The following is a 132371-nucleotide window of genomic DNA, read 5'->3' on the forward strand; positions in this document are numbered from 1 at the left end:
AGTAGGAGGGGGAGACCTGATCGAGTCCTTACTGCAGACGAGGCTTCATTGAATAACAAGTCATTTGATTGCCTTTTAAGACTAAAGGTGAGAATCTGTAAACAGAACAGTTCTAGGTTCGTTATAAGTGTCAATTGTTTTACCATGTTGTTATTTTTGACCACAGAGTCCCCTGCCTCGGCATGCTTGCACAGAAACTCGACCGATATTAATCAACATGAAACGTGCAACCGGTTGTCACGTGGTTTTGAAGCAAGGCTTGGGCCACTCAACAAGAACCAAAACACAGACTACCATGTACTGACTGCATGGCCGACGTAAATGACAATCTTTGGTTTCTGAACGGTAGCGTGCAGGAGTTTACTGTACACAAATACAGGCTCGATCGATCGATGCATTCTCCAGTGCCTGTGAAATAATCGCCGTACTACTCTGGCGATTCTGAACACCAGAAAAGTCACCCTAGTGATATTAAAGGGTAAACGACATCACTTGTCGTCAAGCCTGGATTTTCATCTGGAAGACAGTTTTAGGTGTATAGTTTCTAAACATTGAATTACCTGAGCTTTTCTGACCTTCTACCGAAGCAGTATTTTTATCGCTGATGGTATAAGGAGAGTTTATGTGAATATCCCAAACTGTCCGAATTTTAGATTGTTTATGCAGCAAACGGCGGCAGTACTATCCATATACTACGAAACAACGCCATACAGGTATGTCAGAGTGTAAACCGTGCTAAGGAAATATCTTTAAGAATTTCGCCGAATCGTACAATGTCGGCAATTCCTTCGTATTCAAGGGACAAAGCGAGAAGACAATACGCCATTGACTCCTGGCGAACTTTCGTTGGCAAGCCGAAGTGAGATAGACAACTGGTCTCAAAGCACCGCAGTTATTGTTTTGAAGAAATAACTTTGACAAATTACCTTGGGATTTTTTAAATACACAGCATGACATGCATGCACACAGAGCAGCACCGTGGTGTATCGCGGTTTAGCCAAAGCTCCATTGTGGTGGGTCTGTAGCTTAGTTTAGCTAGCATCGAAATCGTACCAAGACAATGCTCCTGGGCGAACCAATGAAAGAAGTAAAAGCGAAACGCGATATTTTGAAATTTTTCAAAAAATAGGGCAGCGATCGCCTTTCGGAAACGATGGTGTATGCTCACACCGGCACGTACGCTGAAAAGTTGACTTTGGGCAGATATCACAGCGGCTGTTTTGGTCATGCTGAACACCACATAGGGTCTTGATAGACCCAGCTTCATTAACGCTTAATTACCAACGACAATACCTTAGGTTTCACTTACAGTGTATGTAAATTGTGATAGATTTCACACAGTAAGTGTCGTCACTCGTCAGGGTTGACCTATTTCCTAATCAACATCGGCAAACTTGCACAAACTATTCACCAACGGAATGTAAGCTTAATATTTGCTTTGTTGGGTACGTTTACACAACTGTCAATTAAAATATCGGCGAGGTTGCATACCTTGTTGAAACACGAACTTCAGATGGAAAGAACCTTTGTAGAAAAGAGAGTAAAAAAGTTACATAATGGTTGTTGTTAGAAATAGTCTCCTCTAGAAGCGACACCTCTAACTTCGGCTTCTCTTGGGTTGTAATAACCCTCCCGATGGTCTTCATCCTCGTCGTCGTCTTTCAGTGTCAATCGAAGCCATTCTTGTATTCTGCGGTGTATGTCTTTATCAGTCAGTCGAGTAGGCAATCCTAAGTCTTGGGCAATTTGCTTGGACGTTTTATTCGTTTCGTCGTCCCTGACGTCCAGGGATGACACCCCGTCCTGTAACATTTTGATGTACATAAAATCCTTCTCGCTCCCGTTTGAGTTTCCAGATGCGGAGCTACCGTTCATGGAACTCTCCGAGTAAGACTCGCTGCCGCTTGCGCTGAGGCTCGACGCCGACGACAGCGTCGTCATGGTGTCCGAGTCCATCGAAAAGTGGCGCTCGTAAATAGGGGTCCTCGGTTGGGACTTCTTGCGAAATTTAAAGTAGCGCGGGTTGTTGATTTCGTCGATTTCGCTAACGCTGCCGTGAACCGATCGCTGGTGTCCCGGTGTTCGCGGACGGGCCGGAGGCCGGTCAACGGTGACATGCGTAGAAGCTGAATCAACAGGTTGGTGGAAATCAGGTGGTATTGAAATAGCCACCGAGTCTCCCCTGTCAGGTGTAAACGACGGCATCGGTTTCCGCCTGCCGGTAACATCGGAAGCCATTTTGTCTCTTGAAATCCGCACTGAAGCACCTTGCTCTTGGGACCCTTCTAAAATCACCGAGTACACATACTCGTTGCCGAGTGGCTGTGGCGGCGGCAACTGGTCCGATGACGTCGACGAGTTCGTTTCAGACCCCGACGAGTTCAAATGCATTTGCGATTCTAACTTCCTCCTCTCCCGCCTTTTTCTGTGGTATCGCTTCCTCTGTAGGTTTTCGAAAACCTGCAGAAACGTTCGCAACAGCCAGTAGGTGATCAGTTGGGCCGTCTTTCGCTTCTCGCACAGAAAGGCATGACATTCGAACAGACTGCTTTCCGGGTCAGAATCGCTACGCGTGATGATGGCAAAGACACGCGGATACTGCGCGTCAGCTATTCCGTAGCATACATGGTGTATCGGTATTATAACATGCTTCTCCTTACCGAACGGTCCGTGGCAATCCATAAAGTGAAAACCCTTTGGTGATATCGTCAGCGCCGTTTTGGGCAGTTTTTGCTTCTCTCTCATTTTACATAGAGTCTCCACCGGTTCAGATATAAATTCCTTTCCGAATTCCCCCTTTGCGGGCATCTTACCCAAATACTGGACCCAAAAAGTTGGGCATCGCTCTTTAGAGTGTCGTCTCGCTTCCTCCGAGGCAGGTAGGCCATTCTCCAATTGTCGGAGTGGGTCTCCAGACCCCTTCTTCTTCTTTAACAGCGCTTTGGACGCCATTGTGTGTCAACACCCGGTGTAAACATTCCGCGTTTGGGTTTCCCGAATAGTCAGCAGTACGAAACTCCTCGTATCGCGAGTTGGGACCAACTCGACGGGCGCGGGCACTCCTGCTTTCTGTGTTTTGTGCCGCTGTCAAAGCAGTTACAGAAAAGTTTGCGGGTCCGATGCAAATCAATCTTGATTATGCAAACTCCTTTCAAAGACATGATCTATTATGGTTGCTGAATGAGGCTCCATTGAGGCATAAACTGATTGAAAGATCACTGGTATGTGTGTACACCGAAGGTATTGTATACCTGTAAGTACAGGGGCCCTCTAGCGGACCCACAAAAGGTACCTTTGAAAATGAGGCCACCACAGGTATTCACAAAGCATGCAGGTCGATCGAACATGAAATATGTCGGTAATATACATGAACGTATCAACGCCATCTTAGTCACATTTTTCATAACTTTTACAGTCCGTCGTCACTTTGAAAAAGATCAAGCCTAGCTGAAGTTGCAATGTTTTTAGACAATTTTCCCGCAGTCCTTTTAACTACCCGCATCGAAATGCGTGTTGCTGCGGTTCAAATTAGCTCCAAGCTAAACAGGTCGAGCAAACAAAAAAACCAAGAAGTTGTTGCATGGGACAATCAATACAACGCATCACTCTGAGAATATCCGAAATCAGAATACCAGGATCTTTGCATGACCAAACTTGAAAGCCACCGCGATTGCGTTGAGGAGGACATTCGCCCTTCTGAATTGTGTTTGATTGTGAAATCAATAGTCACAACGGTGTTGTTCTGCAAAGACCCTCACGCTTATTGCCTGACAGTTTTATCTATAAACGTAAAAAGGCTGTGCATGGATCTCAGCAGAGTTGTGTGACCATGCATTCTTTATCTGGCCACAAAACTCTACCGCCAGTCAAATTTGGACTTTAAGTTTGTTGGGGTCGCTGGTGTCGATTTCCCGGACTCCAGGATCTGATTGCGCGCCGAACATCGACTACTTTCTCTCAACGTTAGCGTCAGAGATTGGGGAAAAACATAAACGTGGTATGCATACTTTGGTGTCGAAGAAAGCAAATAAAATAACGGCAAATAGCGATTTCTTTCCACCGCTAATGCTACATCCGAAGTTTGTTTAGCGTTTCTTAATTGGAGTGAAGTTGAAAGAAAGCATGAATCTGAGAAGTAATCCTGTTTGTCTAGGGATTTCCTCATTCCTTCACCGTTGAGTCTCTGTGAGATCGCAAACAGACAACGATGGCCACCTAGTTGCGTACATCGCCACGTGATTATAAACAATTTCATGAACAAACAAACCAGATGGAGAAATACTTATTACAAAAGAGACAATGCTTTATTTTCAAAATGAACGTACGTACACCACCCAAGGTTAATCCAAATACATTTTCCGAGTTGAAAGCTTGTTCCTGATCGAGACCAACACTGAACCAACCAAGGCCAAGCTTCTAATTTGAATTCAGCAAACGTGAACCTTTCCACCGGGTAATAAAGTCTTACCCATCAACAATAGGAGGATTCTCCAGTTACATGACTTCGATGACGACTTTATCTTAGTACAGGTGAATCCCGCTAACAAACAAAGCTGTTCTTTCTCTTAAAAACAAAAGCCTGTGTGATGCAATTAAATGTTGATCACCACAGTGGGAAGTCCAGTAGTCCCCTGACGCAGTGTTTCTATTCAGGGGACAAAATAAGTACAGTATACAGTGTATTGTATGTATCTAATTTATTCCTCTTTCATTTGCTGATAATTTTATTATAATCGCATATAAATGTAGATAAAACATAATCTCTTCTGTACTATACTAAGAAAAGTAAACAAACAAAAACGACACTGTCGTCCAATAAAGAAGGGAATATTCTTGATTTATGGATACGTTTGTATGTTTTTTGCCACACTGGCCAATCGCATGAACTCCAGTTCAACTATTTGATTGAGGTATCCCCGTAGCTGAGAGGACGTTTCGCCGAGTTGATGAGCACGGCAGTAAAACGTTATAGTTTGTCACCGTTGTCGCCGCCGCCGCCGTCGTGTAAGGAGAGTGATAAGGACGCTTATTCAACAAAGTTGCGGCAAACCAAAGCCTTAATTTATCATATGACATATTATCTCACCGTCAGAACACTTTCGTCACGCCCTCACGTTTAAAGAGAAGATGCATGGTTGAAATGAAGATATCAAGATTGTATAAACATGCACAGAGCAAAGAAAGACTACTAACAACAGCCATTGTATTGGTACCGGATTCTAGTTTAGATTTTTACACCCTGAAGAGAGTGGGACAATGATTCCAAAATAAATGATTTTACGCTTTTCGAGTAGACATGAAAGTGAATCTAACAGCCAATTTATCTACCTATAGAAAGGAAAACACCACAATTAAACTGTTCATCGTTTTCCGCATGTCTTTTGAGATTCTAATCTCTGATTAATCCAATCCCTTTTGGCAAGTCATTTCATTGATTGTGCGTCTATTTATGTCTGTTTTTTTAGTGTTTAATTTAATTAATAGCGTAAAATAAAACCTAAATGTCGTTTACTTTTGCACATTTTCAGAATTAGCTGCTGCCAACCGACAAGGCGATGGACAAAGTTTATCAAGACAAAAGAGAAACTCGAACGGGAACAACATAGAGTTCCTTTGGAACGACATGTAAATATCCCCTGGAAAATTGACGGTGCCTGGAAGATGGTTTTCTAAATTTAACCTCTGGTGTATTGCTTTGTTTGCTCTCAGAAGAGTTGTTCTGTCACGCTAAATGGTGCAATTCGATAGATGGTACAAAGGACATTTAAGTGAGTTCCCTGGAGACTGCTTTGGTGTAAAGTCACCCCTCATAATTACTTAAAAGCATTATCTTTTAAAGTTGGGTTCTTAAGTCGTTGGCATTCACAGGAACTCTCTGACAAAAACAAACATTTCTTTACGATACTTGACCAGTTCTGACAGCTCGGCGCATTTCAGTATGTTGCACCCTATATAACTTTGACATAAGGGGCCGTCGATAAAAGATGACTCACTAGAAACGCAATTCCTTCAATTTAGTTTAGGGGGAGGGGATACGACCCAAGTTCGTTTTGTGTGCGTCAAAACCGCAGTGGTGCTGCTGTAACAAAAGTTAAAACAAAGTAAATCAAGAACGTGAAACAAATAATAAATACAATTTTTTTCTTGCACCAATTGAAAGCAGAACGGAAGAGAGAAACTAGTCGGAAGAGATTGAAAGTGACAATACAGACACGGAATATGCATTCGTGTGCTGATTCATACGTGTGGACGTTCATACGTATTCGGCTCCGACGCAGTGCTGTCTTCACATTCATCGAGAAAAAAAAATAGAGCACAAATTACGACAATCCTCAAATACAAAAAAAGAGCATAACTTGAACTCTGATAGAGGAAAACTAGACTACTTTGAATGTTGAAAAGTGTAAACGTAAAGTTTATTTATCCGTATCCATGTGTAGATCTCGCACAGCGTGCGTGACAGGCAGGTTGGTATTCTCCATACATAATAAACAACAAGGTTTGTGAAACTGATTTTTCATTAGGGAGTTTCATTTTTAGGGGTTGAGGAAGGGGTTGACACCAAAATTAAAGAATTACGTGTCTAGTGAGTCACCTCGTAATGATCGACGATCCCTTACATTTCGCAACTCTTTCCTGAATAACGGAGGAGGGTCAGTCTCTTCTCTCTCGTCTTGGACACTGCTATATTGCTTATCCTATAGTTTTTGTTTTTGTTTTTGTTTTTTTTCGATCACATGTATTGCGCATGTACATGTGTTATCGCTTGTGGTAGAACTCCCCTACGTGCGAGTCGTTGCGTAGTACATTGATATGTTTCTTTTTAACACTCATTTGAAAATTGGCCGCTGGGTGACCCAGGACAATCGCACCCAACAAAAGCCGCACTGCATCGTTGAGAAAACAAGCACAACAACGTCATCTTCGTTGTTTTGGACGTGTCATAACCTAATTTCGCAGAGGTCACTGACATAGAAAAGCTTTATAAACCCCTTTTCAGCCAATCAGCTGATCTCAAGGATTCTCGCCTGTTTATGTTTTGATCGGTCTCATCAGTCGTTTTGTAACATCGGATGAATCACTCGTGTGTCATTTTTTTGTAAATCCCGATTTGACAAAGACTTGGAACAATTAGCATTACTCAAATCTGTGTCGTGACAGGATTGCATGCGAAACAAGACTGCGAAGATCGTGTCGTGCCGTTGGTGAATGGCACGACACTGGTACATGCTTTGAACCCGATTCGATGCGGACATAGTGTCTGCTGACTCGCTGTTTTGATGCGCATTTTTCTGTTCTGTCTTGTTTTCGAGTGACACTGGTTATTAACGCCCGTCATGCCCACCGGTCACGTGACTCTCACCCGTTTGATTCGGTGGAGGTTTTAATTCAAGCAGGGATGCTACCGTGAAAATGAAACGTCAAAGTTCAAAAAAAACTTGATTAGGAGATCTTTTGTCAAAAACTGGTGTTCTCCAATGAGGAACTGGCATTTCCATTCCACAGTCAGACGGAACTTACGTATATATACTCTACTTTCGATTCAAGTACACTCATCTGAAAAGTTCAAAATAAACACTTGCTCTCTAGCCGACATATGTAGCCATGGTAACGGTCACCACGTGAACATATTCACATTCAGGTAGAATACACCTCGGCGACATATTCGGACTCTTCTGATCTACAACTTGTGGGGGCTCATTTTAAAGCTCTTGGAGTGAGAAAATTTTTCAAGTTTCAGGTAGACAATTTTATTTTTCCCCATAGGGTTAACACTGGATGGCAGCCATTTTAAATTTCAAATATCAGTAAATGTTAGGTAATTTGTTTCTCTAGTTCAAAACTGTGCACGGTGACCCCAGATTTTTATGCTTGATTTGGAAAGAATGATTTCATTGAGGAAACTTTGAGCAAGAGCAAAAAGTTCTTTAACTGTCGCAGTGCATACTAGCTATAGTTTGTGTTGATGGTTTGGCCACGGTCCGGTGGAGGGGTCGTGTTTCGACAACCAACAGACATATACTCTTCTTATTTTGAGCGGGGGTGCTTCAGAGCGTTAAAAGTTTACGGTAAAAAATCAACTTTAGAAAAATTACACTGTTATTTACTGTACAGTTAGGGAAGTCGCAACAGTTTCTCGCGTCGGACCATCTCGTCACTCTCTGCTAGGCAGACCATTTCCCGTCACCGTTCTCAAACCAAGATCCACAATGTACTTTACAGAATTTTAACCCAAAGACCGCCTTACACAAAGTGTGCAAAATCTTTCGCTTTAATCTAGGTATTACATGGTGTAAGAATTGTTAATTCCGGACATGGCTGTCAATTTTTCCTGTTCCATTTGAAAGACACCAGGAGCTTACTGAAACTTACATCTTTTATACAAGGGGATTTAAAGTATTGTTCAGACTTAAATCTGACATGCCTTTAGAGATTTAGCTAAGATAGCCCGCGGTATCCTCGTTCCCTGAACAGTTGTTATGATCATGGACTCAACTCCAGGCGTATCTGCATCCACAATGCGGACAAACCACAAATCAACGGAATGTCATTGAAGATTCATAATCGATCATGAAACGTGGCGTCATTTGTTTTCAAATCTAACGCGAAGTTGGTGGTCGTATGGTCGATAGCACGACACTCCACTGCATGTTCAGTGAGTGTTTTTTTCAGTCGTAAGGATTGTAACTAGATCTGCCACGGTATACTGCACACCATTGTCTTGTCCCTTTTCTTGGTTGAGTTTCATGTCCATCGAAGGGCGATCTTTTTGTGATGTTTTGACGAACGCAACTTCAACTATCGAAAGCAGATAGGACATATTCAAAATTGATAAGAATATGGAATACATCGTAGTGTACAGTGTCTGAGAATCCATGAAAATTGTATGTACCCAAACAAATGGCGATACGTGACTCACGTAAGTAAAGGAAAGTTAGCTGTTTCACAAGAAATACCTCGGGGCACAAACAGTCACTCATCATAACAGACTTGGCTGGCAACCGTTGCTATGTGTGTACGCTGCACACTAGCATTTGTTGCTGGAGACGTTTCAAAAGTGAAACACCTAGACAAGTCGAAAATGAACGTTTAGCGCCAGCCTTGGGATTCAGGCCAGTAGGCCTATGAGATGCAACCATTGATCGGTCTTACCAATCCTGACAGTTGTTATCAGAGAGTTTATACATCGGCCACATGAAAGGAAAACAAACTTTTTTGTTGTTCAAAGATGGCAGACATGTGTATGGAAAACACATAGGCTTGTTTATGACGTTTCAGGCATGGACAGAAGTCACGTTGAAGAAAAGCAGCTCATCTTGAAGCAGAGTTCCAGTCCATTAGTTTTTTTTTCCCACGGTTGATCCTAACGTTTTAATGAATTGATAAGTCACATAGTTTTGCGGTGAGACGCAAACGCTGAGCTGACAAATTGACAGAGCCATTGATTGAACACGATCTGAATCAGAGTTAAAATTCCAGTGGTTTTTGAACAGCACAAAGACTCAAATTAAAAAGTAAAGACTCAGAAACTACTCTCTCTCTCTCTCTCTCTCTCTCTCTCTCTCTCTCTCTCTCTCTCTCTCTCTCTCTCTCTCTCTCTCTCTCTCTCACACACACACACACATATACACACACACACCACGGTAAAGCTCACATGAGCACACATAACCAGGTGTCCGATCAGTAGTGTGAGCTGTTTTAGGGTATTGTGATATACAAGTAAGTCATATTATTTGTAAATAATGCTATAACCCTACTTAAAAACATGAAAAGACAACCATTTGCATTTCTATATTTATTGTTTCGGAAACCCTGCTGTAAAACCGCGAATTCTTATGAAGAATTATGTAACTATTGGTGAAAAAACCCCACACAATCAGTACTGACAACACTTGACAATACAAATGCAAATTTTGTAAATTTAACTTCAGCTTCCACACGACTCTCCACTCCAGTGCCAACAACAATTGCGTTCGATCTATAAAACTATAATTACGTCTACACGTCAATTGGTATCTACAGCAAACTGTGTACTGATATTGCAGTAAGTCTCACAGTCATCGCTGAGAATGTAAAATAGTTGTAATTTATTTTGTAAGCCTGGAAAGACTGGACCACCAGGATGGACTTGCATGTGTTCAGGCTGTGGCTTGTTCAGCATTAAAAAGCCCATACAACGATATTTTATAAGCAGCAAAGATGCTTTAAGTTACTACACAACGGGTAGCTTTGATTTGAAGAAGGTCGTATAAAGGAAAGCAACCAGTGTTGGAGAAACTGTAAATTCTGATGTTCAAATTCAAATGTAGCACCGACTTAGAGCTATACAATAATGTGGAAGTGTGACGTTGATACTAAACTTCTGCAGCAATTGTCCAGGGTCTATACTGAAGTTGGCACGTTTAGTCCTCGATACACTAGCTGGCATAAATGCCATAACTTTTGATAAAGTTTTCATTGCTTTTTTCCGTAACACCAAAGCATATACTGCATCCTAGAAAACGTACCAAAAGTTCAAAGTTTCAGCCAATGGGCATAGCTGTGCATCTTTGAATCACACACGGGTTTTGACAGTGACATTCTTGCAGCGGACCAGAAAAAAAAACTCACTTAAATCATGGATGTCAAACTGCTTGTCCCCATCGCTTACGTTAACATACAAATGTGTAGTGATCACATATCTGCAATAGTCGAATACTAACTATAGATGGCGCACCGTGTTTAGGCAAATGAATATTCTCCAGTTATAAAGGCTCATTATCATTTAATTTGCATACGAAAACGATGCTTTGGTAATACATTTTGCATTTATGAATATATCTAATTACGAAATCGAGAATTACGCTTAAAAACCTCATAATGGTTAGCCAATTATATTTTTACAACTTTTTCAGACACATTTTTCATGTAGCACTGTCGGAATTACAAAACTTTCCGAACTTTATATAAACTTGTCTTTCATTTCAGTGTTTCCTCAACTACAGCACTTGATAAATCTGACAAAACGGAAAACGCGTAGTAAATTTTCAGACGACTACCACGGGTAGTCGCCTACTTAAGGTAGAACGCTCCTCGGGGACAGATATTCGGACTCTCAAATTTGTATACCTTTTTTTCTGATCTACCACTTGTGGGGGCTCATTTTTAAGCTCTTGGAGAAAGAAAAACTTTCAGCGTCTTAGTTTATCGAAAATAAATGTTTCAATTTTTATCCAATAGAGTTAACTCTGGGATGGCGGCCATTTTGAATTTCAAGTATCGGTTATTTGTTTCTCTAGTTCTAAAATTTGCACGGTGACCCCCGATTTTTATTCTTGATTTTGAAAGAGAATGGTTGGATTCCTTGAGGAGAGTTTGAGCAAAAGTTTAAGTCTTTCACTTCGAGGTGCATACTACCTTAAGGTAAATTAGACCAAGTCGCATAGATTTCCTTCATTCATTTTATGTTTATCTTAATCATTATAAAATTATCTGAGACGTTCACTCGTTTTCACAATGTTTCCTAAACTACACAACTTTTCAGCAATGCTATTGCCATGATTGCGGGGACCTTTGATTTTCCCTATGGCAACTCACTTTTGACATGCACGTGATAGATTAAACATATTTCATTAATGACGTAAGCATATACATTTTTGGTGGGTGCACATCCCATTATCGTCGGGGTAACCATGAGTCCAGATATTTGAAAACTTTGATAATGAATAAAACATTGCCGGCTAAACTACCTTATGAAAATACGTTACGAAACACGTTATCAAACTAAGGTTGTACTGAATGCCTAAATGAAGTGATGTAATTGTAAATATTTCAGCAAAAGTCCGTGTAGTGTTCTTTCAATCCTCTATTTAATGGGCTCTCTGAAGACAAAGTAAGGCATCTACAACAGTACTTCAAATTATCAAGACACGCTGTTCGCTTTTTCCAGATCTGAACGGTTAACCAACCTTCCAAGAACGTACAAAATGCAGGTGGAATGAGACAAAAATAAAAAGTTTTTCACAATGTTTCCAAAGTTTTTCAATGGCACACCTTAGCCTTTACAAAGCAGGGGTCCGTTCTACTGTATATCCCTTTCAAGGAACAACAATATTCACATCTCTCGTCTTTTCTTGTTTTCTGCTCCTAAGTCATCTCGTTTGCCTTCTCGGGATATCACGCGTGACTTGAGTCCTTGTCGCCACCGAGATTGAGTTCTTTGACTCTGAAGGTGCCTTCTGCATCTATAGATCCGTGGAAGATGCGTCTGCAATAGGAAAAAAAAAACATCAACATATCAGCATTGCATGTTTTTTTGCAAATGATTACATGGACGAACTTGATGTCTTCACTACTGAAATGTCATTCTATTGTTATTGGATGTTATAAAATCATGAATCCAGGCACCAAATCCCGACTTGACCAGAAATTAGTACGTAACTGGTCGTTTTACCAAGGCAATGTATTAATTTGTCATCGAAAAAGCCACCCAGGCTATTTTCATGACGCTAAGTCTCATATCACTATCAGTCTTACTGTTATTGAGGGAAAATAGGTGTAGCATCCAATACAGTGTTCTCCAATAAACAGAGGACGGCCAATTTACATGACAATGTTTAATTTACATCTTCTTCTGTTTTGCAAATGTATTTTTATACACATGTGAATAGATTGCTTAAAAATAGAGAGGATGCTCATCTCAAAAAATCCCCTTATAGAGAACCCCGCATTGATAATTTTGTCATTGTTTTCTTTCTACAGAAAAAGCGTATTAAAATTTCAGGGTTCTAAAATCCCCACATGCATACTACATTACGCGTATCCATATTAACTTGGTGCAGCTAGATTGCCACACAAAACTTCACAGTGTGAATGCTGATAATAACAATCAGTTTCCAACCCCTGTATTTTCTTTTGCCGTCTACAGCATGTTGACTTGAAACATAAAGTGTTAACCTCGCCAACCAATACACGTTACACAATACTGCAATGTTATTGTCGTTAGATGAATGCTGGTGAACTAAAATACAGCTGTCAATAATAACATGGGACTATACGCACGTACAGTCTGTGTAGGCGGGATATACATTGAAAGTTTTGACACGATTCGGGAAATAGAAAGAAACAGGGTGTTACTGAAAAAAGAAGAATATGAGAATTTCACTACACCATCAAAAGTAACGGCTAACGGGGCAGTAAAGTAAAAGGGATTCATTTTGTACAGAAATCGTCGTCTGCCTTTTTGTGTAGATAACAGTTACGAATAACGGCCTTGCCGAAAATTTAACAGAAGTATTCTTTTACCGCCTGACAAAGGTATCATCAGACGCGTGTATAACAGCCACCTGTAAACATTTATGGTCGTATTCATTGTCAGCCCGTCTGACTGTAATGGATTTTGAACGAGCTTGTCTGCAAAATGCTGCATGCTGGACCCTGCTTATAAGGACTGATCATGTCCATCGTTACGTGCATGCTTAGGGTGAACGATTATTGTAAACCAACATTGAAATATACTCGACGCCGTGACACCAGAGTGACGGTCGTGACAATCATAGCCGTCGGTCGTCAAGGTAGAACCATAGGGGTAGCACATTAAGCGAGAAATCGTCACATTGGACTAACTGACAATATCGATGTCTAAGCTATTGTCGCCGGGGATCTCTTAAAACAGACAAACACAACATCCCCTTGGAAACCGTCAATCGACCCTAGTAATGCACGCAAAACTCATAAGAGAGGTAAAATATTTCACACTGAATTCCTATGCGCAAGTTTTTAAAACGTGAAAAGTTTCACAGAGTATACGTAGATTCAGTTGCTTTATAAACTTATGACAGATTATACAACTGAAAACGCGCGAGCGAAATAATCAGAAAAAGATGTGAAAGTGTTCCTGCTGAGATGGAAAGTAATTCTTGAACGCCACTGACATATTTTTAGTTGAGAGTCCGCACTAGCTTTGTCAAACAATGATCAAGAAAAACGTCTTTGCCAGAGATGGCGCTGTTTGAGCCAAATAGTACAATCAGCAGACATTGGAAAAATGCAATTCGATTGATACCCTAGACACATTTTGGTGACCTACCAATTCTTTAACCCGTACTATTCGTGCGAAATTTTAACTTAAACGCGTCAGATAATATTTGCAATGTTTACAGTTTGCAGTCGCGTAAATGCCAGCCTACTCTCCGTTGATGCGTATTGAAGTAGACACTTCCGCGCAGTGAAGTGCAGTCGCGTTTTGCTTCGATGAAAATACGGCAATATTTGTACAGCACTTTGAGATCATCGACTGCAAGGTTGGGGGCTGTAGGGCGTTTTCAAAGCGCTCAAGTGTCATTCACTAGTCGTAGAAGTCGAACATGCAGTACAATTTCAAAGCATGTATTTGATTTGCAGTTTGGCTGTGAGCGGAAATATATTTTCTCAACGCAGTGTTCGAAATAAATTGAAATGGTAACAATTAGCTTACCGTTTCTGATCTTCATCTCTATGGCATTAGGCCGTAAATATGAAGTCGCTTAAGATATGGAATAAAAATTTGCTTTCATTTTGGTTTTGACGTCGACACACGGGTTTCGAGTGAAAGTTTGGCTGCTAGTAGACTTGGGGAGTGCAGTCAAAAGTGCGAAGTTCAGGTGAAAATCAAGATATTATTTTCGTAGTCTCGCATTGCAATATGAGAAACCATTGCTTCTTTTGAATACACCGAGATGTCTCCACGATCTACTATGTATTCTAATATATATATATATATATATATATATATATATATATATATATATATATATATATATATATATATATATATATATATTCTCTTTGATGGCAGGAACAGAAACACTGGTCGTCAGTTTTCAACTTTTGCAAGCAAGGTTATGGTACAAACTAGCAGATGGCGTGGGTGAATTTTCGCCATACTGTCCATAGGCAGCCGATTGGGGGCGCCAAACCCAGCGTACGCACTCAAACGGACAGGCGCTATGAACTTGGTGGTCGCACGCATGTAAACTTGAGTGATTCTCAGCCTTTAATGACACCATAGACAGTTTTTCTATCGTCTATGATGACATCAAATTATTCAGTCTCGCTGTGCATAGATTGAAGATCCCGAAACCCTTTGCCTTCATATCATGAATAATGTAATTTTGATGTCAAAGTAACAATATTTGCCCACCGTGGTACAACGGATTGATATATCACATCCAAGATATCGCTTTCTTGTACTTTTTCTTTTATCATAAACATTGCCTCTTACGTCAGTGTACCTTTAGTTAGTCAAGCAAGCTAATCGTACATTAACCAAGGACAATAGGTTTTTTGTCTAAAAAACATACCAACTAAAAAACGAAATGAAAAGCTGTCCTCTTTCTTTCATTGAGAACATGTGAAAGATATTTAGCTGTCCATAGTTTTCTCGTTCTATTCATTATAAGGTTTAAGTCATGCGTTAAAGGATGCTTTGTTGGGTGTATAGTGACGACATTGTGCTTGCAAGGTCGTTAATGCAGATTGAGTTTTGAAGCACGGCTAACCCCTTCGCTTCCAAGCCCGCCTCGTTTCAACACAAGTATTATATAAATTTGCAAAACAAAGTACAAAACTGACTATTTGTGAAGGCCATCGTATTTTCTTGTGTGAAATTAACTTATGCAAGAACTTCACAAGCTATACCTAGTTATCTTAACTCTTCAAATTTTAGGTCACGACTGGTTTCCCCCTAAAGGTTTGGAATGTTATCGGCTGTCCACTGTGTACTGGCACTTGTGTTCCAAAGCTTCAAGAAAAGATGCAAGTCAAGCATAAAGAGTACCATTGTACAAAGACTGTGCTATGTACCTGGTATCTGTATTCCACGGCTGTGTATGATGATCGCACGCCAACAAGAACACTGCGCAATACTGTGTACAAGGTCACTCTGTGTACACGAATAACAGCATCAACATTAACTGTTTGTGACGGGACGTTGATGTGGATAACATTTTAAAGGGATAGCATATTTCAAATCATTTTCTACTTGTCTAACCTGGGGTGTAAGAGGATGCCATGAATAGCTGTAGCTTGCCTTATTAATCACATACTATCCCCTTTTGTTGAACTTTACGGACCAGTACATCCATGGTCCAAGAAACTCTGAGAAAGTGAGTCTGAAATTGCAAGTCACAGGGCACATTGGCTTGCCAAAGTTGAGTGAATGTTTCACTGTAGCCATTTCCCCTAAAAGCTGATGGAAATAATCAGTGTCTTGAAATCAAACAGAGCACGGAATATCACATCTTGACTGGAGAAAGAATTTCTCCTTTCGTTTATTGTATTTCGGTATATAACATCTCTCTAAAACAATAATCTACATTTTAGGGTTTGCTTTCAAATTATCCAATATTTCCATCGTAATTCACTGCGATACAAAAGATACCTTTGTGAGCAAAGTCCCAGTAAACCCGGCTGTGTGGTGTTTATCAAGTGAAAACTGAGAATTCTGTCTTCGACGTGACGTGTTTGCTAAGGTTCACTGTGTGTGAATGAACCTACCTCGTCCCTATCCTTTGATTAAACTTGCCACCTTTGTGTGATCAACGTCATGAAAGGGACAAAGGGGGTCACAGGACATGTGCACTGGTCGACTAAACAAATTTTGTGGTGACTCAAATGTCACAGGTTCAGCACACAAAAGAATTCTAGTCGAAAAAATCTTCAGCGTCAATAATATCGCTGACCGAGCATAGGAACGTAAAAGGAATGTGGTCACAATGCGTGTGTTCTGTGTTCGGCGGTAAATTAATATCGCCCCGAGGGTTCTACACGAGACGTTGGACAACTTCTATGCTTTCATTTTATTCTTATTTTACATGTATATATATTCTATTTACGTTGTTATCATTGGACAAGAGGAAAGTTTATAGAACAATTGGATCTTCATGTATGTATTGGCATGCTAATTGGCCGGGGAACGCCGACATTGTCCTTTTGTACAGGTCAACTCTTTCAAACAATCAGGGATTCCAAACTACTGAACAGCCATGCTTGTAATCTGCATTGGTACTCGGTGGGAAAAAAATCGCACACTGCAACCAACCTGAAACAAAAGCATGTTAAACAAACATACAAGGCAAGACTTCCGTACCCAGAATCAATTTAGGGGGGGGGGCATCATCTCTCTCAGAAAATCTGACCTTGAGGAGGTCTAGTTAGGTCACGGTTAGTGTAAGAGTTATCATCAATTACAAATATACCAAAAGTGCTGCTACGAAAGCCTGAAGTTGGGGACTTGTAGGGAAGTCTTGCCACTAAAATACTTTCGATGGGTCCCTTCCACCTTAGGGTTTTCAGAAGAACAGTGTGTTAGTCTACACTATAGCTAGAACTAACCCTAACCTTAACCTTGAACTCTTTTAAGGTTGGGTTAGATGCCACTAAATATTGTTGTTTTGTGTATTACCACCATTTATCGTCTACTCTCTACAGCAAATAGAAATACCCAGTACTTGGCTTGACATCACATCCTGTGTACCAGTGCAGTGCTTTGTTATTTATCACAATCGAATTTTTCTTTCCTCACGTGAATTTAATTGTCAACAATATAAAAACATCTTCAGCTTATTATGCATCGTGTTGACATGCATTATATTATGTGTTTCAGCATGTTCAATGGATTCCATCTGGCAAACACAGATAATAAATATAACAGAGATTTAAAATATATAATTAATTACTGTAACATTGGCTGGTACACAATCATAAGTATACACTTACTTTAGGGTGGGGTTATCCCTCAGGAGAAGTCTTTTCAGGTCATCCGTGTCCATATCAAACATGGTTTGTAATTCCAAGATCCTCCGTTCGAATGCAACGTCACGTGGATTTTTCCCGCCATCAAATTTGAATACACTATCTGTTTCGCCTGCCGCTCCCTCTGCGCCGTCTTCTATGTCATCATCCTCGGATTCATCCTTCCCATCCTCCTGTTTGGGGTTTTCAGCATCGTCTGGTTCGACCTTTGTGGCTTCTTCCTCCGCCTTTGTGTCCGATTGTTTTGTGATATTGTCACTAACATCTAAACTTCCTTGTTCGTTTCGACCAGGTATACTCTCTTCCTGTTTTTCGCTTGTATTGGTAACATCCGGCAGTTCCTTTTTATCAGTTTGTTCACCTTCGCCTCCCTCGTTTGCGACATCTTCGATTCTGCGAGAGTCCTGACTGTCGCTGGACAGCGTCGTCGTGGTCGTGTGCGTTGACATGTTGTCAAGTTCCTGCAGTTGCGCCTTGCGCTTCGCCCTCTTTCGCAGCCTCCTCAGCAGTTTCTTCCTCTTCAGCTCTTCGTAGGCCTCGATGTAGCTCTGTAGTTGCCAGTAGGTGATGCTGCGCGTAGTTTCAGGTTTATCGCAGAGGAACGCATGCAGGACTAGAACCTGGTTGCTGGGATCGTCGGGGTCGTCCATTATTCGAGTAATGCATGCAAAGACGTAGGGATGAATGAGAGATCCCACACCATAACTTACATGGTGCAAGGGCACAAACTGGTGGATACCCTCCCGTTTAACTTTATTAAATGGCCCACCAATTTCCTTCACGTGAAGTCCATCCTTGTCAAACCGCATTGTTACTTTCGGGAGTTTCTGCCTTTCTCGGAGTTTACAGAGAGAATCAACCGGCCCTTCGACGTTGTCACGACCAAATTCCCCTGCAGCCGGCATTCGGCCCAGGTAATGACAGGTAAATGTTGGATACCTGATCGGAGATCTTCCGAGCCCACGCTCGTTCATCTTCGTTTGAAACTCGGCCTCTTGCTTTTTCCTGTCCGACTTTGAGTCGCTGCCACTCCGTTCTCTAGTACTACTTGAACGTCTTTTTGCACTGTGGTCGCTTTCCCTCGTGACGCCATGATGATTGCTGGCCAGTGCCCCGTTCAGATCGGCACTTTTACTTCTCGATAGCTTCCTGAAAAACGACGCCATCTCCAGCTCCAGTGGTCAAGACTGAAGTGTAAACACCAGCGACACTCCGATGACTGTTATGTTCTTGAGAAGTAGAGCCGCGTGGGAATGGAATATTTTCTTCACTAGATCATGAAAGTGTTCAATGGCGTTGACAACATCAACATCGACCTGGTGAGTCCATGAATTTACAATGGACAGATTTCAGAAGTAGGTCTGAAGATAACAACGGCAAAACAGTTATTACCTTAAATATTGTTGCAGGCTGCTATTAACGCGGTATATCACCTACAGCCCGCGAATTAATTCAATCAGTCCTGGAGCCGTCTAGTTTTTCAGACAAATGACGACGAGCGACCTGATATATGCCCTCTGGTATTCAGAGGCGCGTAAACTCTAATGGCCGACGCAGTCCCGACGGACGGTTATTGTTTGGCGGCGCAGAACCAGGAGTACAACAACCTTTCATAAACAAATTTAAGTGCTACTCTAATTCGCATACATTAGCATTAGGTTCGTGAACCTCGTTCTGGACAATTGGCAGGGTACCCTTTCGGTGAGTCGAAACACTGAGACTGTCTGACAATACGTCTTGACAAAGATAAAGTACTCTGGTGATAAGAATGACCTTCAGCGTTGTCAATAACATCTTCTTCACCTTGCGGTTTACCAACAAAGCAATCTTAAAGGTTTCGCAAACAGGGGTGTTCTATTGTTCCAATGTTAGCTTGTTGACATCGTTGAAAACAAACTGCTCTATCATAGGATTTAATTATATCCGTACCTTGCTGTCTTCTCTTGGTAATCCATTCATGAATATAAGGAGACACTGGTAAATTCTTAGTGCAGAAAAAGCTTTACTCTGACAATTAACAGGTAAAGAAACAGTAAAGTGTATAAATTTAAAATAAAATTTTAGGTTTTTGAAAAACTAAGATGCTGAACATTTTTCTTGCTCCAAGAGCTTTAAAATGAACCTCCACAAGGGATAGATCAGAAAACGATCGTAAAAATTCGAGAGTCCAAATACCAGTCTCCGACGCGCATTCTACCTTAACACGTGACAGGTCACTATTGTTTGAAAAAAAAGACAAAGTAAGAAAAGTAGCTCGACGAATCTTTCAAATTATTGTCTTTCGCATTGAATCATTTATGCACAACGATTTTAATTTCCATTCGCAACCATTTTGAAAAGATTTATGACAACTGCAATGGTGCATTTAAATGCTTGCTCTTTTTTGCGATAATTATCGACAAAGTACAATACACACTATTATGTCTATTTTAGACAATCATATAAGCACAGGTTCCATCAAAGAAAGCGCAGTTATACAGGCATAAACAAGTTCGGCCTAAATGCGAAAGCCAGTGTTATTTTAAAGTGATACTTTAAATCTTTTTCCAGGCACGTAAAAATACAATACCGTGAGAAAATGACACTTTCAAAACTTCAAAAACGTTAACAATGAAAGGGTGGAATTATTTCAATGGCAGATGCAAAACAGCCTACAGTGAGTTAACCGAGACACCCACTGTGACAGTCCTTCTAATGTTTGAGAATTTAAAAAAAATATTGAAATTGTATCAGGGATTCAAGGTCAAGACGCATACGGAGAATTCTGATATCACTTATTTATTTATTTATTCATTCATTACTTACTTGACCTTGTTTAGCGAGGTAGCCTGGTAAACTCTATAAACGTTTGTCTCCCAATGACACTCAAGGTGAACACGTCCAAAATACAATAACTATATAAAACAATTTAATGAGACAAATGCAATATTTAAAAACAACAAAAAGGCACATTAAAATCCCCAATAATTTATGCATAATTACATTTAAAAGAGGCAAGTATCTCCGAAGATTTTAATCCTGTTTTCAGCCTATTCCCCTCAATAGAGCCTTGTGTTCGATCACGATTTTTAAAAAAATATTTAGTCTGGCTTTGGTGACATCCAACTTATTTTCAGAGCTAGATCAAGTCACACGGCTTTGACGCTGATTGACAAATTTAAACATTTCCATTCATATATGATGGTTCAATACATTTCAAGGATTTAAACACTAAGCAAATTTTCGGATATTCTATCAGATGAAGGCATACTATGCAAAGATTTAAAATTTCCTTCGCATACAATGGTTATTATTAGCGTCAATCATAATACGCACAGCGCGCTTCTGTAAGTTGAATAGATTATTTAAATTTGCAGTAGTTCCCCAAGAAATACAGCAATAGTCCAAATGAGGATTGCGATGTGATTGGACAAAACATGTATCTACAAGTCATTACTGCAACATTGTGACAACATTCTCAAAATTTCATAGGCCGAAGCTCGATATTTAAACTTTAGATGTAACTTACTGTTAGCATGACCCTCATGCGCCACTTTGTTGACTCAAGATTATTGTCAACTTAACTACTCGTATAAAATAATATGATCCAAGGTCTGATTATGCTACATTGTACTAAAACTCATTTTCTATGCCTTAGTGGACTATTTAAAAATATAAATCCCACAGACAACTACAGGGGATCATGCACCGTCCTTTATTGTAGTGGATAACGTGTCGTCGCAACCCCCATTCTTTCAATACATTGAAAAATAGATGGATGAATGTAAAATAAAGAGATTCACAAAATCTTTCAAATCAGAGACATCCTACATATGAATGTCTAAAGTGAGAGTGTGCATACATATACCAAGTAATGCCCTTTAATTACCATCAAGCTGTGAGTTTAGTTCATTTTCTGGTGTTTCTGTTATTTTGCGAAAGAATTTTTATCATAATATCAAAAGAAATTCTTATCGTACATTACGATACAATTTCTTTAGCAAACATAAGAAAAACACCGGGAAATGCAGCTTGTCAACACTGTATGTGTGACCTAATGCATGACAAATTTATTTTAGACGAATCAGCGTTCGTCAGACCTTGAATTTAGTAACAGTGGATGTTGTAAACAATTGTTTGCAAGGTAACACTCTACATTTCGACATGTTTTAGAGAGAATCCAAATGAAAATGTACCTTTCTTCTAAAACGTAAAGTGTGAGATAACCTAGTAATAGATGGCGCCGAGTATGACACGTTTTATATCTCAGGTTTATCCATATCTGGGTTGGGGAGAGAGAGAGAGAGAGAGAGAGAGAGAGAGAGAGAGGAGAGAGAGAGAGAGAGAGAGAGAGAGAGAGAGAGAGAGAGAGAGAGAGAGAGAGAGAGAGAGAGAGAGAGATGGGCAGGCAGACAAACTAGCACAAAGGAGGAGTTGTTTCTTGTGTGTTGGCTTAGTGACATACCTAATGAAATCAGCACGAACTGAAGGTTTACCAATGCCCTATCAACCAACATTCGTATTTGATGGAAGAAAGCAATATAGTTTTCATAACTGTCAGACTTAAATGTCACTCTTGATACATGCTGTATGACGAATCAGTTTCTACCCGACAGATTCATAAATTTCGCATTACGAGGTTTTTAAAAAGGTTTCATTTGAGCGCTCTTCGTCCAGACAAGAAATGTGGCACCCTAAGTGTTTCCAGGAAATGCTCACGGGGAGGAGGACAATGATTGAACAAATATGGATGGCCTAAATTTGCTAGAAATGAAATCTACCTCTCTCTTTAAAACAAGGAAAGTCCATAACGTTGTATGTGGTGGATCTTACTTTTAAATCATAGTATCTCCGTGCCTGCTTCATTTACCCCCGTGAACTATTTAACAGATTTAAGGAAGTCGAAGACGAATCTTGCTTTATTTGTACCCTAGAAAGAGTCACGGTGGTTTGCGAGTAAGATATATTCGAACTCCTACTCTATTCCAAGGCCTGTGACGACCTGACGACCTGAAAGACAACTTTTTGCGCCAGGCAACCAACAGTTTAGAGCTTTATCCAAGTCGGATTTGACTTCTGCTTTTCTTTACTTTTTAAAGTTGGAAGCCCAGTTCGGTTTTTGTTTGTTTGTTTTCTTACAATCGCTATCTCCAAGTCCCATTCTCCTAATAAGTTGTGGTTTTGAACGACATTTCTATGGTATCAGCAGCAGATTGAAGTAGATGTCCTGTCGACGTTGATAATTAACGACTGAATCAAACACTTTCAATGCAATGAAATATGATTTTGATTGTTCCTGTCGTACAGCTGACTGCATAAGAGATGAAAGGTTTGTCAGTATTGCTGGCAAAAGATAGTGCATCGCTATGGGTAATACTAAACGTTTATAACCCTACCTCTTACAAACACGTGATATCAGACAGATTGAAAACTCGTTGTACGTAAGTTTCCATCACAAGCAAAGAAAAAGTGGAGAAAGACGGTCATCTAGCAAATTCAGTGTATTTATAGCTCATCCGATCTAAGGCTATTATGGACAATGGGCCTGACATATCTCGTCTCCCAGAACAGGATTTCTGAAGGAAGGAGCATCCTAGCGATACTGTAGCGCTAGAATGAATAAATAGCATGCTCGATTGTTTGTGTCAGGATACTAAATTCCTGAAGATCAAGGATGCGGGGAGGGTTAAAGGTCATGTCTTTAACGAAGCATTTTACGGGACCTATCTGTTTGGTCGGGTGGTTTTCGCAGGTCATCACAGTCATCTTCAAGAATCAGTATTCATTTTAGAACGTCACGTGATCACGCTTACTCAACAGCGAAATGTCAAGATCGACTGTTATCGTCACTGGGAAATCCTTATCGATTAAACAATTTGTAATGAAATGTTTAATGCTCGAAATTGTAAATGGAATCGATATTCTGAAGTCTACCGATATCAGTGAACAACAAACAGAAAAGTCTGACTGGCTACCGGCAAACACGATATTTTGTGCATCTCTTGGCACTAAGGATGTCTCACACGTCCCAGGAAGTAATTTTATAATGTATTATCCATGTATAAGGTCAGAATAGTAGACTACAATAAAAATCTTTCTAGAATGCATTGTGATAGCGAAGCTACATAAAAATCGTTCCGTTTCTTTTTGTGCTTGCATGGCTTTTACCCATGATAATTCCACGTGCACCTTCATTGGCTGCTATATATGAAAAACAATCGTTTCCAAACCATATACCCTGGGAAATACGTTATCACGGCTGAAATAAATTTTGATGCACTGATTTCCTCAGGCCCAATAATTTGAACTCAAATCAGTAATGACTCGAATTTCTTGCAGTTCATATAAGCTTATAGTGATATAAGATGGCTCTTAATTTACGTATTAAATGCCAGGAGAAACGGCCTCGACAAAATCTTCCTTTTCAACAGTCTGTGTTCCAGTCATTGTCGTCTGCAGCATTGAATGACACAAAAACGTGCTTTGAGATCGGCAGATATAACGGTGACGTCACCATCACTTCGCCCAGTACCCTCAATTATAGCATTTTTCATCCTCTCTTTTTCAATGGTTTCTTCAAAATTGTCTGGACTGAGTACGTGCTTTCAAGCTGTACAAAGCTGGGACTAACATTCTCATGTGTGCTACAATGATACTGAATGGTAGTATTATTCTATCTCGATCTTCAATCGGCGCACACCGATTAATGAGAAAACCCCCGATCTACGATTGAAAATCCCACGAGACAGCTGCCTAGAATTTGATTTGTTTAAATTTCCGTGCACGTTCATGTTGATTGAACTCTGCACATGCAAAGGAAGTGTTCTAAATCATGCAAGAGACGAGAACCAATATTAAAATCTGATTCTGATTTATGATTTTAATCACTGTCGGAATACAGTAGAGAATCATGTCTGGAAACTGATTGATTAAAATATCAGCAAAATGAATATTTCTACAATTGTGAAGCGTATTAAATGCTAGGGCAAGTGAAAATTAGTTAGCCCTGCTATGATGGCTTCAGGTGATCTCAATTTTCGGAATGATCAAAATCGGTTTCTCAATGATCAACGGACATGACCAGGCCGAACTTGCATTTTCAAGTTTCCAGCTCGTTTAATTTAAGTACAATTGAAACATGTATCTTTGACTCTCCTTCGCTCGTTGCGATCTCGAGTTTTTTTTTCTTTCCTCGAACCCACGACCATTGAGAGGGCGAATTCATGATGTTTGAGAGGGCGCCATTCAGAGACGACATCAACAAACCGTTATGTACGCATCGTGACCGTAGAATGACATTCGATGATCAGTGGAGCAGAGTCTAAGAGAGCGGCGCCCATTGACCGTATGGCCAGCAGACTATAACTTCAGATGGCAAGCTGGCGTACACCCTTTCTTCTTGGTTGGATTTTCTTTCCTTCTCTCTACTATCAGGCGAAGCGGATCACGTCTGCATTCACCAAGGATGAGCTAACCAAAGCGAAGATTGCTGAAAAGTAAGCGAACATTGATAACAATATATACGATATGTAACCTTTAATCCTGAAGGCTTCCCGGCTAGAGGGTCGATAAATCCAAAAGGCTCATCTTATCGTAGTGAGCTTGCACGCCAGGCAACATGCCAACACATATTACGCAATGACCTACAGACTTCAGAAATTGAAGACTGTTCAGTATTCAAAATTATGGTAGGATGTGAAAACTGCAATATCGTACGTTATATGACATAGACAGGGTACAGCAATTCTGGGAAAGCACCGACCATGCATTCAGAAATCATAAAAATTATGCAGGACGTAACAGAAGATAGACATTAGTCTTGTACAGGGCTTGTAAGTCACTCACAGTGTATACGTTTGACTTGATAATATCTAATCATTAGATCTGTGGAAAAACTTTGTTTATCATTAACAAAAACAGGCATTCTATCGTCATCGACCACATAGGTTATAGGTATAGCCAAGACATTTATCAGAGGGCAACCCCATAACACGTTTCTCTGGTAACTGATGTAAGTTTATTCATACACACTGAAGTGCGCATGATTTATTTATTTAGAATCAAAAATTAACACCATAGTCCACGTTTTGTTCTGAAAAAATTAAGATATGATGTCAGAAATTTAAGCGCGCTCGGGGGGGGGGGGGATCTTTCGTTTATACAACCAAACAGACTGGTCACATTCTAAGAACTTTGTACCGCTCATATCGATTGATGGCCTGTGTTTGCTCTTGCTAATAATAGAACCGGCTGTTTGACCCTGCAGGTCATTCCCGGGTTATTATACAGTGTGGCATGTTCTCAGGCAGCTTACATAGATCTTGTCAGGAATGAACTGAAACGAAGTTTACCCTTTCGATTGATCTATTATTATTTTACAAGACTACATTATGTGACGGACAATGCTCATCGATGAATCATTTTTATGACGTAAATTGTGCAGTTATCGTTTTCTTTATGTTTTTCGTAACATGTAATGACACCGCTGGGACTGTTGTCATTACATGTTATATTATCGTTACCACAGTCTCACCCATTCAAACCCCATTAACTGTATCATCTGACTATATTTTCGCGTTTTTTGTTCTGTCTGAAGTGGTGAAGTACAATTTTGAATCTGTAGCCAAAAATCATGTTGAAATGCAGCATTGTTCAAACTGTTTAATACACGGCCTGTGTGTATTACCGTTCGGTATTGTGATGTTATTGACATCTAGCGCTGGATAGAATTCATATGTTAACAACAGTATTGCATAAGATGAACACTGCATTGTGTTAGCAAGTCTAAGACCGATGCTTAGTATGTCAAGACCATACTGTCCGGAAAAGAGCACGAAACTGTACCTTTTTTTTACTGGAAAGAAAATAACAAACACATTAAGATTATCAATAGTTAGAGCTCTTGTCCACTTTCATGTGTATATGTTTTCCGGTTGATCTAAGCAGCAATGGCTGGTTTTTTTTATATCTTCTTGGAATCCTTACACCGAGCATTTATTTAAGGTTCATTCGATCCTACTCGTCTACATGAGTCACTCAAACAAACCACGTATAAGCTGTAATTACTGTAGTTACGGTTGCGCACGCGGGACACTGGGTTTTGCAGATGACTCGACTGGATAGGTTTAAACTGCTGATCGAAATACACGTAACATTTTCGATCGTCGTGTACGGCGCAATTTCACTGAAGTCTAGAATTTCTCAATGCAACCTTACAATAGGAGATGAATATGGCTCTGATTAATGAAGACTATTTCTCCATCACCATAGCAATGAATAATTCTAATTTGCTGGATATTTACCGAACCCCTTTCTGTTTGAACATTAACACAGGTCTGTTTCCATCGTGCAGGCGGTCATGGCATCTACAGTTGGTGTTATCATAGTTTCATCGTGTACTGGTGATATAATGTACGATAGGTTGGTACGCCCTCTCGCTTTCATTCTAACTCTAACTTTTAAAGATTTTTTAAAATGTTTAAAAGTATCATGTCAATTGCAAGTATTTGTTCTTCTCCCTAAAGTTTGAAAGATCAATATTTAGCTTGTCCATATAACGTCTATATGTGTAAAATACACTGGCATTGTTTACATTTGAATTCTAGTGCGGACCAGAATTTATTCGTCAACAACAACAGTGCAGTCTATACATGTACAGACTGAATTGACAAGCTGCATACTGTGTATATCAACATACAAGAAATCATAATTGACATTAAAAACAAAAATAGTGTGAAAAATCATCAAGAGTTAGAATTATTGGCCCTTTAATTATTTTTTCGGTTTCTGAGAGTCAGCTGTAGTATCTAGTTAAAATGAGAAACGGGAATACGTTTTGAACAGAGGATACTACCTGAAGTTAACGACAGAATAGAACGATGTGAATGACATATTTTGATTATTTTCAGAGCAGCCATATTTCATTGCATGTTTCCTTTGAATATGTGTCACTTTTTCCCCGTAGGCATTGGCTCGTTGAAAGCTACGTCATATTTGCAACACCGTATGAGCTTTTCGATATCTATGCTATGTACGTCGTCTTTACCGCTGGAAAATCTCAACAGCAATCAAATAAACTAAAAAGCCAAATTTTAGAGTTTTTGAAAAGTCATCCAGCGATGATTCTACATCACCTTGTCCTTATATTTCTCTTCGGACCTGTTGTTCTTGTAAGTATTCAAGTGTTTCATGCCGTTACCCTATCCATGAATATTTATTTGTGACAACATACTGAAGCTTATTCGAGTAGTTCGTTACCTTCCAAGAAAGCAAATTGTAAAGAAATGAATAATCGTAAATTTGACTCAGAGGGGTTGAAATAACACCTCAGAAGAATCCTTTGTTCCGTTTCGCAAACTTTTTGAGTGCAAGAAATGAGATGACATCAATTTGTATGAATTTGTTTTACGGATTCAGACAGTTTCTACGTTTTGTTGTTATGGTAAGATAGATAGCATTAGCATCATGCGAATCTAGGAAAGGTGTTAACATATTATATTTGTTTGTTCGTTATTTTACTTATTTTACTCCCGTACCTCTGTCAGTTTTTCCGGAACGGAAAGGGAGATTTCTTCGTTGGGTGTTTCTGTTTTGTCGAGATGGCGAATCCATTTATGCATTTCAGGGCGATATTGAAACAGGCAAGTTTATGCATTATATCAATTATTATTACCACTCGAGTTCTGACAGCAAGCTGTTCTCCAAGTGAATTGACATAACGCACACTATGAATTATTGTTTGTGCTGTACGACGTGCCTTGGGAACAGATCTTCGGACTCTGCAATCTTTATAATTCTACGCAATTGTGCCGTTTAATTTCGATTCATTTCGAAACTTTTGCAATAAATAAAGTTGTCAAAATTTGTTTTTTATAAGAAAACTGAGAATTTAATCTTCCTACTGACGATAAGCTTAAGTGTTTCGAATGTCGGTAAATGGGTAATGTGTTTTTTCGATCCAAGAATTTGCACAATTACCCCGGATGAACGAGAATAGTTTCTTTGGGCAGTTCTAGCAAATGTTTGTAGCTTTCTGTCTAGAGGAGTGTAGTATTCAGCTGAGTATTTCAACTTGCAGACGTCGACATGTGAAACTCTATGAATGCTTAGCATTTGCTGACTCGTCGTGACTGTTTTTCTGTAGATTGGTTTGGAGAACACACGGCTTGGTATTGCGAATGGTCTGTTGCTGTTGGTTACCTTCTGCGTGTGTAGACTGTTGCTGTTTCCCTTCATGTACGGCATCTACGGCAGAACCAGGAATCTGTCGCTGTGGGAAGTACCTTTCCACATCCCGTTGAAATGCAACGTTGGCTGCGCCGTTCTCCTGGCATTCCAACTCTACTGGTTTTACTTGATAATCGGTGCCGCCAAGAGAACTATAAAGAAACTCAGGTGACAAGCACTGCCCGTTTTACTCAGCTGTTACTATGACAACAGCTTGTATCATGAGGATGAACCGTAGACCACATTTGCAATATCAGTGCAATACAATAGGACGAGCTTGGATCATATGAATGTTGACGAGGACGGAGCCTTACGAAAATTCACACTCAATACATGCATCCTATGGAACTTGTTTGTAGCGGTGATAAGGCCAAGCAAAAAAAAAAAAAAATGTGTGTTTTCGGCAACATACCTCCGAAAATGAGGGTCCTAGGTAGGTCAGAGGAATTTTAAAAATATTCCTTTTTGTTGAATTCGACCCATAAAAATACGGTAAATTAGAGAATTTACTCGAAATATTTTAAGAATGCGAAAAATGTCCAGGGTCGGAGGTTTTGTCATGGGTATGTTCGGTTAGCGGAAACACACACATTTTTGTTTCTTGGTCTAATGCTTTAAGACAAGGATCAATGAATGACTAATCTAAACTGTTCGTGGTTCGCTAGCTTGACCATGCATATAAATTTTGAAATACTCTGAATGAGATACAAGAAAAAGTGCGATTGCATTAATTGGCCACTTTGTCAGGGTATCGTCAAATAGTTGGCCTCTTGTAAGAGAAATAAAATTGAAAGTAAAAGGGTAGTATTGGATAGCCCATTGAAACCAAAGTATAGAGTGAAAATATTGGACATGCTTTACCACAAAACAAATCAATTTACCATTGGAAGAAAGCCTTGGACATGTCTCCATGGCCATTGACACCAATTCTTTCAAGATGGCTGAAGTCGGCAGTAATTGCTGAGATGTGGGTAACTGATGGAAAAGCATCACAGTTATGCATTCACTGAGTGCAATTCTTCAAAGAAATCACTAGGGTATCACATCTTGTACACGGGAATTCAATTGCACTCGAACTAGCCACCGAACAATTTTCATATCAAGTCCACGAGTCTGAAGATATTGGGCATGTTTTAGGCAATGCAACTTTCGCACTTTGTTCTTGTACAACATACTTTCACAAAATAACTGAAATAATTTTTAATTTTTGTAAACAAATTTTTCGTGTGCATCTTACTTTTTTTCTGATGACAGGTTAGAAATCTTGCCCATGTATACGATGACATAGGCCTGAACAATTTAGCTATTAAAACATCACATATCTTCATCCGATGGTTACAATTATTTTATTATTTATGGGCACGTTTTCTTGTTCAATCTTATACAGTCAAAATGAGGCTGACAGCTGGGAACATTTCAAAAATAAAGACACTGTTTTTGTTGACAGTGAATTTTTATATAATGCGATATTTCTTTATTGACACACACAGATAAATGACACAGACCCTGGCCAAGATTTTCTCTCTGATTCAGTAAAACTGGATATTGTGCTATGGGAATTTCATGTGTACGTTGAACTACAACAGCATGCCCCTTGTGTGGTTGTATGCGCCTCGAAAGTGAAAGATTAACTTTTTGCTCGGACTTTCGTGAGGTAATTTTCAACCTCTCTCTTTCAAAACCAAGAATAAAAATCTGGCGTCACTGCAAATTTTGGCACCGGAGAAACAAATCACTTGAAATTTCACGACATTTAATTTCAAAATGGCTGCCATCTACGTGTAAACGGGAATGAAATTTAAATTTTCACAAAGATAAGAGGATGAAAGGTTTATTTTCTCAAAGAGCTTCAAAATTAGCCCCTGCAAGATAGGTCAGAAAATTATTGTTTAAGTTTGAGAGTCTGAATATCCCTGAGGCACATTCTGCCTTACCGGTACACAGTCACCGGTAATCTATATATGCCCATATATGGTCAAAGGGGCGTTCCCTGGTGTTCAAAATGCCCATTTTAGGGCGCTGTTTTCAAAAAGCGGCCACCTGCTTCAAATCTGTGATTGGTTAGATTTTCCCTTTCCATGGTAACTGTGGCAAAATTGGAACAGGTGACAGTATACCTTTAAGCTTTCAATAGTGGTACATGCCAAGACGAGACCTAACACATCAGGGATCAACATTGCCAAAAAAATGTTTGCATTCCCTTCACCAAATGGGTGAAGTATCATCAAATGTTAACTTACTTTGAGAACGTCATAAACTGGGCCGACTCGCAGCGATTTCGAAGCTGTTATCCAATTGGGTGGCTGAATCTTACCAATATAATGAAAACAATACAAATAGACTCCCTAAGTGGCTGTGAATAGTGACAATCGACCAATCAGATAAAACCTTGCAAACACGCTGCGAGTCAGCCGCATAAACTTACTATTATCCGTGTTCTGTAAACAATAAATCAAATACAATGCTTCATTTACAATGAAATGTTTCTTTAATAAAATTACCAATTGGCCAGAGAAAAAGGTCACATTTGACAACAAATACATCTACTAATATTAAGGTGAAGTACTACGAATTACGTCAAATTAAGTTGTGGTGTCATTTTCTTGAAACTTTGCACAAATATTCTTGGAAGTTGTGCAAGTTCAAAATTGAAATAAAAAACGGGGGTCACCACGCTTGTTTCCATGGAAACGGACGTTAAAATGGCGTCGTTAGAAATAAATAAAAATGATATAATTCACTTAAACTAAAGAAAGCAATTATAAAACGCTTAGCAAATGAGTTAATTTAAATAAATACCTAGACTTAAGATCAATATCTATCGAATGTATAGTTTTCATGATGTTTGTGAAGAAATTTTAACATAAGTATCGATTACAAAATGACGATATCAAAATTATATCACTTCATAATTTTCGAACTTTCTTCCTGTCGCTTTGAATGGTGTCATTTTGACAAAACTTGGTGAATAAACTCCTGATATAATACCATTTAGTTTACACTTTTAATAAAAGGGTGTCACCACGCTACTTTTTGCAATATCTCCAGGTGAATGGTTAATTTGCGCCATATAAATAGGAGAGAAATGTTAATTTTTCGCTCATATTGAATAAAACCAGCTTCCTAGGGGGTCAAAATATGACAAGGTTATAGGTCACATGTATTTCTAAGACACTGGGTCAAAAAATTGGGTAAAAGCGCAATTTCAACAATGACAGGTGATGTTAAATACATGCGCTACAAAATAACCCATTTGCGGCAGCCTGGAGTTAAATCTGCGCAGAAACGTTCTAAAGCGTGTGCGCGTCCGAATTCGTCGCCCTTTACATTAAGTATCAGCTCTGGAATACCTCAGACCCATTGCAAAGTATTAGCACAGTAAACAAAACCTGTGTGGGCGCTTTTTTGTGGTCAGCGAAAACCAACGAGCCATTTTCTAATCACAAAACATGGACACGAACATTATATTCGAGAAAATACTTTGGAGTTATTAAAAACATACAAATACAAATAGCACGATGTTGAAGTTGAGTGTCATTTTAATAATTTGGAAGAAGCACAAAGATGCTAAGGTTACCCTTGTGCAGTGAAATCTCTCTTTGTTATCTTGTTCTTTCACCTGTTAAAGAAAATGAAATTGCTAGTCTGGGTAGAAAATCATAGTGGTTGATTGTATCTATGACAATGCAGCCTGACATTATTTTGAGCTGAAAGTGAGGTAACTGGACACAGCAAGTGTTTGGCATTAATCACTAGCGACTTAAGGAGTCATTCTGGTTCTGTGCCAATGTATCTCGACTCGTTTTATGATTTTGTGTCCATGGATATTCTCATGGGTACATATATTCATGGTCTAGTATCTGTAACTTCTGATGATTTTTTACTATTTTTGTGTGTCATTTGTAAGTTCTTGTTCTACTCTTATAAAGCATGTTGGAACACCTACTATTCAGTTTGCCAGGGCAATGTACTGTTATTGTTACCCCTTCCACCATCATAGTTTGGCCCAAACCCATTGTTATCAATGGTAATTGTGGACCTGTTTACAGGAAACTGGGGGTGAACAGGTTAAATTTCAATTCTAGTCCAGACTTGAATTAAACAGTGTACTCTACAGTACACGTACAGGTTGGGTAGACAACTTCTTTGGGGATCGAACAAGAAACTGTTGTTGATGTTGAAAATACATAATAGCGGTAAAATGATCATATGTTACAGCTACTGTCCCTTTAAATGTTGATATCATTCAAATCAAACTTTTGTTGCTGGTGTCAAATATACAAACTTGCAGAATGCATCTACAGATATACTGTCTGTCCCCCACAATACTGACCTACTGATCTCTTTACGAGTAGCAAATCTCCATACCAAGGTTTTGTATATGTTTATTTCAGAGTTCAAGGTTTGTGAATACCTGATGCACTACATTTGAAACATCCATACCTGGATCAATTAGTTTCTATACTGGTGATGATTAGTACAAGAAGCTGCCCATAGACTGAGTGGAAATAGTTTCCAATCAACTTGTTTTTGAAATGAATTCTAAACAGAAAACATCCCAGTCAATATCAGATTTTTACTGTGAACTTTTCAAATGATTTTTTGTCTAACACAAAGGTCGTAGATTCATCTTTGACCTGGTCTACACATTTACACTTTGTGTACCTGTTGTCAATGAATGATCTTGTGGCTGATACACAAAAATGATGACACGAATGTTCAAAAAGTAAAACTGGACCACTAGACCACCGGACAGCTGCACTTATTGTGATTGTGATCTTAAGAGGACTAAATAAGCCTCAAAAAGAGACGTTTTGCTCAGCCTTGGGTTCAGAATCCACCCATATCCAGTTGAAGGGTGATGCTTTCACAGTAGTGAAGGCAAAAATAATGCCATGTTTTGGTACTTTTTAAAAACAGATTATATCACTATGAGAATAAATAAAACTCCTGTAAAGTGAAACATTAAGTGAAAGAAATTTTTGCTGGCAGACCTGTTTCTCTTAATCTACCCTGTCGTTCTGTAACGCTAGTGGATAATTTCTGGATCATGGACTTGATATCCCCTACGTTATCACTAAAATGGAATGTTCCATTTTAGAATTCATTTAGACTATTTCATATTTTGCAAACTCCATCAGCTTAGCAGGTACACAGAGTTTCTAACAGATGATAGATCACTTTGGTCAGAGGTGACCAAAATTTTTAATGATGCAAGTGATATAGAAAGGGCTACATAATTACCGTAACCATAAAAAACTTTTAACATGGGCCGAATAACCTTTGAAATGCCCAACTTCTAATATTTCAGTTTAACTCTCAGCAAACCTGAGATGCAGCTTTTCTGAATGTCCGATATGAAATATTCATTGAAAAAAAAAGACCAAGTCAAGTCACATTCCCAGAATGCACTAGTTCTGGCCACGAGTCACGTGGTAGAAACACCATGTTTTTTCTAACATTTTAAAGATTCTTGAGATGAGAAGTATTACTACACCACAGGGCTGCCATTGTGTGAATCGACTGGAGTGAGATTTTTCTGTTAATTTGACCCTGCCAATACTTAAACACCATTCCCTGCCTGTCATTTCAATGTGCTGACAAACATCAAGTGTGATGTCATACTAACCTTGTCTTTGTATGACCAAAAAAAATACTACAACAAACCTAAAAACATTGCAGTCCATTTAAATAATTGTTTTGGTTATGCTAACATGCATTAACTACACACGAATGCATGGTAGTAAAGTTCAACGTTTGTCACATGTTACTTTTTAATGTTAACAAATATTTTTTTAAGCTGCCACTCATTGGGCAAAGACCCTATTTCAAGTTTTTTTTGGTACATTGAGGTTGTTCATTTTCATCATGCTATTGTATGTAAATACAGTTACTGCCCATGGAAAGGATAATTATTGTGATTGGGAGCACTCATTCCGGGAAACCCACACCCAACTATCACCTGGTATTTTGCTTGTCAAGCTTTTGCAAGTCTCAATGGCAGCTAAATCAAAATGTCACATGACCATTTAGTGTGAGCTCAGTTAACAAAGGGATCACATGACAATTCAATGTTAGTTTAGTTGACAAAGGGATCCTGCAAATTCTGTCTACTTTCAGAACTAGTTCAGTATTGAAGTAATTGTTGAGCAGCACGTCAGATGTTGCATTACCCTGTGTAATCAGATTTTGACTTCTTTGACCAGCACTTGAACATTTTAATAAAACAAAATCTACGAGGCATGCTGCTTTGATATCCAGAAATGTGAAGAAGGATGTTGGTTTTCCATCACTGGAATTGAAAAGACATCACAGCAAAACTAGACAAGGAGATACCGGTAAATAAGATTTGTATGCCTCTACTGGAAATCCCTGATGGTCAATGTTCTGAATGGTATTATGAAGTATATAACTTGAACTTGAAAATTTACAATGTCATCACCCAAAAGCAGATATGAAGTCTGCTTTGAAGGGAAGCAGATCTGGTGAACAAGATATACTATTGGGTCAAAGCTCATCGCGGCAATTCTGTCCGAAACAGTACCAGCCATGGAAACTCTGGTGTTCAGCCTAAAAGAGTGTGGAGCAAAGACAAGCTTCAACTAAATATGATGTAAAGTTGGAAAAAACAACATGATTCTGCTCACTCAACATGCTGATATCACACTGGCCTTCTGGAATCTTGAGATGTTGAGCTGATGTTTACCATCCAGTGATGCAGACTTTTGAAAAGTGTCATTTTATCACAATTGACTGAAAATGGCAAAAGAGTTATATATTCTCAGAGAAACAGTCATCATGGACAACTCAGAGATATTCCTAAAGTACTAACTGACAGCAAGTATGTCATCTTTTGATGAAATAACCTGCCAGGTAATAGCAAGAATAGTGGCATTGTCTTTTTGTAACATTTTTTTAAACATACTATTTGAATTCCAACAGTCTGCATTTGACCTTGCACTTATAATTGCATTTCACCAAGTTGATGAAAAGCTACTGATATTTTCACAGGAGCTTGCATTTTGCAGTTGACTTCTTTGACAAGCTTTTGAACATATAATAACCAAAATCTACGAGGCATGCTGCTTCGATGCTGCTTCAAAGTAGATTGAATTGTTGCTTCCAAACACAAAACTTTCTATCCTGCCCTGCTGTGGAATGCGGAGGCACTCTAGATTAGATTAGATTCTGTGAGTGCATGGCATGGCACACTGTGCTGTTACGCGTACACCATGGTAAGTGCACACTGTGTCAAGCTCTGCTGGTGTGCTTATTTCGGAGTGGCACACCATACCAGTCCATGCACGGCGTGGAGCATAGTGCTTGCATGGATGTAACATCCATGCATAAAACATGATGCACTACACACACATGGTGTAGCGCAAAGCGCTAGCATGTGCCTCGTTTCTTCTGGACTCCTCAGTATAACATGCCTTCACCGCGCATCTATTTAAAACTGACAATGGTGTCATGAGCTGTCAGATGCTGAAAATTATGCCTTTATAAAACCATTCCATTTTGCTCCATTCCAAATATAAAATCTTTAAGGGCTAAAAACACAGACTGCTGACATCAACCTATGATTCACAAAATGTTACAAACAGAAAATGCCACTTTTAATATATTTTATGAATTACATTTAGAGAGATTTCTTAACATATTGCAAGCTAATGAACAAGAAAATTGATTATAAACGAATTTTCTCTCCTCACTCCCGTACCACTTGATACAGAAATAGGACTCTCATAAATATAACACCTAAGAGATAACAAAATTTACAGTCATACAAGTGCACAAAAATACACCGAGAATTGGGGACAAATAAAGAATTCATCTGACACTTCTTTATGGGCCTACAAATATTATTAATCTGCTGGTGTCTGTTAAAATGCATACACACCCCCAAGGATTGACAGAAGTGTATTAAAACCCAACAGTCGTGTGATACACAGTTCACTTTCGTTGTCAAAGTGCGTTACAGTAATCAATAAGGAAAAATGCTGTCAAGTTTTGGAAAGAGTCGAGAAGGTACCTTGTTTTCTTAGAAAATATACACATCTCAAGGATATTTTTTTTTACTCAGAAATATACATATATTTGATATATCACTATAATTTACAGAGACAAAACACTGTTGGCACAAAAAGACCAACGGCGACAATTATTGGGAACATCATACTACTTTCGTCTGATGCGTACGGGTCCACTGTTTTGGGTCCTGATGTTTTTCTCTTTTTAATTTCTTTTCTCACTTCTTTTTCTTCCTCTTCTTCTTCTTCTTCATCATCAAGGTCAAGTCCGGGGATAGGTGGCTGTTTGGGGACATCTGTGTCATGAGAGAATAAGACGGATAAAGAATAGATTAGTAAATCCATGGACTGTAGAGATGAGAACAAATGATCGGTCTCAGTTATGTGAATACATTTATCTGCTGCGGTTGTGAACTATTGTATTTATATGTAATACAAATGACTGTGTATTAAACCCTTGGAATGCCTCTGAAAGTCTTTCTGATTTTGAATCTGATGCTAACTTTGTCCTTCAGGGCTATGACCTATCCAGAGATCTTTTGGTGATGCCTTTCCACTTTCCATGGCATAATCGAAAGGCTGGATAATACAAATACGGATCATTGGCTGAACAAAATCTTTACTTTATAAGCGGCTGAAAGAAATAAATTTGAATATTGAACACTTCTGTCGGTTTACTGTACCTTTAGACTGAAAGATCTGCCACTCGAGGATGCTATGTGTGCTCCCCCTGTTAGACAGCGCCCTCGAGCAATGATATCTTTTAGTCTACTGTACCCTATGATCACTCTAAATAATACAGAACCTGATAGTGTGGCTTGTGTTCAGAGTAACATAAGTTGTATCTGTGCTCACGCCTTGTAGTGGCTGTGTATTATCGGTGTATTCATACTTTGTCAGTGAAAGCGACAACAGATTATAAACGGCTGATCACTGAGCAAAATGTTTATACATGTATGTCATCAAAAAAGACCAAAATTTTTGATTAAAATTAGACTCAAACAAATAGAATATCTGAGCAATACAGTAGCATTTTTCATTGAACTGAACAAGTTATCAGCCACTGGTTTTCTGGGGGGGGGGGGGGGGGGGGGGGGGTAATGTAAAAAAGGAGCAGTCCAACACCTCTGCAATGTTACTGCTATTCCATATGACTACCAAATGACTGCAATGCTTCTTTTACAGCAATTGAAAATTTTGGGTGACTGACTGAATAACTGTGAATAATTTACTCTCAGAGTAAAATGTCTCTTTAGCATTTCATGATTCATTTCCAATTACGTTACACGTTTGCGCCATAGAAAGCTGTGCATGAACATGTAGCTTCCGGGAAATCAACAGAGCGGTGCAAATTCTATCGTATCAGGGAATTTTATACTTGTATGGTTGTCACAGCTGCCTTGATGGATATGAATTGGTGTGCCCTGTGTAACAGGAAATTGAGAAATGAAATTTGCAGGGGTAACCTCCATTGTGGCTTACATCGCTCAACCATAGATACTAGGATGAAGAGGATGTGAAACTATGGCACGTCACTTTTAACAATGTCCTGAGGCGTGTAATATCACCTTCCAACCCGACAGCTATTTCATCAGCTAATCTGATGCAACAGTCCTGAAATAAGATATCATAACATTAATTGGAAATGAATATGTCACTACAAAGACCTTTGTATGACATGTAGTCTATGGCTGCTGTTGAAGCAAGTGACTTCAGAAATGTGCCTGTGAATTGCTTCAGACTTTGGCCTATCAGTTTACAAAGTGCTACATGTATGACATATAACCCACCATCTCACGAAGCATTTTTTGTTTCACTACACCCTTATAAGCTCTATGTGGGGCACATGATCAAAATTTGTCAAGACAAATGCAAGACAGTCACCTCCAATGCATTTCCAGTATTTTTATTTTGTCTATAAAATATTTGTTTTTTGTGCTACCCTAAAACCACATAAAAACACCAAGTATTTACCATGTCAACATTACCTGTATGTAATTACCAAGGCTATTGGTAAACAACTGAATTTCAATCTGAGCTTGAATAGATTTGCCAACAATAACACTGCATATTGTAAATAATATATTGTTTTTGCATGGCTAAATATGTTATATGAACAATATGCTTTAGGGAAGAGAAGAAAACATGCATATTTCATAGAATAAAAATAATTACGACTCTTTGAGCCCCAAAGTCAGTTTTTGTCGCCTTTATAAAATATAGCCCAAGCAATTTTTTTCAGATTTTTGCCAAATTTTGATAAAAAAATGTAGCCAATGAAAAGTGATGTCATTTGGTCCAAAATTATCAAAAAAATTATGGAAAATTTAATAAAAATTGGTAAAATGTTGAACCCACTCCTAGCCCATAATGGATGAGAGCAAACTTTGCATAACATAATGTATGAGAAATCTACACTTCCTTAACAATGGTACACACAGTGTTGAACAGTGAATTCTCCCTCCTGAGCTGGAAAAATATCACAAAAAGATGAACAGGGAACATGGTTTTTGTTATCAAGGGTCTGTCATTTAAATTTATGCACAGACAGTAGAGGGGGAAAGACGTACCTTTTACTGTCTATGCTTTATGCTGTAACATGGCAAGGGGCGTAAGTCACGGGGCAACTTTCCTTGCTCTTGATATATGCACCAGATGTAGGTATTGCTTTGTGCAAAACAGGAAATTCACAGACCTTTGTCCTTTCAGGAATATTTTTTTTCAATCCAGTATCTATTTATCAGATTCTATGGAAGAAAAATGGTCGGACTTGGATACTTACCATCGATTGATCCTCTCATCACATACAGGGCATTTATTTTGGGATTGTCTCTATAACCCTGTGAGCAAAAAATGTGATGTTTGTAAGATCTTTCAGGACAGACAGTACAAGGCAAATGATTTATGACTTGGGAAATGAAACTATACAGCGCCCTCATGAGGCAATAAGCTGACGGTCACCTTGTAGCGTTGACCAGCTTTCCCAGTGAAGTGTGTTTCTCACAGCAGATGACAAGCATCATCGGTGGTGAACACTTACTTATTTAGAGCAAAAGCAACTGAGAAACACTGATTATGAAAACTGACGGGGAATTTCTGTTTACTTTCAGTTCAACTTGTACCTCAGTAATAATATTCCACTGGTATTGAATGGAATACAGTCCCATGCTAGCAACAAAGGGAATAGAATTAAAAGTTTAAGGGGTTTTAGTGGTTCTTTTGAATACACTCCTTGAATGCATCCTACAGTCTTGTAAAAAAACACTTTAGCAATTGTATGGAACAGTTTAGTCCCATGGTAATACCATAAGATTGCTACGGGATATTTTTGTCGCAGTAAAATGGTCTTAGGGTAAACAGACTTAGCAAGCTTAATCAATTAACCGATCATCAGTCTAGGACTTCTTTACAGTAGGGTGTTAAAGATATTGTCAGTGTTCCTAGATTGCTAAGGATAGGGTAGAAAACATACAGTTATCATGGTGATGAAAAACATGAACATTTATCAGATTAACCCTTGACTGCCAAAGTCAATTTTTGTCTCCTTTATAAAACATAACAGACAATTTTTTTCAGTTGAAGACAACTTCTTCTTCAGATTTCCTCAAATTTCGATCAGAAATGTAGCCCATATAGAGTTATATCCATTTGGTCCAAAATTATCAAAATAATCACAGAAAATTCTTAAAAATCGGTAAACTGTTGCACAAAAATTTTTGAAGGAAAAATTACAGCACTCAAATTGTTAACCCCTGTGATCCTTTTAAAAGATTTCATGTAAACTTCCAAAAGAATATCAAAATCCTGTTGGCTTTGTCTATACATAATTGATGATGGACTAAAGCAATGACAATTTCCTGAAAACGACAGAGCAAATTATAGACCAACTTACCTTTATAAATTCTACCAGCAAGGAGCCGCTAAATGTTGAAACCTCCCCTTGAACTTTGAGTTTTCCTCTGGTTATCGTGAAAGGAACAATTTCATCATGGGCTGTCCCTCGCCCTACTTTATCATAAATGTCCAATTCTGCTACCACTGTGTGTTGCTCATTGAGTACAACATCGAATACCTGGTAATGGAAAAAAAAAGAAGAACGTAAATTATTAGACAGTTAAATATACCTGGTGCATGGTGTGTCAGACTGTAGCTGTACAGGTAATTTTTTGTGACTGATGTTGAGGTATGGTTCAACACGGCCATGTGACCTCTTGAATGTCCTTTCATAAAAAATTTGACCTCTAGGAACGAATGAAAGGTTCGCAGTATGGTGGCATCTGAGAGCCTATTTAAATGGCATAACATGCATACACAGTAAGGTGAAGTAGTTTGTGTGGAGATGGTCAATGGTCATATTGACAATGCAATTTCGGCCGGGGTCAGGTGACTTGGTCAGGTCACCAGTGATTATGCTAAGACATAAATCAAAGTACTATCAACAATAAATGTTTATTGCAAACAATTGGTGTTGTGACTGAGACAGAAAACATTAATATGTTGATTTTATCCAACAGGGAAAAAGATACTTTAGATATTGATACTGCTTGGGTTTGCACTTGATTGCATAAAATGCATTGTCTCAGACGTTTCCCTGAGAAGTCAGCCTATCCACACCAGCTGAAGAACTGTGAAATGTGTCTATTAAGGATAGAATGCTAAAAATGTGCAGTTCTCATAAAGATATCCTCAATTGACCAGTACAATTCTATTTGATGTAAAATACCTGTCCTTAGGAAAGAAGTGAGAAGTGACAAAAGAACAGCTTTGACCCTTATACAGAGAGGCCTATCACTTCCCCATCTGCCAAGTCAGTAACAAACAGTACTGCCACAAAACCCTTGTGTATTTTCACCAACTTGGCATAGCAAGTTATAGCAGCCAGGTTGAGTCAGTTAAAAACCATGTTTACAGTATCTCTGTTTTCAGGGACCTTCAAATCTTCAAGTCTTTGTTCAAATGCAACATATGGGACCCCGGTATGGGTCATGCAATGCCCAAGCCTCACCAACAGTAACTTGACTTGACCTGAGGGCGATACATGAACTTGGTAGGATAATGGTTGTATTGTATTAGTGGAAGTGCAAGGACAAACAAACAGTACCTAACAATATACTAAAATGCTGAATGCATAAGACAGCTGATTTCAATCAGGTCTCCCTATGTGTACTTGAGAAAGAAAGTATTTGAAAACTAGAAAAATCTCTTTCACCTACCCACAGTATTTACATTTAACGTGTGCAATCACATTGTACTTTTTTCATAGACTGTACCATAAAAAAGCTTTTGAAACAATTTTTTGTATATCATTTGTAGGTTGTAAAAATACACCTGGCCATACATTCAGTTCGCAGTGCAATTGTATATATAAATATACATACACAGCAGACAGTAAATAATAAAACCTGCCACAGAATAATCTTCATTTTTTCATTCATGATCGAACCAGATGATGTGACATTTTTACACCTACTTGATTGTAAAGGACGTTTATTATTATGTTAACGTGGGTGGATACTGATACACATGTGGGTTTCAAATTGTACACCTACCATATAATTTTTCAATTTATATACAAAATTGTTATCAGAACTGTGAGAGACACAAAGACTGTGTACATTAATGTTTATCAATAATAATATAAATGACAGTGTCATGAAAATGCTGGCATACGTTGGTAATTTTATCTCTGCTTGGTAGATGTGCATTCTAAATACATATCTTCATCAATGTACCTACATGCAGATAATTGCATCAACGTATGTTGTTTGGTTTTCACATCTGTACACACTCTCTACCTCTAATTGCAAAGAAGATGTTGTTTTAACCCTTACACCCCTATGCCCCTCCATATGGGTCCACCCACCCTATTCAAAACAATTGGTATGTACCAAAAACTGGTGGGTACACGGATGAATTTTTGTGCAATATAAATATTTCCTTGGATGATCATCTTTAGATTTAAAATACCATTTTGTGAAAACTTTGCCATATCTTTGTTCAAGAGAGTTACCATCCCTATTGCTGTCACAGTGGAAAATGAACAGTCTGTCTGATCACAGATATAAAAGAGGTTATCTCAGTTATGCCAGTGTATTGGGAAATACATGTATGAAACTCACTAACTTTTCTTTGATAAATGTTTCTCAGATTTCCACTATTCTGAAGTACACTATGTAAAGTGTATCACATTATTTTGTGCTATGCCAATCTGTGATGTATATTTCTTTCTCTATGATGAACGGTTCGTGTATTATAAGCATGATCACGGAAAGAGATGCAGTGTGCAATCATAGACCCTGAAAACAGATTACGGTGCAATGCCTCACTTTCACTTCCTTGTCTGGTATCTACTGCATATGCTGTATTTGGAGCTTTGTAAAATGTAGATCCAGATACACTGTACACTCAGAACAGGTCTACATGTAAGAGTATACATGTATATGTACTAGACTGTCCATTTCACAACAACCTGTGACCCTCTCATGTACACTCAAAGTGTACCGTACATGTATACACAGCCTGAAATCTCCCTTCACTTTCCACACATTTACTAGCAACCTAGAAAGTCCTGACGAAACTTGATTTATCCACTGGTTTGAGACATGATATATTACTGATACTGAGTGGCAACGCAAATGAAAATCAAAACAGCCAGAGGATATGCAAAGACCACATTTACATGACACTGTACTTTTCCAAAACAAGTTTCTGCGGAACATTTTTACCTGCAAAGCAACCTCATCTCATGACTCCGACTGGTTTTGTTGTAACAGTATATTTGTGTTTGTTTTGTATTTACTATAATAAAATTTATATTAAGCATAGTAATCCTATTTTATTGCGCTGCAAGTCAGGGCAGTGGTTGGTGATTGTTATGACACGGTCCCTCCATTACTGTAATGAGAGACTGTGGTGAAGATCAGTGCATTACCCACTCTGTATGCAGGCAATCTATCAACTGTACTTATTATAATGATGAGGAACTTCACACACGCAGATGTGGTTAACTTGCATGACAGGAATGATGAGAATCGGCATTCAACCCAAATAGTTACATGAACAGTGAAACCTGCCCAAACCAAACCCTGTCTAAACTGGAAACCTGTCTATACTGAACCCTTTTCCCAGTCCCATCCCAATAGAACTCTATGTTAAAATGACCTCTTTAAACCAGACACCTCTCCATATCGAACAATTTGCTCAGTCCCTGAACGTTTCAGTGTAGACAGGTTTTACTGTACACCTTACCTCTGTATTATATTTGAATTTATGCGTAAATCTAGTACAATAATACATGTAGTTTCAGAGATTAACACTTTCACAACAAAAGTCAATTTTGGTCGCCTATATAAATTATACCCCAGCCAGTAAATTTTTTTTCAGATTTTTGCCAAAATTTTGATGAAACATGTAGCCAATGAGATGTGCTGTCCATTTGGTCCAAAATTATTTTAAAAATTTTAGAAAAATTAATAAAAATTGTTAAAATGTTGCACAAAATTTTGGTGGGAAAAATTACAGCATTCAAAGAGTTAAATGGATTAAAACTGTTGAAGGGATTATACACAGTCAACCATATGACATACATGAATGGTTCCCTACTATTCGACATGATTACATAGAGACATACGCAAAATTACTAATAAACTCATGGAACTAAACATAATCGTATTTTGTGTTAGCATTTGCACTAATATCCGACTGATCAGCCTGTTCAGGATGGTACAGCTGACCCGCTCATTTCCATATGCAAACTTCCTCAAATCGCATCTGCAACCATGACTTTGCATTGGTTGCCAGTTAAGATTCATGCTCAATTTCAAATTCTTCACACCTTTGATTGAAGCCATGAATCCGAATATGGTTACATGTGTCCAGGGAATACATCTGAACAGTGAAATGTTTTCAATATCAAACGAGAGCTCAGTAAAAATTTATAAGAAAGCTTTGCGATAATACTGACAATTCCATGACAACACACTTTTCATAGCATTGTAAATTTCAATGATAAAAGAAGACTTCAAAACAGTTACGAGGTCAGGGAAGACATACTACAATTTTATGAGACAGTAATTTGTTCAGTTTACATTTTACATGTTGTGCAATATTGAATTACACATCTATGATTATTTTACAATTGATTTAAATTGGACAGGAACATACATGAACATATTGACAGGGCTCTGGTGAAATTTGCAAGTGTGTAATATACATTTGTTTACATCTGAAAATGGAATTGGCAAAATTACCATCAAAGTTGTGGATAAAATGACTATTGAAGCATGATTGTATGTATTAAACAATGTTGACTACGAGAGCCTGGGGGAAATAACCTCTCTTTAGAGCTTACCTGACTACCTTCACTCAATAAGGTCAAAAGAAATGAATAAAATAAAAAAAAAATAATAGCAGATGAGATCAACAAAAAAGTGTTTTATGAGAAATGGTTTTCAGATGAAGGAGACGCTGAAGGGAAATTATCGTTTGTACAGTTGCATGCTCATATTGAAATTGTTAGCTCTCTTGTTGAAAGGTCAAACTGTGTCGAAAGTGTGAGGGGATTCAGGAAGTATTTTTTACAGTCTTTTTGTTTCAGTTGCAAGCAACATATAAATGGGTTTTCTGTCAAAGTCATCAACAAAAAAAATTACACAGACTTTGTTGAGGGCAGTTTGGCAAATATCATGGATGGTCTCGAGAATGACTTTTCAGAAATTGGGCAAAAAACAACCAGGAAAGCTGCGTTTGACTTTCCCCGTTATTTCAAAGCAAGCCTAACCCCTAGAGAAGTTAATTGACTAATCAGCTGAGTGTCACCAAAGACCGGGAATAAACCCATCTTGCTGTCATGACCTCTTTCATGTGACATGCTTCACTGCTTTTGCTGATTACAAATTTGGACTATAAATAAGCAGACACACATAGCTGTCAGATAATCTGAATGCAAATACAGTCCCATGATGCCTTGTTGTCTTTCCTTTCTATCACTTACTGTACAGTATAATATTACCTATGAATTGAATTTTTTCACATCAATGGTTGAACTCAAATGCTTGAGGTGGTTTCTGTTTTTTTATTTCTTGTTACAGTTACTTTGCAATGTAGTAGGGATTGTTGTAAGGTGTAAACTGCTTATCACCTTGTAAAATAGCAGGAAATGTTACACTACATCGACAACACTTGATAAGGGAACTCATTTGGCATTTTTGTCATGCTGCCGACCATTTTGCCAAACGTTATCTTTATGAATGAACATGATGTGTTCTACGCATGCGGTGACACATGGAAACTAGATGTATAAAATATTAAAGGAAACAACCTGTTTCCTGATTAAAAGTCACAAACACTTTAGAAACTAACACACACATATGATGTATAGTGATGCTCCGGGTAATAACAAAATATTTAAGAAGCAGTTATTTCTCAAAAAAAGGATCTTTGAACCCATCACAAAAAATAACCTGAAGAAAAGTAATATTTATGCATGATTCTGAGAAAATAAATTTGTTTTGAAATCAACAAAGTATTGTCAAAGTCTTTAGTCATGTATGATGGCACATATACAAACAAGAGAAATAGAAAAAAAGACAAGATTGGTATTGAATCTTAATTATCCTGCATTTAAAATTGATCAGAACAAGTTTGGTAAGAAACAAATTAATAAATTGACAGACATAAATAAATGATGTACGGCAAAAGTGTTTCATTATTCATGTAATTGTTGTCACATCATCAACCAATCAGATTGCACAGAGTGGCAGTTTACTCAAGAGAGAAATTTCACCAACACTCCACGACTGGAGACACGTGATTAACATAAAATTTCCTTTTAACGGCTCATTACTGCTGCTTAGTGTGTTGTGCAGTTCTAATTGGTGCACTGAATGTAACATTTATGATAAGGAATACTCCTCATTACATCTCTGTTACATGCTTCCAATCTGCAGACGAGTATTTGTGATAGGTACAGTACGTAAATGAATGCAATTGTATCTATTTGGAGATTCTTGAGGTGATAATTCCTCTTACAGTACGATTTCAAAGGTCCACGATTAAAACGTCTGCTGTAGAATATACAGTATACAGGTTGTTGGGTTCACAGGATGTTCAAGTGGCTAAATTTAGGAAGTCATACCAACCAAACTGTGCAACTGCATCCTGTCCTCCGTAACCCCTGACCTTTTGGAACACAATGCCCAGGTACATGTATATTTACTTTAGTTGTAAAGCTATACTGTGGAGGTCAATGGCTGCACCAACAAAGGTAATAAAGTGGCAGGGTTCTCCACCAGGGGGTTTTGAGTAATGGGCCACCCCTCTGTCTTTAGAGCATTCTGTTCATAATTACGTTAATTGAACAATACAAAAGAATGTACTTTCACAACAAAAGAATATGAAAATTATATATTGTTATGTAAATTAGCCATACCTCTGTTTTTCTAAGCACTGAAGTGAGCTCGTCCAGTGCTTCATTTACTTAAATATTTCTAATTAAATGCTGTAGCATGATTAGTTGAGGGATTTTGAACTAAAATAAATGTGCAAGTACATGGTAATGGGTTTGAATCACATCACATGTAATGTTTCAAGACCTCTAGAGGAAGATCATCATATGTGAAACTGCCAATTCAGCCAGATTTAGAGATGAGAATTCTATAAGTCATCGTGATAATGTGAGTTTACACTCTACCAGAGAATGTGTGACACTGCAATAACACTTTACTTGAGCCCATTGACATCAAATTAGGCTATTATGTGCATCCGTGAAAATTTACACGATGCTTGCAAATTACACTCCAATAAGACCATGACAGAGAATGGTTTCTCTGAGTCATCAATTCTACTATTACCAATTTCCAATATTTGTTTCAAGAAGTTCAAAAGTGTACTGAGCATACTTCTCTGTAACTCCCTTTTTTCAAGGGGGAATTCAGTGACTAATTTTTAAAGAAAAATAATTATTTCCATCCTATGATGTATATGTGTATACTGGCAATAAAATTTCAATAAAAATTGGGTTCATAAAAATAAAAAATCAGCTCGTTACCTTTCACTTTCTTAACCAAGAAAAGCCAAGTAATGGGGAATTTCTATGGCTGCTACTAACACGCTATGAATCCTTTGTGTCGATATTTCATTGCTTTTAAAGAAAATATAAATTCCACAGATGTTCAAGGTAATGCAGTTACTGAAATGTAAAGTCTAACTCTCACTTATTCCCTTTTTGTTCTATCTTTCAACATGCAAGTGCTGCATGCACATAATTGAGGGAGATGTACTGCACATGCACAGCAATGTAAGAAGCCCTATGTGCTTTCTCAGTGTGATAAGACACTTCGCTGTATTGCATTTGGTATCAAAAATTGCGTGGGAGTACTACTATAGTATAGCTACTTTTCAGGCTTGCACTATCAGATATATCTCTGAATATACAAATTTGCCCCATACAACATATCCTCCCTGAGTACTGCATACACATTCTCGACATTACCAATAAAGTACGCCCATTTCATTCAATGATCGCCGTTTCGCACTCCCTTTCAAATTTCCTCATTACCTTTTGGTTTGAAGCTGTGAAGTATACCTCTGCAAATTTCATCACCAGAACGTAGTCGCCGTCATCTTCGATGGGGACTTCATAGCCAAAGGTATCCAGATCGTACCTTTCGGTCTGGTATAATACTTGATCCTGAGGTGCAACCCTGTTAATGTGAAGCATTTTACCGAAATCCGAGGCTACTCCTTGAATATTATGCAGCGGATCGCTCTGATAATGCACACCATAGCTGTCGTGATGATCCTCCCCGCCGGCGTTGATCGCCCATATCACCTCCCCTAGGGCATCGATTAAAGTGCTAAATCCACATAAAAATAAGACGCTCAACAGAATTTGAATTAACAGCTTCATTGTGAGAAATCTTTAAGAGAGACCGGACGACGGCACAACAACAAGTGACAGCGTGGTCCACAGCTGGCCGGTAGGCGATACGAGCGCTCGACATGAGAAAGAGCGATTCGAAATATGGAAATTACAAATGATAGACATTTTCATTCTAATTGATCACATAATCAAGAAAGTTATCCATATATTGCAGATAAGTGTTAGTATGATTTTTGAATACCTTGACTCCCCAATTTTATGGTTGACATTTAAAACGAATAACTTGCTTGAAAAGGAAAATTATCTTTTAGTCCCATGTTACATTGCGCTCAAAGATGGCAGCCTACAGGTATTGAAGAACCTTAACACATGTGACAGTCTTTTATCCCGAACGACGGTCATTATCTTAAAAGCAGGATAATTTTGCCAGGAGGTGGGAATGATTAGCAAATAATTCCGATAAATTCATTCGTATATGCCAATTGTAAGGATCGTCTTCCTTTTACGCAGCTTCAGGTCGGGTTTGCCCGTGCGACTCTCAGTTCAACTCCAAGTGACCATCGACCAGTCAGATCACTAACATTTCAAACAAGTTACTATGTAGCTCTATCAGGTCTATGCAGGTTTGCCGTTTCAATAGATGGACTAGCGCTAGTCCATCTATTGAAACAGTGAACCTGCATAGACCTGATATGCGTAGTCATGTGTCTCCCGTCACCATATATAGAGTGACGTAATATTTGACCTGATATGACACAAGACGAGCAGTCACAACTGCCACAACTAGGGCTAACACTGACGGTGGCAGATTGTGTATTGCCATCTCCATCGATTGATAGCTTAGTAACTTTTACCACACCCATTGAAAATCATTCAATGCAGGATGAAGCTAACCTAAGGTGTAAAGAATTTGGAAAGAACTATACAATTGCAAGTTGCTCATCCCATGGAGCTAATTAGTTACTTAGCTCCATGCTCACCCCCTCATCCATAGCAATTTGTTGTAATGACTAATGTAAATCGTGTAGTAATTTCTCATGGAATGTATTTTAGAGCTCACATAGGGCGGTATAATGGGTATAATGCATGCAATTCACTCAAGTGATAATTCTGTTGTTATTTCAGAGCTGAAAGATAATATCATGGCTCTTTTGGGGCCTTCGCTACCTGAGCAGTTTAGTTGGTTGGTTTACTACTCAATAACAGCCATCCTTGGTGTTGTCATCACATGGATCATTTATAGAAGGAATCTATCGTCTGGAGACAAAGAAAAAGTAATGTAACCTTTTGATCTTACATTGAACACTCTCGCGAGCCAGAGCATAATTTCTCCCAGGCTGACTTATGCAAAAATCTTAATGGGTAGTGCTAAGGTGTTACTGTAAAGAGGCGTGTGGTTTACGACAATGACATTGAACCACAGTGGGTAGCCTATGTAAACAAGTCACGAAGTGAAAACTGTGCTCTAACAACTCAAAATCAGCTGAATGCTCCGATCGTTAAGGAAATTCATAACATTTTACTTTTCAACATATAAAAAAGAAGGATCTCGCAAATACTTTTGAAAGAAATTTCTTTTGAAGGAATTTGATTGGTCAGGCATGATTTGATCACTGACAGTAAATTAGGGAAAGTGTATTATTTGATTGTATAGCCAACTTGGTTTATCATTTAGATAAATGATACAAAGTTATTCACAAAATACTGAGATTTAAGTCTGAGTACATCCTACAGGCATACGTAGGCATATACAATGTACACGTACATAAATGGCCTCATTATTATAAACCTTTTCAGTCAACTTTTAAAGGAAGGGCAAAATTGCAGTGTTTTCAAAATTCCTTGTTGTACACTGCGTCATGCCATTGCATCTGCTCAGCATGGAGAATGAAAAATTTAATGTGAGCAGTGCAGTGCATTTGATGAAATTGTAATTCAGCAGGATTATTTCAGCTGGAGAGTGATGAGTACTGTAATGACAGAGTAATGAGATAAGTGTGTTTAAAATGCAATACATGTAGCCTGTCACCGAAGTCAAATTGACAATTTATCAAGTGTAGATACTGGAAGGTTGCTTGGCATCATTTTACAAGTGGTATAGCCACAAACTGATGACGTCAAATCGCACAGTGCCATAATTACAATGCATCTGTGTTTTGTGTACGGCGATTGGACGTCCTCAGTTTGTGGCTATACCACTTGTAAGATGGTGCCGGTTGCTTGATAAGATGTGAGTGTTATTCATGATCATTTCAAATTCACAAGTAGCCCAACATCCTGACCTATTACTAATATTATACCCTCTTGCTCATTCATATGTTCTCATACATTGGATAACAAGTACAAAATGCTATCTCAATGCAGAGTGGTCCAGTACCTGCAACAAAGGCAGGTGAAGAAATCATCAACAACTCACAAACCTCTACGAACACGGACAGAAAAAGTCTGAAGATCTTCTTTGCATCTCAAACAGGCACAGCTAAAGTAAGGACCATACCCAGTTATCTATATGTGAATACCTACCGTACATGTGTATTGATACATATAGTGTACTGATACATAATACTGTAAACATTCATTGAAAAAGAATATGACATTTTTGTCCTCGGTATGAAAGGTAGACAAATTAGTTAGTATCAACATTTTACAAAGCATAGGTGGATATTGTAAAAATAACATATGGCAATTAAATAAACATACGGATTGCAGTACCATCTGTTACGGTGTGTGAATGATAAATCAAAAACCAACATTCCTACTAGATTTGCTGTGACATTTACATGAAGTGCTGTGGATGAATCTCGCTATACTTTTGTATTAACCCAGAAATGAAATATGATTCATTTTACATGCTTTGTCCTGGGTAGATGTATGTATTTTACAAAACAGCACAATTTGTAAGACCTTGCAATGTATGATGATTTTCAGGGCTTGAGTGTGCCCTTGTTTGAAATAATGGTTATATATTTTAGAAGTCAGGGTTTTCCTCAGGGGGATTTTGAGGGATGGCCCTCCCTCTGTTTTTTCCAGCAATCTATTAATATGTAAATGAGAATACAAAATAATACATTTTCACAACAAAAGAATATGCAAATTATGTATTATTATGTAAATCGGTCATCCTCATGTTTTTCCAAGCTATGGAAAACACCAGAAGTAGTAGTACGCTCTATACATGTATTGTTTTGTGCATGTATTTTAAAAGTCTTTGTTTTCTATTGCATATCAAATTTTGTATTAAAATATTTGTTTTTTGTGTAAGGTCATCATAAGGCCTGGCCATTAGCTGTACCTTTTAATACCACAGTTTCTTGTTCTACTCCCGAAAGCATGTTGAGATACTCAGTGACGAGCATGTCAGCTAAGCCTGCACATGTTGTTGTTGAAAAGTAAAATCAATTATTTCATTATGTGCAGTTTAAATGCATATGAATGACCAAACAATGATAAAGTTTCTGTCTGTGTCTCAGCGTTTTGCAGAATCATTCAGGCAACATGCCACGTTGAATGACATCATCACAGAGGTGATTGATTTACAGAATTATGAGCCAGAAGACAATCTTAGTGATGAAGTAAGTAGCTTTCTTTATTTCTTCATCAGTATGCTTTTTTTTTTCATGTTTTTTTTTTTTTTAAATCTTTTTCATCAATTCATCATAAAGAATTGGGACTCTTTTCAAATGAAGCTTTGAAAGTGAGTGTCACAGCCTACTTGTTACACAATTGGGTATGTGTTTGGCAAATGAAGTGCAGTCATTACAAGACAATTACCCAAATTAGCTGGTGTTTATAATGAGAGTCTGTAATTTGTTCATGCATTATGAATGTGCCCAAGAAGTGAAATGTGGAATACCAAGGATAAAAACGATATTGAGTAATTTGAATGGGAGTTGAAATCAGTGATCTAGATCTCATAAACCATAATGAGCTTCTTTTTCCAACTGTGATAAAAAAAAATAGATTGAAATTGTTCACATGCAGTTATTAGCGCATTATATTGAAGTACTTGTCTCCACTGTTGAAATATTAATATGTCTTGCTGCATGCATACTGCATCAACGCATACTTTGAAATTTTTTTCACAGACTGATGCCAGGAAGATTTGTGTGTTTTTTGTGTCGTCATACATTGATGGAAAACCTCCAGAGAAAACAGCATGGTTTTTCAAATGGCTTGAAGAAACCAGCAACGATTTTCGAGTCCAGAAGACTCTGCTGAAAGGAATGCAATATGCTGTATTTGGACTTGGTAATTCTGTCTACGCAGAGAATTATAATAAAGTAAGCCTGTTCCATATCAATTTTGACCTGAATATTTCAAACTATGTCTGTGATTTAGCACTCAGAATACATGCGATTTTAGCCCCTTACATGTATATTTGTAATCAGGGTCTGAAATTTGTGTTATTACTGGTCCTCAGATAATCACTCAAATTAATGTAAAACATGTCGTTTATTGAGTGTGCTGTACTGTGAAATAAGTGAGGTCAGTGGCTTTGAGAAATCAAAATGTCGCCAAAATTTTGACCGTCGACCTCACTTTCATACAATAAAACTTCACTGGTCCGTAGAAGGCTTTGATGATCAAATCACCTGATTTGACAGTGGGTAGCCTCATAATCACCACGTTAAGGCGGCATAGTCAGGATAACTCCACTGATTGCCTGATGGTCCAACACATCTTATGGTTTATGTACCAGTCCATGGACCATTGAGCAGCAGCTCTTCACCTGGTCATTGACCTTGACCTCCCTATCTTTGGCCTTTGCAGTAGCAAAATGTTGCAAACTTGTTTTCATTGGAGTCTGCTCATAAACCATGGAAATCAAATCATATTGCAGTGTACTTTAATATATCTTTCTACACTGAACGTTTCAACCTCTGCGTGTAATTTCCTGAAGGAAACATTGAGCCATTCTCTTTCATCACCCAGAATAAAATCAAGGATCACCAAGCAAAGTTTGGCATTGCAGAAACAAACTATTACAATTTACAATTTGAAATGCGAAATGTCCCCATATACCATGTTGACTCTATGGGGAAAATTGAAATTTTTGATTGTCACGAAAGCAAGATGGTGAAAAGGCACTTTACTCCACATTCTGCAAAATGAGTCCATGCAAAGCAGCCAACCAGAAAATTATAGTAAAAAATGTTAGTGTCTGAAAAATGTTTCCTGAGGCGCATTCTGCCTCAAAAGGTATTCAGAATAAAATTTACATTTGGAAAAAGAGTGAAAAGACCAACAATATCTTTACATGGCTCATCTTATTAAAAAATAAGAGATATGCAACATGTATGAAGTTTGTTTTATATCGTAATTTCGTTATTATTGTTTTGTAGGTTGGTAAGAATCTAGACAAATGGCTGTCAGCTTTGAGTGCATCAAAAGTGATGGAAATGGGTGAAGGCAATGAAAACGTTACTGACAGTCAAAATGGAGGTAAAAAATTACTAGGCAACTTAGAGTTCCATTAACTGAATAGTTGCATTTTACTTTGCCTAACAGTACCATTCAATCTTCAGAGAGACATCATGGATTCCCATTATTAAGTCATATTGTCTGTAGAAATGTCACCATTTCAAGCCTTGGTGATGGATTTGGTCATTATATTCAGGCGCTTACATGTATATTTGTGGCAGCTATCTTTGAGTTGCAACTTGAAAATTATTTAGTTGCCTAAATCTGAGAATCTGAGTGGTGTATTCTTGGCAGTGTTTAAAAAATGTTCTGTGGTCACGCTTCAGTAAGCACTTTTACAAAAGTTAAATTTGATTTCAAACCATGTTATTGAAAAAAAATGCAAAAACATACAGCTAATTGGGCTGTAATATCTTTGATGATTTTTTTCACTTTTTTTTGTATTTAAATGCCAACTACAACTTCTTATTTCACTCCCCAGAGCATATCGAGACACCATGCTTGTTTCATCAGCCTGTAAATGTGTAGACTGCATTCTTGTTGTTGACAAGGGAATTCTGATACTGACTAGAATTCAAATGTAAACAATAACAGTGCATTTTACGCATATATACACTGTGGTGACAAGCCAAGTAGTTTGTGTTTTGACACGCTTTTGGGAACAGAACAAGAATTTGAAATCGAGATACAAATCACTAAAAGTTACAGTTTCTGGCACTTTCAATAACACAATTACGCTTGCAGTGATGACAATAATAGAGCAGAAAAAGTGTCTTTTAACTTGTTAAGCAAAAGAAACTGAGTTTCTTTTGAAAGATTCTAACACTAGCGGTCATCTGTCCTTAAAATATCATGACCAGACTTTGTCGTCTGCTCACTGTTTTAAATGGTGTGCTTTTGCACAGGTCAGATGTACTACAGTTGCAGAGGTACTGTTGATGTACGGATGATTAAAGTAGTACACATCACCAAGAGCGGTGCATTTTCATCTAAGAATTACATCCATTGTCAGTTGCTATGGTAAACCCACAATACTACAACAGTTAGAAATCAATGATGCATGAAGGGAATGTAGTGTAGTGTGCAAAGTGTAGTGCTTGCCCTTCAACATGATACTAAAATATCACCTACACAAGTAAATCAAATATCTATAAATTTAAACTTTCAATAAAAAGTAGCTCATATATATTGATATGCTTTGGTTATCTAATTGTCACTCCACACAAGGTATTGAAGAAGATTTTTTGTCCTGGAAGGAGGAATTTTTTAAGAATATGTTGCCAGTTTTACAAGGCAAGACAGATTGTTGCAAGAACACTGGACAGGACTGTCATTGTCAACAGAAGACAGACAACAAAGAGGAGGTAAACCACAGTGTCCAGTTTAGCTGTATCAACCATTCAGGTGTTTAAAGTGTGTGTGAACATTGCTTTGCAAAACTCCCATGTGTATGGTATGTACAGTGGCATTATAGAATATACACATTCAATTCAAATTAATATTACAGGTAATATTTCATTTAAAAAATTTCAATATCCATACTCTCTTGAAATGTTGCTGTACGCGTTGTACAATTATGTACTGAATTTCTTGTGTGTACATGTCAAGGTGACAGGGCTCTTCCTTTTCCTTTTCTTGTGTACTCATGCGGTACAAAGATTTTCGTTTTATCAAACCAGTGCCAAAAATGTTAGCTATACAGTGTTTACATTATTTCATACATGATATTCACACTGTTACTGGCTTTAATGGTCACATGTACTAGTTAGTGTAAAAGGAATACTGATTCTCATAGATATGTCTGAAATGACAATTCATTCTAAATACTTGTTTTCTGTGTGCAGCATTCTCAATCCTTGCTCTCCTAGGGAGTTACAGTGCACAATTACCAGACTGAATTGTTTCAAACAAATGCTCAGATTTTAATCAATTTGCAAATCAATTAACCTCCGTAAGTTTTCTTTAATTTAATACTCCATCTGTTCAGTGCCCATCAAAAGTTGGTATGGGTGCTTAGTTTTGAAATTTTGAAAAAAATTGTATAAGATATTTGTAGCTGATTTGAACTTGAATTTCTCATATTTTTGGAGATTTCACGAACTCCAAAGAGACCGTCCATAATGTTCAACTTGTGATGATTGGTTCACAGGAGCTGTATGAGACATCAAGTGATGAAGATGAAAGTGATGAAGAAGAAGAAGGAGCAGATGGAGACAAAGTCAAGAGAAGTGATGGAGTGGTTGATCTTGAGGATCTGGGCAAAATGATGGGAAAGATGAAGAAGGCCAAGGTACACTTGAAAGATATTGCAAGTTACAGTGCAGTTTGCAAGCGTCTCAGATATCAATTTTTCTTGTTAAAAAATTATCACATTAAAATCAAAATTGGAGAGGTTATCTGTTCTTGTATTGTGTAGCTTTCATATTCGCTGTCCTCAGGTCTCCTGTAGGGAGGCAAGGACCAGTGAAATACAGAGGACAAAAAAAACCGAAGAAAATGAGCTAATACCTACTGTACATTGGATACAGAGGTTTGATACAAGTATTGGGCACTTACAACAATGAATTCTCTGCAAAAAACTGAGCTTGTAACACCATTAAAGTAAAGATGTTGGCAAATGCTGTGATCTGTTTTTTGTAATTATTGTTTACATAAGGATCATGTGACAGTCAATTTGAATAAGCTCTAAAATTGTTTTTTTCCATCCTCTTAACAAATGCTGCAGTGTTTCTGGTTTTGAAAGGTTAACAACATATTGACCTTGAGAAGCATGTCTCAGATTTCTTTCATCTTTCCTAGTTTGTTATGGACTCTTAAAGGTGTTAGACCATGGAGCAATCATAAAAAAATGTTGCGTCATGTACAAGATTGTGATATTGTTCGATAGTATTTCAAGAATAACATGAACATTCACAAAATATGGGGCGACTCGCAGCGATTTCGAAGCTGTTATCCAATTGGTTGGCAGAATCTTACCGTTATAATGAAATAATACAAATAAACTCCCTAAGTTGCTGTGAATAGTGACAATCGACCAATCAGATATAACCTTGCAAACACGCTGCGAGTCAGCCACAAAATATAACCAAGCCAGAGTGGACTTAAATTCTTTTGAAATGTTGAAAACTGGAGAAATAATGTAACCAGGTGATTTGCATACATGTACATTTACACTTTTTCTCACCCAACTTATGACTGTTTGTCATGCTAAAAAGTGAACCCACCCAATATTTTAATCTTTGGTCAGCAAATTACTGAAAATTGAATGAATCTTTGCCAAAAAGTGATTTTGAGCAAAGTACACTGCGTTACGTATGATGTGCAATGCCCTTTCATCAGATTTGTACAAACCCCATAAAATCTGATAGGTATTTTGCTGGCAAGACAATAGGTATCCTTTAGTGAACACTGAGTATATAAGACCAACTATGTGAGAGCCTAGAGCAAGGTCTACATCAGTATAATATTCTCTTCAATTCCATGTTAGGCTGAAAAGGAGTCTGAAACAGGAAGTGTTATTGCTAATGGTGTTGGTCACAGGAAATTCAAGAAAGCAAAAGACAGCCAAGCAGAACCCAAGGAAATGATAACGCCATTGCTGCGACAGTCACTTACAAAACAAGGTATGTATTTTGAATGATAAGTTCTGATCTGTAATCTATATACCCTACGCATGTTTACTTTGAGTCGTCAGTATCACAAAACTCGATGACCTTATCACTGGCCAATTAGCAAAGACTACTTTAGCTTCCGGTGGACCTTGATAGAAGTTAGATCTCATCAATGGCCAATCAGGAAAGGCTACTTTGGTTACAGGTGGGCCTTGATAAAAGTTAGATTTTATCAATGGCCAATCAGGAAAGGCTACTTTGGTTACAGGTGGGCCTTGATAAAAGTTAGATTTTATCAACAGCCAATCAGGAAAGGCTACTTTGTCTACAGGTGGGCCTTGATAAAAGTTAGATTTTATCAATGGCCAATCAGGAAAGGCTACTTTGTCTACAGGTGGGCCTTGATAAAGTTAGATTTTATCAACAGCCAATCAGGAAAGGCTACTTTGTCTACAGGTGGGCCTTGATAAAAGTTAGATTTTATCAACAGCCAATCAGGAAAGGCTACTTTGGTTACAGGTGGGCCTTGATAAAAGTTAGATTTTATCAACAGCCAATCAGGAAAGGCTACTTTGTCTACAGGTGGGCCTTGATAGAAGTTAGATTTTATCAATGGCCAATCAGGAAAGGCTACTTTGGATACAAGTTGACCTTGAGAGAAGTTAGATCATATCAACAGCCAATCAGGAAAAGCTACTTTGGATACAGGTGGACCTTGATAGAAGCTAGATCTTATCAACAGCCAATCAGGAAAGGCTACTTTGGCTACAGATGGGCCTTGATAAAAGTTAGATTTTATCAACAGCCAATCAGGAAAGCTACTTTGGCTACAGATGGGCCTTGATAAAAGTTAGATCTTATCAACAGCCAATCAGGAAAGGCTACTTTAGATACAGGTGGGCCTTGATAAAAGTTAGATTTTATCAATGGCCAATCAGGAAAGGCTACTTTGGATACAGGTGGGCCATGATAAAAGTTAGAACACATCAATGACCAATCAAGAAAAGTTACTTTGGCTACAGGTGGTTCTTGATAGAAGTTAGGAATTGAGTTTCCCCATTGTGTAACTTGATAGTAAGTGTCACTACCTGAGAGCTAAGGCAGTTGCCATAGGGCACCCATTACATAGTCATTTACCAGTTTGGTATCTAGGTACCATTTAAGTATGTCATATTATGGGTTAACTTCTGATACAGCAAGATTTGAGGTCACATACTTGATTTAAAAGATGTTTGTTTACCTTACAGGGTATAAATTAATTGGTAGTCACTCTGGAGTCAAACTCTGCAGATGGACAAAGGTCAGTCTTTTCTCAGAAACTTTTGAATTACTTATTATCACTTACACGATGTTAAGATCTTTTGAAAATTCATTTCTTTGAAACAAAATTAGTTTGTCGCTAAGAGTTAAATTTTATGGGTATTACACTAGGTTTCAAATTCAACACCATAGTCAAAATTCAAAATCTCAGTTTGTGATGTCCATGAAAAGATACACTCAATAATTTTATGATTCTGTTTATCTGCAGAGTATGCTGAGGGGCAGAGGTGGTTGTTATAAACACACCTTCTATGGCATTGAAAGCCACCGCTGTATGGAGACCACTCCAAGTCTTGCCTGTGCCAATAAATGTGTCTTCTGTTGGAGGTAAGAATCACTGAATTGTGTGTAATTTATTGCACACCCTGTACCTCAATTTTGCGATTTGCATCATCTTGCTTGTTGTGAAATGGTAAAAAATGTGAGCTTTGAAGATCACAATTTCATTTCACTTGGCTCTATTTTGGGAGATTGAAATGAATGTGGATGGATCATGGTACCTTCAGAGCAGCCCTGAAATGAATGATCTACATGATCGTCAGGTAGACAAAGGAAACCTGAAAGTATGATGGTGGTGTCAGGATTTCAGCCGATGTGAAAAGTGGTTTGCATACTTGTCTCAAATGCAGAGAAGGCGTAAGAATATTGAAATCTGTGATGTCGGCTCTCAAGGCTAGTGTTGTCATAGGGTAACTTTTGGTCATTTGTCCAATGACCCCCATAATGCATATAAAGATAACTATTACATGTATATCAGTGTTACTACTTGTACATGTATAGCCAGCTTTTCAATGACACGTGAACAAAACATCTGTGCAGATAATCCCTAGCGTGTATGTCAACATGAACTCATCCTGAATTCTGCTGTGTGTGGAAATTGTGTTTGTCAAAGCTGTGGCAAGCTTTTCATACATCCTGCCACATGTAAATTCTTGTGAGGCAAAGAAAATAACAGAAATTCTATAACAACAGGAAAACTGAAATCACTAGTATCGCATTATCTTCACTAAAGTGTACAGAGCCTGTTCATTCCTCTTACTAATCTTGATTCAGTGTGCTAATGTCTTTGATAAAATATAAGGGCTGATAATCAATGCAATGTTATATTCTTTCTTGAACTATTGCTAGACATCACACAAATCCTGTAGGTACAGAGTGGAAATGGAAAATGGATGATGCTCAGACAATTCTAGATGGAGCAACTAAAAATCACCAACAACTCATCAAGCAATTCAGAGGTAAGATAAACGTTGGCATTGAAAGTGAATCTTTTGAAGCGATTGTTTCAGAGTTACACTGAAATTACCCATTGTTCTCAATTGACCTGAATCTGTTCATCTGCAACCTTTCGAGTAACATTTTCAATGGATGACTCGGGTCTGTATACATGCAATCAGGGCTTAATTCAGGAAATTCTGTCAACTGTGGTCTGAGAATCTAGTTTGTGATGATCTCACAATTCCGTGTAAAAGTCTGAGAACATACATCCATTCATGTGCGACATGTTATCTTAAAAATGATGTTCACCATAAAATAACAGAGCTCTCCACAGCTTGGAAAAACAGGTGTGACCAATTTGTATAACATTTCATGATTTGCATATTCTGTTGTTGTGAAAGTATATTCTTTTGTTAGGTTACTAAACACAGAGAGGTGGTCCACCCCTCAAAATCCCCCGTGGAGAACCCTGTATTATGTCTGTATAACTAGATGTCTTTGACACTTTTCTGTACCATTGGCTGTATCTGTACACGGTGTTTCAGTAGCAGGCGTTATTCCTTCAGCTAGGGTAACAACTCAGCATTGACCCAATGCTATCAACTGCAGACTTTGCAGATCCACATTTCACACAAACTTTTCACATCTTATCTGTTCTGTTACTCTTTTCCATCAGGAGTTCCAGGCGTGAAAGCTGACAGGTTTCAGGAAGCCATGAAGATCAAACACTGTGCATTGTCGCTGGTCGGAGAGCCTATAATGTATCCAGAAATCAACAAATACGTGAAACTGCTGCACAGTCATGCCATATCTACTTTCCTGGTCACCAATGCACAGTTTCCAGATGCTATAAGGTGAGAACCTGATATGGCATATCAGAGCTTTATTGTGGCTTACAGCAGAGCTCATTTCCTAAGTTTTTAAACTGAAGGGATTAAACCTCACTAGAAAATACAGACTTCAATTCAAAATGTGGATGGGAAACTGCAGACTTACCAAGTGTGGATACATATACAGCAGGGTACACCTAAGTATTGGGATTTCTAAATTCTTTGAGACAATGTAGAAGTTTCTCGAAATTTTCTCGAGCCAGCCAAATGTCAGAGCATGTAGGACATTCCCGAGTCAGTGGCTGGTCTAATTAAGGTAGAGGGCGCACTAGTGCATTGATAAGGCAATACCATGGTAGATGTATGACAATATTAACTATCAGTATTCCTTATTTAAGCCCGTCTGGTTTTGAATGCAATGTAATTTTGAGAATTAATTAAAACCTGGAATACATTGCACAGTGATAGGCTGTAATGTTTGTCAAAGTTAGAGAAAAATCATTCAGCAACTTCTGTGGAAATTATTGTCAAAATTCAATGTTATATTGTATTGCATAGATATATGTTTTTAAGCAATTGTGTCACAAAGTATATTACAAGAGTGTTTTCCTGCAGGCAACTGGTTCCAGTGACTCAACTGTACGTCAGCGTTGATGCCAGTACCAAAGACAGCCTGAAAAAGATTGACAGGCCGCTGTTCAGGGATTTCTGGCCGAGGTTTCTTGACAGCCTTAAAGCTCTGTCAGAAAAGGTGGGTACATCGAGCAGTTGGTTTTGAATTAACGCCATACATGCTGCTTTCAACCTTACTGTATGCTGTCATTCACTCATCATCATCTTATCTGTTGATTTCAAAATATAGGAGTTGAACTTCTAGAAAGCCCAAATATGACAGTGTGTGTAGCAATGATCATGATTAAAAGCATTGAAGTAATGATTTGAATCAAGATGCATGAGTGATTTCAGTCCAGTTGCCCATTGATGGCCACACATTCCGCTTCAACTGATAATATCTCATACTCACCTGTCATGTCACCAGGGTCAGAGGACTGTTTACAGGCTTACATTAGTCAAAGCCTGGAACACTGATGAAATACAGGCGTATGCTGATCTCATCGCCATTGGAAAACCAGACTTCATTGAAATCAAGGTATGCATATTCACATTTAAACACAGAGCTTTCAATCAATCCAGTGACCAAGGCCTTAAGATGCATGGAGAAACTTCAGTATTAGCAAGAAAAGTGACCTTTCAAGTATCCCCCCTTTCATATGGAGGATTGTCATCTCTAAATTTTGACTCATCAGGGTCCGTCACTGTTTTACACAAAATGGTTCCACCCCTCATACATTACACAGTACAATTGTATTGTATCAGTGAGTCAAGTACACCGTGAGACTTCATGCATGCTGTTGCAATGCACAAACTACACAGCATTAAGGTAATGAGGAAAATTTGGGATTGGAACAAAATAAGCCATTGAAAATATAGAGATTATTTTGAAGGCAGTGCATACGTTTGAAATTCCTAAGTTTTTAGAATTACCAATACAACAGTTGTCACTTTTTGTCATCTGGTTGACTTCCACTGTCATGACCAAGTGTTTCAGTTGTTTCAGTGCTTGGTCCCAAGGTCTGAATTTCGTCCAGTGACGCTCACTCAAGTTCAAAATGTGTTTTCTGCTCTTCTGATGTGCAAAGTACAGAAAAAGTTCACTTAAAACTCCAGAAACACATTGGTAAAATATAATCTCTCTATTAGAGGGTAAACTTGCAAGTTGGGGTACACTTTGATGCATGTAGTATTCACCTTGAGGTTAGTGCTATATGTCAAGTTATGTCCCCTGATCTCTTTCATATTTGCCTAAAGTACGGTTATTGCAAAATTAAATATGCAATATGTGGATGCATAGTGAAAAAGTGTCAGCATAAACATGGAAGGCAATGATTTCATGTACTGAAATCATGATAGAGTCTGTAATTTTTGTGTAGCAGTTCCTCCAGGTTTTGTAGCTTTTCACAGTATGAAATTCATCTAATGTTCTTATCATACCATTCTTAATACAGTGCTAAAACTGAAAGTGAACAAATATCATGGAATAAGTTCCATGAAAAATTTCTGGCAGATAGAGATAGAACAAATCCTACAGTGATTATAGTTGATAAATTACTATTTGGTGGAAACTGTTACTTAAAGGGCTGGTGAAAAGTAAAAATGAATTTTTTATTGCTTGTTTATTTTGATGAATAAAATGGTCAGAAAAAAATCTGCATTGGAATTTTTCAAAACTGCGCTCCCAGTTCCGAATAAAGGCCCTAGCGACGCCCTTGGCAACAAAGATACAAATCTTCGGTACACTTCGGCAAATGTCGGGTATGACGTAATTTACAGCACATTGACCGCCGGCGATATATGGACGTCAGTGCTTTTGTGTGCATTCTCGAAATCCATCGTAAAAAGCTGTGACAGCGCCTAACCGTTGTGTCGCTGTGCATTGTTCTCATTCAGTATCAAAATTGTTTCAATGACCAAAGGATGAAGATCTGGCCAGAAAATGGACCAAATTTGTGAAAGCAAAGCGGGTTAATATTACTCCTGTAGCCAAGCGCTGGCTCTGCATGGCAGGGCTTTGTGTTACCGGCGTTATACGGGGAGGCCGTAATAACAGGTATTTTATACAAAGGCACAGACTTATTCTACCTGCAACTTAAAACTGATAGTGATTTTGTAGCTCATTCTTTGCTATTTTTCATAGTATTTGGTAGCCGGTATCAGACAGTTCGTGTTTGTGTCGGCTACATAGACGATCTGCCCGGCGTTTTTAAAACAGACCCTGCCATGCAAAGCTAGCCAGGCGCGTACATTTACTTCGCTACACACACTTCACTGACGATTGTTTTCACGAAATACGATCATGAATTTTCCAGAAAGCAAGCCGTAATTTATAAGATTATCAATAAAACTAGTGATTGGCTAGACTATTTTGGTGTTGTAGTTCTACCCCACGAGTTCTACGTAACCGAAGATGTCGAACGACTCAGACGACTGCAGTGCTTGCTTTCCAAGCATTTCTATGTGGCCAAACCATGTGTTGCGCAATCGATCGTCTGATGTACGTAGGGGTCATACCGTTCACACTTGACGATGTATTCAGTGTAGAAGTTAGAACAACAACAGACCTAAGCTTACATTGCCGAAGAAATAACTCTGTGAAAAATATCAGAAATTTACGGTTGAATTTAAAAACGTGTGCGGTACAACGATTCATTGAAAAGACGTATGTGCCGTTGGCTGGTGTAGCTCGGCAAGGCGTGACCTTTGACAGTCGGTCAATCAACGTTTACAGATCGATGGGAATAATATAAAGTGAGATACTGAGTCATGATTATGGAGACCACAATTTTCCACGTCTTTTATGGGCTGTGAATCTCACGTCAAAACTATGTCAAAGATTAGAAGTTTTCAGGCGTACATGATTCGAAAACACCGCAGCTCGCGCACTGTCTTGCAACAGATCATACAATGATACACAGATACATTTCCACAGGTTTCTAGCTGTTTCGGCACTTGTAGGTTTTAGCCCAAATTGTTTCGGCCGGTAATGTTCACAACCCCGGTTTGTTCGGCGATGACAGCCTAGCCTTTTCGGCCTTTATCAGCGGCGCAGCCCATATCGTTTTGTCAGGACTGACATGGAAGACAGTACGATAATACCACGGTGCGGCGATACCAGAAGAGTTCTACCTCTATGGATAATATACGGACAGTGCCAGTGGGCGTTTAGTCAGTAGGACTAACATAACAGTGGAGCCAGCGAGCGTTTTGTCAGTATGACTGACACAATTTGATAGAGACCTTCAGCTGCGATGTACAGCCCAAAATTTAGCTGTTGTTTCGTCTTCTAACACTGTCTTGGTCGCGCCTCGACAGAAGTCGCCATCGTGTTCCATACACATGTACAGATAGGCTGTGCTTTAAGTGACGTCACACTTCCGGGTTTGATTTTTTTCGCGGGAAAATGTGACTAAGCTTCGGAAAACGCATTTTTCCCCCCGGAAAATACGCACTTAAACAATTTTTTCCGCCGTAAATTTTTTGCTTGTGCCTTTCCATGTATTATTTAACGAGTGAAAATCACATTTTCAGCGATTTCATTTTTACTCTTCACCAGCCCTTTAAATTCTTTTATGAATGTCTATTGAAAATTGTTGTATCACTTTTCCATTATGTACTCCAGTATCTCATTTGTGCTCACTGCCAATGTCTACTGTGTGTTTCTCAGGGTGTTACGTACTGTGGGGAGTCTAAGGCCAGTAATCTTACGATGGAAAACATACCATGGCATGAAGAGGTCGTTTCATTTGTGCAGAAGCTGTGTGATCAATTACCAGATTACGAGATTGCCTGTGAACATGAGCACTCAAACTGTGTGCTCATTGCCAATAAAAAGGTATGTATTGATAGCATGAACTAAGTTACGGTAGAGTCTCTTGATTGGCAGATACCATGTAACCACATGATCATCACATGATTAATATTACACCAATGAAAGACAACTACAGTCAGGGGATCATCAACTGTGCACATTGGCAGAACGGAAGACTAAATATCAACATTGCTGCTGCAGAAGTGTGAAGAGATGTCAGTCATGATAAGAAACACTACTATTACGTTAAACATTTTCCATTTTTTGTTGTCGTTCACAGTTTTGTGTGGATGGTGTATGGCACACGTGGATAGACTACGATAGATTTCATCATCTGATACAGAGGTGTGATGAAAGCAGTGGAGAAGAAGTGTTCACAGCCGTGGACTACATGGCTAAAACTCCATCCTGGGCTGTCTTTGGAAGTGATGAACACGGCTTTGATCCTGTGGAGACAAGATTCCATCGAAAGAAGAGAAAAGACATTTCTGGATGCTGAGGTCTTAGCTTTAACCTGTTCACCCCTGATTCCCAGTAGAAAGGACCACAGTCACTATTGGTAACAATGGCATTGGATCAAACCATGATGGTGAAAGGGTTCAGCAGGGTATTGTGTTTTCATTAAGTTGGCTGATAGAAGTTGACACTATTGTGTGAGAAAGTCATGCCAGTCAACAATTTACTTTCCAGGTGAACTAGATGAATTATTTATTTTGCTATTCAGATATTATGAAGCATTTGATATTGTATTCTGTTGTAGTTCACAACAAACCTTAGAACTTTGTGTTGGACTGACCAGTATTCATGGAAATGTGCCTCACTCCCATTTCGTTCCTGGAATACTGCCAATCAACGAGACAGCGTCAGTAACAGTCTTCATGAAACAGTGACACGTGATTGTCAAGCATTCAGAAAGTGGGCTCGACAGAAGTAGTTATCAAATTTTGTTGAGTATGGCGGTCCATTTAAAGGTTAGTGTTCAGAGAAGGGCTTTAGTGTTTGGTTGTACCATGCTTGTAATCATGCAATGAACCCACCCGATTCGTGATACTTGAAAGACATGTCCTATTTTATGTGGTGCAGGTTTCTTAACTGTGAATCGTACACTTCTTTTCTACCACTGTTATTTTCTATTACAGTTTCAGATACCTTACAACATCTAATTTATGTTCTGCAGTTGTAATTTTATCTTCTCATCATCACTGTTTCAGTAAAGCTCCACTACCTGTAACTTTTGATTTACTTTCAGTATTTTTGTTCCATTTGTGACATGCACTTTGTCGTTCTACTGCCTAAATGACAAAATGTCCAGTTTTCAACCTGTCAACACAGTCTGTATGTGTATACTACCAATGATATTGTTGACAATATACAGTACATACATACACATTTCATACATACATAATTACATACATACATACATATATTACATATTACATACATTCATACATACAGACATACATACATACATATTACATACATACATATATACATACATACACAATTTTACATACGTACGTACATACATACATGTACATACATACATACACACATACATACATACATACACACATACATACATACATACATACATACATACATACATACATACAGCCTAGGCTATAATTCATTTGTCAACAGTAATATTGCATGTGCTATATGATCTGTGTTTGCAAAGCCTCTTTGTATTTCGATATAATTCAAGGAGATAAATATTGAAAATATCAAAAGCTGAAGCTATTGTCCTTTTAAAGTTTATGGTTTGCAGATTTTTTCTTTGTTTGGAAATTGTGGAAGATTTCCTTCAATTTCAGCAAATTCAGTATCATTATTTTTGAAAGAAAAAGATTTTAAGAATAAAACTTTTTAATGTCATTTTAACTGTTCCTGCTGAGTGATCTTTGATGAGATATTCAAATTCAGTATTTCTTTCAATTTTGATTTTTGTCTTTGTTTTGATCCAAATAAGACTTGTGTATCCAAAATGACTTTCACATAAGACGCCTCAATGTTAAACATACAGCAAATAATAATCTTTTATTTCCTGAAACATTTATCAATAAAAAAACTACGACAGCAGCGGACTATGTCCTGTATGGTTTGTTTTTACATGAACAACTTCAGTGTGTACTCAACTGTTCCTACATTTGATGTTTTATTCTCATTGACAGGAGATAGATCATGATTTTGAGATTTTCATTCCATCAGTACATAATTTCATACTTTCTATGGAAGTTTAAAATTCACATTTTAATCTGAAATTCACGATGCTACGTAAAGCTCAAAATATTTCCCATACGAATGTAAAGCGCCCTCAATGTTCAGGTTATAATTATACCATAGAAAGTAAAATCAACTCAAAATTGTTTCTTTTGGCACGCATCAAAAAATTTCTTCCTCTCCACCTTTAGCAAGCTATTCTATTACGGTTTCATCTCACCACACATCAATTACTGTTCTACCGGTAATGTTTGGAGGTTTACTTCCAATAGCAATATCTATGCATTGGAGCGTCTACAGAGACGTACGATGAGACTTATTCTTGACACTGTTCTGCTTCTTTCCACTTATCAAATGTATACTCAGCTTCATTGGCTGCTGATTAAGTTGAAACTCCGTTTTAACTGTATGGCCAAAATTTACAGAGCAACTCACAATCTAACCCCTGATTATATAACCAGTATGTTCAATAATTATATCCCTTTCAGATCACCTCGTTCTTCCAATCAGAACCTCCTTAAAGTTCCCAAAGCATGTACAACTCTATCAAAACACCTTGTCTGTTGCGGGTGTGGATGAATATAACAATCTCCCCAAAGCCATCAGGGACTCAAAGTCACCGACTAGTTTTAAGAAATCTTGTAATAAGTTTCTGTATTCTATTTACTTGTCTGATGCCTCTTCATAGTTTTTTTCTGCTATTTGTACTTCTGTGTTTTTTTTGTTTTCAAGTTGGTGCTGTCATATAATTTTCTTTTATCTATTCGACCTCCATGAAAAGAGGTGTTTCACCTATGGAGTTATCAAGTTTAAATAAAGATTAATAATAATAATTGCATATGACTTCAAGCACTCTCTAAGGGATAATGTACATTCTACTGATGCTAAAGGTGTTACAATTATATTCTTTCTATGAAGCAGAACCAGGCACAGTTACAAGATTCTGCCTCTGGCGATGGGTGTATTCTATGCAGTGAAAAATTAAAATTTTCAATTTTTATAAAAAACAAAAATGTAAAAATTCCAGTCACTCCACAAAAGCTTCAAAATGAGTCAACACAACAGCAGACTGGTGAAGAATTGTAAAAATTTCAGCGTGAATATGTAGTCCCTGAAGTGCAGTCTGCGGTAAAGTTGTACAGAAGGGACTGTGGTACCATTGGTATGATGTATGAACCTCACATTCTGGTGGTTCTTTAGTCGTATATATCAGAGAATCCATGGAAACAAACTGTAACTGCAGAGTTTTGTAAAGAAATGCTCAGTAGATTTATGACAAAGTCAGTCAAGTCAAAAAAACTTTAAATATGATACGTCTTATGAGGCTCGGTAAAGCACATAGATCCAGAATGCAGTTCTGTTGTCTAGGTATTATCAGTAAAGTTTATTGACTTCCATGCACAGCTAACAATGCCATAACCACCATGGTGGTGTCTTTTCCCGCCAGAGAGTACCAGGATGTATGACAATGGAAAGATAATTGAAAATTAAAATTGTAATTTACAGCTCTGCAAGTTTAAAGAGAGAGGTGGACTTCAAGTTTCATGCCAAGTTTGAAACGCAGAAAATTAAGCACATTTCCCATCATCAGTGATCTGGTGTTGAAATTTCAAAGTGAAACGACAGTCATCACACAACAGAATGAATAATACTGACAGTTTGGCAGTGTAAATACCTGACAAAAGGTGTCATTATTACAAATGTCTATCATAAAATATTCTAGTTAATTAGGTCATGATTTTAAGATTTGCATTCGATCAGTACTAGGTACTTTTGGTGCTTATTGTATCGATCTTTTACATACACTGAGCTTTTGTAAGCTAGCTTTTTGTGTGTAGTTGTCTTTGAACAAATCTAAGTTCTTCATGATTGGTACTCTGTCTTGTGAGGTGCTACAAATTGTTTCGATGTATACCGTTGGTGGAGAAGTTGACTTTAATGGTCGTTAACAACTGCCATTATTGAGGACCAGCAGTTTTCTGTAAAGACCTGAAGCTTTGGCTTGGTGCAGGTCCTTATGACCTGAAGCTATTTTCTCTTAATTTCGCACACTGCGTAGCGGCATCACCAATTATATGTGACATGATGCAATTGAATGGAATCAGTTTATCAAGTTAAAAATCTGTAAATACTGGTTTTTTTACTTTCTGAACCACATCATGCCAGTCATACATGTATGTATATCAGTCACTTATAGAGCAAGACATTGCCAGCTATGTTTACATCAGTCGCTGAAATCATCTTCAGTCTCCGCGCTGCCAACTTTTGGTGCTTTGTTCTCAACCAGTGTACAGCTTAGAATTGACTTCTGAACGGCTTTCCTCTCCTCTGAAAATTACAGAGAATGAAAAAATTATTAAGTGTATACTGATCATCAAAGTCTCAGCAAGTGAGTTTATTCAATTTGCAATAAAGTCAAAAGGAATATTCCAGAAAGCTGCCATCTATTCATTCATCTCTTCACTGAAAATACAATTTGTTGGATGTAAAACAGCAAGTACAGTACTGTACAAGCATATTATACCCTCACTGGTACTTAAACATACTTTCTGATTGCACAGGAATATGTCCTTACGCTACACTGGTATTTATGTCCTACATCTACACATAGTATGTGAGTTCTGACAGCCATTGACAAGAACTTTGTCAGAAGAATGGATGGTACTTTCCAATCCCTCCAAAAAATCACACAAAAATGTAAAACAATGGAAACGTGTGAATTCACACGGATAAATTAGTACATAATTGTTTGGAAAATTGCTCCATATTTGATGGTCTTCTGAGCATGCTCTTTGAAAACTGATTTGTTTCTGCCATGTTTGGTGCTACGAAGTCTTGTTATCAATTCTAGCCTTAATATCGGCTCAGACAACGTATGCTTTCTCACACCTTACAATATTCTAGTTATTATGAAAATGCTGCAAACTATGCACAAGGGTACTGTGCTCGGGAAAATGGAAACAACAATATGCCTTATTCTGCCAAGTTTATATTTCACCATCAGGTCAAGTTGGTTAGCAAAACATATCAAATATGGTGAATTTTAACAAAGACTTGAAGATTTGAAGGTCCATGAAGACAGAGATACTGTAAATATGATTTATACAGACTAAAGCTGCTATAACATACAAAGCCAAATGGGTGAATATACATATGGTTTTGGCTCAATGCTGCTTTTTATTGACTTGGCATATGGGAAAGTGATACTGTCTGGCAGGAAAGGTTACAAGAGTGGATATTCTGTATGGCAATTTTTAATAGTGCAAGCAAAATTCAATGGTTCTTGATGATAGATTTGCCATAATGTATAACATTAAATGTAATTATTACATTACAGCCATATTGTATGGTATATCCATCTTAATGGGCACCATTTACATTGATTCTGTCACAGCTTGGATGTTTTAAACTCATTTAATCACTGATAGTGTTGCTTATTCTTACTTTGTTTTGAAGTAAATTTCAGATGGAAATATGCTCTTTCCACTTATATGTACCTCACTTTGGATCTCTTTATTGTTTTCATTGGTAAAGTCGGCCATATTCACAAAGACGCAGGGATGACGGTGGTTTGAAGAAAATATACCAGTATTGGTAGTGGAGGTGCTTAAATCAAACAGTGACATCAGCGAACTTGTCATTCAGTGTTTTTGCTAAGGTTGGGAAACATTGGTAAATGATTTGGGAACCCTGGTAACATTTCTGCTGTCCCCTAATCTGATTGCATTGATATACCACAGGGAACCCCGGTATCTAACAACTTTACTGGAAATTATTGTACCATCCATCAAGGATAGAAAGGTTAAATACCTGGCGTTTTACACTTCTGTAACAAGACAACCAACTTCTGTCGACTGTACTTCAGTAAAAACTTCTGACAGGACCTTATTGTACCTTAAAATGTTGAAATTGAAAAAATGATGTAAAACTCTGTTTGCTTTGTGCAGCAAATGTGTTGAACTATGCCTTAAAGCTTCACAGTTCATTTACAGTAATACTACTAATGTCAACGCATTTAAAACTTTTAAACCATTACTTAGGAACATACAAGCGAATACTCACATACTCTTACACTCAACATGCATAGCAACCATAAATTCTCATAAAACCAGGCATAAATGCACCGGTCTTACAATTTCTTACATCATCTCAAAAACAGCTGCTGCTTGGTACGCTACACTGAAATTTACCAGGCAACCATACATTGAGACAGGACAGGCTAGAACTTGGCAGTAAGCCAAACACACCTACCTCCCAGATGTAATGTGTGTATGAAGCAAGGTTTCTTTTCGATAGATCTGATAAATGGCAGGGCTGACCATAGCAACTTGTAGAAATCCCTCCTGACTCTAATAAGTACAATCCTTGTATAAATATTGAGATATTTTACTGGAAGAAAAATTAAGGAAAGAATCAGTTTCAACAAACTTTGACAAAATACAAAAAATTTGTAGAAGTTTACACACATGTTCATATCTAGCTACCGTACAAATTTCTACCTTTTTCACCAAGACAGAATTGTTAGATTTTCAGAACAGAGCTACTGCCCTAAAAATTTATTTCAATAGGCAATTCAATCAACACTATTAAACACTATTTACATGAGATATATACAAAAACATGAATGACTGTCCAATAATAAACAAATATTTACCATTCGTGAGCAAAGTTTGAACATGAAATTTCCCATAAATTGAACATTTTCTCAATCAAAATGACTACTAGTACTATAGGTACAATCCATAAAAGCGATTATTTCATTTTCATGTAATTTTTTTTTGCTTTGTGACGGATTTAGGGCAGCTGGTAATTGTAATTATGCTATACCAGGTTTGAAATTGATCTATTATTTTCACCATTACTTCCATATCATATTTCTTTCTTTCATTGAAATAAACCTATCTCACATAATTATACTACTCTCAATAATGAAAGATTTCCCTTTTCTGGCTCAACGCCAATGCAAGATCTAAGCAAGAATCCATGATGACAAGGTCTGACATGTTAACATTTTATAGTAAAGCTGGTTATAGCTGTAACTTCTGTTGTATTGTCGATAATTTTTGTTCTGTTTAGAAAAAAACAATTTCTTGTTCTACACCTAAAATCATGTCAAAGTGCCAAGTCTTGAAGTTGCAGGATGGCAGTGTGTTATGTCCAATTGTTACTCTTGAAAACTGAATTCTGATCCCAACTAGATTCATTTATCCATAATATGCATATTATGTGCCATGTTTGGAAGGTTAGTACTATTTATTTCAACATAGGACCCTCCAAAAACGTTTTTAAGAGGGTCTATGATTTCAACATATTGTAGACAGTAGAGCTAGAAAACTTACTTGTTTTCTACAACAAAAATTATGAAAATATTATTGGGAGGTACAGCTGTCAATTGTTCCTTTCACACAGTACTTGCTCTCTTTTCCTGCTGTTATCTGTTCCATGTTTAGGATTCTTAGTTGTTTTACAAACCTAAATCACTCACGAGTACAGACCATGCAAGACCTGTCATCACGACTAAAAAGGGTTAGGAACACACTGGCCCCCAGTCATTTGGCTTTCCTCACCAGCAGTTACTGGAAGGCCAAGCAGGGCTGTCACGTTCACCCCACGATCTACGCAACAGCCTACAACTAGCATTCTAGTCTGCTGAAGTTTATTTCTTCAAGTTCTTCTATTTTGATATTGATATGCCCACAGACTTGGAGCAAGTCTAGGTTAGGAAGGAAATTGTTAGGTGTGTACTGTACTAGCTTGAGATGAATAAAATACTCACCATTCAGTCCAGACAGAGTAACCCCAATGCCATAATCTCCATGTGATCTCTCTATTGCTTGTTTTATTGTGAAATAGATGACTTTCTCTTCCACAGGATGCACCAACTTGTCATCGTCGAATACCAATTCACAAAGCAGATATCTAAGAGATCAACAAGAAAATTTGATTAGCATTTCTTGATCGAAAATGCTTTCCCAAGAATTAAAACTCTATTGATGCAGTGGTATGTAGGGCTCAGCCCTTTGTGTTACACCAGAGGTTAAGATTACTAATTTGATTTCCGTCTGAAGATGCACAGTTGACGCTTACATGGTCAATATTAATATTGATTCATGATAACTAATAACAAAGAATAAAATAGAATTTTTACTTGCTATGTACATTTGTAGACCCCTGTGCATCGCATAAACAGTATATTCAAACACCCAGTTTACTTGGTCATTCACTGATGTGTACAGTTCATACACACTTTGTCAGACCCGCGCAGGTTAAGATTTTCTGATAAATATGTCAAAAAGTTGGACATAAATGGCAATTTTTGTACATAACATTTTGCATTTACCATGATAACAACCAACTGTGTTTAAAAAGGGATGTATTAAGCCATCATTACTATTGCCAGAGCAACCGTACTGCCCAACTTCCGATTGCAAGCTGAAAGCCTTGCAGTCTAAAAACTGGCAATTTTTGCGTCTAGGTATTAACACAGAGGGCGCTCTTCTAGATGTTAATGCTGTCGTCTGCAAGTTCCAATCCCAGCATCTTTGGCGCGTGTCTTCGTTCACAAGCACGACATTTCTCTCTCTTTTTCTATTTTTATTGCGTAATGGTAACAATATCTATAATCTATGACGAGGTGGAGAATAACACTTACTGGCTGATAGCAGTGAAATATTCTAATAATGGAGAGTTAAAAAAACACTTTGCGTGTTTCTTATTTGTTTCTTTACAACTTATATATAGGCACTCAAAAAACATGGCAACATTCATGAATTTAGTCAGGGACATATCCGGGTACTCGCATATTTAACCTGCGCATACATGGTCAGTTAACCACTGGCGCAACTATTATCTTGGCAAGAAACTATAGTAATTCACCAAGTACATATCAAAGCAGGACTTTCATGGCCCCAATGTCTTAATGGCTGTAAGGATAAAAAAGAATATGATATTATCAAAAAAGATTTTATTCAAACTTAACCAGTCCATGGAATCTCAAAAATCAAATATGGAAATCACTGAAGTGGGTATATCTTGACGTTTTTCAAAAAATGTAATAAATAATTGTGCAAGTTTCATCATCATTTGCACAAAACATAAGGCAGACATGCCTAGGTACCAGTAAACTATACTTGAAGCTGTTGGACCACAGAGAACTCTGATTGAATAACAGTAAACAAGTAAATAAAAACTAGATAGATATAAAAAAGGAAAAGATTAAAAGAGAAAAATGTAGATAATAAACAAAAACAACCAAGTTAAAAATTTAAAACAAATAAAACACACAATGACTGACTGACAGATAAAACAATTAAACAAAAGTAAACAAAAACAAAACAAGTAACCAAGCAAACAAACAAACGACTGACTTCCATGAAACAGACTAAATTCAACATTACTAAATTCAACATTATTACAACAGCAATTCTGAAAAATATGATGTTTTGACAAAAAATGACAAAATCAGGCCCAATATTGACATAATATGGACAGATGGATGGACGAACAACAGACAAACAGACAGAATGATGATACATGGCACATGGGGTCAAAAAGGCACACAAAAGTGAAGTCATTAAAAACATAGACCCTCCAAAAAAAAATGAGCACCGAGGAGAAAAGAAATGGCACAGATAATGTAAGATAGCAGTTGCGATGAGAAAACTGGTGACCTAATGCAGATCCACTGTTATTAGTTTCAAAACTATTACCGATATTGTAAAATGCCAAAAAATTACACTTCATCAATGACAAATGATGCTCCCATTGCGACTTCGTTTGTACGTATGTATGTATGCAATGGAGGAATAGGAAAACTAAAATGGTAGGTGTTCAATTGTCAGCGAAAAAAACAAAACAAGACATGCAAAACAAAAAAATTCCAAAAGTAGACAGGTCTACTTCGCAAATACAGAAAAAAATAGCGTCAATGACACTGTAGCTCCCATCCTGGACTATTTAGTGTTTGTTCTCTGGTCAGATATTTGAACATGTGTGAAAGAGATAAAGTGCATGAAGTGAAAATACTTAAATGAAATGTACTGGAGACAGTGAAATATGTTTAGTGTATTTATTCACAATATAAAATGGAAAAAATACAGAATTAGAAATATCGAATACTGTGATACAACCATTAACTCAACAAGTCATTTATAATGACATAGTCCCCACTTGTAATAGGAGTATTAGTCTTGATGGGGCAGGAAAATGTGGTCATTAAGAAGTATCACTGGAGTGTATATGTTGAGATCTATGGGCACATAGGTCTATGTCGTTGTTCCAAATTTGAAACACATGAGGCATGTGTAAGTTATGGTTCTAAATCAGGAAAAACAATCAGACCTCTAGCAGTATTGGCCAGCCAAGAAATACATATGCGCATTATAAATGAGGTACAAGATGTGACATCTTAAAGGGAAACCTAAGTCTAGCGACATTGACCGTTTATCCCTTCCAAAATCACCCTTGAGTAAAATGCAGCTCAAATTTGCAACATAATTGCATGCGCTGACGACTACGGAGCGACGAAAAGAGAAGTTGAAGTAGACGACATTTATGAAAATGAGCTCGGAAACCCATGGGCGCGAAAGGGCTCATGGGAGAAGCGTGCGTGACGTCATCGGCGATACAGACGATTGCAGCTTGCAGCTGGAGGAGTACCGTGAACAGTTCAGCGCGTTCGTAAGACGACTCTGGAGAGTTCGGACAGCGATATTTCTGACATCGAGTATTACTTTTCCCCGACTGAAATCAAACCATACTAATTTGAACCAAGATATGTAATAATTAGAAAGCATTTCCACACATCGTTCATAATTCCGCGGAGGGAGTACAGACCCCGAACTGGATTGGAGACACTGAGTGACTCTGCGATCCTTCAGCGCTACGTTTCTAAAACAGAGTTTTCTTTATCAGTCGCTTAAAATTAATTTTTGGTTCGTGAATGATACGTAAGTCGAACTTGGCCAGATCTTTAAGGTTGCGAAATCTTCGATATATATCGGAAAATATTTATTCGCAATTTGACAAATGTATAGTGTCGTCTTTTTTTTCGAAATTGGTGTCGAAGTCAGATCTACAAAGTGATGAAATCTCCGATATAATGGATATTTGCCCGCTATTTAAAACAAAAGTATCGTCTATATTGTTGTAAAGAATGTATTTCATACAAGACCAGCCAAACTCTCGATGATGTCCAATATGTCCTCTGTTCAAGTCCCGATCGCCAAGTAAAAATGTATTACATGTAAAGAATGTAATTCGTGCAAGGCGCTCCCCAACTCACGGTGATATCCGATCGGCCCTCTCGACGAAGTTCCGATTGTAGTGTATGAAAGTTCGTGTGGAAATTTAATGAAAAAAATCCTTTACATGTAAAAAATGTATTTCATGCATGAATAATTCTAATAATGTAAAACATACAGTATTCTTGACTATCGGCCACGGATGCTATGAACTAAGAGTCGGACAGAGGTGGTCGGGTGGTCAGAACTGTTAGGCACGTGGTGAAATCTCCGATATACTTCGGATATTTACCCACATTTTGACAAAGTATCGTCTAGTATCAGAGTTAATGTCCAAAGTCGCCGATATTTATCGGATAAATATCCGTGATTTCGCAGACCCAGCGTGCCGACACCACACAGTGCACGTAAATCTAGTATCGTCTGGTATCGATATCGATATTAGCCAAGGAGTCCCGGCGCAATTGATATTTATTGGGTAAATATAATATCGGCGATTTCTCAGACCCGGCGTGCCGATCGAGACACATCATTCTCGACCGCGGGCCATCCGGGTACTTGCGGATTCTTACGTCATTTTTGCGTCATAGCGCCGTTAGAAGTTCGAATTTTTCAACCACCAAAGAAATATTCAAAGTTTCAATATACATAAATGACATAACTTTTAGTTCTGCTTTTTTCCACACAATTTCTGTATCATTCGCTCTTCTGTATCGTCTGATCTCTCATTCACCTCGTTCGCCGTATGTGTTTCACCTACTGACGTCACTCCGCGGTCGAGAATAGTGTAGTTTCGTCTTCGGATTTTAGAGTCCCGAAATCGCCAATATTAACATTTATCTGGTTAAAACCGGCGATAGTAGGCTGACTCAGCATGTCAAGATGACCGCATTGTGTAGTATAGTCTTGTATCGGTATCAGAGTCCCGAAATCCCTTATAAAACAATCATCCTGAAAGAAGCAGAACATAACTTTGTATCTTTTGAGACTTTAAAACTCGCCCGACTTTCTTTAGTCACTGTCTTCGAAAAAGCAGTTCTGTGGGAAGACGATAAAAGCTGACTCCGTTTGTTCTTCCTTGAGTGATTTTTGCACTCAACTGAACAACAGTTAACTATTTTTTATGCAACTGAGCATTAAAGAGTCGTAACGTGCAGAACTGCACTGCTGCAGTCATAGACTCCAATGCTTTGGTAAGCGGTCACACACGTTCGTGTATCACCGATGACGTCACGCACGCTTCTCCCATGAGCCCTTTCGCGCCCATGGGATTCCGAGCTTATTTCCATAAATGTCGTCTACTTCAATGTCTCTTTTCGTCGCTCCGTAGTCGTCGGCGCGTGCAATTATGTTGCAAATTTGAGCTGCATTTTATTCAAGGGTGATTTTGGAAGGGATAAACGGTCAATGTCGCTGGACTTAGGTTTCCCTTTAAGGTCTAATATCCTATCAAAATTGGAGGGTATAGAACTTGTGGTTACTGAGATATGCATATATATGTATAATCAAGGTCAAAGGTCATCGAGGTCACATGACATTTTGAAAAAAAAATTATATTGCTAATTAATCCCTATATGCCAAAAAATCAGATCTCTAGCTCTATTCGCTTGCCCAGAATTAGATGTGTACATAATTAATGGGGTAAAACGTGTGTTGTCATAAGGTCTCCCATCCTACTAAATATAAAGGACATAGCACTTGTGGTTACTTATTTATTGACATAAACATATATTTTAGGTAAAAGGTCATCGAGGTCACATGAGATTTGGTCAAAAAATTTCTCTCCTATAGTTATCCCTATATACCAAAAATCAGACATCCAGCTCTATTGGCTTGCTCAGAATGAGATATGTCCATAATTATTGAGGTACAGTATGTGGTGTCATAAGGTGTCCCATCATACCATACATGAAGGGTGTAGCACTTGTGGTTACTGAGTTATGGACAAATATGTATATTTGAGGTCAAAGGTCACCGAGGTCATGTGACATTTTGTCAAAAAAATTGTATTGCTAAGTTATCCCTATATACCAAAAATCAGACCTCTAGCTCTATTGGCTCGCTCAAAATTAGATATGCACATAATAAATGAAGTAAAATATGTGGCGTCATAAGGTGTCCCATCATACCATACATGAAGGGTGTAGCACTTGTGGTTACTGAGTTATGGACAAATATGTATATTTGAGGTCAAAGGTCACTGAGGTCACGCGACATTTTGTCCAAAAAATTGTATTGCTAAGTTATCACTATATACCAAAAATCAGACCTCTAGCTCTATTGGCTCGCTCAAAATTAGATATGTGCATAATTAATGAGGTACAATATGTGGCATCATAAGGTGTCCCATCATACCATATATGAAGGGTGGTAGCACTTGTGGTTACTGAGTTATGGACAAATATGTATATTTGAGATCAAAGGTCATCAAGGTCACATGACATTTTGTCAAAATATCCGAGATGTCTGCGTGAACGGATGGACTCATGGATGGACGAACAGACGGACATGACCCAATCTAAAAGCCCACTGGACTTCATCCGTGGGGACTAAAAATTGTGTCACTGCATCCTTTTTGCAATATAAATACGTTGAGAAACTAAATTTTTATTTTTCGTGGCCTTATACATTAGAGTCTATGGAGATCTGCCTTATACATGGGAGTCTATGGACATGTAAACTAAAAATATGCAAATTTCACCGCGATTTGCCCAAATTTGGGAAAGGTCACTCCTATGCACTTCCATACCAAGTTTCAAATCAGTCGGACTTGTGGTTTCAGAGAAGTAGATTTTTTGACCAAAAATGGGAGAAAATTACAAAAAAATTCATGAAAAATAGCAAGTCCAAGATACTGACCAAAGATGTGCACAATCATTTCATGTCAGCCCAAAGTACTTACATGCTAATTTTTCATGTAATCTGCTCAGTGGTTATTGAATTTTTTCAATTTTGACTGTTTTTACATTTTTTCACTTAATTTGCATATTTTTGGCAATGACAACTTCATTTGAACAAAATCTCATCTACAGCCCATCATCCATGTACACATTAAATATCAAGATGAAATGTACAGCGGTTTTGGAGTTTTTGATGTTGACGGACAGACATACAGACATAATAGACTTACAGACATACATACATACAGATATTTCCCTAGCCTATAAGAATAGCTTCCATTGCCATATATACATATGGCTATGGGAGCTAAAAATGGTGCTGCCAATAATTTACAACATCACTCCAGGCCAGACAGGCTCCATGCCATGCGCATAGGCTGTCCAATGTATCACATGTACAGCAACGTAACGTAAAAAGCTTACCACAACCCGAGAACCCGTGAACCCGTGGCGTGGTTTAGTAGAATAACTAAATGCATATTCCATGTTCTGTTACCTGTTTTTATATCGAACCATACTTCAAATAGGTCATCGACGATTCACTGGTGCGCTACAGCGTAGAACTTCATCAGAACTAGAACGGATCACTTCCGGGTCAAGGTGATTCAAAGTTCACGACCCGGGACATTCAACTCTCAACAGAAAAACAACAACCGTACGCTGTGGTTTCTTATCGTCGGAGGTTCCAGGATCAGAAAACAGACAATCGTAATGCGAACAGTTCAGTGTAAGTTATTTTACAATTTTATCAAGAGCCAAGAAAAGCAGTCTTTCAGGAACAGATGGCAAATTTCAATATGTTTGTTACAACTTCAGCCCGGGACTTCAGCCTGCACAGTTCCTTCAAACTGCTTCATAAGCTCAACTCAGTTACCAGGCGTAGCGCTTAGCTCCTCACCTAAGAGCGCGTCGATTTGCAACGATCGAGGAGTCCACGCAAGGATTGGTGGGGTCAATTCTTGTTCCGCAGATTTCATAAAAAATCGCTTATCTTGGATTTTTCAACAAAACAGACATCCAGTTATTTCGAGCAATATTGGAGAAAACTGGACCAATATACGCCCCATTATTTCAACATGAGGTTATTTAACCACAGCCCCTCCATGGATGCCGTGTTTTAATGTAGTCATCAATGTAGTCTCTCGTTGTTGTCTATACCCATGCATTACAGTCTGAAGTAACATGATAACTTTCGGAAAAAGAGCACATGCAGTGATGCACCTGATGATGCCATTATCCAAAACAACTTGTTCTCAACTTTAGCACTGACATGGCTGTCCATCCAAGAAAATTATTAACAAATATTCAGAGAGGTTTTTCGTGGACCACTGAAACAGCACCCACTTTTCTTGTTTTCACCAACTGTGATGATAAACAAAAAACATCCCTTTTCAGTGATTTGGGGAACATGCATGGGTGCCCATTTATTTCCCTGACAGTGCTACCAAAGGGGGCCTGTGCAATAAGCTGGATGCCTTGTACAATTTTACATTTTACTGTGTGCCTGTATTAAGTGTAAGACCTCTCCAACGTGAGCTGCAATACTTCTTACTGCCTACCTATATTGTCTTACAGAGATCGATATAAAAAATGTCTCAAAGACGTCATAGATCTAGAAGTCGCTCCCCACCCAGAAGTTATTCCTACAGTTCTGACTCTCGCAATCGCAGCCAATATAAAAGGAGCTCTCACAGTGGTGACAGACACCGATCCGAAAGTGATGAACGTAGAGAGGATAGGCAGAGATACAGTGAAAAATCCCTAAACAGAGACCGTGACAGAGATAGATATTCTGATCATTATGACAGGGATAGAAACAGACACTCGTACAAAGATGGTGGTAGAAACGAGGGGCGGGATAGGGAAAGAGACAGAGACACTAGCACCTACAGAAATACGCAGAGAGACAGAGATGCACGAAGGGACTCGTACAGTAGCAGATCAAAATATGAATCAGAGAGTAAGAACAGAAACGTAACCGATGCGAGAAAGACAAACAAGAGTGAATCAAAATCTTCAGATAAACAGAGAAAAGAGCTTCCATTGAAGTACAGGGACGACCATGACAAAGCTAAAAGCAACTACGACATGTCTAGGAAAAGTATCGGCACAAAAAGTGAGACAGTCCCAGACTCATCATCATATAGAATGTCACAATCAAAAGAAACTTCACATTCAAAGACTGACAGGAAAAGATCCAGGTCGCGAAGTCCGAGGTCAAAGGACAGGTCAAAGGTCAAGGGATCAGAAAGTCACCCCAGGAAAAGAAGCCATGATGGATCTTCAAAAGAGATGACAAAATCTAAGAGAGGAAGACACGGTAGCTCAAGCAGTTCTGAGAGCACCTCGTCAAGTGACAGTGACTCATCGATGGAAAGGAAGAGGAAGGAAAGAAAGAAGAAAAAGAAAGAAAAAAGAGAAAAGAAGAAGTTAAAGAAGAAAATGAAAAAAGATGCAAGGAAGGCCAAAAAGTCTGCCAAGAAAAAGCAAAAAGGTAAAAATTCATCAATTACAATAGTTTTGCTGATGTCACAATGAGTGTGGTTTAGAATCTACAGTCAGTCTGCATCTCTTCTCTAAAATGTATTCTTCAAGTTATTCATATACACCATAAAAACAACATTCTTCTTACTGGTGACTGAAAACGTGCAGTTGAGGTGGATACATATAAGGTCTACATTTTGTCTGTGATAAGATGCTTCTACAAATTGAAACTTTTAAACTTAATTTTTCCTAATTTTAGGTAGGTGATTTTTCAGAAATTAAAGTCAGGTTTACCTGGCACATTGTTATCACAAGAAAAGCGGAACACCTCAAATGTATTGATATTTGAAGTTCAAATATCTTCATTCCCTATGTCATTAACTCTACTAGAAAAATGAAACTTTCCACTTTTCAAAAAAAGTGACTGTAAAACATTTTCTCAAAAAAAGGTCCAAATTACTCCACTAAAGCTACAGACCAAAAAACATTACTGGAATCTAAGTCTATGCTGCCATGAAAGTCATATTACCAGATGTAGAACATGGGCCATTCTGTAACAAAATGACTTTACACTGTGAAATTTGAAAGTCTTATCAAAATTAAACTCAGAAAGTTTCTCAAAAGAAAATGAGAGACAACAAATGGAAAAATGGAGAGAAAGTGAAGCATGAGAAACATGTAATGTCTTTGAATTGCAGGGATTTCCTCATGTTAACTTTTGTATTGTTTTACCGTAGATGATGATGATGTAGCTGGACCGGTACCCATAGCAACATCTGCATCCGATGAGAAAGCAAAGACGAAGAGGAGTATGGCACCGATGACAAAGGAACAATGGGAAAAACAACAAAGTGTTGTAAGAAGAGTACTGGATCCTGAAACAGGTCGAACAAGGTATAGAGACTTACAACTGTCTTCCATGATAGATCAGACCTGGAATTTGAATGGCTTACAGTGCAAATAAACAACCTTTTGCACAAATGAGCATAAAATTGCATGTATTTTTAACACTCATTCCTACATGTTGGTCGTTTTTACCAGCATCATGTGATCTGTTGGGCATACTTAGTCTGTAGCAAAGTCATGCGTCCTTTTTATACTGGAGCAGATTCATTTTCTTAAACTATCAGAGAGGACACCTATCTATTTGATTTCAAAACAATTTCAAATCAATTTCAATTGTTTCATGAAGGGTAACAATCAGATAACACAACCAAGAGGTCAGGAAATCCATTCTCAGTATTCATTGGTGACTGGATCACAGTGTTCATTTGAAGGGTGTCTTGCCAGACAAACATTGTCATCAGAAATCATTGAAATCACAGATTATTATGAAATTATCAGTATCGCATACCAACATACCTACACACTCCTCTATCTCCTGAGAGGTTGAAATTCACAATTACCTTGTTCATGTCAGTAAGTTGAAAGTAAGCCAATAACTTTATAAACTTACATTTCAGAACACAATCCCCACATTCCGTTTAATTTGGTGTATATTTAATCCAATGCTCATTGACAGTAACAACATCAGTATCTATTGATGAAACACCAAAGTTGTCTCAGCCTAATTCAGTTGGTTTGACCCTGACTTCATGATAGCTGTGAAAGTGTCCTGGGCACACGTACTTGTTCTAGGAGGATGAATTATTTCAAGTTTGCACCATCAAAAGTAACAGCTGAATGCTACAGGATATAACAATGATATAATGTAATAGAATTGACTGAATTACTTATTCTGGCTGTTGCAAACTCTGTTAATGCTGATAAGTGTTTTCTTCATTCCAGACTTGTGAAAGGTGATGGAGAAATTTTGGAGGAAATTGTCAGCAAAGAGAGGCACCGAGAAATAAACAAGGCAAGTGCTTATTTTAATCAATATTAAGGATGTATGCACCTCAAAGTGGAAGACTTTAACTTTTTCTCAAACATTCCCCATTGAAACTTTCACCCATTTTCTTACCAAATCAAGAATAAAAATCAGGGTTCATTTTCCAAAGTTTGGTCCTAGGGAAACAAATTACCTGATATTTACTTACTCAAACAGGGAAAAATAAAATTTTCGATTTTCGATAAACTAAGACAGAAGAATTTTTCTTCTTCCAAAGGCTTTTAAAATGAGCCCCAACAAGTGGTAGATATGAAAAGGACTTGAAAATTTTGAGTCTGAATATCTGTCCCCAAGCTGCCCTTACGCACACAGTGACACTTAGCAAAGTTGTATTTGTGTTCAAACAATCACATTTTGTCCACACAACCTGTGTAATTTGGCAGATACAGTAAAGTCACACACTGAGCTGACATTTGCCTGTCAGTCTGTCTGTCTCCATCCACAGTACAAAGGCTTGAAAGCAAGTAGCAACTTCATTTTGCCTGCCCTGCACTGCCCAGTGTACGGAGCTGTTACCAGTGAACTGATAGGCTGAGTGACAATACATTAGCATTCATTGCTACTGCTGTGACTATATCTTACACTCTCTGATGTGTTTTCCAATTGATAGTGGGTGAGGGTGGGGTGGGAGGGGGGTGTAGCTGGAGGTAATATATCCAATGGCAAATTTTTTTCACAGTAATGATAACAATCAATTTTCAGCAATGTAAGATATTATTCAAAAATTGACTTTCTGAGTCTAGTGTAGACAAATATTTTTTTCTTGTCGACACATTCAAACAAATGTGATAACAGATCACAGTGCAATGAATTTCTTTACATTTAACGCAGGCGTTTAACTGAATATACATGTACATACATAGTCACTGAAGGAGCTTCATGATCATTGATATTTTTTCTTTCAGCAAGCAACAATTGGTGACGGGAGGTCCTTTCAAGCAAGCCTTGGACTCAATAGGCAGTAATTACCTACAGTCATTAATGGGACAAAGTTGGCCATTTTTCATGAATTTTGTTTGATACGAGATACTACTTATATTGTTTGACATGTTAAAAGATACTGAATGAATGGGTGGCCATGCATATATTTGACCCTGGTTTTAGACAAAATGAATGAAACCATGGCGAAAATGAATTAATGGTCATGACCGTTAATTCATTTTCGCGATTGTTTCATGTATCGTGTCTAAAACCAGGGTCAAATATATGCATGGCCACCAATTCATTCAGTATCTTTTAACATGTCAAACAATACAAGTAGTATCTCGTATCAAACAAAATTCATGAAAAATGGCTGACTTTGTGCCTTTAAGTGGCTCTGAGAAACACCATGTGAACTGTACAAGCTTGACACTGCAGGTTTTTGTAGTGAGTGGACAGTAGAGTCAAAGACTTAGAATTGCCTATCACTCGGTGTACTGGTGTATTCTGACTAGGCTAGTGATATTGAATTGATCAACCAATCATAGAGTACCTTTCAGTGCCTTATCCAATCATCAGTGTGCTACACTTTATAGAAGTAGCCCAGCCCTGTCATGACACAATACAGTCATGAAGAAAACATTATGTCTTTATTGATTTAATAACCAAAAAAATTTGAAAGCTTTACAATTTAAAAATTCATACACTTTTCTGTGTGCATATCAATATGTAGTATTTAAGCAATGAACCACGTCCAAGCACAGTTTACCCTGCAAGACTTCAACCAGCTAATGCCGTACTACATGTAGCATGGGTAATACTGGAAGCATGTATGAAATGAACTGATTTGTAAGTGATTAGCTTTTCCCTGGGCATAGTTTAGTGCCATTTTATTACAGCAACATACTCAAATTATTGAAGGAAATGTAGCAATATTTCTTTGACTCACATTTTCGAATAAAGTGTGAATATCTCTCAGTCCCGTCATCGAAAAACGTGGATGTTTCAAGTTTACCAGTGTTCAACAGGTGATGTATATTTATGCAGACAGACCACCCTTTGCCAATGACTTGCCACTGCAAGTATCATCATCAACTAAAAATTTGTTCTTGAATCTGTAAAAATGAGTACAATTTTACTTTATTGTTGTTCACATGTTAATTTATTGATTTTAGCAGATGAAGCCATATCTTCTTTCTAAATAATCTCCCAAAATTTATTGATCCCTCTTTAATTATAGAAAATTAATTCACATTCAGGGCCATATGTACAGATTTCAGCTGGCGTTTATTGTAAATGTAACGTTTTGTATGGTTTCAACCAATCAGATTTCTGCGTTTTCATCCTCGGTGTACATGAATATGTATGCTAGATAGTTGAAATTGTCAGTTAGACTTTTTTATGGAGTATATTCAGTCCATATTCTTTCAAGATATCACTTTTTTCTTAGACTGGAAGGTCAGTCACTCGAGAGCCCTCTCTACGCTCCCCCTCTTGGAGGAGGGAAGAGAGAGTGCCCTCAAGTGACATCTTTCAGGCTATAGTTTTCTCAGCTTTAGAAAAATCAATGGAATAATGATGGATGTCCAGCTGACAGACTGAAGTATCTGCTACTCTAGGGTATACTTTGTACCCCAATGGTCCAGCCTCAAGGAACATACCTTTCGGCATAAGACTATTTTATACATTTTTACAGCAAGCAAATTATATGCATGTAGTGTCAGTTTAGTTGAGAAACTAATTGCAGAGAATTTGACTGAGTGACTGTTTTGTTTTGCAAAGCTTATCAGCTGCTTGACAAGTCTTCATGTTGCTTATCATGAAAAAATAAACATTTAGAAGGACCAAGATCTAGTCAGCGTGTGTTACATATATATCAGCATCAGATTACAGTGCATATTTCCAATGCACTGTCTGCAATCATGACAGTGGTTTCAGCATTGTGTCTAACATGTTTAATGCAACAACTAAGTTTTTGTTTGTAGTTTATATGCAAAATTATAAATGGAAATGAAATTCTTTACAACATGCTTGCTCAGATAAATGAAACAACTTTTGCCTTGTTTTATACTGTATTTGTCTCGAGTACACGGCACAACTGTGAAATAAACTTTGAACGAACACTGTGGTGATTTTGCATATGCAAGTGCAATTCTTACACATGAATGGAACAGAGCTACACAACTGTAATTAAATTACACACGCATTGCTTCTGACAAATCTATCCATTCCAAAATCAGACCAGGCTGGTTTTATTTGGTTTTTAGGGGATTTCAAACCTACAGCAAGTCAGAAGGGGTCATTTTAATGCATTTTGAGATTTTAGGCACGGCATTTGAAGAAATTGGAGAACTTTTTTACCCCCGCCTCAGAAGTGTTATTGAAGCAGCCTAATCTCAATGAAACACAGCGAGATACTTCGGACACTGGACAAGGCAAAACGTCTGAACCATGTGAACACTAGACAATTCCAACAGCTGAGATAACTTTGCCATGTGACTGGATCGCTGTGAATGTAATGACAGGTGAATCTCTGGTATTTAGCAGTAATGTTCTGGCAATGGATTTGGCAACGGGTTTGGCAATGAGCTTAAAAATTCCAGTCGTAATTCATTTCGGCTTAAATTTCATGACCATATTAAATACCAGTATGTGCGTGTAGAGCTCGCTTGAAGACACAGTTGTGATTAAAATGTATTTTGCGCAAAACACAAAAGTGATCGTCCTCAGATAAAAGAAGTCAGCCGAAAGGTTTTTAATACGCATGACTTCTGTTTTGTAGGTTAGTTTGAAGTATCGTGAGTACAAATCTAATCGATAAATTACCGAGTTTATTCACAGCATGGAGGTAGCAAGAAAAATTTCTTTCTACCTCCATGTTCACTGCATAAAAACCCTATAATACTTACTGTATTAGCATGGATTAGTGCCTGTATTTTAGCTGAAAAGTGCATATACAGATGAATACAGTCAAGAATCCATTTCTTGTATTCAGCAAGCCTGTATTCATGTGGATTCATCTGAATTCACGTGTATAATTCTATAATACAGGCAACTTATTAATGTGAATTTATCTGTATTATTGCGTTTTCATGCAGTGTCCATGTTCACAGACAATAGATAGCAATCACCTAATTGAATGTATTTACAACAATTATTAAAGTTGCATCTGTTATTTTTTTGTTAATTGACGTAAAGAAATTTTACAATACATGAAGGAAACTTTCAAAACTTTCAAAATGACTTGGAAATCGTCCAGATCATACCCAGGGGACAACATTCTCTACATACCATGTATTCCTAGTACACGAAAGAATTTCCCGCACAAAAATTTGAAGTACCCCAGCCTCGGGACCCCAGCACTAAAACCTTTGTAGGTACGTGAATGAAACAGTTGTAGTGATATAGTTCAGGGCTCGAAATTAACTTTTTTCCTGGTAGTCCCATTGGGCTACCAATTTCTGAAGTTGGTAGCCCAGTGACAAGGTCTGGTAGCCCATGCATGAATGAAGAGATTTTTTTGTAAAGGATATGATATTTTTATTTATAATCTAGACAATGAGAGATTTATTTTGCATGATTCTATCCAGGAAGTGAATTTTCTAGCCGTTTGACATCAATGCCTTAGGAAAACGGTAGCATGTGTAGTGGACAACGGTGACGCCTCAAAGTTTGACGACCTATTCACACATACCGGTACATAGAACTTATATACAAATTTTGATGTTCGCCTTGACAACTTTTCACTCAGCACGTGTAAACATAACATGGCTAAGAAATTCAGGATGACAACTTGATACAGTCATGTTCCTAATACTTTCGTGGCAATTTGCTATATTTCTCCACCATAGTACACTATCATGGGATGATCTGGTACACTTCGGAAAGCGTAATTTGTGGATGGCCCGGCAGTTTTTTCTTTCCAGTTTGAATAATTTTGTGTATAATAATTGTGATTGATACATTGTGATTAAATAACTATGAAAATGAATTTTCACTGGCCATCATTTCCCGAGCCTGTCATCCAAGTACATGTAAGTTCAGATAATGATATTTTATTGAAAGTTTGTCGCAACAAATTCGACTGCACTGTCGCATTAGAATTTGCATAACAAAGTCATAGTCTGGCCTTTCTGTGTCAAGCTGGGTTGACTGTCGGACCGAGCGTAGGTCATCTCAGAGCGATCAATACCATGTCGCCAACTAAGTAATTTCATGTCCCAGGCTTCGGTAGTCCGTGTGGGCTACCATTTCATGGACTTTGGTAGCCCCAGGGAAAAGTTGGTAGTCTGTGGACGCGGGACTACCGCTAATTTCGAGCCCTGTAGTTGATGGACATGTGGAAAATAAACAGGCTAAAATATAGCCAATCTTCGTCGAAGTCCTCCATTCCGGCTGTATCGTTGTTGTTGTCTGTACCATCGAGTTCTTCTGCTTACTTTCGATTTCCCACTTCCCTAGCAAGCGCAGCCCCCATCGCTCCTCCTCCAGCAAGGACCGCTACTACGCACCGTGGACGTGACTTTCACTGAACCAGTTTTCTAAACAGCGCCCTCCCAACACACGCATCAAATATTGCTCCTTTGACTTATGACGACTTGAACGGTCTGTGATGTCTAACAAAACTCGATTCGATGAATTAGTATTGGATAACAACATCTATAAATTGTGCATGTCATACCATGGTTCGGTTTTGCAAAATGCTTGCTGCGGTTCCGTAGCCCTGCCACTCCCTGGCTGGTTGTGCCCCACTCCCAACACAACCAGGGAGTGGCAGGCCTACCGAACCGCAGCAAGCAAAACGCACGTACACCTACTCTAGTAATAGTCTGCGCATTCTGACTGTTAACAAACAGCGGCATACCCCAGATACAGTGTTTACATCGGTCGTAGGGGTCCCTTTAATCATTTATACCATAACTTTGTCAATACTTTGTGACGTCATCCCCGGATTATTACTAATATTTAAATGTATCCGATAATTAGTGTTTGTATATCCCAAGATATTTTCTACATATAACCCTTCACTTAGAAGAAAATGTAGAGTTTTGACGTCAGTGTATTTGGTCACACTGTCAACTTTAAAGAGGATGCAGTGTTTTCAATTGTAGTGTTATCTGTAGTTCGAAATATCCCGTGTACGCTTGAATCCCATTCGGGGATGAGCACCCCTAGTGGGTTATATTTGTGCAAACTGTGAATGAAATCTGTATAGGCATATAAACGTATGAAAGATCGGTGATAGTAGGAGCTCATTCAGCGATATTATATTTATGTGGTTTATATCTACCATATGTACATCACGTAGTTCATTGTTTCTATACCAAACTGAAACAGGCCTTAGAAATGATACAAAGACGAACATATTCTGACAGAAAGTAACCCTGCAGCCATGTTTGATCATTTCATAAAACAAATAAACTTAAATGAGTTTTACATAGTATTATTTTACTCGTGCTGTCATTACATTACCTAATGATGGAATATATTAGTAATGATCTTGGTGACAAATGGCCACCTAGCGGTCATTGTAGGTGGCCATACATAACCGTGTTATCAATGAAATGTATATTTATATTCATATAATGGATTATCGTCCTCCTACATACCTCGGAAACAATTTGGCGGGAGCCTATTTTAGAGCCAGAAACCTCCTATTCTGCTTTGTATTTGAGTCATTATAGTCATTATAGTCATTTCTAGACATGTTATGAGAAAAAAAATTGTGATTATAACCTAATTACTATCATTGAAGGAGCGTACACTTTTCATGTGCAAACCATCAAAATGTAGCTAAGGAGGAAAATTCGAGTGAGTAGTTCTCAGCGGACATACTGCAACTAATTATTTGACCTAGCCTAATGTTTAAATTGTTTTTGTTCTACTCAAAAATATTTATTGTTGGTCTTCTAAAAGTGAAACGTACGATCAAAAACGTTATTTCTGTGAATGACCCTATATTAGACTATATATTGGTACTGTGCATATACAACCATTGATAGGAACCCCTCCAAAATGTACCAGTTTCAGTTTCACCAGCGTATGGTCTGTGTTCATTCATCATGCTAGGTTGGGCAGTATTTATGCTGAATTTTCCAAAGCGACATTACCTTCTATGTCACAAACTTTTAAATAAAAGATACGCGCCCAAAACATTGTCATTCTTACATGCAAAACTATAGAGTAGACCACAGGTTGAGCGTTGCATTGGGTTTCTTTCTGAGACGGCCTGCCTTTCTACAACCATGTACCATAAGCTAATTTTGTGGTAACGTCATCAGGGATGGACAATTTGGAGGGCATCCTGAAGAAAATTTGAAAGTGGAAAAGATTTCTAGCAGATAGGTGTTACAAATTATGAGCCATAGGTGGCTTAAAGGTAAACAATCACCTGTCATCCAAATATGCCCATATATGGTCAAAGGGGCGTTCCTTGGTACATGTGAGGGCGCTGTTTTTAAAAAGCGGCCACCCGCTTTTTAAATCTGTGATTGGTTAGATTTTCTATTTCCATGGTAACTGTGGCAAAATTGGAACAGGTAACAGTATACCTTAAACATGGAAAACTAGCGCTAAAGAAAACAAACGAATGCACCTTGCAAAGGCTGTCGTGTTTGTTGACACCTAAAATTTAGTTCTTTGTACAACAACCTGTCAACAACAATTGTTTACATGGACAAGTTGAACTGACAAGCCGAACGGTGGATTATTTATCAAGTATTATAAGAGGAATTGTCGAAATCGTCAAATAGCGACGTTAATAAACGTTAAAAAAACAAGAAACCAAAGAGAAATTTAAGACTGCTGGAAATTTTTCAGGACAATAGGTGTAAATTAGGACATCCAAAGATAAGACCCCTTTCATCAAATATGTGATGTCGAATATATGGTGCCAATACAAAGAGTGATCTTTTGGCAATTTTCTTTTTCTGAACCGATACTCAATCTAAGCAATTCCTCGTCATTCCTGATAGGTGTTCCTAACTTTAATTAATCGGTATAATTGTTTCAAATAAGTTCTGTTGCAGAATACAGTACTTTATTTCTAATTTGTCATTTGACCGAAAAATTTGTATATGAGAAATGCATCATATCGAACAGTGGTTCATAACGTTTTACCAGTACAGCGATCTGTGTATAGCTGTGTGTGGTGAATAATGGTTTCAGGACTGGATACCTTAACATCGGTAGGCGTGTGGATTTGGGATATTCCTATACTTATTCATTTTAGTTTACAAATTATCTTGGTAGACTTTTTAAACAAACTGTGTAGTCATTGTGGATACAAGATGAAGCTCGTCGTAGTGTAAGTGTGCAGCATTTGCCGATGATCTGACATGTTTTTTTTTTGGACGCAAGACTTCATGCAAGCTCACTTTTGACATGTTGAAAAGTTACGCCCCCTATGTGACCAATCAAACCAGGACAAGATTGAAGCTCTCTAGCTTGGCCATGCCAAAAAGCGGAATAACAGTTGGTGACGGCAGTACACATTCTGTATTTTCGTACAATCACAAGCTCAATACTACGTTTAATTTTGCCAAACCGCTCACGCTATTCAGGTAAAACTTAGACACCTCACCTAACCCTCATTGGGAAAGTTTGTCTTAAAAACATACAGCTAAATATTGTTAGGTTGATACTGATTGAGTGTTCACACAATAGCACAATTTTTCCTTTCCCAAATTGTGGAATGGTGAAGACTGATTTATGACCGTTTCACCGATCCTGGCAGCAATTTTAATCCTGGCAGCAATTTTTTTCCCTAAAGATTACCTTGAAATATTTTTTTTGTCTAGTGGAGTCAAATCATTTTTTCACAAAAAAAAAAAGAAAAAAAGGAAAAAAAAGAAGAAAAGAAAATCGTTCATTAGCATTACGCGCCAGCACAATAAATTACCCACTGTTCTGTTTGATTTGTGCCAACGAAGGTTGCTTTTCTTATAATTTTTTATGCTCTGCATATAAGCAGTAACGGAAAGCATATATAAACTTGTTTTGTAATATTCAGTAAAAGTGCGTTTAGATTTTACTGTAACAAATTCATAATAATCATTTAATTACCATTAAAGTCACACATTCTGCAGGTAACCTTGGGAAGCAAGTTATGACAAACTGTAGGGGTCATTCTCTGAGAAAAGTCAGCAAGTATCTTTCTTTTGTCATTTCCATTGGAAAAATTAAATAAATATCCTTTTGTTTCATAAAACAGGTGCAACTAGTCTACCTGCTTTCCATGACGTCATTACTGTGGACACAATCTGCGGACAATTTTACAAAAATACTATCTCCTCTCTCGATGAATTCGAAAGCATAATTTTCCAAACCATTTAAAATGGCAATAGAGAAGAATGGTGTGCTTAAAAGTATTTCAGAATTTTTAAAACTAATATATGAATCTGTTTACACATTGGGAGATAATGTCGACTTCCCCAAATGATCTCCAATGGTACCATAATGAATCACGGGATATCTCCAGTACTCTATAGCATAACGAAGTTTGGAAATGACCAGGACGGGTGTCTAGAACTGGTGTGGGTGCACTATACGGGCCTTCCAAAAACAGATCCTGACAGTCGTCCGACTCGGAACTGCGCTCAAAGGTCGTATCACGGGACCCGTACGACCAATGCAAATATTGGATCCAAGGTACGATGGTGATTGATGAAAGTGAAAACAAGTCTGTCATAATCTACATCGTATTATTCAAATGTTGCAGCTATAATGATGAGATGCATCTTGGTATTATGCACGAAATGCATTGTTTGTAAACATGAAACTCGCACAGGCGCGGTTCCGATTACCGTTTCCCTTTAATATATACAAATCATGAAAAATGGTTCCTCTACTTATCTGCAATTTCCTATAATTTTTGTCTTTATTTTTTTTTGATAGTCATAAAAGTTTCCTAAATATTCATAGCAGCATCTTGTGCAGTCGTTCTTTAAACTCACTTTGCCTTGTTCCCACCGATGTTAACATTCAGATACGATCATTTGTAAGTTGTGACCAAATTAGCTGTGTTGATTTTAGGATAGCCTTTCGAATACCAACAAAATATTCTGCAGAAAATGCTTGCTGATTGCTTGAAGTTTGAACTTAGGTTTTCAAATACCGAGCATTCCAAGAATTTTGCTGTTTTATAAAACCTTATAAAAATGGTTTAAACAGAAGATTTTTACATTTAGTATATAGTACTGCGGAATTTGTGAGTGCACACTATCACAGTCCATCTGATTTCCGAAATCGTTTTCTGGAGTATGTTTAGCTTTTTCAGTTTGTAAAGTTGTTTTGAGTACAACAAACTTTTATACAGTGTGTATTTATTCTTCAAATGTTTATTCCTAATTTTTTGTCAAACTTTTTCGCTGTTTTCTCCCCAAGTATCTTATCAAAATGCCCCTTCAAATAATCACAAACGTGCGATATATGTCACCCCTCTACAATGAGCTTTGAGATTATGATTTACACAGAGTATCTATAGAACATTCCACTTCATGATTACTGTTTATGATGTAACATCACACAGTTGATGTAATACAACCAGAGGAAAGTGATACAAGCTTCCTATCTGCAGAAGGATGATAAGCTTATAGAACTGTCTTTTATTTGATACTTACACAATTTGCTATAATCTTAATTTTCTATTTTGAACAAATGTTAATTTGCCTAACTTAAATTGTGCTTAATTTAAGTTAGTGCCCCTCAAGCAGAACCACATCCTCTTAAATTTTCAAGCAGAGGGCAACATTCTCCCCTTGTAAGAGAAACCCTGGAGAAAATACTGCGTTTTTGGGTTCAGCAAAGATGTGCTTAACATACATGCCATAGTTCTTTCGTTGCTTTAAAAGTTTTCACAATAGTTTTATAACACACAATGTTAGCTTTATTAAGTCCTGTGATGCAGAGTAGTATACGCTGTCAGGGTTTTGAAAATGTTTATAGGTCATATCTTTTACATGCAATTTCCACCACTGTGTAAAATCAGGTCAATGTCAACATATGTGACAGAAGATTGGAGTTACTGCAATTAAATGTGCCATGAATATCACAGAATAAAACTTATTTACTGAGATTTGAGTTGTTGCTGAAAAGTTTTTTTCTTCATTAAATATATTATCAAATGACATACAACATTTATGTCATTGGCATTACCAGTACTTTCTTTTACAATAAAAATCGGTTCAAGAGAAAATGTTAAACTTTAATATACATATTAAAACATACATATTAAACTGATATTTTACAATCACTGACAATGCATTGGCAGTAATACATTTGTAAGCAACTTGCAAATAACCAGAATACAAGTACACATCCATGCATACTCAGGTTCCTTCTTGTATATTTCCACTAACTCATTAGTACCATATATCCTGTGGAGCAGATTATCCATGAAAGCTGCGCAATAATTAACGTCATAGGCAGCGTCTCCAGAGACCAATGAAAACACAATTTGCTGTCTTAGGGAACATGCGAACAAAGGAGTTTTACAATTCTCCTTGTGGCAATTTTTCCCACTTCAACTGAGCAGACAATTCTTTTTTTAAAAATCCTACGTTCCCCCGAAATCAAATGTGCAACCTCTAAATTGCCCATTTCTTTGTAATCGACTCAGCAGAAACAAATACTGGCTGTGAACATCTGAAGAACGACGTCACCTGCCAAGAACTTGAGATTTATCATGGACGAGTAGAGGGGGAAAGACGTGTACGCGTCTCTGATCTACAGATGATTTGCATTCTTAAATAAAAGTGGCCAGGGAGAACCATTTGATTGCTTGGGAGGGGCTGGAGGATTTTTTGATAAAAGAACAAGAACAAGAACAAGAAAAAAATCATCCAGTAATGACTTAAAGTCCAGCAATGACAAAAAAAAATGTTGCCACTGTAGAGGGGGAAAATGTGCTGCCATGCCATTTCCTTCAGCCCCCCGACATCAAATGATTCTCCCTTGTGCAACGTTCTCTGACGTTTTCCTGACGCTGTTATACTCGAGATCCATTTTAAATACTAACAGAGTTGTACTTTAGTTTTTGTGGCACACTGGATGTTCACCTTGTTCTCAAAAATCAAGTAAATGAAACGATCAGCGACAATTGTTCTCAAGAACTACTTCAAATATATGCGGAAAACCGCAACAACACCTCTGGTCTGCGTCCTCCATCAGTGATGGAGACCGATATAGCGATATCACATACATCTGAGGTCAGATACACAGGGAAACAAAAGGTGGGTGGTAGCATTCTGCGTACAATATTCAGACCATTTCTTGCGCTTGTCATGGACACCAGGCCTGGTTGGGGCACAACCCTCTAAGTTATTTTTTGTGAAAAAGATAGATTTATTCCAACACAGTCGCAAATAAAACAAATCTACACAACTGTAAATGCGTTAAAATTACGATACAACTTGTCTGAAAAAAACCCAAAAAAATCAGTCGTTTCACTACAAAGATCATCATATAAATGCATTCAGGATGCATTCTAAGTTAGCCATCGAAAGCAAACTCATTCTCGCCCTCAACAGTCCGTTAAAATCCCTCAGCTCAGATAGTGATAGCGCTGACCAACGACTGCAGCATGCCGTGCTTGGCTTCGCTGCTAGTTTTCGCTGACTGCAGCATTTGTGAAGGGGGTTATGTGCTAAGGGAGCAGGGGGTGCACAAGATGACTGATAGTAAATTATGTATCCGCGGCACATCCCAGACTTCTCGAACTTGAGATTCATACTGATCGATGTCCGAAAAAAATCCATTACTTCCGGAAGAAAGAAAAGAAAATTAACTGATTTATATCATAGACCCTAATAGGGTCTGTGTTTATACACATATTTGTTTGTTTATTATTTAGTTATTCAGTACACAACCGTAACGACCAGTGAGTACAGTAAGTACAATATACCATTGCAAATACGTACATTTGCCATTGAACCATAACAATTTAGTTTTATTTTTAAGTTACAGGAAATTGTGCAATGCCACCTTGAAGTCCATGTCCGCTTCCTCAACGGATGGCTCTATGGCCAATATTGACATGAATATTTTGCGACGTAGAAAGCATCATTCTCAACATCTTTTCAATCCAGGGAGAAAAGGATTGTTTTCATTCAACTCACTACATTTTGATGTTCTCTTAGAGGTGGACCATTTGATGGGGGGAGGGGGGGGATGGAGGCAATGGGTATGGCAACAATGTTTTTGACCTATCCTTGCAACAATTTTTTCAAAGGTCACCTTGAAGCAAATTTTGTCCAGTAGATAGATTCAAAGCAAATTTCTTTTCAACAAAGACAAAGACATTCAAATACAGTGTTTGTAAAATACAGTCAGGGTTTTCACTGGCATATCTGACAGGGGGAATTCAAAAGTACGGGGGAGAGCATACGAGAGGCTGAAGGGGAGACTGCCGGACGGGGCGTCTCCTCTCTCTTCCGTGGACGATTTTGAGAAATTGATGTGCAAAGGTGCAGTCTGTGAGGTGTTTCCAATTTGTTGTTACTACTAAAGCTGTTTAAAAATGACATTGAACACTGATATTTTTATTACATTTTTTTGCATGGTCAGTGTTTTAGTCACAATATTCCACAATATTCACAATATTCTTTTCTGATTGCTTGAGGTTTGACCTTTTGTTTTCAGATACCAAGCATTCCAAGAAATTTGCTGTTTTACAAAACGTTTATAGAAAATTGTTAAAAACTGCAGGTTTTTATCAACTCTATCTCTGAGTAAATTGACCAGCTGTGCACAAATTTCAAAGGAGGACAAATGACTAAAATCATATAATTGGAAGTTTTTAAATGGACAAAGTCCCTCTTTTTACCATTTCCTGGAGTACAGTAATCTTTTTGGTTTAAGAAAGTTAGCAGTAATGCATTTGTAAACAAACAGAATACTACTTCACATCCATGCATACTCAGGTTTCAGCTCAGGCGGTAGCTCAAGAAACAGATGGAGACGTAATCTACTGTCTCAGGGTGTATGGAAGTTTTTGTATAGCCTTGAAGCAATTTTTTCCATGTCCACTTGGTGGACAAATTATTTTTACCTATAAATAGCCAGCAACATTTTTTCCCGAAAATCCTACAGGCCCCCCGAAATCAAATGGTTCACAGCTGCGAACGCTGATCGCGCGCAGGATATCAGTAACTCGACTAAAATGCGTGTAGGGCTGTTATTGTTCCGTCCCTACCATCCACACACGTCTGTGATTTTGCTCACTGGAGAGGTGCGTATGTCAGACGCAACATTTGTCAGGCATTGAATACAAAATACACGAAACTCGAGGTACGCCAAACTGTACGGACATTTTCGATCGTTGCCTTAGGCCGCGTTCAAAAAAAGTAGGGGCTGGAGGAATTCAGGGGGGATTCGACAATTTTTGGGGTAGTCGAGGGGGGACTTGAAAGTTTTGCTCTGCCTATAGGAGGGACCTGAAAATATTTTGACTCCCACATTTTGATGTCGTCTAATGGTTCTAATGTTAGTAATAATTAAACAAAATCTAGAACTGTTTTGTCATATTTTATGTCTTTAATCTCGAAAAAGTCTAAAAATGTATGAATGCCATTAAATTTTCGTAGAACAAGTTGGCCTTGTAATGGGGCAGGAGCTACAACTGTTGATAATTTTTCAATATTTCTATGCAATGTATCAAACACAGTTTCTTGGTGACTCTCTACAGCATGCTGAAAAACACAATATTCAGTTTGTCAACAAAGCCCGTTTGTCTAAATATTGGTGATAATTGAATGATGCACATGCACGGTACACGTAGGCTGTGTTGGCAAGCTGAATACTGGATAGCTCAACATTCTGTAGGGAATAGAACAAGAACACAATTGTATAAACTGAACAAAAATATTGTCAAAATAAAAAGTTAATACAACTACTGCCCTGCTACTACATAATGGCAGTGACAGTGATACATGTAGCTCTGACTCTGATGTAGTTTAAGAAGAGTTTCGGTCATAGGACACTCAATTGACAGTGAAAAATACATCTACTTGTACAGAGAGCAACACATAGAAGACTAGGGGACTAACAGTTACCATAGATTTTTGAATTCTGGCATATGAGAACAATCAAATATTAGAGAAAAAAGATGGGGTCACCATAATTGATCTTATACAAATATACGATGAAAAGTCAGTTTTTCTAAAATCACTTAAAATCAATATATAAAACCATTCATTTCAAGTTCATGCAGTGAAAGAAATTTTCACATCTCATTGTACCAATAAAACAAAAGTAAACCTTTGAACAGTAAAGACTCTACTTTAAATGGAAAAATGTGTGACTAAATGGAATCTTTTATTTTTTATCAAATTTGCCATTATTACACCCAAAATTTCTGAGATTAAAACATTAATTTCATGGAATATTTTAACCTTCCAGTATTGTCAATTTTGTAAAACATTTTATAAGTGGCATCTAAGTTGTATATGTCTTGTACTTTTGAAAAAAAAAATTTGGTAGGTCACTGTGCTCATTTTTTCACAATTTGGTCAAACGTACCTAGGAATACACAATTTTCATACTCTCTCATGATATTCATAGCAATCTCTGACAATGGGTGGGCAATCAACGCTGATACAACGAAACCAAAATCTCAATATTTGCATGTCGATACATATTCTAATAGGGTGTCTCCCTAGCTCCCCCCTCACGGCAGTGTTTGTGGTGTTCATACCAACTCCCAAAATAAATTTACAAAATTTATGATGAATTTTTTCAACATCAGTACAATTATGAGTTCCCCAAATAGCACTTCCATACAGGAGAATCGGAAGAATCTTACAGTCAAAGATCCTAAATGCAATGTCTGGTTTTAATCCATCTAATTTATAAAGAATATTTGCAAACTGTAAAATGCTTTCCTTGCCTGATCGGCTATGTATTTTTGTGCTTGGAACCAAGTACCAGAACTAGAAAATTATACCTAAATAATTATACTTTGAAACAACTTCAATTCTCAGGTTTCACCAAAACCATTTCTCACTTTTCTTCAGCCCCCCCCCCCCCTGCTTTACGAAAACAATAATTTTGTTGTACTTGGGCCTCAGCCCAGTACATTTGTTTTCATTCCGTGGGAAAAAACTCTGTAAGGTATAACCATTTCTGGCTGAGACCAGGGGGGGCAAAATGTCTTGGCTTCATCTTTCTTGGCATAATAAATGGCGTAATGATGCTAACTTAAAAAAGTGCTGCTCTCAGCCAGTCATGAATAAGTGAGATGTGAATATAAATGCTTCTCTATCTGAGTTTTTGCCACAAAATCTTCTGAATATAATCAAAATGTGCATCGAAATGCAACAATTAATGCACCCTCCGTTTCCTAAGCGATGGCACGACCCTTGCTACACCCACTGGACGAGCCAAAGTGGGAGGGGTAATTTCAGTTTGGTCGAACAGGAGGGCTCGAGACCAGAATTTAACATTTAAACTTGAAACATGTTTAATCACTGACAAGATGTGGAACTAGTGTTAATCACAGTGAAAGTTTGAAAAGGAAAGGTTTTATATCCCGGACACAATGAAAAACATTACGACTGGAAACTGTACCCCCAGTTGAGAATAGTAATGCCCACAGCGATGGAGAACACTTATCCTTGAGCTGAGAAAACCAGACCATCATTTCGAAATAGAGCTGCAGATTCGAGAAGCTCGTTCAAAATAGCTAGGTACACCCCGTAAAGGGGTGGTTTCGAGTTTGGGGGCAAATTTCGCCTCCTCATATAGAAATCGTACGTTTGTTTTTCCAGGAGAACACACCATTTGACACAAAATTTGCATGTAAAGGGGTCGCCAGTAAGTACGTGGTCAAATCTGGCATAAGAAACAATATGAAATGTTGGGTAAAGCCAGTCCAAAATAAAACTGATTTGAACTTTTGTGTTTTGTAATTTATACCACTGCAGTAACATTACCTTTTTTTGACAACATCACACAATGTAATACGTTTTGAAACTGAATACTCCGACGTATTCTGTGTCTCCTTTGCTAAAAAATACGGTATGCCGATTACCATGTAAGGAGATGATGACGTCAAGACAGATTTGTAGTGCGTTTGGTCCTGGATGGTGCACGAAGTTTTGTCGAGGTAGCTTGCGTATTTTATTTCCTAAATGGGAGAGATTAGGGTCGATCTAAACGAAGGCCGAAGAATGTTATGATACTCTAAGCGAGCTGAACTCTAACGCGAATGGTTGGATAATTTGGAGGATGTCTAGAACCGGGGTCTAGAATGATCTCGTCTCATTAAGATTATTTGGCGGTCAGTATTGAATTTCAACTGCGTCACAAGTTTGCAAAATGAGTATTCCGTCGAACGGTCAACGAACGATGTTTTAGAAATCTGGAGACATGGCACATCGCATTTTTATTTTAGTATTTTATATTTTACAAAAGATTTAAGAAGCAATGATTTTGTCGAAAATTCTGAAAAAATATAGGAAGATTTGATCGCGAACACATTTTCACTTGGGGTCAACTAGCCCTGCGTACGATGCTGTGTGTTCCGCTACAGCTAATCGCCCCGCTCACCACAGCCCTGCAAAGACCCGTACGTAGGGTCGGTGACTTCAAATCCATTTGGGACTTCACGTAAAAAGCCAAATTACTGCCGAAATTCAGCGTTCTTGGGCCCAAGTCGTATCCCAGCCTACCTCAGCTACTCGATCGCTTCCAAAAATGACAGTCTTTTATTCACTTCTCGTAAATAACCGTCGATGTCGGCAACTCTCTCGCTAGCCCTGCGTACGATGCTGTGGTTAGCTGTAGCACATAGCATCGTACGCAGGGCTAGGGGTCAACCGGATGCGCTATTTTGCGGGTTGCGGGTTGCGGGTTGCGGGCATGAAAAAATGTGTTTTTTGATATCATTTTCGCCCTTCTCACACTTCAGATTAGTTCAACCGCCGATAAAAGCACAATTTTCAAAATCGTTTTCAACGCCGTTTCAAATAATTTTATTGTGGTGAACACGATTATAGTCCTAGGAAACTTTTCAAAGTCACGCTGGATCAAATGCTTGAAGGGGGCATACCGGCATGGAGCGACTATCATACTGCAGGTGCAAGTCATACGTTCATGATATTAGGAGATAAATTATTGAGAGCTGCAGAACACAAACTCATCCAAAAATATTCCTATTAGATCGATTCCTGAAAATAAGGCAACGCACCGGCGTGTTTTTCCCACTGAAATTCTCGCGTAAAATGTTAGCAGAATGTCGTTCTCTGAGGTCGCGACCTCGCTTGAACCGAAACGGCAAAGTAAACTAAGTCCTTGTTGTACGTCTTTTTCTTTTAAAGATTTCATGAAAAATACACGGCATTTACAATACACATCACTTCTGCGCTTTTTTAAGTCAAATCTTTCCTTATGTATTGCATTTAACTAGGCATTGTTTAATTTTCTGTATGAGTTGCCCTGGAACCGAATTGTGAATGGATGCATTACAAAGAATTTACTTCCTATGGCCTGATACTAGAAATGTAACAATTTTCATTCCGCGATAAGTGGCGACATTTCCGAGGCGCGATTTTTTTTTGTCAGTCTGGTATTACGTATATTTCTCACTCACATCCATGGCAAGAAAGAAAAGTGATTCAGATCCCTAATTATTTGTAATGGCCAGGCAGCTCGGAATAAATAAATTGGTCCTCGGAATCGCCGCTTTTAGTTTAGCAGATTTTGATTTTTTATCAGAAACATGACGTATTTTCACCCATTTGGTTTGGTCTGTTATAGCATCTTTAGTCCAAAAAATCAAGTTTACAGCATTGATGTTTTCAACAGCCTTCAAATATACAGTATTACGTTAAAATACACCATATAGTAGTGTTTCATTAATTCTAACCATCTTGACCTGATGGTGAAATATGGACTTCGCAGGAAAAGGGATACTGTACGATAGACCTGATCATCATTATTGATAATAGACACATTCTAAAGGTTTTATTTCTTATATACTATATGCCATATTACATATATTAGAAATCTAGCCATAATTCTAAAAACCCGCAGCCCGCAACCCGCAACCCGCACTTTAGCAGATACCGGGGTCAACATGGGGTCGCAGCCATGTTGCCTCAAAGCTTATTTCTGTCTGCACTCAAAAATGTCGGATATGAACCTGAAAAATCGATGCAATTTCGTCAAAATTCGGCGAAATTTCAGCCTATAGACAAAATTTCATCTAGGTAAGGTAAATTTACTGAAATTTGATCGACAAATAATCCTGAGCTTGAACGTGACAGCTCGCCGCACAGGCTCTTGGCACATTGCTGGGATAATAATCGTATTTAATATGTAGAATATCTATATACGACTTGATTATTCAATAAAAGAATCACTGTACGTGATATTAGTGTACGCCTATAGGCCTACATGTTGACTGGCATTATACACGAATGGCTATGGCTCGGGCCCGGCGAACGCACTGCATAAACATCAATGTGTAGAATGTCTACAAGACTTGATTATTTAATAAAGAATAACGGTACGTGATATTACTGTACATGTGAGCCAGCTTAACCAAGCGGCTGTAGAGCTCTGCAGGGCTTGGGCCCGGCTTGGGCCAGTTGTCCACCGCTGCACAGACAAGATGAAAAGGCTGGAAAGCTTTTCACCGCCCGATTTCATAAATCAGCGAAATTCACGAACTCTGAGCGTTTCCGGTGATAAAAACTGGTCAACGGTCAGATGGTTGCATAAACAATCGATCGACTGACCTCTTTGCCTAAAATCATACCTTACCCTATGCTACTGGTGAGAAATCGTCCTGAAATCGGCTGGGCACACCAACCCAGCGCCGGCCATTTTGAATCAGCTGCATGCAATGTACGCGTCCAATGAGAGAAGAGTAATTGAAAGACAATACGTCATCTGCCAAGGGTTGTATGCAGACGCGTACATTGCATGCAGCTGATTCAAAATGGCCGGCGCTGGGTTGGTGTGCCCAGCCGATTTCAGGACGATTTCTCACCAGTAGCATAGGGTAAGGTATGATTTTAGGCAAAAGAGGTCAGTCGATCGATTGTTTATGCAACCATCTGACCGTTGACCAGTTTTTATCACCGGAAACGCTCAGAGTTCGTGAATTTCGCTGATTTATGAAATCGGGCGGTGAAAAGCTTTCCAGCCTTTTCATCTTGTCTGTGCAGCGGTGGACAACTGGCCCAAGCCGGGCCCAAGCCCTGCAGAGCTCTACAGCCGCTTGGTTAAGCTGGCTCACATGTACAGTAATATCACGTACCGTTATTCTTTATTAAATAATCAAGTCTCGTAGACATTCTACACATTGATGTTTATGCAGTGCGTTCGCCGGGCCCGAGCCATAGCCATTCGTGTATAATGCCAGTCAACATGTAGGCCTATAGGCGTACACTAATATCACGTACAGTGATTCTTTTATTGAATAATCAAGTCGTATATAGATATTCTACATATTAAATACGATTATTATCCCAGCAATGTGCCAAGAGCCTGTGGCTCGCCGTCTCCGGGAAGTCAAGTATCCAGCTGCCCATACACAGTTGCCCATATGGCCAGGTTTACGAGATTGTTTTCAAGCGAGCGAGCCAATAGAGCTAGAGGTCTGATTTTTGGTATATAGGAATAACTTAGCAATACAATTATTTTGACAAAATGTCACGTGACCTCAATGACCTTTGACCTCAAATAGATAATTTGTCCACAACTCAGTAACCACAAGTGCTACACCCTTCATATCTGGTATGATGGGACACACCTTATGACACCACATATTGTACCTCATTAATTATGCGCATATCTAATTCTGAGCAAGCCAATAGAGCTGGATGTCCGATTTTTGGTATATAGGGATAACTATAGGGTAGAAATCTAAATATGCCCATCTAAATATTAGACATCTACCACGAGAACAAAAGAAATTTGCTGTAATTTGAATATTTAAGGAGTTTAAGCAATTTTCACTATAAATAAAGAACCCCTGCCTCAAACTCCACAAAAGTTGCTAGACATATTTTGCCGTTGTCATGCCATTGCTTCGTTTAATTACCAGTTAATCAAATGCCTAATTGACAGGAGGAAATTCAAGACCATATTTGAATAGTAGTATATATTGTCCTCAAAATTACTCTATCACGGCCCAAGTACTCATTGCCTTCAGCAATACTGCCTTGTTTTGCTTAAATTAACTTTAAGTCTCCATTTTTTACAATAATCAGCAAGTCGGTTAAGCAAACGTTGTAAACCGATAGGAGTAGAACTGAATAACAGGAGATCATCGGCATATAACAAATAAAACAGTTTTAACAAATTACAATATACCACAGTTTCAGTACCCTGCGCAAGTGCTTCCCCAAGATCATTTATGTAGAAACAAAATAGTATAGGTGAAATAACTGAACCCTGCTGTACACCAACATTAATATGAAAAAAGTCTGTTATACCATGTGGTGTTTTAACAGCTGCTTTAACATGGGAATACATAGAATACAGTGGAGACAGAAAATTGCCTCTCATACCCGTCTTAATCAATTTATAAAATAACGAGTAATGGTGTATTCTGTCAAACGCTTTCTCAAAATCTATGAAAGCGCAATATAAACGACTTTTTAGATGAAATACATATTTTTCTATAAGCGTGCGTAATATGAAAACATTATCTAAAGTGCTTCTGTTTTTTCTAAAACCACTGTGAGGTTCAACCATTTCACTATAAGTGCTAAACCAACCAGATAGTCTATCGGTCAGGATATTTGTATAAATTTTGCCAATAACATTTAAAAGCATAATACTGCGATAATTTTCCGGTGAATCCTTACTTCCCTTTTTGTATACAGGGCTAATTAGTCCCACTGCCCGTTGTTTGGGGAAGATAGCACGAGATAAAATTTAATTGTACAGTACATGTAACATATCCAATATCTCCTGGGGAGCACATTTCCAAATTCTGATGCAATACCATCCAATCCGGGTGCTTTATTATTTTTTAATTTAGCAATACTGTTTTTTATTTCAAGCATGGAGATAGCACAGTTTAATTCTGTACAGTCAACGTCTATATTTTCATCATCATCAAGCTCCAAATTTCGTAACAAATCCTGAATAGATGAATAAATATTTTCTCTATCCTCCGAGTTTAAAGCTTCTGGATTGAACAGTGTACTGAAATACGTAAACCAGTCATCTCTATTTATTTTACCAGATATACCTGAAAAACCAACTTTCAACCTTTGCCAAAACAATTTGGACTTTTGTTCTCTGGCAAGCTCTTCGAGTTCTTCACGTTTCTGTTTTCGATACTGTAGTTTCTTACTCCTTAGAAGTTTTTGGTAATCTTTCTTAACTGCAATGTAGTTATCCAAACTTTTTTGAGTTCGAGAGTATCTGAAATAATTTAACAATCTATAAACTTCTTTCTTAGTTCTTGAGCATTCCTGATCAAACCAGGCGTTAGATTTGCGTACCTTGTTCTGCTTTGTCTTTACTCTCGTGCTACTACAACATTCATATACAATATTGATAATTCCATCTGTCGCCTCCTCTAAGTTATTATTTGCAATATTTTCATAAAAGGTACGGCACAAGAGTCTGAATTTAAATTCTGGTGATATTGATCTTTTTTCTCGGAGTTCCATTTCAAGCTTGGTAATGGATCAGAGATTTGAGATTGTGTATCACAATAATTATCAGCCACATGACCTTGAAGTAATAACGTAAAATTAAGAGGCATGTGATCTGATTCAATACGACTTCCTATATTGAAATCTGTAAAACAAGGCAATACATCTTCTGTAGTCAAAACATAATCATTTACACAAGTACCAGTTTTAGCAATGTAAGTAAAATTACCAATATCCTTGTCTTGGTGTAATCTTCCATTTACAATCCTGAAGTTTACCCTTGAGCAAAATTCTAACAATTGTAAACCATAACTATTTACTACTGTATCCTGTGAAACTCTTTGTGATATTTCTTGAACATTATTCATAGAATCATCAATCGGAAGATAAATGGTATTCAAATCAACATAGTCATTTATAGTACCTGTTCTTCTATTAAACCCCTGTCAGGATTACCTTGCAATCATATTGACATGTGTATTTTATCAGATAACATTCAAGGGTGTCAAAAAAACTTTTGTCGGCAAAATTTGATCCCTCAGGGGGTCTATATATACCAGCTATGAGTAGAACAGGTTGATCATTTTTCAAGAGTAAGAGCCATAACATGTTATTCGACTGACAAGGAAGTTGTTTCAATTCAAAACCACAATTTTCCTTAAAAAACACAATAATTCCTCCTGAAGCTCTCCCGTAATTCTTTTGTCGCACCCCTGGAACATGTACACTTTTATAACCATCAAGAATTATATTATCATGTGAAACAAGCCAGGTTTCAGAAAGGCAAACAAAATCAAAGCGCTTTAAATAATCAAGAAAGTCGATATTACCAAGTTTGTCCAACAGTCCGTGTATGTTCCATACAAGATATTTTAGGCGCGCACTTTCAGCGTTCACATGACCTTTAAGTTGATGAGTTGCATTTCTGTGGTCTATACTTTCGCGTGTGTTCAGGCTTTGGCCACAACTCTAGTCAAATCTAGCCGTTTGTTCCGTGTGGCGCGTATGCACTGGACGCAGGTTGTCCGCAAAGTTATCGTAGACATATACAATGCCATCGATTTTTAGTTTATCGTATATGAATTTCACCGCCTTTCCTGCTGCTCTGGCTTCATCTGCATATGTACCGAGCTTCCTACGGATTTCTCGTATTCTTGGACAGTGTAATCTTCTCCAATGCGATACTGCGTGCCTTTCAATTTACCTGCAGCTCTGATGACCTTTTCTCGTTGTTTAAATCTCACAAATCTCACTATGATAGGCTGAGGGTGGTTTCGTGCGTATTTGAGGCGATGAGCCCACTTAAATTCTAATTGGTCGTCAATTTGTAGTTTATCATGGATGAATTCCTTTATCAGTTCCTCTGTTTTAGACCAGGTTTCTTCTCCATTTTGTTCTAATCCATAGAAAATCAGATTATTTCGTTATTTCGTACAAGAATGGTGTTCAGATATGAGTAATAGCTCGAAATTAATGACATACAGTAAGTTTAAAAATAACTTTACCAGTGAATTGTATGTTTCTTGTATTTCAAATAGAATATATAGAAATGCCCTTTCTCGTTTTAGAGTATCATCACACTGTCTTCTTATTGAAAAGGGTATAGAGAGTGGAATCCCTCGAGAAAAAAGATTATGTCCTTTTGGTTTTAATTTCATAGAGGACGAATATCATTTTGCAATGGTATGTCCAAAATATGAAGCTATTAGGAGAAGATTTATTAATAGATTTTATGAAACACCTGTAAGTGAATGGAAATTTTTGCTACTTATGCAATCAAAAAATCAAAGTGTACTGGAGAATCTTGGAAAATATCTCTTTTACTCATTTCAAAAACGTGAAAGTCTTGTAACAAAATAGAATGTTGACAGAGAAGAAAATGTGCTTTCATTGTCACATAAGGCGACTGATACTGTTTCTTTCTGTTAAATATTTGTTGTACATAAAGGCTGGTGGCCTAAAGTACTGAATAAAGTATATATCTACTCTCTCATGATTGTCATTTTGTGTGCTTTTCGGCTGCGTGCCGTTGAACTGGCCAGAGTTGGATAAACTCAAGTCGGCTTAGACTGAGAAATCCAAAAAGTTCACTGATCAGTGTGCGAAATTAAGAGAAAATAGCTTCAGGTCATAAGGGCCTGCGCCAATCCAAAGCTTCAGGTCCTTACAGAAAACTGCCGGTCCTCAATAAATGCAGTTGTTAACGACCATTAAAGTCAACTTCTCCACCAATAGTATGCTTTTGAATGATGTAATATTTAATTTTTCATGTCCTTTTATCATGAGTCAGTAAGCATTCTCTGAATGGACTATTGTTCACATAGATCGCAGAATAGTGTAGGTGAATGATCATGAATCATTCATCTACATGATTTGGAATCTGAAAAAGATCACAGCCCTTATCTTCCTTATTGTCATGCGCACACATTTCCACCATGGGCGGAGGGGGGACTATGGGACTCACAGGAAAATTTGACATTTTTTCTCGCCATGTCAAATCCCCACTCTCGGACTATAAAATGATGTGAAACACCCAGGGGCCGGGGGAAAGGCTCATGCACTTGCTACATGTGCTGATGAAAGCGAGAAAATTTGTCTCATGACTTTCTATGGGGAATGGTGTTCTCTACCAGTGCATGTGATATTGTGATTTGAAAATGGTTGGCGAGCTGAAAATCACTTCTGAAATTAGCCAACGCGAGTGGTAGAAGAGTGAGTGAATAACTTAGTACCTTGAAAACAGTCATAAGTGTATGAATAATTTTTTTATGCAAACATTGATTACTACGTCTTTTTTTAAACAGAAAGGAGAAAATACTTGGTATGTATTTTGATATGACGTAGGATTACTTTCAACATTTTTCAAAAAATAAATATACTTAAATGTGGCCTCTGTTGCATTCATGAAGAAACAGATGAAGTTATACTTTTAATTAAAAGGACAAGTATCGTAACTTTTTCTCGATTATAGAAGTTGCAGACAACATGAATGGCAAACGCCACTCGCGGAAATGAATGCATATTTTCTGATCGAAAAGTTTTGCCTGAGCGATTGCTGGGTCTGATCGCCCTTTGAAAGCTTAAAATTATTAAAATGACTCTGAAAAGTTTGACAGACGCTCGATACTGCTGAAAACCATCGACACCGTGAAATCTTAAAAGACGTATTTTTTTTGCGACATTTAGGCCTACAACCCAGGATGACGGTGAGTTTTGCATGCCTGTCGTAAAACGGTACCGGTATACATCGAAACAATTTGAAGCCCTACTCTCGGCCTCAGAGAGTATACACGACGGATCGTGCAACTCGACAAAACTGTTATGATAAGGCCGCTCTGTTTTATAAAATGTACACTTATTATCGCGTCGATATATCGTGGTAACAGTCGGCCTTGTGAACTTTGGTTAAAGACCAACGAGCAAGCAAGATGTTCTAGCGGTCCACAAACAAACGTAGCGAAAGGTGAACTTGATTGTCGACTGCAAGTAGCACAATTGGGCTGTCGTGTAACATCTAGTCCTTGTATCGGGCGTAGTTCAAAACCATAGAGGTGAAAAAAAGGTGAAAAAAATACCTACATGTTCAAAACCAAATATGATTTGTCAACAGCACTGTTCTCTAAGTAGGTTTTTGTCTTAAACTCTTGTATGAACCGTTTATGTTTTGAACGCTTCAATGGAAAATCAAAACAAAGAAAACTGAGTTAGTTTGATAAAATGAAGGGCTGTATTATGTATATTTGTGTACATGTATAAAATTCCGAACACTTAAAGTGTGGAACTAGTGAAGTGATACTGGATGTTGTTGTCATATGACACAGATATGCTGACATTACCAGGGTTACACTCACTAGACGAGTATTATTATAATATTGTATCGCATTATTGCACCAAAATCAATTCATTCCTTTGCTAGAATCTGCATGCACGGACATAATTCATAGATATAAATTCTCCCCTGGGCAAATTTTATTCTTTGTTTTTTGGGAAGTTACTATCATATGAATGTCTTCAACTCCTTAAGAGTGACATCATATGCCCAGTTAAACAAGAAATTAAAAAGGAATATATCAAGCGAGTATTTGAATTCTTGGAGAGAGAATATGTCAAACGATACAAGAAAAAATGGAGGTGGTAATAAATTGCGTACATATAGAACTTTCAAGATCGGATTTTATTTTGAAAAATACTTAAATTATTTGTCAAATTTTACTCTTCGCATGAGCTTTATCGAAATTTAGATTGAGTGATCATAGTTTAAATATTGAATTGGGTAGGAAAAGTAAGCCGAAATTGCCTTTGAAAGATAGACTTTGTCTCAGATGTGATAGCAATGAAATAGATGATGAGTTTCATTTATTATACTCATGTAAAAAGTTTATCACTGAACGAGTTTTATTGTTACAGGAAAGTGGAATAGATTGCTCCACTTTTTCCGGTGTCACACAAAAAGAAACGGCCGCCCTTAAAAGGGTTATGGAGTATAATTTTCTAGATCTTGCTATATTCTTGAAGAACACTGATTTGTGCTGACCCTCCAGTAGCCTTCCCACTGTTAAACAGTTTGCTTATTGTACAACTTGGATACTTTGTTGTCCTCTCGAAAGTGTTCAGTTTTGCACTTTGTCCAATTTTGGAATGTACCATACCACACTCTCTGCTAGTGTGAGTTGAGTATAATAAAGATTGATTGATTGATTGATAATTCATACTGATCTGAATGTAATCAGCTGCACCATGCTATGCGCCTCGATCGGAGGTATTAGACTCTTCGTAAATGCAAGAAGTCGCAAGACAAAAATTGCTATGTTGCGACATTGTCAACCCCCACCCCCTCCCCGTCTGGCGTACCATAAAGATCGAATTCCCCACTACCAGGACTCGAAGTGCGATCAGTATAACCCCTGATGCCCCGCATTCCCACGGTGGGAAACATTGATAGGTGCATGACATTCAAGTCTGAATCACATGATTCAGAGTCAGTCATCATCTGCATCTGTTACAGGTCTTGACGGAGAAATTTTCATCATTTATTCCAAATTTCAGTCGGTCATAAGGACCGACATGTTGCTAAAAACTTTCGGCCCGACGAGAAATCTGTCGGTCTCGGACCGTCGGATCGACGTTAATTTCGCACACTGTCACTGATGCATTTAAAAATGAATCAATTTAAGAACTTGCCCTAGGTATATGGCTCTACAACCTGCTGATAAGAGATAGTGTTGAACATTTGCGTGCAGAACGACACATTACATGTTTGTTTTTACTCTGCGTGCATTCCTAGTAAATATGCGGCCATATGGTAATTGGGGGGGGGGGGAATTGAAAATTTTTGAGGGTATTGAGGGGAGACTTGAAAATTTTTAGGGTATTGAGGGGGGATCTGAAAAAAAATAAGATTTCAATCGCGATTCCTCCAGCCCCCCCCCCCTTACCATTTTTTGAACGCGGCCTTAGGGGGCTCGGCTATGCTCGACTACGCGTAGGTTTCAGCCCATCACAATTTATATTAGAGCTGGACTATGAAGCTGTATCAGATTACTATTATTGTTATTAGCGCCGCTAATTTACGACGCTCACTTATGCTTCAACATATTATATAATAGCTTTACATGTAAAACGAACGAAATCCTTTTGGTGAAAATATTTCGTTTGACGTTTCTCTTCAAGTTTGTATTTACAGGAAGAGAACTGGTTTCATAATCGCGAATACACATGCGCTCTCAGTAATTGTTTCATTTTCCTGTAACAGCATCGTCGTACACCACGCCCTCTTCGGCGAGTCTTATCACCCAACTTGATTTTTGCGTAGGTCAGCGGAGCGAAAATTATTGCTCTGGCTCGCGAGAATGTGTAACAGGTAAACCTACGCTTGGTCAAGCCCTTCTTTACATCCCGATTTTTTGGAGGGTCGTGTTTAGATGTAATGCATTGCTTTCCCGCACTCTGCGTAGGCGGATAAATATGAACATTTAAACAAACAAAGATGAATATTTTGGGTGATCTTTCTGCGTGAAGAGAATTTGTTTGTTTTGAGGTGAAAGACAAACAAAACTGCGGTCACTACCATTTTGAACAGTTTCCCATTCAGCCTATAGTTGTTGGATAACGGCTCATCTGAATATAACCTTGTGTTTACAACTCTTCGCCCAAAAAGGCCAGACGATCGACATCTAGAAGACTGCAGAACTCAACATGTCAGTGTCGCGATTTTTTACGGATTAAGATGAACTACCCCGTACAGGAAGGTTGACCCCTGCAAAATACTTATTGTTGTTTGGGTCGATTGTGAACGGCCAGTTGAAAACCCTGTCTCGTTCTGTAGACCAAAGCAGTGGGGTCGAAGATCTGTGGCCAGACTGATTCCTTCGACCGTATTGTATGTACTCATTACGTAATCACTTTTAACTTGTGGTCACGAGGAAAACTTGTTCGCGGCATCTTGACCTCTCTTCTCTGACGAGGGTCATCTAGCTTGGTAAAGAAACAATGCTGAAATTCCGTGAACACTGCCTGATGAGACAAGATAGTGTGGGACAGTTACAGGTAAATGCACATAAAACTGAATGAATATTCATGACTTTATAAATATTTATGATTGGTTGATCACACAGGCCATATAAACATAAACTAGTTCTTCATACGTCGTTCTGAGACGGGACATCAGAGCTGAAAATACGTTGGTTTTGGAAGCTGGAGGGGCGCATAGAAGCTTCGCAGGCGTACCATGGCCTTGCCGTCTTGCCGTAGATGTCGTTCGTTTATCACTGGAACTGCCTTCGTAATAACGATCTGCGTGTTTCTGTACGCATATTCTGAAAGTAGCGGCCAAGGCGAGGTTAATTCTATTCACCACCGTGTCTCTTTGAAACAGTCCTCTGGTAAGTGGTTTCTATTCTGTGGCAAGCTTTACTCAACACACTCGCATTTATAAAACACCTATCACAATCATACATGTAAGAGGCGAACGTAACGTTACAATATCACGCTGATTGTTTTCTTCTCTGAAAACGACAATATAAATACTTTATTCTTGTCATAGTTTACTAATGCAAATCTCAATGAATACAAGGAACCTAAAGAGCATGCGCGAATATTATAGTACCCAGAACTTCAGCAGAGAAGTTTCGACCTAGGTGTTTACTGTCACTTGAATAAATGTAACGCCTTGAAACCCAGGACAACATTTGACACTAGCAAACGATTGTAAATATTTTTATTGTAAATTATATAATCAGCCCAGGACCTTCCCTCTGATTAAATGGTTAGCTCCAACTTGCTGGACGTATTTGTAGCATAGGGATTTCTTTGCAACTGTTTGCATCTGTCTGTCTGTTGTATGTATGTATGTATATATGTATGTATGTATGTATGTATGTATGTATGTCCGTCCATTTATCTATTGCCTATCAACAGCGCTAAACGGCAGCTCCAACTGCAGAAGAAAAAAATATTTCTTTTACGTTTGCCATTTTATCCACTTTCTCAGCGACAGATGGTGCTCCAGACAAGTCAGAAAATATCATCTCCAGAAAAATGACAGCCATACATCTAATTGAAGACCCAGAAAACTTGAAAAATGTCAATTCTACAAAGTTGGAACCTGTAAGTATGGAGTATGCTCAGAATAGGATAAAAAATCACAAATGAGGGGTCCAAAGTCCATATGTCCACATCCTAGGACATAAAACCTCAAGCTTTGTTTAGATTGTAGGAGAGAGAGAGAGAGAGAGAGAGAGAGAGAGAGAGAGAGAGAGAGAGAGAGAGAGAGAGAGAGAGAGAGAGAGGAGAGAGAGAGAGAGAGAGAGAGAGAGAGAGAGAGAGAGAGTAGGGATGGAGGGTGGAAGGGACGGAGGGGAGGGAGGCGACTCTTTCTGAAGTTGATAAAATTTTGACATCATTACATGTCACACCAGACTTTCAAACGATAGCTCGGCTCCGACAGCAATGTAGTACACAGCGGTCAAGCTCAAATTTCATCCCATGCACCAAGACATGTACTCTTCATCAAAACATCAGATGCCAAACGTGGAAATCTGCACAATCCTAAAATTATGTATAGCTACATGCCGTAATAATCTGATGTCAATGGCGAATACCAGCTTCCCAATTTTGCTAATCGCGATGATCAGACAAACAGGCCGATGCTAGAGTTTAATCGATCAGGAAGTGAGAATGAATCTTCCCTTCAAAGAAACTGCATCCCGTCCAAAAACCATGCACCCAGTCAGTGTACAAAACTGTTCGCGGAAAAGGATGTTTTAAGTCAAGCGACTTCTCAGTGGGCGAGAGTGGCCGGTGTAGTTGTTTGTTCTACTATTACTGGGCGAAGAAATTCAAAGACTGACGACAACCGGTTTTTTCCTACCTTTTACATTTGAAGGGGAGCGTCATGCCTTTGGCAGTTGGCGGTTTGAAAATCCAACACGTACGGCACTCGCTCACAACAAAAACCAATCGACGTGCTGTGAGGATACAAGACTGATACAAGACCTACCCTGCTGGTGTCAGGAACTAAAATTTAGTAATTTGCGAGCAGCTTTGTCTTTTTATACTCCTAAACTTCACCGGTCACGTTGACGATGACAAATTAAATTTCTAAACCTTTTGTTCGGTCAAATTTTATCATGTGATTCGCTTGTCGATGGTACACATACCAGTTCCCTCCAAAATTGTTTCCAATGTGTGTTTCAAATGAGAGACGATTCGATCCCAAGATAAATCGTTCACTAAAATCATTTGCGTTTCATGACAATTTATAAAGCTCACTGTGAAAAATATCTTTGTTTTCTCTCTCTTAAAAATGGTCAATGGTAGAGGTTTAATGTCTGGCTTACACATGTTACATGTATCAACACATTTTGTGTGTACTTTAAAAGAAAATGTGTGTGATGAACATGCGAGTGTAAACACGGATTCTAATTACCCTGTATTAACTTTCAACAAGCTTTCCATAGCAACATCCCAGAACAACAAATTTTATACGCAGAATTGAAAACATGGTGTAATTTGCCTTGAAATGCAAATTTTAATTTCGCATCTTGTATTCAACTTCTGATAGTGAGGTTGCCTGGTCCACGAGTCAGCCTCGATTTTAAACACTGCCTGTTGGATGTCGGACCATCTTCACAACAGACGGAGAAGGTCAGTTGGGTATTGTCAAAACAGACAGACAAGCGTGTTTGATTGCGTAAGGAGTGAATCAATTAGGATTGTGTGTAGGCGAATAACAGCATGTGACGTGATAGAGGAAAGGCTCATTGGATAACGTATACATGTAACGTATCGTAGACATCTACCGCTCCAGTGTGTATGGTCAGACACATAGGACACGACGCACTCAGACGCGTTACTGTGAATTCATGAGGGTATAAGCTGTTATCGCGGGAGTGGGGGGTATCTTAATACTGACCCAGAGACGTTTTAAAGGTGGGGAGAAAGCAGAACTACGGAGTGCAGAGGATACGCACATCGTGATGGAGGGTCAGTTGCATAACACTATTACTTTTCGCTTTGTTCAAAAATCCAAGAGAGTCGAGCAAAACATCTTTGGGTACAAAGTTTGAAATCGGCTTTTAGGCCGCCTTTATTGTAAACTTGAATTCTGTCGAAACATACAAAACCAGACGAAGACAGGAACAGTGCACCAGTGCGTGACAAGACGATTTAAACCTCTGTCTAGCGGTCCATGTAACCACGGTTACTGGCAAAAGACGTAACAAAATGCAACGAGAAACAGTAGCAACCACGCGACAGACAGTTGTTGTGCAGTCTGAACAAGTTCGAGCATAAAATGAAGAAATGTGCGACATTATGGTAACTTTGCAGAACATCATCTATTAGCATTTCTGCTTCAATATATGTCCACCGAGCGATTTCGTGCAGCATTGCACACGACATGGAACGAACTTCCATCTAATTGTTTTCCTCAATCTGTTGTCACTGACAGTCTAAATAAATTTTAAAAATGTATGATTACTGGGGAACATTAATATCCATGTTCTTGATGTACTTAATTTATGAAATTACATGAGACATAAAATCTACTCAACTCATCGCTACTTGGGCTACAACGATATACAACAGTATCTTCGTGATCGCGACTGCGACCGGCAATACAGATGTCATCTTCTGTACGTGTATGGAGAGCAGTGATTTCACAATTGCCAATCAGTGCACAGCCCAATACGCCGCAATGATGCCGTTTTACGTAGGGGTAACCCTACTGATGGTGTGTGTTGATTTTTGCTTGATATCATAAAAATGGATATTCAATTTCAAAAAGGCACATCAACGCTTTTGTTCAATAATTCCACATGTCGGAGTCTGCGCAAACTGGAACTTCGCAAACTGCATGCATGGAGTTTTGTCACCTTGAGGAATTCCATGGCAATTTACTTGTAATATTGTGACAGTGTGTAAACAGATTCTATCAGTTGGGGTTCCCGACATTTAGCCCTCAACGATGCATCTTAATTAAAGATCATATCTTTTAAAAGTGAGTGTGAATTTATCTTACCATACTTGATAGACTAGAAGTCGAACTTCTTGAGCGTCTGGTAAATATTGTCACAGCATACGAGAATTTTCCAAGAAATCTGACGGAAAGCATAGAAATTTGAAAGTGTTTTTATCTGATTTTTGAAATGCTCCAGAGTGATTAAATGACAAACATAGCATGCGATACGTCATGTAGTCTTGCCCTGCCTAATTTAATTTGACAATTACAAACAAGTCGTAACTAAGTAAATAATGAGTATAACAAAATGGCTTTGAAATAAAATATCACAGTTGCGACAAACCTATATCGCGCAGCAAAAGTTCAGGGTCGAGCCGTAAACTCAATGCGACCGCACAACGTAACTTATCGTTTCCTCTCAACGCCACAGTGTATAGCGATTCGAATTCTTTTATTTTTTGCATCAGTCTTCCTTGAATACAGTTTAGTCACTCGATAATGTTCAGGAAACACAGAGCCAGTCCCTAGTGTAATTTTCCTAGGCCCCCATGAGTTGATCAAGTGACTCGGAGTATAAGACCCGATCCTTCTTTGCTAGGATTACGTTCTTGCGAGGGATTTTCTGTTATGCAAGTTCTTTTACCTCTCACTTTTCATGTAGGCCTATTTTCTAATGTTTTGCTCTTCCTGTTAAAATGACTCTGCTCAACTTCAAAAAATCAGTGTCCATTTTCATGTTATGTGAATACAACCTGTGTAATTTGCATTGGTATTGACCACAGTTTGTTTTTAGTCCTGAGTAGAATGCGTTTATCATTGTTTTCATCACGTGTTGAAAACATTGTATGTTGCTGCAAGGCTTGTATTTGTATTTCAAAATACGGTAAGAGGGGGAGTACAAGACTAAAAAATGAAATACCATTTTATCCATTGTTCCTTTCGAAGAATAAACTTTAACAGTGTGATAAAGATGAGCGCCCAAATTTCATTTTTTTGCCCACTTCTTACTCTGACAGGAAAACTTGATTTTCTACAACAAAGTTGGTAAATGCGGAAGCCGAACGATGGTATATCTGTTACGGGAGCTTGCGCGACGGAATAAATTTCATGCCACTGGAGATAATATGGAGCCAAAGATGCAACGTATTCTCCCAGAAAATGAACAGGTAGGTACTTCGATTTGAGTGGAAAATCAAAACGATCGTCGACCCTACGACCGTCAAAAAAGTCAACCAGGTCAGCTATGCTATTTCCCCAAACTGCTCGTGTGTACTTCCAACTTGGTATTACTTTGTCGATTACGAAGTCACTATGAGCCGTTGTAGCTCTATTAAGTAGTTGATTGGTCGGCGAAGTAGTGAATCTGAGAGCCAATCAAATTACTCAGCAGGTAGTGATCACGTGTACACGCTACGAGATAGCCGATGTGTTTTCCGAGGCTAAAAATACCGTTCAACGCCTACAGAGAGCATTCTCAAACGTTTTTACTGGAATAAAAACATTGGAGTAATCCGTCGGCGTTGTCATCCAACACTGCATTCTGTAAGTATAGTAGCGAATACCGTCCGTTCAGTCAAGATCATGCAACTATGTATATATATCGTCATTGCATCAGATTTCAGGTACTTGTTTTGTTTTTTGTTTATTCGTTTGTTTGTCTTGATCTCGTCTTTGTACTTATTAGTTGCGATTTTGAACAGTTCGTGGAATACAAGGAGTAAGGAACAAAGTCAAAAGAAAACTATTTATTACTAGCTTCGCATTTATATACCTCAACCAGGCATCCTCTTTGCATTCAGAAATTCTAAGACAACGTACATTTACAAAGAAATGATGGATGGATTTTGATAAAGAGATCATGCCATTCCCCTTTTTTGGCTAGGTTTGTAAAGATGTTTAAACGTTATGAACGATCTGACAATTTCGATGACTAGACTGAAACTATGGTAACCGTCGCACGGCCCCTAGTTCGCTAAGCGGCAGTATCCTTTACCATTTCAACATATGGATGGCGATGCGCCCTCAATAGTCTTTCCAACACGCTAGGCTCATCTAGCCAACCGCGCCTGCTCCTCGCCGCGCCGAGTCGGGCTCAGTTCAACCGATGAGGGCGCTAGCTAGGTCTGGAGTGTTGCCGTCGAGAGGCTGTGAGAGAGTATGTTTAAGTGTAACGTTGTTCATTTTACTTAGTGTTTATTGAATGCGATGTTGTCTGTATGTATACACAGAAGGAAATAGTCGAAAGGGTTTCAAGTTTACCTCAGCCTGCAACGTTTTACAGACACATCAACTTTATTGATTTTGAAAGGTAAGTGAGACAGTGATGAGCCGCCAGTATTTGATGTGCAGTGCTGCACTGTATCAGTAGACCGTTTCTGCTCATGGCGAGATCCAGCGATACTTTAAAATACAACAGATATTAACGTAGGAGTCTCGTGCCTTCAATGCAAGACAAGACAGGTCCCGTATGAAACATTGTACCTTGTGCACCTGTAGACTTTAAAATGAAAATAATTTATTTTATGCAGTCCCAAATGTTGTACTTAGCGAATTAACTTTCGATGATATTTTCGCTATCTTAGTTAGTGCTAATCGCAGGTTTTTGTTCTTCTTCCCACAATATTTTTGAATACCTACTTTTCGCTTGCCGACACCGCATCAATACGTTTCATGTGCACTGTTATTGTTTACATACACGTCAGGGTGCACATTGCAGTGTTATGAATGGATGATGCTGCATGCATTTGAAACGTTATCATCCGATCGACATAACAAAGAGGAGATACTGCCTGTTTTACAGATTCGGTTTCGAGAACCCAACCTACATCAACATAGTTCGACGACCTCTCTCCAGACAAGTCTCGTACTACTACTTCAGGAGATTCGGAGACGGAAAGAATTCCACGAAGCATTTTACAAGAGACACAAAATATGAAGTACGTGACACTCGACAATCCTTACAGAATATTAAATAGTTTTCAAGTAGCCTTTAGGAAGATGCAGAAAAGCCTGAATGAAAATGAAATTAATATCTCTCATCCTCTCACATTGAACTATACAATGCGTAATGCCTGACTAGTCACAACCTCGTCATGCTTCCAGCGATGTCTTCTTTATTGATTTCATAGTTTCTTATTGAATAACGCTTGTCATATTAAGTTTCGTTTTCCCATTCTTAGATAACGTTTATTTTGCGACACATTTCAGTTGTGCTCACGTTTGTGTTTTTTGTTATCATCTGTATCTTCTCGGTCCTCTATTCCTTGAAAAGAAAGGAAAAAAAGAAAGAAAAACTCATAATTTTTATCTCATTATTCCTTATTCACAGACCTTCGACGATTGTGTTCTCAGAGACAGGCCAGAATGCTCGACTAACAATACCTTTATTATCGCACAATATTTCTGCGGACAACATCCACTCTGCAGGTAAGTCTTTCGTCAAGCCCATCCCTTGAATTTCGTTACATCTTTTGTCCAAATCTTGCATGACCCACATGCACGATTTTCTGGATACTAGAGCTCGCCACTTTTGTGATTAGTTTAGTGGTAAATCGGAGATGTCAGCTGGCTCGCTTGACTTAACTAGTGCATCTTAGTAAATCATGTCTCTAATCAAATAATAATTATGTCATGTAGACGCCTGATACGTTTTATATCTGACCTACACTTTACAGTCACCATCACCCTCTTACCTGAGCTAAAACTCCTTTTGTATACTTTTAAATCACTTTCGCCGCCCTTCAGTGTCTGAAGCTTCATGGCCCGTAACGTCTGATGTATTTTCAGTGATTTCGTTCTGTTTGTCAAATACGGTGTCTTGGTTTGCTCATTACACGTAAATCATGGCGAAATTCCAAAAACATGTATTCGGTTCGTCAATACTCTCTCTCTCTCTCTCTCTCTCTCTCTCTCTCTCTCTCTCTCTCTCTCCTCTCTCTCTCTCTCTCTTCTCTCTCTCTCTCTCTCTCTCTCTCTCTCTCTCTCTGTGTTTGAGTGATATCCAACTTCCCTTCCTCATGCCATCTCACAAAAACAAATAACCGTAAAGGATCCGGAGACTCATAAACGAATTAAGTTGAATCAAGCGCCTATAGATATGTTAGTTGAAGTGTCTTGTACACGTGTTAGGGCTTCAATAAACGTTCAACTTTGTTTCAGGCTAACAGTTATTCTCCTAATTCTGATAGAGTGCCGTCAAGATGGGCTGTAGAAAGGGCGAAAGAAAATGTCATCAAATACTATTATTTTGTTGGACTGACAGAAGAATACGACGATACGTTAAAATTACTGCAGTTGATGTTGCCGAGGTTTTTCGAGGGCGCTTTTGAAATGTACAAAAGGGGAGGTAATGTACTGATAATCATCTGTTAGCAATAGTCTTTTGCCGTATGTTAATATGAGGAAGACGACGACAATTAGCTTAACACAGTAACTGCCAGTTTTCCATTCGACACAGTTTGTGCTCGGCTGCGGGCAGGCCGCAGATGTCGTCATTTACGATAACAATTTGACACCGACTTTTATTCTTTTGTTCTTCCAAGTGTAATGTATTTTGCTCGATGCTGCCCGATTCTGATACTTTATTAGACTTTTAAGAAACAAATTGTACGGTTTCAAAACATTGTTTGAAATCAACACTGCTAGGGTAAAGATCTACCAGAAGAATGATTATGCACGCTTTTATTAAACAAACGTGGCAAGCATACTGATTGTGTTGCTCGTACAGCAGATCTAATGATTGCCATAAATGTAAAAGATGCGATGGAGTGCCCCTGAGTGATTGGTGAACGTCTAGTGCATCGAATAATATCACATTTAAAGGCCACAATGCCACGGTCACGACTGTTAAGGCAGTATGCGACTCGAAAGTGAAAGACTTAAACTTTTACTCAAAACTTTCCCGAGTGAAACTTTCAACCATTCTCTTACCAAATCAATAATAAAAATCATGGGTCACCATGAAAAATTTGGAACCAGCGAAACAAACTACCCAACATTTTGCAATATTTGAAATTCAAAATGGCCGCCGCTCCTGTGTTAACTCTATGTGGGAAAATTTTGGATTTTCGAAAAAATACGGCGGTGAAAGTTTATCTTTCTCCAAGAGCTTTAAAATGAGTCCCCTCACAAGTGTAGATCAGAAAAGAATTTTAGAAATTTTAGAGTCCGACAAGCTGTCCCCGAGGCGCGTTCTACCTTAATGATGTGTTTCATGTATTTCCATTTAAGGATATGACCTAACTCTTCATTACAGATTCGACGAGGAATACGACTTCGGTGTTGAAAAGGACGCCCTCACCACGGGTGGTTGCAATCATGAACGAACGGCTCGCTCTGGAAAACGAATTTTATGATTTCATCAGAGAAAGGTTTTATCAGTTAAAAGTAAAGTACAATTTAACCACCACACACAAGTAAAAAGATTTGCATTGTATATATAACTTTTTGTCATAAGTTTTTATTCCATTCGTAATTCGTGAATTCTCAATATATTACTTTTTCATTAAAAATAAAGATATCCTGCCGCACTACATAAATGTCCTAGACTGAATGCATTGCTTGCATCTGATTAGGGTAAGACAACGAACTCCGGACAGATAGGTGATAGTCTGGCGAAAGTTGTCAATTAAGGAAGTATGCGTCTCAAAATTGAAAGTCCTAAACTTTTGCCCAAACTTTCATCAGAGAAACTTCGAAACATTCTCTTTCAAAATTAAAGGGAGGCAGTCGTTTGAACTGCGCGTGTGCGACTTTCTTGTTTATAAAGAATGTATTTCATGCACGATATCTAGATGTATCAAGTCAACATAGCTACTACATTTATTTTTTTTTCAATATTCATTGTTAACAAACATGTTTCAACTTTCATCAATCGCTAAATACAGTAATTACATCGGTCGTGGGGGTCCCTGGCAACCTTTTAACAGAGTTACGACGACTGCCTCCCTTTAAGTGTACAAATCGGGGGACACAATGAAAATTTTCAGAGATCCGATTTCTGACCTACGAAGACCATATTGTTTTCAGCACTGGGAGACAGGGCCCGCTGTGATTCAAGTACGATTGAAGAAGACTTAGGACGCCCTCATGAAACTTCGCCGGAGAAAGCCACTGTATATAAATATTATGTTTTCATCGTTGTCTCGTTCAAGAAGAACTGGTAAAGTTCTCCAACATGCTATAACTGTAGTCGGCAGAACAAAGGCCTGTTTTCAGCCTGATCAGATAGTGAGAAACAGTGAGTGATACAAATTCTGCACACCAGAAACGAAAGTTTACGCTCGCATTTTTCCCTCCACTGTTGGGTAGATTTTCAGAACGTATTCCATAACATTATATAGCGATATTGTTCCAATAGAGCATGCGTTTATGGGCTCCTCGACCGTCCTTCCATCCCTTCAAGTGGAAATTGCTTGTAAGGCTTCTTTCCGTGGAAATTAAGCTGCATTACGATTAATGTCTTTTAGATCCCCCTCAATAATCTCAAAGACTTCTAATCCCAATCCTCTTCATTATAAAAAAAATTCAAGTCCCCTCCATTATTACATTGCCAAACATTAATTAAGCCGACAATATCAAACTCTTGGTTATGATTATTTTCAGTATTTTTCTCTCTTTATCAACACCAATCTCTTTTTTTATAGCCTACCACGTTGAAATTTTCACTATTCAGTTTATCAAGTACAGCCTAAATAGTAGACTTGATTCAAGTCTGTGATGTGTGAATGTTTGAGTGGGGTGAACGCGATGATTTATGTTCTGTTTTCATGTGAAATGCGTGAGTGGGGCGAACGGGATGAGTGGAGTGTACGTTATACAGGGGAGTTTCTCCCGATGAATCCGGCGGCCGCGCGGAAACTAACTCACTACAAGGCAGACTCAAAGGTAACGCGTTCAATCGCTGGGAAAACTTGGCCTGGGCTGCCAAATTCCAAATAGCTTTGTATGAAATAGGAGAGACACAGAGAAACTATTACAAATGTTTTATTTTTTAAATTCTTTAAATTTTTTTAATTGAACCAAGTCTCCCTAAATAGGTGATACGTTGACCTATTTTGCTGGCAGTTGAATTTCTGTCTGGACTCTAATTCAATCATGAACAATAGTATGTACATGTACCGGCTTTGTTGCCATCATCAAAACTTACTTCGATACTATGCTACAACATACGCAGGCCAGTTTGCCGTTTACTTTCCTGGTGCAAGACTTTGGAACAACATTTCTGTTCATCCAATGCAAAATTTTCAAATCCACCTGTACTACCCCAAGAAGTTTAAGGCACCGTGGCCCAGTGGGTAGGATAACGGACTCACTGTCAGAGGGTGGTGAGTTCGAGACCCAGTTCAAGACCCGGTAGGTCCAGAGTAACGGACTCACTGTCGGAGGATGGTCAGGGGTACCTAAGAAATTGTAGTTTTGATAGTGAAACAGATTGTCATGACTATGCACGCAGTAGTTTTTGACCCAGGGTCTAGGTAGTCGCTTCGGGAAAAGTGATGTCGTGCCGGATTATCCAGAAGTCGTGACGAAAAACCAAACGTTTTGACTAAAATTCCACCGTTGGTGGCGCTAACAACATGGCAGCTGACAAATCAGATGCTGGCGACGGTAAGAATTTTATGCTATATCTCTACTATCTTGGTGTTGAAGATTGTTTAAAGTATCCCATACAGTGTAGAAGATGTTAGAAAGTGTACCAGGAAAGTTTCTGTGTTCAATTTTGAATAATGGCCGAGAATTCGGTGTTCCCGTGTCAGTTCACTCACTGAGTGGTAAACCTCCTATACCTTACATGCATTACAGTACTGAGAACATGTAGTTCAATGGAGGTACGATGCGGACGATTTTTGGAACATGTTACTTGATCTTGCTTCCAAATTTCATGATCTTGGGCTACTTTTCGAATAATAATGATGATGACATGTAGAACTGAAGAGAAAGAGGAATTTCATGTCAAGAGTCCGAGTAAAACCCACTGCTCCTCTGCTAATTTCCCTTGTGTGAACTCAGTGTACATTGCATTCGCACTTTATACATTCACTATTTCCAACAATCGTTACCATCGCAGGTGAATCAATACAAGATTGTCTCAAAGCTCCTTCATAACATAGCACAATGACCAGTGAGAAGATTAGCCTTCTTCCTGTTGCAATGTTTACTTATGAAAAACTCTACCTCATATGTCTTCTGTTATGTAAAGTTTATACGAGACATATTGATGTTTACGCTTCCAGTGTAAATATTTATTGTTGTTTGTTCAAAGTGAAAATATTTTTTGAGTTATTGATTTATTTTTATGATTACACATAAAATGTATGTGAAATATATACTTAATTATTACATTGTTAAAAAACTACACAGTTAAACTGTGTCCATTTTCCTTTGTACACACTGAAACACAGACAAGGTCACTAGATACATATGGAATGGTGAGGGGAATATCCAACAATAACATAATTTGAAATTATACATATCCCAGACAATGCTTTCTGATCTTGTCACATGTTATACACTTCTCAAAAGGTAACAATGACACCAGGTAGTATGGTCTTGCGGGGTTGTCAAAATTGCATACTCTATCTTGCCACTTTTGCCATGTCTTATGAGGGCATTAAGTTGTCCTTCATTGACTCTATGGAATACCCTGACACCAGTGACTCCCCTGGCTGGCTCATGAAGATTTGTCAATCCTTGCAACTTTCGTCGAGCTGTACATTTTCTGATACGCATATCAAATGGATGATCCTAAATGAATTGAAAAGATTACATAATAAGTAATTAGCAATAACTAATTCAGCCCTGATGTTATTTCAAGTTTGGTTCAATTTCTTTAACTGACAATGTGGATATAAGGAGTTTACACAAAATAAAAATAATTATTATGAGTCAGAAGATCTGTTGCACGGTCAGTAAATTTGCCAAAGTTTCATAGCTTTATCTGCCGCTTATCAAAGATGTGACAATACATTGATGGGACAAAACATGCAGAAATTTGTGTTCTCAGAACCACATGCAAACCCATATCTTAGCTATATGCAGCCATTGCATATGATACATATTTATAGAGCCTGCCCAGGACAAATGAAAACGTTGACAATTTTACTAACGGTGTATCAGTATTCATGAAATCAGTAAGAATACTTTCTTTGCTGCTGCCAGATCTGACCACATGCATAATACATGAACTTTGAACTCCCCTTAAATTTCGGGTAAAGGGGGAAAATCCTGTTAATGCAATCCTAGATGAAACACTGAATACTCTAAAAACAGGCTATCCAAAGTGGTACAGATGTTGATAAAATGACTGGATAAACTGAAGTGCCCTGTATTCTTCTCTCGTGTATGAATGGCCTTGCTAGCCAGCTGCCCTGTGAACCTACATTGAATTCTCAGAAATTATTCAAAATTGAACACAGAAACTTTCCTGGTACACTTTCTAACATCTTCTACACTGTATGAGCTACTTTAAACGATCTTCAACACCAAGCAAGAGCGAGTAACATGTTCCAAAAATCGTCCGCATCGTACCTCCATTGAACTACATGTACTCAATACTGTAATGCATGCAACTGTGAGGTATAGGAGGTTTACCACTCAGTGAGTGAACTGACACGGGAACACTGAATTCTCGGCCATTATTCAAAATTGAACACAGAAACTTTCCTGGTACACTTTCTAACATCTTCTACACTGTATGGGATACTTTAAACAATCTTCAACACCAAGATAGTAAAGATATGGCATAAAATTCTTACCGTCGCCAGCATCTGACTTGTCAGCTGCCATGTTGTTAGCGCCACCAACGGTGGAATTTTAGTCAAAACGTTTGGTTTTTCGTCACGGCTTCTGGATAATCCGGCACGACATCACTTTTCCCGAAGCGACTACCTAGACCCTGGGTCAAAACTACTGCGTGCATAGTCATGGCATCTGTTTCACTATCAAAACTACAATTTCTTAGGTACCCTGATGGTGAGTTCGAGACTCCAGCACGGTGTTGTGCCCTTGAGCAAGGCACTTTACTCCTCAGTGCTCCATTGGGGGAGTTAGTGGGTTATTACCTCATCCTGTAATTGGGCTAACGCCTGTTGGATGATGGACTGAATAAAAAAAAAAAAAAAAAAAAAAAAAAAAAAAAAAAAAAAAAAAGTTCCCCCTTTCGAATTCCTCCAGCCTGTGTACAGCAATTGTTAATGCAACAATTCTTTGTATGCACAGTGTCGCCCGACGTCAGCAAAGATTTGCTCGACGGTCGATCATCATCGAGATGTTCGGCCGCATGGTATGTCACCTTTCGAACTGTTGGCGGCAGCAAGGGCGAGAGGGGACGTTGAGAAGACAGTCAATTGGAAGGTCAGCTAGACATCCCGTCTCAAGGTCGTCTACAGGCGGCTATTCTATTCAGGAAAACAAGGAGGATGTGGTCATGAGTAGGGAATTTGATTGCATCGAAGAATTAGAAATAGTTTGTCTTTGTTGCTGCTATTCCAACCGGTTCCTGCAACAAAAAAAAATAAAGTACGAATACGAATCTTTCCCGGTTCCTGCAACAAGTACTCCGACCCGTCCTGAAGCAATACAGCTATGCATTATATCAAGTATTATCATGACTCTTTCGACAGAAAATGGACTTATTTAGAGTGGATTGTCTGCCGTCGATCCTTGCGAAGTGCATTATTTTTAATGAAAAAAGTATACACCTTTTTACGCAGGTCAAGTACAGAACGATTGTGAAATTGAGAAATTGATCTGTCATTACGACAAGAGCTAGTGCTTTAGTGTATACAGAAAGAGATTGCTGGCACCGCAGGTCATTCACACTGAAGTGATTAAATTTCTTGTTATGAGCAGAAGACATTCCAATATTGCATGATTGAAAAATGTCTTCGAATACCTGTGTAGCTCCACAGCTTCTGCTTTACATTACTATTTTTTTAATTACGCTGTGAACCTGATAAAACGGAAGCCACGCACTTTCGCTGATCAAACACGAGTCTTACCAGCTAATTCTGCAATTTCGCGAAACAGACACGAATCTTTCCCGCCAATTCTGGACTTGTCTCCCGACGGCAGAATAGAATAAAATAAACCAACTATTTTGATTGCACAGACAAATCTCATCGTGCTTTTCACACTCTACAAATGATGGCGTTCCAGTGATCGTGTTGTAATTTTGAAATTACTGCATAAAAGTTATCATGTGTCCAAGGGCAAATGAACTTTTATATTTTTCTGTCGGAAAGCAGTCCTTGATAGCCTCAATACTCAGCATGATTTACTGTGAAATATTTGTTCCCGCGTTTGACAACTCTAAGGCTTTAATTAAACACACTTCACATATCTTTACATACACGTCGTAATTGATGTCACAACGCCACTGTTTCTTTTGTACGCTGAACGACCTTTGTCCGTTGAAATGAACCAGTCACTTTTCGCCGCCTTTAAATTGACCCGAGAGGACTGAAGGTCGTATTTTGACGCCGCAGATACCACGTGACGGAATTCTGAGAGCGGGTTTAGTGGCTTCCAACTTACACCGTGAAAAGGACGTGTCAACTCTCTGATGTTTTGACCATAGTATTCATCATTTTCAGATCTATTTTGCTGTGAGTCGAATAGATACATATAACCCATCTAACAAAACAAGGTTTGTATGGAGTATAAATGGATTTTAAAATATAACGATACACAACAAATATATATATATATATATATATATATATATATATATATATATATATATATATATATCAATGGACAGATAGATATTATGTGTGTGGATAGATAGATAGACAGACAGACACAGATAGACAGATAGAAGACAGATAGATAGATAGATAGACAGATAGATAGATAGATAGATAGATAGATAGATAGATAGATAGATAGATAGATATTATGTGTGTGTGTCTTAATTCATCCAAGATAGTCTTATTTTTCTCTCGCAAAGAGGTTGCTGTTAAAGGCATTTTTAACCGGGAATCGAGGATAATTTAGTGCGTCCTGTGCGAAGTTTACTGGGCGTAGGTGACTAAAGACGATACTAAATCACATTTTGCTGAATGTTGTCTTGAAGAGATGACTTGAAGGAGTCCTTCAAGATGGCATATATTTTTTTACTGACGGTCATCTATCATGTCCATTGGGAGATATGTAGCGAAGACCGGATTCTCTCACAGCTCCTCGCTCTTGTCACTAAGCATTGTGGCCGGTGTTGGCTTACATTAGAACGTAGCCTGGCACTGCACAGTGGTCGAACAGAAGCAAAGTCCTACTCTGAGCACTGACTTCTACGGGCAACCGATCCTTGCCTGAACACACTACCGGATCCTCCACCCTGCCAGTCCAACGGCACTCGTGTGCCTCACGAAGGACTTTCTCTCCAGCTTCAGATTCTTCCAAGACCTTGATTCACAAGGGGAGCTAACAGGCATGGTTTTGATAGATCTTCAGAAAGCCTTTGATACGGTTGACCATGCAATACTGTTGGAAAAGCTTGATGCATGTGGCATGAATAAAGAGTCGGTACGGTGGTTCAAGTCATATCTGTCTGGTAGAACTCAGGCCGTGAACGTGAACGGTACTCTTTCTAATAATAACTCAGTTGATTGCGGAGTACCGCAAGGCTCTATACTGGGGCCTTTACTTTTTTCAATATATGTAAACGATATGCAATCAGCAGTGTCATGCAAACTGCTCTTATATGCTGATGATTCAGCTCTTCTTGTGTCTGGCAGAGATGTTGAACATATTCAAACAAAACTTAGTAAGGAATTGGGTTATCTCAATGAATGGCTAATTGATAATAAATTCTCTCTTCATGTCGGTAAAACAGAATCTATTCTGTTTGGTTCTAGTCGAAAATTAAAACAGTGTTCGGAAATGCAGGTTCTGTGTGGGGATGTCAACATCGCTGCAAAACAGTGTGTGCAATATCTTGGTACTGACTTGGATCAATCCTTGTCTGGTGAAACAGTAGCATCTAAGGTTATTAAAAAGACATGCTCTCGTCTCAAATTTTCATATCGTCATAAGAAGTTTTTAGATTTTCATACGAGAAAACTGTTGGTTAACTGTTTGATACAATGCCATTTTGATTATGCAAGCTCTTACTGGTATAGTGCCTTGACTCTAAAAAGCAAACAAAAACTTCAAACTTTCCAAAATAAAGTCATACGGTTTGTCCTTGGTATGTCAGCAAGAGCACACCTTGAATCGGTTCACTTCAAACAAATGGGATGGCTACCTGTTAGCCACAGAGTCGCATATATAAAACTCAATCATGTTCATAGAGTTACATTAGGATTAGCACCGAAATATTTGTCTGATAATTTTGTTTTTAATAGTCATGTCCATAGAACGAGATCCGGACCCTATTCTATTTTTATTCCAGGTGGGGCTCGGTTTTATCAGAATAGTTTTGTATATACAGCTAGTGTTGAATGGAACAAAGTTCCAAGAAATATACAGAGTATTGCTTCAAATTCTCTGTTTAAAAGAAAGTTAAAGAAGTATTTTTATGAAGCAATGAATCAACGTGAGCAAAATGATTTTGTTTTTTATTAATTGTTGTCGTGCCGATTTGCTTGTGATTTTATTTTTCGTGGGACCACAGTGGAAATAAGTTTTTAACTTTTCTGTGTTATCCCAGCACTTCTGTCTTTGTCTTTTTTCTTGTTTGTACTGTATGGTTATTTTTCAAGTGCTAAATGAATCAAATCAAATCAAAAGCACTTCGCGACATGATCAAGTTTTCATCCCTCGGTCGCCAGCAAGTCACCACATTCTCAGCTGCCGACACCGTGACCACAAGACTGAGTTTTATCCCGTAATTACCAAAGAATGTGTTCTTTTTCTCCTACCCTTGACACTCTCCTCACCTTTTATTTTCTCCGACCATTTATATTCTGTTGGAGCCGGGGTTTCATGAAAGGCAATTATTCGTACTGACAATAAGGCGGTTCACGCGGAGACACTCAAGGACAGACACCATAATGATGCCAGACAAAAACAAACATACCAACGTACGCGTACTGTACCCAAAGACGCAGAATAGCGCTGGGTTGGCTCTAGTGTCGGCTTGAAGAGTAGTTTTCAGAGTTTTAATGATCGATTAGAACTGGCATTTCCAACACACGTACATTTGCCATTGTAGGTTCCTTGTAGCGTTCTGTGTGAACGACTATTTAATAATCGCTATTGCGAGACCATCTTGTTCGCCATTCCCATAAGTGCGCGACACTCTGCGTGTCAATGAGGTATACGGTATATGGTATATTATGGAGAATAAATGCCCCCTTACGTTTGTTGTGTGCACCGAACACTGCAAGCGAATGTGTTCTACTACCCACTGCAACCACATCGTGCCTCCCTTAAACCGTGTTCAAAGTTGAATCAAAATGTTTAGCCTACAAAAAAGTATTCAATTACGTATAATTGAGAAGTTATGTAATGTCTTTATCTACTACGCTAAACGCGCTATCAATACGATACGGTTGTGCCTGTGCACACAGTCCCACCAGCATACCGGGGGGGGGGGGGGACTGAGTGGCTGAACTGTAGTCAGCTTATCGATTTTGCCTTTCGTATATCGTAACCAAGAACGCTTAGACAGATCAATTCCTTGACAACCAAAGCATAAAAGTAGGGTCAGAAATATTCAGAAACACGTCTCTCTGTAAATTCCAAACAACATTGGCCGTGGAAGCGCAAGTGTTTGCATAGCCTAGAATCCTATTCCGTCCGCTTGCCTCCGTACCTCCGACCCACTCGGGAGGTACGGAGGCAAGCGGACGGAATAGGATTCTAGGCTAGTGTTGGCAGGGCGTTTCGACAAAGCTTCTGAGAAATGTTATCGATCAACATTGCGTTGTTGATTAAGGTAATATGCATCTCAAAAGTGAAAGACATAAACTTTTGCTCA

The 132371-nt window shown here is 38.3% G+C and overlaps 8 protein-coding genes across 11 annotated transcripts in view; 4 read left to right on the forward strand and 4 right to left on the reverse strand.

The window, feature by feature from the left end:
* The window catches only part of LOC139145605 (uncharacterized), a 5233-nt gene extending 1161 nt beyond the window's left edge, over positions 1 to 4072 (reverse strand). Inside the window, exon 1 of the mRNA XM_070716868.1 lies at positions 1 to 4072. This exon is cut by the window's left edge and continues 1161 nt beyond it. Coding sequence (XP_070572969.1) covers positions 1567 to 2952 — 1386 coding nt within the window. The 5' untranslated portion in view covers positions 2953 to 4072 and the 3' untranslated portion in view covers positions 1 to 1566.
* Positions 4073 to 9781: 5709 nt separating this feature from the next.
* LOC139145606 (uncharacterized) lies at positions 9782 to 19371 on the reverse strand. Of its 2 annotated transcripts, XR_011554977.1 has the most exons (3): positions 17737 to 19371; positions 11170 to 12247; positions 9782 to 11094 (listed from the first exon to the last, which is right to left on the reverse strand). XR_011554977.1 is itself a non-coding variant. In XM_070716869.1 (2 exons), exons 1-2 carry the CDS (start codon positions 18936 to 18938, stop codon positions 12157 to 12159), a joined length of 1293 nt encoding a protein of 430 aa, XP_070572970.1. In that variant the 5' UTR covers positions 18939 to 19347; the 3' UTR covers positions 9782 to 12156. The 2 variants fall into 2 exon arrangements, 1 of the variants encoding a protein (XP_070572970.1); XM_070716869.1 differs by having other exon boundaries at positions 9782 to 12247; positions 17737 to 19347.
* Positions 19372 to 24731: 5360 nt separating this feature from the next.
* On the forward strand, positions 24732 to 30419 carry LOC139145610 (TLC domain-containing protein 3A-like). Its single transcript, XM_070716874.1, has 5 exons — positions 24732 to 25247; positions 27085 to 27171; positions 27716 to 27920; positions 28296 to 28391; positions 28895 to 30419. Exons 1-5 carry the CDS (start codon positions 25123 to 25125, stop codon positions 29147 to 29149), a joined length of 768 nt encoding a protein of 255 aa, XP_070572975.1. The 5' UTR covers positions 24732 to 25122; the 3' UTR covers positions 29150 to 30419.
* A 1027-nt stretch (positions 30420 to 31446) lies between these two features.
* Positions 31447 to 49013, reverse strand: LOC139145609 (malectin-like). Its single transcript, XM_070716873.1, has 4 exons — positions 48565 to 49013; positions 40900 to 41079; positions 39790 to 39847; positions 31447 to 37303 (listed from the first exon to the last, which is right to left on the reverse strand). Exons 1-4 carry the CDS (start codon positions 48913 to 48915, stop codon positions 37086 to 37088), a joined length of 807 nt encoding a protein of 268 aa, XP_070572974.1. The 5' UTR covers positions 48916 to 49013; the 3' UTR covers positions 31447 to 37085.
* Positions 49014 to 49180: 167 nt separating this feature from the next.
* Positions 49181 to 68772, forward strand: LOC139145607 (S-adenosyl-L-methionine-dependent tRNA 4-demethylwyosine synthase TYW1-like). Of its 3 annotated transcripts, XR_011554978.1 has the most exons (18): positions 49181 to 49321; positions 50014 to 50162; positions 51253 to 51372; positions 52359 to 52460; positions 52974 to 53168; positions 54231 to 54330; positions 55537 to 55673; positions 56459 to 56599; positions 57797 to 57932; positions 59168 to 59220; positions 59449 to 59567; positions 60369 to 60478; positions 61135 to 61312; positions 61904 to 62039; positions 62328 to 62438; positions 65571 to 65738; positions 65995 to 68503; positions 68541 to 68772. XR_011554978.1 is itself a non-coding variant. In XM_070716870.1 (17 exons), exons 2-17 carry the CDS (start codon positions 50031 to 50033, stop codon positions 66211 to 66213), a joined length of 2157 nt encoding a protein of 718 aa, XP_070572971.1. In that variant the 5' UTR covers positions 49181 to 49321; positions 50014 to 50030; the 3' UTR covers positions 66214 to 68772. The 3 variants fall into 3 exon arrangements, 2 of the variants coding, with proteins under 2 accessions (XP_070572971.1, XP_070572972.1); XM_070716870.1 differs by having other exon boundaries at positions 65995 to 68772; XM_070716871.1 differs by having other exon boundaries at positions 49210 to 49237; positions 65995 to 68772.
* Positions 68773 to 69851: 1079 nt separating this feature from the next.
* LOC139145611 (ribonuclease P/MRP protein subunit POP5-like) lies at positions 69852 to 80704 on the reverse strand. The gene is made up of 5 exons (XM_070716875.1): positions 80573 to 80704; positions 73711 to 73853; positions 72186 to 72323; positions 71745 to 71828; positions 69852 to 70262 (listed from the first exon to the last, which is right to left on the reverse strand). Exons 1-5 carry the CDS (start codon positions 80590 to 80592, stop codon positions 70159 to 70161), a joined length of 489 nt encoding a protein of 162 aa, XP_070572976.1. The 5' UTR covers positions 80593 to 80704; the 3' UTR covers positions 69852 to 70158.
* LOC139145608 (ADP-ribosylation factor-like protein 6-interacting protein 4) lies at positions 80677 to 84998 on the forward strand. The gene is made up of 4 exons (XM_070716872.1): positions 80677 to 80803; positions 81652 to 82570; positions 83298 to 83454; positions 84349 to 84998. Exons 2-4 carry the CDS (start codon positions 81667 to 81669, stop codon positions 84443 to 84445), a joined length of 1158 nt encoding a protein of 385 aa, XP_070572973.1. The 5' UTR covers positions 80677 to 80803; positions 81652 to 81666; the 3' UTR covers positions 84446 to 84998.
* A 27889-nt stretch (positions 84999 to 112887) lies between these two features.
* LOC139145612 (uronyl 2-sulfotransferase-like) lies at positions 112888 to 122982 on the forward strand. The gene is made up of 8 exons (XM_070716876.1): positions 112888 to 113870; positions 114479 to 114594; positions 118465 to 118614; positions 119677 to 119756; positions 120249 to 120384; positions 120777 to 120874; positions 121636 to 121793; positions 122703 to 122982. The coding sequence occupies exons 1-8, from the start codon at positions 113717 to 113719 to the stop codon at positions 122864 to 122866; spliced, it is 1056 nt and encodes a 351-aa protein (XP_070572977.1). The 5' UTR covers positions 112888 to 113716; the 3' UTR covers positions 122867 to 122982.
* The last annotated feature ends 9389 nt before the right edge of the window (positions 122983 to 132371 follow it).

The sequence above is a fragment of the Ptychodera flava genome, chromosome 12 (assembly GCF_041260155.1).
Source record: "Ptychodera flava strain L36383 chromosome 12, AS_Pfla_20210202, whole genome shotgun sequence".
Lineage (NCBI taxonomy): Eukaryota > Metazoa > Hemichordata > Enteropneusta > Ptychoderidae > Ptychodera > Ptychodera flava.

Coding starts and splice junctions, on each gene's coding strand:
- LOC139145610 (XM_070716874.1), top strand. CDS start 25,123: ATGGCAAGCTGGCGTACACCCTTTCTTCTTGGTTGGATTTTCTTTCCT. Junction 27,172..27,715: donor GGTGATATAATGTACGATAG/GTTGGTACGCCC, acceptor TTTTCCCCGTAG/GCATTGGCTCGTTGAAAGCT. Junction 27,921..28,295: donor TCTTCGGACCTGTTGTTCTT/GTAAGTATTCAA, acceptor TACCTCTGTCAG/TTTTTCCGGAACGGAAAGGG.
- LOC139145611 (XM_070716875.1), bottom strand. CDS start 80,592: ATGGTTCGATATAAAAACAG. Junction 73,854..80,572: donor ATGGTTCGATATAAAAACAG/GTAACAGAACAT, acceptor TTGATCTCTTAG/ATATCTGCTTTGTGAATTGG. Junction 71,829..72,185: donor ACACACATTACATCTGGGAG/GTAGGTGTGTTT, acceptor CAACATTTTAAG/GTACAATAAGGTCCTGTCAG.
- LOC139145606 (XM_070716869.1), bottom strand. CDS start 18,938: ATGGCGTCGTTTTTCAGGAAGCTATCGAGAAGTAAAAGTGCCGATCTG. Junction 12,248..17,736: donor AGGGATAACCCCACCCTAAA/GTAAGTGTATAC, acceptor TTCCTATTGCAG/ACGCATCTTCCACGGATCTA.
- LOC139145609 (XM_070716873.1), bottom strand. CDS start 48,915: ATGAAGCTGTTAATTCAAATTCTGTTGAGCGTCTTATTTTTATGTGGA. Junction 41,080..48,564: donor TCACAGCTTCAAACCAAAAG/GTAATGAGGAAA, acceptor TTCCATTACCAG/GTATTCGATGTTGTACTCAA. Junction 37,304..39,789: donor GATGAGAGGATCAATCGATG/GTAAGTATCCAA, acceptor CTCATGACACAG/ATGTCCCCAAACAGCCACCT.
- LOC139145612 (XM_070716876.1), top strand. CDS start 113,717: ATGGCCTTGCCGTCTTGCCGTAGATGTCGTTCGTTTATCACTGGAACT. Junction 118,615..119,676: donor TTCTCCCAGAAAATGAACAG/GTAGGTACTTCG, acceptor ATGTATACACAG/AAGGAAATAGTCGAAAGGGT. Junction 119,757..120,248: donor AACTTTATTGATTTTGAAAG/GTAAGTGAGACA, acceptor CCTGTTTTACAG/ATTCGGTTTCGAGAACCCAA.
- LOC139145608 (XM_070716872.1), top strand. CDS start 81,667: ATGTCTCAAAGACGTCATAGATCTAGAAGTCGCTCCCCACCCAGAAGT. Junction 82,571..83,297: donor TGCCAAGAAAAAGCAAAAAG/GTAAAAATTCAT, acceptor GTTTTACCGTAG/ATGATGATGATGTAGCTGGA. Junction 83,455..84,348: donor CCTGAAACAGGTCGAACAAG/GTATAGAGACTT, acceptor TCTTCATTCCAG/ACTTGTGAAAGGTGATGGAG.
- LOC139145607 (XM_070716870.1), top strand. CDS start 50,031: ATGGCTCTTTTGGGGCCTTCGCTACCTGAGCAGTTTAGTTGGTTGGTT. Junction 59,221..59,448: donor AACTCTGCAGATGGACAAAG/GTCAGTCTTTTC, acceptor GTTTATCTGCAG/AGTATGCTGAGGGGCAGAGG. Junction 62,040..62,327: donor TTAAAGCTCTGTCAGAAAAG/GTGGGTACATCG, acceptor TCATGTCACCAG/GGTCAGAGGACTGTTTACAG.